This window comes from Myodes glareolus, chromosome 6, assembly GCF_982192425.1.
Source record: "Myodes glareolus chromosome 6, mMyoGla1.1, whole genome shotgun sequence".
Lineage (NCBI taxonomy): Eukaryota > Metazoa > Chordata > Mammalia > Rodentia > Cricetidae > Myodes > Myodes glareolus.
The window spans coordinates 65,506,145-65,650,323 of record NC_142031.1 but is presented as its reverse complement, the minus strand read 5'-3'; the positions used below and the strand labels follow the sequence as shown (position 1 = coordinate 65,650,323).

At 41.0% G+C, this 144,179-nt stretch overlaps 2 protein-coding genes and 1 long non-coding RNA gene across 13 annotated transcripts in view; all 3 read left to right on the top strand.

Moving 5' to 3' along the window:
• The first annotated feature begins 36,997 nt into the window (after positions 1-36,997).
• LOC148121843 (uncharacterized) lies at positions 36,998-38,052 on the top strand. The gene is made up of 2 exons (XR_015737994.1): positions 36,998-37,277; positions 37,546-38,052. It is a non-coding gene; the product is annotated as an uncharacterized LOC148121843 (long non-coding RNA).
• Positions 38,053-43,976: 5,924 nt separating this feature from the next.
• Pum2 (pumilio RNA binding family member 2) lies at positions 43,977-118,996 on the top strand. Of its 11 annotated transcripts, XM_085690865.2 has the most exons (23): positions 44,100-44,115; positions 61,162-61,230; positions 62,149-62,273; positions 63,225-63,298; positions 70,123-70,231; positions 73,080-73,267; positions 74,039-74,205; positions 77,027-77,297; positions 77,518-77,611; positions 81,100-81,225; positions 84,230-84,372; positions 85,986-86,121; positions 87,440-87,583; positions 87,707-87,997; positions 92,402-92,638; positions 107,307-107,574; positions 107,906-108,035; positions 109,122-109,256; positions 111,630-111,767; positions 112,903-113,028; positions 113,180-113,301; positions 113,711-113,903; positions 116,066-118,996. In XM_085690865.2, exons 6-23 carry the CDS (start codon positions 73,088-73,090, stop codon positions 116,195-116,197), a joined length of 3,033 nt encoding a protein of 1,010 aa, XP_085546991.1. In that variant the 5' UTR covers positions 44,100-44,115; positions 61,162-61,230; positions 62,149-62,273; positions 63,225-63,298; positions 70,123-70,231; positions 73,080-73,087; the 3' UTR covers positions 116,198-118,996. The 11 variants fall into 11 exon arrangements, with proteins under 11 accessions (XP_085546988.1, XP_085546986.1, XP_085546990.1 ...); XM_085690862.2 differs by lacking the exons at positions 62,149-62,273; positions 63,225-63,298 and having other exon boundaries at positions 43,977-44,115; positions 81,115-81,225; XM_085690860.2 differs by lacking the exons at positions 62,149-62,273; positions 63,225-63,298 and having other exon boundaries at positions 43,977-44,115.
• A 23,729-nt stretch (positions 118,997-142,725) lies between these two features.
• The window catches only part of Sdc1 (syndecan 1), a 22,527-nt gene continuing 21,073 nt past the window's right edge, over positions 142,726-144,179 (top strand). The window contains exon 1 of the mRNA XM_048439695.3: positions 142,726-143,081. Within this exon, the coding sequence (XP_048295652.2) occupies positions 143,016-143,081 (66 nt within the window). The 5' untranslated portion in view covers positions 142,726-143,015. The remainder of the gene's footprint in view (positions 143,082-144,179) is intronic.

The window sequence follows — 144,179 nt, the reverse complement described above, 5'->3', positions numbered from 1 at the left end:
CTATCAAGAAGTGGCCAAAATTTGCCATGCAGAGACTATTTTAAAATGCATTTTTCTAAATCTACAGTTCACTGGCTAAACATTAACCCAACACAGAGGAATCATGACTGTGCCCCATGCTGAGTCCCCACAGAGCTGGCAGAGTCCTAAAGACGAGCTCACCCAACACGGTCTACTTTACTGGCAGTGACCCTGAAGCTCAAAGCACAGCGGGGGGTAAGCATGTCAAAGCCATAACAGCAGCCTCCACACACAGCTCAGTGAGGACCTTGAAATGTTCCTCCAAGTTCCTCCCCAAAATGATACCGAGATAACTGGACCTTGGATGACCATGTAGCAGTATGATGAAGAGTCTCGTTTTGTTTTGTTTTGTTTTGTTTTTGGTTTTTCCAGACAGAGTTTCTCTGTAGCTTTGGAACCTGTCCTGGAACTAGTTCTTGTAGACCAACCAGGCTGGCCTCAAACTCACAGAGAGCCACCTGCCTCTGCTGGGAATAAAGGCGTGCGCCGCCACCTCCTGGCCAGGGATGACGTGTCTTCAGAAGAAGGAGCAAGCACACTGTTATGCATCTGGGACCTCCCAACCCACAATGACCCTTGTGTGCCTGGACTCTGGATATCACACGGCCCCTCTAACTGTCACTCAATGACTGGCAGGCTTTCAGCCTGGACTAGCTCAGGTGGGCCTTAGTGGTTTCCCTTCTGTAAAGCATGCTTGCCTTCATTGTTCAGGATATTAGTGACCTCCATCCGGCCCGGAGCTTCAGCTGACTGTCCCCTAGTCACTGTGGCCACCCCACAGCACACTGGCGTTCCCTACAGCCACCAAGCACATCCCGTATGCTACATTAAAAGCATTCAGATCTGGAGGTCAGGGGAAAGAATTTAGAGGTTGACAAGGTGCTGTTGGAGCCAGTGACTTGTCCTAAAGGCCCTGGACTCCTCCTCAGACCTCCTTACCAGGGGTCTGCTCTCTGAGCCCAAACAAGACGATCCTTCCCTGAGTGAGTCATAGCTGTGAAACTACTGGGTATAGCTATGGTAGGGGTAGGGAGAGGCTGCTGCCGAGGCCTACAGGCAGGTGTCAGATCCTAAGGAAACTCCATTCCCTCACATTCCAAAAGGGACAGATGGCTAACTGTGGTGTCTGTTAGCATGCCAAAGAGCATGCTGGCCTCCCTCAGTAACACAAGTACCTGATACATTTCAGACTCCATGCTGGTGTCCTAACCCTCTCGCCTCCTACTCCTACCCTAACCTCCTCCAGCCCACGGGCTTCCCTCCTGTAGCTACTCATTCTCCTTATAACCCTACTATTTTTGATATGACTTTTCTCTTTGTCTTCTGCTCTCAGTCTCTCTCTCTCTCTCTCTCTCTCTCTCTCTCTCTCTCTCTCTCTCTCAAACTGTAATAAAAACCTTCCTTAACCATACTACAGATCGGTCATGCCGTCAGTCTGTACACTAAGGTGTCCAGTGCATCGTTCTAGGAGTTTCCTCATACACCATCTCCCAACCAGATTCTCCCAATGCTCTTCCACTCGAAGAAATCCTTCTAGCTCTCACTGTGCTTCAAAAAACGATCCTGGCTACTCAAACATCTCTCCTTGACCTCCACTCACAAAGAGGGCCCTTTAGGAATGACCTGTTGAGACAGGATGGAGCAGCCCATGGAAAGGAGTTGGGCTTTCGACACTACCTAAGAGTGAACTTCTTTCAAGGATGTCCTGAACACTCGGCGTGGGCCTGTACTAAATGGCCCAGGACACCATAAAGTAGTAATGGCAAACACCTGTAGTTCCAGCATGTGAGAGGTAGAGGCAGGAGGATCAGAAGCTCAAGGACACTGCGAGTTCCAAGCCAGCCTGGAATATTTGAATCAATTTTTTAAAAAGACTCAGATGTAAGTCAGTTGATCTCTGTAAGTTCAAGACCAACCTGATCTTCACAATGTGTTCCAGGCTGGCCAGGGCTACAAGGAGAAACCTTGCCTAAAAATAAATAGACTAGAACAGAATAGGATATTCTGGATACAGATCATTTAACTCCCATCTCTTGAGCTCTGTGCCCCTCAGTCCAGAAAGAGCCTGAGAAAGTGATTGCCCATTCCGAGGCACTGAGACGGTTCCATATTTTTCTGTCCCCCTCCTTCCATCTTCCTGTCAGGCAGAAAGAACTAGCTGCCAACCAACCGTGTTTCTCTCTTTAGAAGGCAGTTTCTCCCCGACTCCCCAACACAGCATTGCCTACCACGCAGGTCCCTATAACAACCGGAAAGTCTTGAGAAAGAAGGGCGCCCCCACCCTCGGAAGTTCCAGCATCCTCTTGGGTCTCCACCAAGAGGGCCTCGAACAAATCGCTTCTGAGTGAATACTGGCCCCAGAGGCCACAGAGGGCTGTAAGATGTTGCCCTCTAGTGGACCCGGAGGGAACAGACAGATGGAGGAGGGAGCAGGTAAGAGATGGGATGCATCCATGTGACCAGACCCATTCCTGGGCAATCGCGCTTCTCACCTGCCATCAGTCTTTCACCATGTCATGTGTCGTTCCCTGGAGTTCACTCATCTGGAGCGGTAAGCAGAACCCTCACCCACCCGGACCCAGCTCTGGTCAGGCTGGTAATTAATTCCTCAACTTATAGGTTCCTGCTTGTCCCATTCATTTATTTGTTCCTTGAAAAGGACCTGCCTGATGGCCAACTCAGACATTATCTTCCCTTGATTCCAATTCCCACTGATTCTTCTGACTGCCACTGCACCATTATGGGTCGTGTCTGTCCAGCTGTCTCCCCCTCCCCCCCAACCCTAGATCTGTTTCTGCCCTTGAGTTCTCTCTCTAGATTCACAGCCTGTGGGTCTCGACCCCTGGGTCAAACATCAGATATTTACATTATGAGTCATAACAATAGCAAAATTACAACAACAAAGTAGCAACAAAATAATTTTATAGTTGGAGGTCACAACAGCATGAAAAACCGAATTAAAGGATCTCAGTGTTAGTAAGGCTAAGAACCACTACCCTAGAGCTTCAGACCTAACAGTTCAACTGCCCACTGACGCCCATCTGCAAGCACATATATTTCAAATAGAGCCCCTCGTCTTCCTCAGTCTGCCTTCTGGTCTTCCCACTCCTCTTGAAGCTTATCGTGTTTCCTTGCCATTCAGGACGCTGTGGTGGGTCATCGAGGTCAGCCTTGCAGATGAGAGGTTTATTCCTCCAAATGTGAAATGTTGCTGAAAGAAAGTTCTTAGCTGTTTGTCTTCTCTGGGGAGTCCCTCAGCTGCAGAGACGCACTTCACCGAAGTTACCTTCCTTGTCTTCTTATCTTCTTAATCCAAAGACTGGGCTCCATGAGACCTTACCACAAACACAAAAATCTCACTCATAGCTCATTCATAAACATAGAAACAGAATTTCTTCTCTCTCTCTCTCTCTCTCTCTCTCTCTCTCTCTCTCTCGTTTTTTTTTTTTTTGTTTGTTTGTTTTGATTTGATTTGTTTTTGTTTTTGAGTTTCTCTGTGTGGTTTGGAGTCTGTCCTGGAACTTGCTCTGTAGGTCAGGCTGACTTCCAACTCACAGAGGTCCACCTGCCTCTGCTGGAATTAAAGGCATGAACCATCACCGCCCATTGAAACATAATTTTTTAACATAACATTAAAAGTAAAATTCCACAGTGTACCCTCTAATTTTATCATGACGGAGGTTTATCTCACCAATGGAAAGATGCCTAAACTAATTATTTACCACATTACGAGATCTAACACAGAGGGTGATGAAGTTCTAGGCTAGATTCCCAGCAAAGCATACCCCTCTCTCTCTCTCTCTCTCTCTCTCACACACACACACACACACACACACTGCACACTCATGCACATCACACACACAAACATACATGCAGAGGAGGAAATGGAGGAGGAGAAGGAAAGAAAGGCAGATCTGGTTATAGCATCACGTACCTGTAATCCCAGCACTCAGGAGCTTAGATAGGAGGATCAAGACCAGCCTTATCTACATAGCAAGACTCTGTCTTAGAATACATATCTATGCCTGCATGCTTGCGTGCACGTGTGTGTTTATGACAGTAACAAATTAAGAAAGAAAAAATGTCAGGAGCTAGAGGAAAAGGGTTTGCTAGAATTCAATACAAGTAATAAAATTTGAAAGTAACTGAAGAAAATTGTTTGAGCTACATTTTGCGAGTCCACAAAAGTCTCCATTGTTGACTGACATACTTGTCATCCTAGAAGTTGAATTGAGGCCCAGCAAGTGTCAGAACAAGGCTTTATTGGAGCCAAAATGAAGAGGGTCACCTGAGAAGAAAACAAAGTCCGGCTTCTGAAAATAAGTGCTCCTGAAATGGTATTGGTGGGGGCTGGACTTTTGTTTTATTTTGTTTTTTACACTAATACAAGTAAGAAGGAAGGGTGAGTGGCGGTGGTGGCGCACACCTTTAATCCCAACAGAGGCAGATGGATCTGTGAGTTCGAGGCCAGCCTGGTCTACAAAGTAATTTCCAGGACAGCCAGGGATCCCTGTCTTACAAACAAAACAAAAAGGATGGGAAGAAGACCACCTCAGCACAGAAGAGTGACTGGCTGGCTGTCCTCACACTATCTACTCTCGGTAGGAAGGGAAAAGGCTTTCCCTGGTGTGTGTTTGCAGCTTTATGGCTTAGGAAGGCTGCAGAAACCTGACATCTCACATCTCACATTTTCTCCTGGGCTAAAGAATCCTGTGACTTCGTTCTTGTGACATTTAAAAACTTTCTCATTTCCACCCTCCAGTTAACACGCAGATGAATGGTTAATCGGGTACAAGCATTTCGCAAAATTTTTCTCCAAAGCATTTGATGATCAACAGATAGTTCTAAGGGGTTAAGAACTAAAGTCCCTTGTTACTAGGGAGACTCATTTCAGGTGGTCATGTCCCATGTAGGAAACAAGACTACAGTTGTGAGGTTGAGACCAAGCCCTGAATAGCGACAGGCAACGCTTGTGAGTACTCACCCTTTTGATTCTATTGTTTTATGGCTTAAGTGATCTGGTAGCTAAGCAACTCTGCATTTTAAAGGTATGAATGATTCTTTAACAAGCTGAGGTATAAAATTTACAATTTCATCATGAGTGCACGGTGTCAGTGGATGAATGTGTTTCTTTCTACAGTTCAATGAATAACAATGAATTCACAAAGTATGGTGGTTTCATTGGCAGCAATTTTCCAAGTAATCCCACTTTCCTTAGTAGTCAGGTCAGAGGAAACATGATTTTCTTTATTCCAGTCTGATGTAGGAGGGTCTTCTATCTATCTGTTGCTTTCATTGGTCAATTAATAAAGAAAACTGCTTGGCCTGATAGGTCAGAACATAGGTAGGTGGGGAAGACAGAACAGAATTGTGAGAGAAAGAAAGGAGAGGCAGGCAGATGTCATGCTTCTCCTATCCAAGATGGACGTGGGCTAGAATCCTCCTGGTAAGCCACGACCTTGTGGTGACATACAGATTATTAGATATGGATTAGTCAAGATGTGAGAGTTAGCCAATAAGAGGCTGGAGATACCGGACCAGGCAATGTTTAAAAGAATACAGTTTTCATGTAATTATTTCGGGGGTAAGCTAGCCAGGATCTGGGTGAGAACGCAGCCCGCTGCTCCTTTCTACACCAGTCTGTTGTCTCTCTATCTTTCCTTCCTTCCTTCCTTCTTTCCTTCCTTCCTTCCTTCCTCCCTCCCTCCCTTTCTCCCTCCCTCCCTCCCTTCCTTCTTTCCTTCCTTCCCTTATTTTTTGAGACAGGGTTTCACTGTGCAGCCCCTAACTGTTCTGGAACTTACTCTGTACACCAGGCTGACCTCAAACTCACAGAGATCCACCTGCTTCTGCCTCCAGAATGCTGGGATTAAAAGCATGAGCCACCACCTGGAACTTTATTTTGAGGCAGGATCTCACCCTGTAGCCCTAGCTAGCCAGGACCTCACTATAAGACAGGTGAGTCTCCACCTCCTAGAGATGAGCCTGACCCTATCTCCTGTGCTGAGATTAAAAATTAATTTTAATTCACAGACCACACATCCTAAGGTATGCAAAGAAGTGTATATATGCACATATATAGGAAGATAAGTATGTCTGTGGTGCAGAATGGCCATAAGGGGTTAAATACACCGTGTCGGGGTTCAGGAGATTTCTAAAGAGACCTGAGAGATAAGGAAGTTGAAGAAACATGACAGGGTCTTTGTGGGGGTCAATTAAAACCAGGTAAGAAGCCTGCTGGAAATGCTAAGAGAGAACCAGCTGCTTCAGGTCACAGGTTTGCAGCGAACTGCAGAGTTAAGTCCAGCTGCAGAGGTGAGTTGTAGGAACTAAGGTCAGGACCTTGTCCAGGTTAATGGATGTCGAACGGACAGGCAGACTGTAATCCAAGAGGCCCCATCAACAGCAGGGATCAAGCCAAAGTGAAACCCTGGGACAGTCACAGATTCTTTGCCTGTGGGTCCCTTGCAACACACTCACACCAGGTGGTCAGTGGGAAGTCAGGAAGAGCCATCACTATCACAGCATTAGAGGTCTTCTTTATGGGGTCTGGATGAGGGTGCTGCACCCTTCCCTAGTCTGTGTGTTCAATATGCTCTTGGATCTGTTTTACTTTTTTTTTCCTGAGACAGGATTTCTCTGTGTAGCCCTGGCTGTCCTGGAACTTGCTTTGTAGACCAGGCTGGGCTCGAACTCACAAAGATCCGCCTGCCTCTGCCTCCTGAGTGTTGGGATTAAAGGCATGCACCATTACCAGTTCCAGAGTTTCTTAAGGCACGGCATTGTTTTAAACAATATGGAATTACTTAGAACAGGGCACAGCCTACTCTCAGTGACTTTCCTGAACTACAACCTAAACACCGAGACCAAGAAGAATATAAATAAAAGCCCATTCGAGATGAGATGGTCAAGGATGAAACTTATTTTAAAAGAATTTTTATGTTAATATCATTCTCTATTTGGAGATTTACTTGGCAGGGAGGAAAACATCCTCACAAATGGAATTTCCCTTAAAGTGGTACATTTCCTTTATAAAGAGTTTTAAAACAGCTGGATAGAGAGTCAGCAAGCTACACTTTGGAGAGTGATTTGGATGGGAGATCTAAATCCTTCTAAACACCATTTACTTAAATTAGATTATAGATGCTAGGACATAACCTTTAATAAACAGAGCAAAGAATATGTTCTATGCCCATTTGACCAGAGAGAACACTTGGGAGCACCTCTTTAGAGCCCTCTAAAGCTGTCAGCTGGTGTAAAAAGAAATGCTCTAAAAGAGTTCTTGGCATGACTTAGAACAAAACAGAGGGCCCCCTGCCAAACAAACAACTTATTCTCCCCTAAACTAACAATCAAATCATCTCTAGGAAGGTAGGGAAGCCCCAGAGTCTTATTGGTTGTAAAAAAACGAGGAAACACCGCCAATCTATGGCTGACTGGTATCGGCTTCGGGAAGGCTGAGAGTATCCCCCATCGCTGCTCCATCATAACCGTAGTCATCCATCCGCAAAATGGCAGGAGGAACAGAAGCCAAATCTTCAGGCAAGTCTGCGTGTTGTGGGTCACTTTTCACCATTTGGGTCAGTCTCTCTGGCACCCAAAATGGGTTTTCCTGATCCTGTGGGAACACACAAACAGCTCCCCTGGATCTCAATAGAATGGGATCCGGGCCTTTCCATTCATTAGAAAGCACATCTTTTCATTTAACCAAAGCCTTGGGCCGCTGCGGATCCGAACAATGTCGTGTTGCTGCATTCTGGCCATTATCATCCAAATTTAAAAAATTTATAGTGAACAGAGCCATGGCAATGGCCACTCTTGGCGTCGGGAGCAACTCCTTCATTATTCCCCCTTTTTGTTTAAGTAGATAAGATTTGAGTGTGCGATGTGCTCGCTCAACAATGCCTTGCCCCTGGGGGTAATGAGGCAGGCCTGTAATGTCTGTGACTTGCATCTGTGCACAAAATTGTTTAAACTTTTGAGAAGTATAGGCAGGCCCATTATCCATTTTTAAAGATGCGGGCTTGCCCCAAGCACTCCATGCCTCAAGGCAATGTTGAATGACATAAGAGGTTTTTTCTCCTGTAAGTGGTGTGGCATGAATAACGCCAGAGCATGTGTCAATTGACACATGCACATACAGAAGTTTTCCAAAGGCAGTGATGAGTCACGTCCATCTGCCATATTTCCAAAGGCGCAATCCCTCTGGGGTTCACGCCAGTGTGTCTGATAGGGAGAAACTGGCAACAATTGTGACATTGGGTTACAAAATCGCGAGCCTCTTTTCTGGTAAGTGAAAAACGTTTGCGCAGGGTTTCAGCTGTAACATGAAAATTATCATGAAAGGTTTTAGCGGTCTGCAACGGGAAGGTGAGAGCTACCACAGCAAGCCGCGTAGCGCGATCAGCCAGGTCATTACCCAAGCTCATGGGGCCTGGGAGCCCCGAATGTGCTCTTATGTGTGTGATGAAAAATGGAGCTCTCCTGTTTAGTAAACAGTCCTGTATCCTCTGGAAAAGAGCTGCCACTGTACTAGTAGGTTTTATAATTCCAGCGGTCTCTAATAATTTAACAGCGTTAACCACATAGGCAGAATCAGAAACAATATTAAGGGGACAGTGAAATCTTTGAAGAACCTCTAAAACCACCATACATTCCACCACCTGGGGTGAGGTGGCAGAAAAGTTCTTTGTATATATGTTGGAACCCACAACATAGGCTCCCACACCATTTTTGGAACCATCTGTATATACCATCATTCCGTTTTTTAGCGGGACGGAAGACGTAACTCGGGGAAACACAATGGGATGACATGCAGAGAACTGCATGTTTGGGATACTGATTATCAATTTTTCCTGAAAAGGTGGTAACCAAAACGGCCCAATCGTTAGAGGCAGCGGCCAAAGTTTGTATCTGAAAGGAGGTATAGGGAACTATCATAACTGCTGGATGCTTACCAAAATGACTAACAGACATTTTAAGGCCTTTAAGGGCAATTTGAGCTATAGCAGCTGGATACCAATCAATACTTTTGTAAGGAGAAGCATGCGGATGGATCCACAATAACAGTCCATCCTGCCATAACACAGCAGTGGGTAGCTTTCTTGTTTTAAACACACATAGAACAAATGGTTGAGTTTCATCAATGCAGCACAGCTGTGCCTCCTTAATGGATTCTTCCACTAGTAATAAGACTGCTTCTGCTGTCGGCGTCAAGGCCCGAGGGGAGGTAATATGAGTATCCCCTTCCAAGATATCAAACAATGGCTTCAAATCAGCGGAGGGGATTTTTAAAAATGTTCGCAGCCAATTAATATCTCCTAACAACTTTTGGAAATCATTTAATGTTCGCAAATCGTCCCTATAAATTTTTATTTTTTGTGGTAGGATCCTTTCAGGAAGAATAATAGAACCTAAAAATTGGCCAGTATCTGCAATCTGGACCTTCTCAGCGGCTATTTGAAGGCCCCATAGCTGTAAATTTTTAATGAGCAATGGGTAGGCTTCCTTTAGGACCTGTAAGTCCTCATGACACATGAGTACATCATCCATATAATGGACCACAAGCAGATGTGGAAAACGTTCACAAAGTGGTCCAAGAGCCTCCTGCACAAACATCTGACACATTATTGGACTATTGGCCGTACCCTGAGGCAAAACCTTCCATTGAAAGCGTTTATCAGGCTCTATATGATTAATTGAAGGAACAGTAAAAGCAAAGCGAGGCCTATCAGCAAAATGTAATGGAATAGAAAAAAAAATCCTTAATATCTATTATTACCAGGCTCCAGTTTTTGGGTAAAACTGAAAGCACTGGGAGCCCTCGCTGTACAGGCCCAAAAAGGTGCATTTGTTCATTAATGGCTCTCAAGTCATGTAACAAGCCCCATCTTCCTGATTTCTTTTTAATGACAAAAATGGGTGTATTCCACGGAGAGGTGGATGGTTCTATGTGTCCCAGAACCAATTGCTCATTAACTAGCTGATTCACTGCTTCCAATTTTTCAGAGGTAAGTGGCCACTGGGGAACCCATACTGGGGTCTCTGTTTTCCATGGTATGGGCCGTGCTGCCCCAGTGGCACCTAGGAAAAACCCAGGCCCTGTTTGTTGATAATAGGTTTAGGATTTATTGGCTCCCGTATTCCTTGCTTGGAGCGACCCAAGTCCTTTCCTGGCCTATGGCCCATTCTTATCATTATATCTTGGACCTGAGATGAATATTCATTAGATAAGGTCAATCCCATACCCTGCATCACGTCTCTTCCCCATAAGTTGACTGGCAGGGGGAGGACATATGGTGTAAAATATCCTGACTGCCCTTCGTCTGTTTTCCAGGTTAATCTGGTGGAGCTAATGGTGGGGCTTGCACTGTAGCCCAAGCCCTGTAGGGCAGGAGATGACTCGGTAACGGGCCACCAGCGCAATGAGATAATACTTTTGTCCGCGCCGGTGTCCAAAATGCCTTTGAAGCATTTACCATTGACCCAAAGGGGCAGTTTGGGTCGATCTTGAAGGCTAACAACCAAGTAGGCCGAATCCTGTCCTGTTGACCCCATTAATTTATTCTCCGGCCTCTGGTGGATGTCTGCTGGGAGAAGCAGTAACTGAGCTATCCTGTCTCCTTTACTGATGGAAAAAACTCCATTAGGGCAAGAGCATAGGGCTTGTATTTCAACAGTGTGCTGACTATCAACAAGGCCTGGGTGGACAATCAGTCCCTGTAGGGTAAGCGAACCACGCCCTAAAAACAGGCCCACGCTTCCAGGGGTAGGGGCTCAGGCAGCTGCACAGGGACGGGCTGTACCCCCATTTGGGGCGTCAATGGGAAGTCGGTGGAGGCACGCAAGTCCATTCTTGTTCTGCCTCCGAGGGTCCCTCGGTCGTTGCCCTGATGAACTTGTTCCCATATTTTTGGGGGCCCTGGGACCGAGGGCCCATCATCCCGTTTTTTGGACCATCAGTCTGTGGGTTTCCTAATGGTGGGAGGATCTTGCCATGGACATCACTAACGGAGCGGCAGAGCTCAGCCCTATGATAACCTTTACCACAGCGCGAGCAAAGGGTAGGAGGCTCTCTCTTCTTTTCTGATGACCTACAATCCTTTTTTAAATGTCCTGGCTTCCCACATTTAAAGCAAACTCTTTTGTCTGGCCCTTTAAAAGGGCGTTTTTGTGACTGCATGATGGCTGCAGCCAAACCTGCATTCGTCAGGTGTCCTCCTACTGATTCTGCTAACTCTTTTATTTGGTTGTACTCCACAGGTGCATGCACCCGCCCGTTCTCCCCTTCGTAAAAGGGGAAGGCCAGGTGCAACTTTCTCTTGACCTTGTCAGGGATAAATGAAAAAGTCTTTGACCCAAGGCGTTCCTCATAAGGAGGCGCTGGAGGGGCGGTTGAGGGAGGACGCGGCTCATAAGGAGGCAGATGGGCCGTTCGGGATGACCTTCTCATGGCCCTACCGCTGGAAGACCGTGCCCCATTATGGGGATATCTTTCCCTCTCATATCTAGCCACTTCTTATAATTCTGCCTCCTCCTCTGTATCTAGTTCTTCAACCTCTTCTTCCGAGCCAGAACTTTCGTTCTCATGCTCACTTTCATGGTCACTTTCAATTTGCAGAGCTTCGAGCTCCTGCAGAGGATATAAACTGCTGTTCTTTCCTTTTTTCTTGTTGTTGGTATCAGAAAGCTTTTGACCTTGTAGGTCAGTCTTCTCCCCCATTCTTATTTTCTTAGAACCACTGGGGGGTCCTTTTTTCTTATCTGGGACTGTCCTTTTCTTGTGCGTGCCCAACCTCTCACTGGGCTCAGTTTCTGACATGCTATCCTGGACTTCCTCCAATACACTTCGTCCTTCTGCAACAACCGCCTGACAGGATTCATCTAAGCAATTCCAAAGTGATCCCAAAAGAAAAAATAAGAGAACTGCTAAAAGAAGTACCAAGGCCTCTATGAAACCTTCCCAAGGCAGAGACAAGTCAAGCCCAAAATCAAAAAGTCCAGGGATAGTCATACCTCTCTGAGTATACAGACCTACAGTTCTGAATCCTCTTTGTGTCCAAGGGGTCTCCGGCGGTGCGAGCAGTGGTCAGGGTCCCCCGGCGTCTCGGGTTTTCGGCACCAGATATCCCACACTACCATCTCGCCAGCAAGAACGATGCGGGACACTTAGGATCCTTCTGCAGAAAAGCTTTAATGCGTCTTGAGAGAGAGAGAGCATAAGCTTACAAAGCAGAGACCCAGAATGAGGGGAACCCATCCCTTATATAGGAAACAGTCCTCGCTTCGGACGTGTCACTCTTGGATTGGTTCGCTGCCCATCAACCCAGATGACACCTCGGGAGTAGGCAGGGACGCAGCAGTGGAAAGTTACCAAACACATGCGCATTATAGTCCCACTGTCTCTGCCTCCCCAATGCTGGGATTAAAGGTGTGTGCTACAACACCTTGAACCCACAGAGATCTGTCTCTGCCTCCCAGGCATTGGGATTAAAGGTGTGTACTTGCCACACCCTGAAGTCACAGAGGTCAACTACCTCTGCCCCTTAAAGTCTCAGAGGTCAATGTACCTCCACCTCCCAGGCATTGGGATTAAAGGTGTGTACTGCCACACCCTGAAGTCACAGAGGTCAACTACCTCTGCCCCTTAAAGTAATGGAGAATGTGGTTGCGGCCCTCCACAGTAACACAAGGAAACCAAGTGCCCTCAGTACTATCATTGAGGGTACTGCACAGACCCTAAATTGTACAGGGAAAGGTCCGAAGTGGGGAGAGCAAGACCCATGGGTAACTGTCAAGCTGTCCTCTGGCTGATCATTATTTCCGGGCTGGTCAGGCTTAGGCATCATTAATAAGAAAATTACTATTGCCTTTGGGGTATTTTTGACCCTTGTCTCAAGCTGCTTATACATCCGCACTGTTGCTATTGGAATCCTAGATTCATGGAGAAAAAAAGGACTCAGAGGTAAGGAGACATGCAAAATGGAAGCAACGATGCTATGCTGTCATCCTGCTTGGGCATCTGCAAGCTTAAGGTGGAGCAGAGTCTCCAGCCAGGGAGGGCCTTTCACAGCCTGGGTTTGGTCTCCACTAGCGGACATTCCGACTTCTCCTAAAGGATTAATAGCGAGAAAAGGAGAGGCCTCTTGTAAACCCTCAATTCCTACTGCCTGTTGGAGACTAAAGGGGTTGCTTTGTGGAGGTTTTGTTTGCTTGTTTGCTTGTTCCTGTTTTTGCTTTCAGACAGCGCCTTGCAGTCCAGTCCAGGCCGGTTGTGACCTCTGCTTCAGCTTCCTAAGTGTTGGATTACAGGCGTTTACAATCCTACCCTGTCTTCCACTCCCACACCCCCAACCCGCTCCGCACCAGTGCATTCACACACATTTATTTCTTTACTCATCGGATTATGTTTTTTGCTCTCAAAAGGAAGGTAAAGGAGGAGGCCGCAGCATTCTATCTGGGTCACCAAAATGCCATGGCTCCAGGCCTAGGAATCAAATGGAGGTCATGGGGATTAAAGTACTGATCTTACCCTCTCACGGCTGAATTGCTAGGGAACAGAAGCAGCATGTCAAGGCAGGAAGGTATAAAGGTGTAGCTAATTCCCTTCATTCACTTTCTAGTGCTTATGCTCAAGAGGGAAATAGAGTGGAGAGAGAGGTCAGTAATGTTGAGGATAGAGAACACTGAGGCAATAGTCTCAAAGCATGGTCATCCCGAACAAAGGAAGCAAGTGTTTAATTAAAGGTGTGTGTCACCACCATCCAGCTTAATTGTTTTTATTGAGCTATACATTTTTCTCCCCTCCCCTCCAGAAGGTTATCTCTTAAAGGGATGGCTCAGGTGGTGGTTCCCATACTCAAGCCAATTGCCTGGCTGAGTACATGGTTCGTGATCCTTGCTCCTCCATGCTGCTTCGCCTTAAGAGTTGATTTTATTCTTTCCCGGGTCTCAGAAGCCAGTTTCCAGGTAAGCGTTGTGGTCAGGGTCCAGGTGAGCAGACTTACTGTGCTTCTTCAAGGTGAGCTGAAAGTTCCACTGAAAAAAATTCTAATGGGGCCAGGCAGTAGTGATGCATGCCTTTAATCTCGGGAGGCAGAAGCAGGTGGATCTCTGTGAGTGAGTTTTGAAGCCAACCACACAGAGTGAGTTCCAAGACTACAAAGAGAAACCCTGTCTTGAAAAACAAAAACAAAACAAAAATAATAGTCTTACTATTAAAGGTGGCAAGCACCTTTAATCCCAGCACCTGGAGGCAGAGGCAGGCCAGTCTCTGTGAGTTCAAGGCCAGGCTGGTAGACTGTGTGAGTTCCAGGACAGGCTCCAAAGCTATAGAAAAAAAAATCCTGTCTTGAAAAATCAAAAAATGAGTTCGAGGCCGGGTGGTGGTGGCACACACCTTTAATCCCAAGCACTTGGAAGGCAGAGGCAGACAGATCTTTGTGAGTTTGAGGCCAGCCTGGTCTACAAGAGCTAGTTCCAAGAAAGACTCCAAAGCTACAGAGAAACCCTGTCTCAAAAAACCAAAAAAAAAAAAAATTCAGCAGTGGCACACACCTTTATTCCCCGCACTTGGGAGGGAGAGACAGGTGGATCTCTGTGAGTTTGAGGCCAGTCTGGTTCACAGAGCAAGTTTCAGGACAGCCAGGGTTGTTGCACAGAGAAACCCTGACATGACAAATGAAAAAACAAAAAACACAGTCTGACTCAAAGACCTGGGAGACTTGAGACCCCGAGGGGATCCAGTCCTGATGTCTGGATGACCCCTGAGAAGGACAGCACAAATGGGTCCACGGAGTCCCATCAACATCCCGGCCGAGTCTGAAGAGAGCCATCAGGGAACTTCAGAGACGCTTTGGGAACCCCTGGCTAGGCAACTAGTTTGTCTTTATTCTTGGAAAACATTAAGGTTGGCCCCTCCCTAACAGTCAGCAGCCTAAAAAACAAAGGACTGGAGGAACAGGATTTAGTAACTGGTTTAAAAGAACTGGGCCTGAGTCACGTCTCTGGCCCTGGAGGAAGACCTGACATCCTGAACTTCTCAGAAGGTTATTAATGGATAACTTTCTAAACCTGATTCCAGGAGCCACAAATCTTATGAGATGACTACGTGGCAGAAGATCTTTCTGATCGATAAACATCAAAGTCCTACCAATCCTTGCTCCTTAAAACTCAAATCCCGATCGGCCAGCCAATCGTGTGGACAGAACAAAGGCTGCTTGCACTGGACACCACTTAGAAAACACACAAAGGCCTGCCTGGACCGTTTTCAACATAGTGGGCTCTGTGGCCCCTGTCTGCACTCAGCCCGCCCCCAAGTACTCTATAATAAACTCGCCTTTTGCAGGGCACTGCACGCTTATCTCATCTGAATTCTTTTCACAGAGATAACACGAATCCCGCAGGTAAAAGAAGATCCCATTCTTGATAGTCACCAAAAGTATCACCCTAAAACGCAAGTGGAGGCACACTGCGTATGTGAAAGGAGAGTATGCTGAAGCCAAAATGATATTGGTAGCCTGAGAAGAAAACGTGAACCCAAGATACTCAGAGTAAGTGCTCTTCTATAAATTTGCCCAAGGGATCTTGGATTTATAGATTAGAAGGAGGAGGAAAAGGAGGGGCAGGAAGTTGAGGGTGTACCTGAGAGACTGAGTGGTAGCCTAGCCAGAGTTCAGAGCACTGGTTGCTCTTCCAGAGGGTCCTGATCAGTTCCCAGCAATCACATGGTGGCTCACATCAGATTTATCGTGAGATCCGCTGCCCTCTTCTGGCATGTAGGTATATATGCGAATCACTCGTATGTAAAATATAAATAAACAAATAAATAAGTAAAGCAAACTTAGCCAAAGAAGGAAATAAAATTTAAAAGAAAAAAAAAGAACAAGAATGATGTTAGAGAAAACAGTTACCATAGTTACATGGGGCTGTAAGAACAGTACAGACATTGGTTGGGTACCAGTCACCTATGTTTTATCCCAGTAAGAATTTTGGTGAGCAGGGAGGGGCTTTTACTATCCTTTTGGTGTCAGAGAGTCCACACACTGACTGTGCTAGGTCAGAAGGGTTTAGTGACCTTGATCTGACTGTTTCTATTTTCTCTAGGCTAAAGAATTTTGTGACCCCATCCATATGATATTTTAAATTATTTTTCATAAGAATGAATGTTAGAGCCAGAGAGGTGCCGCAGCAGGTGAAGTGCCTGCTCCACAAACCTGGGGATCTGAATTTGATCCCTAGAGCCCAGGTACAAAAGAGAACTGACTTTACAAAGTTGTCTTCTGACCTACACACACATTCATCACACACACACACACACACACACACACACACACAAATAAATAATAATAAATGGATTTTTAAATCACTAATTTTTAAAAATAATAAAAAAGCACAAATAATAATAATAAATGTTAGAGTCAAGAATGAGATAAGAGCCACTGGGCACAAATAAATACCTGTAATTATAGCACTTGGGAAATAGAGGCAAACAGATCTGAAATTCAAGATCTTTAGCTATTTATTAGTTCTGGGTCAGCTATGAGAGAGTGCTCCCCCCTAAAAAGAAAGAAAGAAAGAAAGAAAGAAAGAAAGAAAGAAAGAAAGAAAGAAAGAAAGAAAGAAAGAAAGAAAGAAACAAGAAGGAAAGAAAAGATAAAGCAGAATAGGGGCTGCGGTGATGATTCAGCAGTTGAGAGCAACAGCTGGAGTTCAAATCCCAGTACCTATGTGACAATCTAGACATCAAGAGGACTGAGACAGGAGGCTCACTAGAGCTTGTAGGCTTTTAGCCTAGCCAAGAAGTCATGAGTTCCAGGTTTAGGGAGAGACACTGCTTCAAAGGAATGGGTCGGGAGAGATAAAGACGCCCATTTCTGCCCTCCAAGTACATACAGGCATGCTCACCAATACGTACGCTACCCACACATGTGCATACACTCTCACACACAGACATACAAAACCAAACACTAGTAATCCCAGCACAGGGGACACAGAGACAATCAGACCACCTGAGTTGGATTCCCAGAATCCCCATGGTAGAGGAAGAGAACTGGCTCCACAGAGTTGCCCTCTGACCTTCACAGGCAGTCGGCGGTGTGTGTGTCCACACAAGCTTCCCTACGCAAAATAAATAAATATGAAAAACTTAAAAAGAAAGTCATAATATCGGGTGCTAAATAAAGAAATAAGCTCCCTTCTTTTTAGGGATGAGGGGCTTGAAGGTTTCTGAGAGGCAGACAGATAGGGAGAGGAGCTAAGATGGCAAACATTTGTTTTTTGCTCATACTCCTGACTCGATACAAAGGCCTGAAGGCTTGGCAGGCTTTTTCTCTAGGGCTTCCCACCAGGGGGCTAGCCCGGTAAGTTCGAGGTCAGATCAGGACATGTTAACCCCAAAGTTGTGGGCCCATCACCCTCCCTTTCTTTGTTCAAACTGGCCATTCCTATATTAGGTAGAAAGACAACTCAGACTCTTAAAACTCCCAGCCCTCAAGGACAGACCATGGTTTGGATTCACATACCACACCCGCTGCTCTGCAGAAGGGTTTCTCTGTGCATGCCTTGCTGTGTGTGTGTGTGTGTGTGTGTGTGTGTGTGTGTGTGTGTGTGCTTCCTCACCCCTAATGAAAGTCTTTCTTTATCAGCTGGTTCTGCCCGCTGTGTCTGAGATTTTCCCTGCTGCTACCTGTTATACTCAAGATTTGTCCTACCTTTTCACGCTTTAGCAGACAAAAGAACCTTATCAATACCCCAGATAGTAACTTTATAGCTTTATCTCCCTTTCTCTCTTTTTCAAAGACATTTTGTGTGTGTGTGTGTGTGTGTGTGTGTGTGTGTGTGTGTGTGTGTGTAAGAGAGAGAGAGAGAGAGAGAGAGAGAGAGAGAGAGAGAGAGACCCACAGAAGCCAGAAGCCAGAGGGTGTTGGATTCCTTGGAGCTAAAGTTATAAGCAGTTGTGAGCTGCCCAAGTTACTCAGGTCCTCTAGAAGAGCAGCAAGCAATCTTAATCCCTGATCCATGGCTTTATCCTTCTTTCTTTTTCAGACAGGACCACCTGTAGCTCAGGCCATATCAGGAGAACTTGCTATATAGCAGAGACTGACCTTGAACTTATGATTCTCCTGCCTTCAGCTCTGGAGTGCTGAGATGACCAGCACAGGCCTTCATGCCACGTTTATGTAGTTCTGGGGATAAACCCAGGGCTTCATACATGCTAGGATTGCACATAGCCCTCTCTCTTCTTTTCTCGACTCAGTGCAGTCTAAAAGTCATTTGATGACACACATACACTCACCTGGACATGCGTCAGCTGTGTTGGTGCATTTCTATAATCCCAGTATCTAGGAGGCAGAAGGTGGATCTCTGTGAGTTCAAGACCACCCCAACCTACGCAACAATTTCAGACCACCCAGAGGTACACAAAAAGGGAGGTAAAGACAGGCATATAAATGCGTGGTGGCGCACGCCTTTAATCCCAACACTTGGGAGGCAGAGGCAGGTGGCTCTCTGTGAGTTCGAGGCCAACCTGGTCTAGAGAGTGAGTTCAGGACAGCCAGAGCTACACCGAAAAACCCTGTCTCAAAACAACAACAACAACAAAAAAAAAACGGTAAAACTCGGGCTGGAGAGATGTCTCAGTGGTTAAGAGCATTGCCTGCTCTTCCAAAGGTCCTGAGTTCAATTCCCAGCAACCACATGGTGGCTCACAACCATCTGTAATGAGGTCTGGTGCTCTCTTCTGGCCTGCAGGCATACACGCAGACAGAATGTTGTATACATAATAAATAAATAAATTAAAAAAAAAACAGTAAAACTCAAAAATCAGGATCTAGATATAGCCTGGCGGTGGTGGCGCGCACACCTTCAATTCCAGCACTCAGGAGTCAGAGGCAGGCAGATCTCTGTGAGTTCAAGGCCAGCCTGGTCTACAAGAGCTCGTTCCAGGACAGGCTCCAAAGCTACAGAGAAACACTGTCTCAAAAAAACCAAAAACCAAAAAAAAAAAAAAAAAAAAAAAGAGTAGGGAGCTGTAGCTGGGTGGCACACGCTTTTAATCCCAGCCCCTGGGAGGGAGAAGCAGGGGGATCTCTGTGAGTTCGAGGCCAGCCTGGTCTACGAAAGCAAGTGCCAGGACAGGCTCAAAGCTACAGGGAAACCTTGTCTTGAAAAACCAAAACCAAACAAACAAATAGACAAATGAGTAGCGAGCTGTGAAAATCTTCAAAATGGTGTTGGTACTTGGATGAAAGACAGATACCTGAATAGAACAGTAACTGGTCCTAGGATGCTCAAGCCCAGGTAAAAATGGGGGCGCATCCCTGCTGGAGGCCAATCTGGCCTGGGGATGTGGGAGTCAGAGTGGGTGAGGAAGGCTTCTGCTTGTTGGGACAGCTCAGCCCAGAGTGAGAGTCCAAACAGTGTGCGAATGGTCTCAGCATAGTGTGGGAGGCAATCCAGCGTGAAATCCTGGAGCCTGACCACAGCCTGGGGCAACGGGATACAGCCAGGATGAAAGAGACAGTGTGTAGTCAGCACAGCTGAGATACTGCAGCGGTGGAGGCTGGCTGGTTATCAGGACCAACGTGAAGGCGGGGACAAGAAACAGTGTAAATGTAGGCTGTGTCTTCATCCCAAGGTGAAACAAACTGCCTAGCTCAGCATAGCACACAGGGTTCAGCACAGACAGGAAGCTCAAGGCTACACAGACCATGAGGTTGACTCCACCCCTGTCTATGAGGACCAATACAAGTTACCACAGTGCCAGATGTGACATGTGGCATGTGGCATGAAGGTACATGATGGATGCCTGGCAGATCAAATTCCCTTCTCCAGAGTGTCCTGCCCCAAAACGCATGTGTGTGTGCACGTGCGCGTGCACACACACACACACACCATGCTTTCTTTCCATCTGTTCATCTCTGAACTCTAAGCTGAGCAGAGGCAGGTTTCTGAGCACCCTTCAAGAGCTGGTGACTGTCACAGCCGAAGGGAGTCAGAACCAAAAGATGAACAGTAAAGACATTCATCTCAGAACCTCAAATCTCTGTCTGTCTGTCTGTCTGGCACCATCCTAGACCTGTATCAATGAAAGGGCAGGTTTCCAGAAATGGAGGATTTAGTACAACCTCCTAGTATTTACTTTCTACAACTGTTGGTGTAGAACTAATAGAAGAAGATTCTGGGCTAAAAATATAAACCTGAAGCCACTAGAAAGATAGGAAGTCAGCATTCTTCAAAATGAGCATGCGCACAGATATATCAAGTACGCGGGGTGCTGGGATGGCTCAATGGGTGGAGGTGCTTGGTGTGGGCTCTAAGGACCTGGAATTGACGTGATGGAAAGAAAGATAACTCCTGAAGATCGGTACAAGGAGAAAGGCTTCCCCTGGGAGTGGTGGCCCAGATCTTTAATCCCAACACTTTGGAGACTGAAACAAGAGGGTTGACAAAGTTCAACCCGGACTACACGGTGAGTTCCAGGTTAGCTGGCGCTGCACAGACAGATTCTGCCTCAAAACAAACAGCAATCAAAAGTACTGCGCATTCCAAGCCAGGCATCACGGACTGAGGAACCAGAACAGGGAAAGCAGAACTCAGGGAGAATGTTACAGTAGATAAGGATGAGGTCGGTGTAGACAGGAGCGGGTCTAAGTCCTCAGTGCAGAGAGGAAGGATTTACTATGAGAATGTCGTTCGGTACAGAGCATCCTGTTGCAGTAGCAGGAGCTACACAAGGCTGAAGAGCACTTGAAAGATGGTTCACACAACTGAGAAATTGTATTTTTCCAAGCATTTTTGTCAGCATATATTAATTATACCTAATAATGAGTTTCATTATTATAGTTTCATATTTTATAATTATGATGTTTCATTCGCATTTATCTTTGCTACCACCTCTTGTCCTCCTTCCCATCCCCACGGACCCCCTTTCCCTTCCCAACTAGTCCACTTTTTAGCTTCGTGCCTTTTTTTTTTTTTTTTTTTGGTTTTTCGAGACAGGGTATCTTTGTAGCTTTGGAGCCTGTCCTGAAACTAGCTCTTGTAGACCAGGCTGGCCTTAAACTCACAAAGATCTGCCTGCCTCTGCCTCCCAAGTGCTGGGATTAAAGGCATTCGCCACCACTGCCCGGCCGCCTTTTTTTTTTTTTTAATGACCAAGTGAGCTTCATTAGGGCTGCTCACAGAGTGCTAGTAAGGGTTTGTTTACAGGTGCCTGAGCCATCTTACCAGATGCTGCACTACTAAAGAAAATGTCTCTCCCTACCCCTATCAACCACTACTTTTATATCAATGCACAAGGAAAAGTGGGTTCCCATGATGCTCTCTCCTGCTCCACGGCAGGATGCTAATGGGCTGATGGACCCAGGATTTTTTTCTTTTTTTTTTAATTGATTTTTATTGAAAAATGTGTAGCCCAGGCTGCCCTCGAACTTGTGATCCTCCTGCCTCTGCCCCCTTCAGCAAATTCTACCAGCATGCACCACCACACGAGGCTGGGCTCAGTTTTGGACAGAACTTGTGCAGGTAATCACAACTGTCGTGAGTGCAAGAGTTACAACAACTGTGTCGTGTTTGGAAGTCAGCATTTCACACCGCTCTGCTTTCTTTCTGCTCTTCTACGTGTCCTGCCTTTTCCTTCTCAGTGTTCCTTGAGCCTTGGAGGAGATCCATTTACAGCTGATGAAGATGACCCAGGAGTCATTTGCACTCGGCACTCTGACCTGTGATGGGTCCCTGCAGTACTGATGTCCACTGCAGGATGAAGCTTTGCCTAACTTTTTAGAAGGCAATCTGACAAACACATCATAGCCATTTAGTGAAATATAGTACTAACTTCCTTATTAGGGTCTATGGTGCCAGGTTTTTTTTTTTTCAAGACAAGGTTTCTCTGTAGCTTTGGAACCAGTCCTGGAACTAGCTCTTGTAGGCCAGCTTGGCCTTGAACTCACAGAGATCCACCTGCCTCTGCCTCCCGGTGCTGGGATTAAAGGCGTGCATCACCACCGCCCGGCAAGTTTTACAGTACAAGATGTGAATTCCCTCCTGTGGAGCAGATTGGTTACCCCATAGCAGACTGGCCCCTACAGCACCGGTGGATGCATCTTTTCTAGCAGACTGGTGTTGTTCCATGCAGGGTCTGAAGTTGAATAAGATTGTTGAAAACAATTCTTCTCCAGCATGCTGCATAGCATCTTCTAGCTCTACGGAGGGCTAGGTTACAAGGAGGACACTCCTGTTCCAGTTCCAACCTGATTGTTTTATGATGGCATGTGGTATCTTCAGCAATAGGATCTCACAAGCCAGTTTTCAGAGACAACCAACGATAGTGGCCATTGTTTGTCATTTCTTTTCATTTTTAGTTTTAATTAAAATATTTAACTAGACACAAATGTCTAGTGCAGTGATTCTCAACCTGTGTGGGTCGTGACCCCTAAGACCATTAGAAAATGCAGCTGTTTACATTATGATTCATAACAGTAGCAAAATGACAGTTATGAAGTAGCAACACAAATAATTTTATGGTGGGGTGGGTCTCCACAACATAAAGAACTGTATTAAGGTGTCACAGCATTAGGAAGGTTGAGAACTACTGGTCTAGTGGCTGCCATACTGGACAGTGCAGTTAAATAGAATTCATGGTTGCTGTTTGTCTATTGGTATGCTGTGTAGGGTTTCCTGTAATCTTCAAATCTCTCTGATAATTCTAAAAATATTTTCAAGCAATATAAAAGAAATTATTTGCCCAAATCAAATTTGCATGGCTCTTGAGTCCCAGATAGGCAAGTTAAATGAATTCATCTGCTAAGTGCCGTTCATCTGACGGTGTCTGGAATGGGCAAAGGACATGTGAAATTGCCCCCAGACAGACAGTATTAGAGCACAGTGATGACCAGCTGCTCTCTGCTCACCTGTTGCTCATGTTGCGACTGAAGAAAGAATGTATCATACACTTCCCAGGAACAATCCCAATCTAAACCCTTCTACAAAGGCATTTCACAAATGCCTCCTGGATTGATGCTAGAAAAATGTGGCCTCGTTCAGTTCAGATCAGCAGCTATGAGGTTTCCCAGTGCCTGGGGTAAAACACAGACAGAAGGAAATAAGTACAAGGAAAGCAATACCCATACAGGAAATGAGGGCAGAGAAGGGAGCCAGTGGGAAAGGAAACCTCTTGAGTCAAGAAAACAGTGGCTTCTAGCCCTTTTGAGGGCTTGTTAATGCATCAACAACCCACAAACATGAAAGACAGAGGGCCGGGAAGTCTTCTGAGAGCCATAAACCCACAGGAAGATGGGAAGTGAAGTAGGTGGGCCCCACTGGACAGGAAAGCCTAGTCCACAAAAAGAAAGCCGGATGATAAGCTGGGAGAGATGAGGATGGCCAGAAAAATTTCAGGAAAGGAGAGGGAGCTGGCTACTCAGTTTTCTTTCAAATGTTGTTGTTGTTGTTGTTTGGTTTTTGTTTTAGTTTTTGAAGACAGAGATTCTCCATGGGTAGTGGTAGTGCCCGCCTTTAATCCCAGGACTCAGGAGGCAGAGCAGGTGGATCTCTGTGAGTTCCAGATCAGGTGTTTTGTTTTTGTTTCGTTTTTTAAAAAAGATTTATTTATTGTGTATATAGTATACTGCCTGCATGCCTGCCTGCAGGCCAGAAGAGGGCACCAGATCTCATTACAGATGGTTGTGCACCACCATGTGGTTGCTAGGAATTGAACTCATGACCTTTAGAAGAGCAGCCAGTGCTCTTAACCTCTGAGCCATCTCTCCAGCCCCAAACCAGGTGTTTTTAGGACATTTGTTTTGCTGGCTTTTCTGAGTGTGATCATGAATGCGTGGAGGAGAGAGGACAACGTGTAGGAGTTGGTTCTTTCTTTTCAGCACACGGGTTCCACGGATCAAGCGCAGGTCATCAGGGTTGGCGGCAAGCGCCTTTACCCATTGAGCCAACTCTCCAGTTTCTACTCAGTGCTCTTGCTGTGGGGCACAGAGAGAACAACTTTTTGCTGCAGCTGTTTTTGCCAAAGAGGAGAGGGGAAGATTGGAAATGCCCCTGAGCTGACAGATACCCTTCCTGGGGTTCCCCGGGGTGTTGTCTCAGGAAGCTTCATCTTCTGAAACAATCCTTACGTGGAGCTTGATACACAGCACCTACTCAGTAAACATCTGTAGAATGGAGGACTCAAAAAGGAAGGTCTGCGCTGATGCTGGTTTCCTGGCAGCCAGACAGGCAGCAGCTTCAACACTGTGTGCGTCAGAAGGTTGACTTCACCGCCTGAGCAAGAAGTCACAGCCTGTCCTCGTACCCTTGCTGCAGACTTCTGTAGGAAACAGAGTTGGGGAGTTGCCATGAGTCTCTCATCCAGCAGGAATCCTGGCTTTACTCCTGCCTCACTGATTTTGGTGACTTAGTCTCAGCTCCTGCGCTCCTCAAGCAGCATCCGGGACAGTTTGTGACTTTGTCTCTCCCCATCTCAGGCCCTCTTTCCCAGATCAGCTCTCCTCTGTGGCTATGTGGTGAGACAGAAGCCAAGGCAAGGGGCAGCCTCGAAGGGGCAGAGGCCTGCAGCACCGCGCTATGCCACCGAAGCTATTTGCCCAAAGAGTTAGGATGCATTCACTCGTCATTCATTTATTCCCCGTTATCCTGCATTCAGTACTGTCTGGGAGATGGCGTGCAACAAAGGAAGAAGTACGTTTCGCTGTGTCAGAAACAGCAAACACCAACAATACTTCAGGCAGCGATCAGCACTAAAACGTTGAACCCATTAGATGAACGGGTATGGAATGACAGAGGAAGAGGTAAATATGGATGTGCAACCGAAGGAGGAGCGTTTGGAGAAGGTATTTTAGACAAGGTATATCTGAGCAGAACTCTAAGGAACTGAGGAATGAGCCTCATAGTGAATCTGGGGAGAACAGGGCTCCAGCCAAGGAAATACCCCATGGTTATTCTGAAGCAAGAGTTTCTGCTGTGTTTGGCAAGTAGTGCACACCCAGTGTGGCTTAAGTCAGGGTGAGAGAGGTAAGGTATTGGAGAGAGATCAGGGAGTAGATCATAAAGGATCGTAAAGGCTATGGTAGAGATTCTGGACTTCTTGTGAGCAATACCCAGAGCCATTAAAGGGTTTTAAGAGCAGAAGTGAACTTCTTATATAAAAGAGGCACACTGAAAGCAAGCCAGATAAAGGCAGAACTGCACGATCACTCGTATGTGGAAACTCGAAACAACAACAAGTTATCTCCCAGAAGCAGAGCAGAATAGTTGTTGCCAGAGGCTAGGAGAGAACACTGTAGGAAGAGGTTGGCTTATAGTTAGAAAATGAAGGGGCTGGTAGAAAGTTCAGAGGTTAACAGCACTTGTTCTCGCAGAGGACCCAAAGTTCAATTCCCAGAACCTACATGGTGGCCCACAATCATCTATAGCTCCAGTTCTAGGGGATCAGAACCCCTCTTTTGACCTCTATGGGCACTAGGCATGCATGTGGCACACATATATACATTGTAGGCAAACATTAATACATAGAAAAAGAAATGTTTTTTTAAAGAAAATTATAGTTAGAAGGATAAGTTCTATTGTTCTATAGTGCAGTGGGGTGACTGTAGTTATAATATCTATTGCATATTTCAAAACATCCAGAAGGAATTTGAATATTATCACAAAGAACTGGCATATCTAAGGTGACAGATATGATAATAACTTTAGTTTGATCTTTAGATGGTGCATGACTGTCTCAACATATCACATTGTATCCCACAAATATATATATAATTATTGTGTCATATTAAAAAGAAAATAAATTTTATCTCTAAAATGAAAAAAAGTCATTAGAAGAAACCCAAAGAAAAATTGGTATAAAACAAGAGCTGTTTGAAAACGTGGTAATGGCCAGCAAGATGACTCAGCAGCTCAAGGTGCCTGCTGCCAAGCCTGTCAGACCTACAGGGTAGAGAACCATCCCCTACTGTTATCCTCTGACCTCTACATGTACATGATGACATTCATGTGCCCCCCCACATACACATAAATATAATTTAAAAATTCTTTAGAGATAGAGTGCCTTAGTTAGGGTTTTTATTGCTGTGAAGAGACACCATGCTCTTGGCAACTCTTATAGAAGAAAACAATTAGCTAGGGGTGGCTTACAGTTTCAGAGGTTTAGTTCATTATCATCATGACTGGACTTTTTGGGGTGCAGGCAGACATGGTCCTGGAAAAGGAGCTAAGAATGCTACATCTTGATCTACAGGCAGCAGAAGCAATTGAGTCACTGGGCATAGCTTAAGCATAGGAGACCTCAAAGCCCACCCCTACAGGGACACACTTCCTCTAACAAGGTCACACCTACTACAACAAGGCCACACACTTTCTAATAGGGTCGTTCCTTATGGGGGCAATTTTCTTTCAGATCACCACATAGGATCTCACTATGTAGTCCTGACTGGCCTGAAACTCACTAAGTCGTACAGACTGGTCTTGAACTCACTGAGATAAACCTTCCTTTGTCTCCTGAGTGCTGGAATTAAAGGCAGCTGTTACTATGATACCAACAGAGGCAGGCAGATCTCTGTGAATTTGAGGCCAGCCTGGTCTATGTATGATTTCCAGGACAACCAGAGCTCTGTAGAAGATTCTGTCTCAAAAAACAAAAAACAAAAACAACAACAACAACAAAAACAAAAACAAAAAACAAAACAAAATAAAATAATCCCCCAAAACTGTAAAAGGAATAAATATTTTGAAAAGTTAAAAAAAAAAAGTAAGTTGATTAACCAATTAAAGGAAAAAAGAAACTGGGTATGGTGGGTAGCTCATAGTATAATAGTTTATAATCCTAACTACTAAAAGTAGAGGCAGGAGTGTTAGGGTTTCAAGGTCATTTGAAGCTACATAAGGAGTTGGGAAACAGTTTGGGCTACATAAGACCCTGTCTCAAAAACTATAAAAGAGTAAGGCCTGCTTCTCCTCACTGCCTGCTACCCATCTCTCATAACATGTGACATCTTCTTCCACCTTCTCCCGTTGTGAAGCCACCCACCGTGAGCTAAACAACTAAACAAGCTTCTTCCTTTACAGATTACCCAGCTTGGATGTTTTATTCCAGTGAGAGAAAACGGATGGATAACTCTTTCTAGGAAGCACTATTTTCACACCCAATGCCCAGGAAACCATAAATACTGAATCTAAACTTGTTGTTTAACCAGAAAATTTTCAATATCACATACGTGTTTTTCTAGTAGGAATGCATCTCTAGTTTAAAGACAAACGTTTGAAAATGTCCATTCCTGATAGTTCAAAACCTAGGTGGCAGCAGTAGCTTTTCTTTGAAAACATCAACTACTTAGTGCCTCAGCATATGACTCTCTGACTCACCTCCTCACAAGCTGAGCATCACCCCAATGGTATGCAATTAGACTCTAGAAGTCACAGAAGCGTCGCACATCTGCCACACTATGGGGACTTTTGGTCAACTTTTGCTCCTGCCCTAGTCAGATATTAAATAAGGTCATAGATTTCCTGTGTCTAAGATCTATCATTTATGTTTTAAGCTGAAGAAAGCTATGCTCAAATGAAGGTGAAATATTCTGTCTCTCCAGTCAGCTCCCAAATAACCACACAGAGACTTATTATTAATTATGAATTCTTGGCTGGTGACATAGGCTTGTTTTTAACTAAATCGTCTTCTTCTTCTTCTTCTTTTTCTTCTTCTTCTTCTTCTTCTTCTTCTTCTTCTTCTTCTTCTTCTTCTTCTTCTTCTTCTCCTCCTCCTCCTCCTCCTCCTCCTCCTCCTCTTCCTCCTCCTCCTCCTCCTCCTCCTCCTTCTTTCTATTTTTGGTTTTTCAAGACAGGGGTTCTCTGTAGCTTTGGGGCCTATCCTGTAACTAACTCTTGTAGACCAGGCTGGTCTTGAACTCACAGAGATCTGCCTGCTTCTTCCTCCCGAATGCTGGGACTAGAGGCATGTGCCACCACCGCCCAACTTTTAACTAGCTCTTATAATTTAAATTAACACATTTATTTCTATTAATTTATGCTCTGCATGGTTTTTTTTTTAACCTCATCTTGTACACATTCTGCTTCCCTGTGTTTGGCTGGCTACTCTGCCCTTCTTCATCCCAGAGAGTTCTCCCCCTGTCCGCAAATCCTGCCTAACCTCCTCCTGCCAGTTATTGACCATTTAGCTCTTTACTAAACCAATGAGAACAACACATCTTCACAGTGAACAAAAAGGTTGTTTCACAACACTCATATGTGAGGAGATAGAACCTACCCCTATGAAACAATAAAAGTTAGGAAAACCATTGAAAAATGTCCCCCATGTATTTGAACACTTGGTCTCCAGTTGGTGGTTCTGGTGGGAGAAGCTCTAGAACCTTTAGGAGGTACAGTCTTGTTGGAGGAGGTAAATCACTGGGCGGAGGATGAACTTTAAGGGTTTATAGCTTCACCTTGCTTCCTGCTGGCTCTTTGCTTTCTGTGTGTGATGGAGATGTGATCTCTCAGCTTCCTGCTCCTCCTACTTGTTGCCCCCTCCATTATGGACTCTTCCTCTGGGAATGTAAGCCAAAATAAACTCTTCCTTCCTTATTTTATTTCTACAAAATAAAACCTTCCTTCTAGCCATGGTGTTTCATCACAGCAACCAGAGTAACTGACTGACCCACTCTATCCCTGTATGTTAATACCCAGGACGTTCCCTCTGGCTTTTCCTTTAATCATGTGACCTCTTCTTCAAGGGGTACTAGGACACACACGATTATAACAGTACTGGTTGGGGCTGGAGGGATGGCTCAGCCGTTAAGAGCACTGACTGTTCTTCCAGAGGTCCTGAGTTCAATTCCAGAAACTACATGGTGGCTCACTACCATCTATAATGAGATCTGGTGCCCTCTTCTGGGGTACAGGTACGCATGCAGGCAGAATGCTATACATAATAAATAAATAAATCCTTTTTAAAAAAAGTGGAACTCACTTTGGTCCACACCAGCCATGGATAGGAAGAAGCAGTAGGGCGACTTCAGGATTGGAAACAGAACGTTGGAGAACTCCTGTACCTGACACTGGCTGTTTCAACTCGAAGAGTGCCATATTCAGTATCACCTCAGCCCATTCGATGACAAACATGAGGCATTTCTTCAATTTAGAAATATAAATTTGATATAAATCAAGTCTCTAACATACAAATCCTGACAAAGTGAGGCTGTCAGGAAGAGAGGGGAGCTTATGGTAGCGGTACTTTGGCAGTCTGCGAGCTCTTGATTTATTTTAGAATCAGAATCGGGCTCAAACATACCAAGATGCTATGAGGGGTGCTGCAGGAAACACTGCAGATGTCACACTAACCTGACATCTACCAGGCAACTCTTAGTTGGCAGAACACACCAAAGCCCATGGGAGTGGAACAGACCCATGTCTGGGCAGCCTAGGAACGGGCAGAGTGTTCAGAGAATTTCTACTGAGTGATCAGAATCTAAACTGTTCCCCAAGAATTCAACTTAATACTGACTAAACTCTTATTCCCCATAGCCATGGTTTCCTCAAGCTGAAGAGAGGTGGCTCTATTACTGGAATTTGTAGGATATGAGTCTGGGCCCTGGCAGCCCTAACAAGCTAGGTTCAACCACTCACCCTCAATTCGCCAACTTTAGAGACAAGTTCTAGTGAGAAGCATAAAAAGTAAATTCGTTCAATGCCATCATATCTGAAAGAGGAGAAACAGCGACCCTTAAGTCTATCCTCTAGGTACTGACGGGAGGTTCGGGTTTATAGAGGGCAAATGGTATGCTTACATCAACAGTTCCAGCAAATGAATTGCCTCAGCTCCTGGTCTAACCTGAAGGTAGTCTGACAAGATGCCAGACCATGAAATCCCTTCCTGGGAAACAAGTTCCTCCTCTGGCTGGTACCAAGGTTCCAGCCTTTCCTTTTCCCCAGCATGAGATTATTGGAGAAATTTCAATTTCTTGGGGATCACTCTGTCAATCATATGAGAGAGAGAGAGAGAGAGAGAGAGAGAGAGAGAGAGAGAGAGAGAGAGAGATGGGTCTCTAGTCTCTATTTAGAACGTGCTTCCTCCTGTCAAGATGGTCACAGCTTTACTTAGGACTGTACCTAGGACTCCAACTGCAGATCTCAAGGGAAGATATACTGGTTCCAGATGAGTAACACAGCTTTCAAAAATATTTTACTTGGGGCTGGTTAAATGATTCAGCATGTAAAGGTATTTGTCACCAAGCCACACGACCTAATTTTGATCCCCAGAACCCACATGGTGGAATAAGAAAACCGACTCCCATAAGTTCTCAGTCACATCCTACCCCTCAAATACAGGAATAAATGTAGTCTTAAAAATTTTCATTGCAATATTTTTTAACAGCAGAAAGGAGGTATGTTAGCCGGACGGTGGTGGTGCACGCCTTTAATCCCAGCACTTGGGAGGCAGAGGCAGGTGAATCCCTATGAGTTTGAGGCCTGGTCTACCAGAGCTAGTTCCAGGATAGCTACACAGGGAAACCCTGTCTCAAAAAACAAACAAACAACAGCAACAACAACAACAACAACAAAATGAAAGAAAGAAAGAAAGAAAGAAAGAAAGGAAGGAAGGAATAAAGGAAGGAAGGAAAGAAAAGAAAAGAAAAGAAAAGAAAAAAAAGAAATCAAAGAAGCCAGGTGGTGGTGGCACATGTCTTTAATCTAAGCACTTGGGAGGCAGAGGCAGGCGGATCTCTGAGTGTGAGGGCAGCCTGGTCTGCTTAGTGAGTTTTAGGACAGTCAGAGCTACACAGAGAAACCCTACCTCAAACAAAGAAGTCAAAGAAAAGAAACATACTCAAAGAACAAAGGTGCTCTGTACTAAAACATGTGCATAAATGTTTATCGTTAATAATAGACAAGGTAGAAACCACAAAAATATGTATTAGTTGATGAGCAACTGAACAAGATGTGAGACATCCAATGCAATGGAATATTCTTCCCCAGAGAAAGGAATGAGGTGCATCTGACATGAATGAACCCTCAAAAAAAAATTAAGGGGCCCAAGCCAATAGCATAAAATCACAAATAATTCCATTTTAATAAAATACATAAATCACTTATTTATTTAGATTAAAAAAAGTGTTGTAAATGTCAGTGTACAGTTGTGATCCCAGAACTTGGAGGGGCTGAGGCAAGAAGATCCCAACTTTGAGACCTGTTGAATTACAGTCTCAAGAAAAACCAAACGAAGCCAGACAGTGGTGGATCACACCTTTAATCCCAGCACTCAGGGAGCCAGAGGCAGGCAGATCTCTGTGAGTTCAAGGCCAGCCTGGTTTACAAGAACTAGTTACAAGACAGGCTCCAAAGCTACCGAGAAACCCTGTCTCAAAAAAAAGAAAGAAAAAGAAAGAACAAGAAAAAAAAAAGAACTAAGAAGGTTGTCTACAGATTTAGACACCCAAGGTTGTCTACAGATTTAGACACCAAATAATATTCAGAAAAACTGTTAATAAAGGCATGGGAAAACATAGTTTACTGAAGGGAAAAAAATCTCACTTTTCAGGGCTGAGATCTCTTTTTAAATTACATTTTCTGCAAATACCTACACTAAGAAAAAATTTAATACTATGATTTCAATATATGTTTCAAAAGAGTTGTTGATTATTGTATGATTATTGATTATTGATAGTAACATTGATTATTTCACTGTTTGTTCACTTTGGTGCTGGTGATGGAACCCAGCGCCTCATTCAAGTACTATTATTGAGCTTGATCTCTGGACCTTTTTTTGCTTTAAAATTATTTGAAATGAGCTGGGCAGTGGTGGCACACGCCTTTAATCCCAGCATCTGGGAGGCAGAGGCAGGTGGGTCTCTGTGAGTTCAAGGCCAGCTTGGTCTACAAGAGCCAGTTCCAGGACAGGCTCCAAAGTTGAAGAGAAACCTTGTCTCGAAAAACAAACAAAACAAAACAAAACAAAAAACAAAAAAAGATTATTTGAGACTGGATCTTTCACTATGTAGCTCAGGCTAGCCTTAAACTTGTCAGCTTCCTGTCTCAACCTTTAAGTAATCTGGGATAACAGGTGTGTGTCACAATGGCCAGCTATACACGAATTATTTTAACATAGAGACTTTAACACAGGAATTACTTACACGGGCATCCAAAGTGACCAAACAGAATGGGTCAGTGAAGAAATGCTGAGCTGACAACTGAGGTAAATATTGTCTCTCCTGGGGCCGTAAGGAGGTGGACACTCTCTGAATTGAGAAACTAGGAGGATGAATTCGTATGGTAGACACCTGGATTCCTAAGGAAGGGGTGGCCTGGTTACAGCTGTAGTTCAGGACCTTGCAGACTTATTGCTGGTCTGAGGTACTGCCCAGCCTCCGCTTAGTCTTCTAAGGGAACTACTCTGAGCTAGCTTTAGGAGTGTGCAAAGAAGTTGAAAACAGGAAGCCACTGCTGCAGCTGGGCTGCTGTCTTGTTTGGGGGCCGTTCTGGCAGAAGTTAGATGCAAACACGAAGCAGCAAGAGGCTTCTCTTTTCTCCTCGCTTCCAGCGTCTCTTCAGCTACCTGCCGTCCTCAGAGCCAGACAGGTAGCGAGCTGGCTGGTAAAGTCCGCATAACCGCAGCTTCAACAGTGCAAGCCTGGAGCTGAGAAATGATGGACCAACCATCAGAACGGCCTTGATCACACCTCAGAAAGAGATGAAAAGAAAGAACCGCATAGCTAAGGAAGTCTGACTATCAAAACATCACTGCAAGTGCAACCGGTCACCACTGCATGGCTTGGCAACGAATACTTAGGAATTCACAGATTGAACTAATGACGTGGAGAAAAGCTTGATTTAATCATGGTCGAATCAGAAGGATGATGCTATTAGCAAGAAAATGGGCTACACAGAGGATAAAGGTGTTTCCCATCACTAACTCCAGCCCTGTGTGGTGGTGCTTGTCTGTGATCCCAGAATTTAAGAGGTGGAGGCAGGCAGATCAGGAGTTTAAGGCAAGCCTTGTCTGCAAGTTGAGTTTGAGACCAGCCTGAGTTACACGAGATCCTACCCATAACCAACCAACCAAACAAACAAACGAGTGAATGAATGTACTTTCTGTGAAAATAAAGCATGAATGAAAGAACCATTTTTAAATCTCTGGATATCTTTATGAAGAACTTTTATTATTATTATTTCAAAGTCTTAATTTCATGTGTATGGGTGTTTGGCTTGCATGTGTGTCTGTGTGCCATCCCTGATGTACGTCCTGCTTGCATGCCTGGTGCCTGTGGAGGACAGAAGAGGGTGCTGGATCCCCTGAAACTGGAGTTACAGGGTCCTTTCTTCTTTCTCCTTTTGGTTTTTTGAGATACAGTTTTTTTGGTGTAGCCACAGCTGCTTAGAAATCACTCTGTAGGCCAGGCTGGCCCTGAACTCAGAGATCTGCCTGACTTTGCCTCCCAAATGCTGGGTTTAAAGGCGTGTGTCATCATCAACCAGCGAGTTACAGAGTTTGGGTGGCAGGACTCAAACTCAGGTCCTCTGAAAAAGAAGCAAGTGTTCTTAACTGCGGAGTCATTTCTCCTTTCCTAAATTGTATTATTATTATTATTATTATTATTATTATTATTATTATTATTATTATTATTATTTGGTTTTTCGAGACAGAGTCTCTCTTCACCTTTGGAGCCTGTCCTGGAACTAGCTCTTGTAGACCAGGCTGGCCTCGAACTCACAGAGATCCACCTGCCTTTGCCTCCCGAGAGGCGTGCACCACCACCACCCGGCTCCTAAGTTGTATTATTTTTATAACGATAACAAAGTCATAAAATGAAGTTACAAAAGGCTTCACAGACTGTCCCGGGGGAAAGGGCTATTTGCGTAGGGAATATTAAGATGAAATTATGCTTTAAGATATAATCTGCCTAAACTGCTGCTTCACAATTATAACTGCACATTATAACCACTAAGGAGCTTTTTAAAAATACCAATGTCTAGGCTCCAGCCCAGACCCATTAAGCCAAAATCTCAGAAGTGGGACTTGGGAATTGATATGTGCTAAATGTTCCCCAAGTGATTGCGCTGAGCAACTCTGGTCAAGAACCACTTGAGTCAACAGGTCACACGGATGCTTCCCAAGATGCAAGGCATGAGGCTGGAAAGTCAGCACACTCCGTTCTGTCCTAGCTACAGGAAGCAGTCACAACCGGAGCTAGGGAAGAAGAAAGAGCAAAGGCTAGATGGGCTACAGTAGCCTGGCCCCCAGTCTGGCTTCCCTTGCTGCCAGAAAATGCTGATAGCAGGAACCAAGAAGGCAACATGTGTTCTTGTTTACATCCAGAGTGCGTGTGTGGGGGGGGAGTACTGTAAGATTTTAGACAATTCTGAAGCCATTTCTGACAATTCCAAACCCTCTCAGCCTCTGTGCCTCAGTGCTTCCCCTCCTCCCCTGGGGACCAAGGACCTAACAGCTACACATGCACGTACTCAGTTCCTGAACAATTACCCACACACGTATGTTTTGATTCAGTCCCCTGGGAAACGGGGTCAAAATGACCTCTTACCTCATCTGATCTGACAATAGTTCTCCAGTCAATTATTGGTATTAGCCCTTTTCGAACAAGCCAATCATATGGTCAAGGAACAACCCCTCTTGTTTCGATGGGGCCTTCTCCTTTAAAAGTAGACTGTACCAGCTAGTCGGGGTCTCTTAGCTTCCTGAATGCTGGGGGACCCTGTCATGACAGAATTAATAAAATTCTCATGCTTTTGCATCTGCTATGGTGTATGAGATGGTCTCTGGGGGTGACTCCTTCTCGGTTTGGACACTAGAGTCCAACATTTGGTTCCCTGACCAGGAATTGAGTCGCTCCCAGACACACTCTGGACCCAGTTGGAGGTATAAAGAAACGAGCTCATTTTTATGTCTGTCTGTTTATGTATTATGTTTCTGTTTCTATGTAATTATGAATAAATAATTTAAAAATTATAGTTGCGCAGGGTCTATATTAAAACGGGGCTAAGGGAGGAGGCAGACAGGCCCTGAGATCCCTTGCCCTAGCCCTGAAAGATGTTTCATAGGCATTTATTGGAGGGAGGGGCGACCAGGTCGCCCTAATCTCCAGGGGAGGCATGATCCTCCATTTGTATTTTTAGATCTGCTGCCGCGGCTTCTGATTTTGAGTCTATGTCTGTCTTTTTATTTTTATGTATTTTCAGTTCAGCACCAGAGTGGTGGTGAGAGCACCAGCTTCTGGTTTTGAGTTTATGTCTGTCTCTTTGTATTTTTGGTTTTGTATGTCAGTTTGTCTTTGTTAAAATCCACCTGCAGGAATTCAGAACCTGGCAATGGCCCCCTGGCCATCATCAGTTCCTCTGAGTCCGAAAGCAGCCCCGCAGCTGGAGGAGGTGATGTGGTGGCTGCCCCTCCCTGAGCCCTTTGTCTTCTCTCTTTCCTGTACAGGAGTGAAAGAAATCCAGAATCCAGGCACCTCCAGTTCTTCCTGTTATCCAGTTGAGCATGGCAAACTTCTCCCTCCTCCTCCCCTGGAGGAAACACTTCGTTCCTGAGGAGCCCTGCTGGTCTGGTCCTAACCCTGAAAACTTCAGCACTCAGCATCTACGCTGGGACAGGGGAGGGACGTCCACTAGGGAGAGAGTGACCTCCCAAGCATTTCCCTTTCGCTCAGTAGCAGGTCAATTACAATACTGCTTTTTTCTGCCTCTAATCTTTACTTATAACCCTTCCTTTTCTTGGAACCCTTAGACTGTGACTGGGCTTATAGAATCTGTTCTGGTTATCCATCAGCCCACTTGGGATGATTGACAGCAGTTCTTACAGGTGCTCCTAACCACAGAGGAAAAACAGTGAGTTCTCTCCTTGAAGTTTAAAAGAATGTCCCAGGAGCTGACAGCAGACCAACCCAATCACGGAATGATAGAGGACAGGATGCCTACCCTCTGACTTGACCCAAATGGGACTTCAATACTCCAACTGGTAGGGAGCAGCTTCGTCTTTAATGCCAGATTCTGATTGGCAGGTCTAAAAAGGGGGTTTGCAAGCACCCCACTAATTTGCTAATTTGGCTAAGGTAAGAGCAATAGTACAGAGTTCAGGATAGTACTCCTTCAGGCAGATCGCCAAGCCAATGTAATGATGTCTTTTATAGGCCACTCAGCATCAGACATTTGTAGCAAGTTGCAGAGAATGAAGGGACTGCAGAGATGCTCCCTCCAGGACTTAATAAAAGAAAAAAAAATTAGGCAGATAGGGAGGCAACAGAAGACGACAGCTGCAGAGACTGTGCACCTCAGACAGAGCAGCCCCTGAATGGCTAAATATTGACTTAAGCTGCCACCACCTGGGCCGATTAAAAAAAAAAAAACAATAAGGAGGAATGGCCCTACAGGGCTTTGGGCTCAAGACACTTCCCAAAGCAGCTGCTGAGCAGGAGCAGTCGAAGAATGGCACTGGCACTGAATGCAACCGGCTACTGAAATGATGCTCTGCCCACCTGAGAGGCCTATGCAACAGCCACAGTGACAATACTGAAATCCCCCCCCCCCTTGCTTATGCTGTGCGCCCAGATGTCTGATTCTGGGGTATGGGGGGGGGAAGGGGAGGAATTCCCCTTTACTATGTCTAAAACATTTGACTATGGACTGAGTACTCTATGTTATCAATGAACCACCTTATGAACTGTAGATCTGGAATCAAAAGCCTTTTTGTTTTCACTCCCCCTGCTGTTTCCCCTGCAGGGAAAGCAGGCTGCTCTCAGCCTTTGCCACCTGGCTGGGTAAGGCCCCTGCAGACAGCAATGAGCCAGGTGGGAACAGCCCCAGGGTAGCAGGCGGGGCAGGTGCCCCAGGGCGCTTCAGGCTGGAGAGGCTCAGGCAGACTGGCGGATGCCCCCACCTCACCGGAGTTTGGAACAGATTCAAGGCCAGCAGCGCGCAAAGAGGGGCAAGGAATAGCAGCCAGCCTGGCCCGGAGAAGGCCGAGGAACCCGCACCCAGCGCCACCACTGCCACTGCGGCAACGACCCCTCTGTCAACAGACTGAGCAGGAAGAGTCCTGCACGGCCTCCTAATCAATGGAGATGGGCTTCAGAGAGGCAACAACTGATGCCACCCCGATGAGGAGGGGCGGGGGACACGGAACTAACAGTCTTCTTTAAGGTACATCGGCCTTTTGATACGAACTACGGATGGCAGAGAAACTTTTTCTCACCATGACTAAGAAGATCAAAGAAGAAATCTTCCCGAGGTTTGGCCTGCCCAAGGTAATAAGAATTTATGATAAAACTACCTTGTTGCCCAGAAAAGTCAGGACATGGATAAGACTGGGGAAAATTACATTATGCATACAGACCCCAGAATTCAGACAGATAGAAAGAATAATAAAGACCCTAAGCCTTAGAACGGGCATTGGAGACTGCGCACAGCTCCTCCCCCAGCCCTGCTCTATGTAGATCCAATATGGGGAACCTCCCCCACACTTGGCTTCCTAAGGTCCCTCATGACCCATCTGCTCACAAACCCATTCTGCAGGCGCGGTTGAAGGCTCTCCAGATCTCCAAGCCCAGGCATAGAGACCCCTGGCCACCCTGACACCGGGAAATCTCGCATTCGTTCCAGAATTGGCGCCTGGGATGTATCCAGAGGGACATGAAAAAAAGCACAGCACCCCATAGCCAGAACAGCAGCCGCCTGCTCATACAAGCAATCCATGTCTCCTCAAGCCCTTGCTTTGATACCCCTGCCCTCACCCCTGATTTTTGTCAACTAATAGCAGGGCTAGCCTCCTGGGATATCTGAGATGCATATCCTCCACAGCTGCCCCTGGAGGCTGGCAGAAAATTTTCCCCTAGAGGAAATATTCGGATGTGGGGGTCCAGAACACAGATGCCACCTGAGAAAGCTAGATTTTTATACTGTGATTCCTGAAAATATAAAATTACAATGCTCCATGTGGAGCACAGGGACATGTGACATCTCCCACACTTGTCTCCCAGGGGCCAGCAATGGGACTGTCTCCATGGATGTTGGGAAGGACTTGGGACTTGAGATGATATTTAAAACCAAGTACTATCTGACCAGAGCCTGCTGCTGCCAATCAGATTAGACCCCCCTAAAGGGGCCCTAATTAATCCTGCTGCTGCCCGCTGGACTAAGCTACTCTCCCTACTTCTCTGTCGGAACCTCCCAACGCCAGCCCGGGCACCTGGAAATCTCACACCCGTTCCAGGTTGGCGATTCTGTGTATGTTTGGAGACACCAGTCCCAGAACCTTGAACGTCGCTGGAAGAGACCCTACACCATGCTTCTTAAGACACCTACTGCCCTCAAAAATAGACGGTATTGCAGCCTGGATCCACGCGTCTCACATCAAGCCTGCACCTCCACAGGACAACCCAGGACCTTCCAAATGAAAGCTTCAGCATGCCCAAAATCCTCTCAAGAAGGCCTGATTCTGCCAGGCTTGCTGATCTTTGCCCTGATGTTTATACCTTAGGACTTAACCTGACCCTGACTAACTTTGAGACTGGGCAAACCTTAAGGCTAGCCACTGGAGTTCATCCCCTGAATACCTGGTTCCCCCAGCTAACTTTTGACCTATGTGTTTTAGCAAAAGACTCTTGGGGGGATACTGAGCAACCCCCGGAAACTCTTGTCCTACATGCAAATATTCTAAATGATATATTTGTCTGGGGGGAAAAGCAAACTCTATAGTACGGGGGGGCCTAAAGTATTTTGTTATGCTGTCTGATGATATAAAACCAATGTCAATGTCTCCTGGTTGGGGGTTAACAAAAAGCACGAAATGATTAACAGGCAATACTTGGGGTTTACAGTTATATGATCCAGGAAGGAAAGACATAGGAATTCTGCTCACCCGGCAAATTGTTGTAACACCTCCCATGGCCATGGTACTAGGGCCCAACCCAGTATTACCTGACCAGGGCCAGCTAGCCCCTGCTGAGGTAGCCCCCTTTGCCAGGGCCCTGGGCCTCACTCCTAGTGCTAAGAACCCTTCTGCAACCCCTGCTTCATTGCTGGCAACCTCTAATACAGGCCACCGACTGTTTAGTCTGATAATGGGAGCCTTTTCTTTGCTAAATAGTACTGATCCCAGCTTGACATAATTTTGCTGGCTATGCCTGTCAGCAGGACATCCCTATTATGAGGAAATAGCCTCATCTGGCAGTTTCAACCATATCAGCTCTTATATGTCCTGCAATTGGGGACAAACCTAACTCTCCCAAGTCCCAGGACAACAGGGCCTGGTGCCCTCTATTGATCTATGATGGGCCTACAACACTGGTTTGTTAATTCCTGTGTACAGATCCAGTTAGTCCTCCAAATTTACTAATATCTCAAGATTGAGATATTTGACCAAATAAGAGGAGGGAATGTAAGATTTTAGACAATTCTGAAGCCATTTCTGACAATTCCAAACCCTCTCAGCCTCTGTGCCTCAATACTTCCCCTCTTCCCCTGGGAACCAAGGACCTAACAGCTACACATGCATGTACTCAGTTCCTGAACAATTACCCACATACGTATGTTTTGACTCAGTCCCCTGGGAAATAGGGTCAAAATGACCTCTTACCTCATCTGATCTGACAATAGTTCTCCAGTCAATTATTGGTATTAGCCCTTTTCGAACAAGCCAATCATATGGTCAAGGAACAACCCCTCTTGTTTCGATGGGGCCTTCTCCTTTAAAAATAGACTATACCAGCTAGTCGGGGTCTCTTAGCTTCCTGAATGCTGGGGGACCCTGTCATGACAGAATTAATAAAATCCTCATGCTTTTGCATCGGCTATGATGTATGAGATGGTCTCTGGGGGCGACTCCTTCTCGGTTTGGACACTAGAGTCCAACAGTACTTCCCCCCATGCTATGTGTTGGCACCTCAGTTTATGTTGCTGATCCCGAATGGATAAGGCACGCCCATTTACAGAAGCAGTCTCTAGTGAGCATGATGGAACTATTGTGCTTAGCTTACTAATGCTTCTCAAACATTGCTGTGTACAAGTATTGCTTGAGATTCCTTTTAAAAGGCAGATTCTGATTCAGATGGCCTGGCCACGGGCCAATTCTGGCGTGTCTAACAAGCTCCCAGGTGATTAGAGAGGTTGGCCGAGGTGTCAATTACAATGTCCATCTCAACTGCCAAGCACACAAGATGTTTATATTAGCTGAGGAATACATTCTTTCCTGGTAGGTAACTCTAAAGAGAAGCCAATTATAATCACAAATGCTTAATGAGCATGGCAGACTGCAAAGCATATGTGATGGCTCAGAAGCTAGAACCTGCTCACCGGGCACCGAGAAATGGAGTAAGGCAGGGTCAGATAACTCAAGGGTTGGCCTTTACTGTTTTTTTTCTTTTTCTTTTGGTTTTTCGAAACAGGGTTTCACTGTAGTTTAAGAGTCTGTCCTGGAACTAGCTATTGTAGACCAGACTGGCCTTGAATTTACAGAGATTCGCCTGCTTCTGCCTCCCGAGTGCTGGAATTAAAGGCATGTGCCACCACCACCTCACATCTGGTTAAGACTCTTGGTTGCTGCAGAAACTCACTGGATCCAACTTCAGCAAGAAGGACAAGGAGGAGAAGTAGTAACAATAATAATTCATTATAGAGGTTTCTTCTTGCAAGTTTCTCAGATTCCAAGTACTTAGGCAGTCAGCCAGGTACCTAAACAAGTGGGAACATCCACATTGCAAAGAAACACTGTTACAACTCTCTTAACTCTACTCAAGAGGGTCTCCATCTCCATCCTCCCTTAAGCCAGTCTGAAAGAGACTTTCTAATGGGAGGAATGGTCCCCCGCCCCCCAGACAGGGTTCCTCTGTAGCTTTGGAGCCTGTCCTGGAACTAGCTCTTGTAGACCAGGCTGGCCTTGAACTCACAGAGATCTGCCTGCCTCTGCCTCCCTAGTGCTGGGATTAAAAGTGTGCACCACCACCACCCGGCCCCAATTCTATTTTCTAAGGAAGAGACTGTGATGGTTCCATCTATTTGTATACACACACACACACACACACACACATTTTGTTGCTGTTGTTGTTGTTGTTGAGTGTTGAGCTGGACAGTGGTGTCGCACACCTTTAATCCCAGCACTCAGGAGGCAGAGACAGGCAGATCTCTTGAGTGTGAGGCCAGCCTGCTCTAAGAGTAAGTTCCAGGATAGCTAGTGTGCAGTGGGGTGGGGGTCCAACAATCTAACTCTCTGTCTCCATATCTTTTACTGTTGGTGATTTCAAATGCACAAGGATGTGTTTTTACATAGACAAGCAAAAACATATATATCCCATAATAGCTTAATTTGGGGGGGGCAATTTTTTTTGACAGCATATCACATTTATCACATGTAGTCCCAGCTGGCCTCAAGTATGAGACCTGCCTGCCTCAGCCTCTTGAGTGCTGAGATTACAGATGTGGTCAACAAGCCTGGGGATATTTTTTAACAGAACAACTACTTCCACAGAACAAAAAGAGAGCATTCTGGAGATGCTGCTGGAACTGACATGGACATGGGATGCTTGAAGTAGAGGTCTGAGTATCATGAGCTGAACTGAATTTGTACGGTGGAGGGCTGCGAGAAGAACTCATTGAAAGTTGTAGGACCAATGACGGGAAGGCTGATTATGAGCCAGCTACCTATAAGGTGGGGCTGGTATTGGTGGAAAGATGAGGGAAGGAATTGTTTGTAAAAATATTTGGAAAGTTAAAAATCTGCAAGGCCTGGCAATTTAATCTATCTGAGGAATGGGGGAAAGAAGGAAAAGATAAAAATGGTTCAAGAAGTCATTTGGGAATGGATTGGAGATGAAGTTGCTAACTGTGGAGACAAAGCAAGGGTCCAGGATAATGTAAAGATATGACTTCAGTTCTTTTTTTTTATTTTTTTATTTTTTTCAAGACAGGGTTTCTCTGTAGCTTTGGAGCCTGTCCTGGAACTAGCTCTTGTAGACCAGGCTGGCCTCAAACTCTTAGAGATCCACTTGCTTCTGCCTCCTGAGTTCTGGGATTAAAGGCGTTTGCCACCACCGCCCGGCATGACTTCAGTTCTTAGCCTGTTTGGGGACAAGAATGATACTCAAGTGGAAGCCTGGAACTTGGGCAGGAGGTGAAGATTTATATGGGGCTGAGATCTGGATGTGTCTCTAAATGTTTATGGCTGGAATCTTAAAGCGCAGTACAACGGTGTTGAGAAGTGGGAGCTTAATAAGAGGTGGGATTAAGGACCTGGGGAGATGACTCTGGTGGTGAAATGCTTGCTACACAAGTATAAGGAGTTTGAGTTCCAGAACCTGTTCAAAAGAAGGGCATTGTGGTAATGATCTGTAATCACTGAGCTAGGCAGGCAGAGACAGGATTCCTGCGACTCTTGGGCTAGTCAGCCTTGTCAGATTGGTGAACTCCAAGCTCAGGGAGAGACAAGGTGGAGACCAATTGGGGAAGATATCCAATGTCAATCAACTTCTGGCCTCCAAGCGCCAGGCACAAACATGTTCACCCCCCCCCACACACAAAAACATGAATATACATTTTTAAAAATAGGTGAGATTAGTTCAAAGGACTCTCCTTCACGAATTAGTATCACTATTAAGGTAGTATGTTATCTTGAGAGTGGGTTAGTATAAAAGCAAGCTCCGCCCCTCCTCTTCTGGTCTATTGTCCTTTGGCATTTCGCCACGGGATTACACAGCACCAAGGATCTTGCCAGAGCATGGCAATATAGCCCTGAACTTCCTACTCTGCAGAAGCTTGAGAAGTAACTTTCTTTTCTTCATAAATTACCCGATTTGGTATTCTGTCAAAGCAACACAACAGAAGATACATTTTAACGCCAGTCTGTTTTTATAAGGATAAAAACCCAAAGAGCTCCTGTGTTTAACAGGCACTAAGAGACATTACATGAACAAAACACACAAAGTCCCTGGCCTGGTGGCACTCACAGCTGCCTAGAAAAGACATATTAGAACAAGGCAGTTTCAAGGCCCTGAATATTTGTGAAGTACAGAAATGTCCAAATCAGTGGTAAGCCAAGAACTTGTCCCACACGTGCCCGCCCATGTTTCCAAGAGAGCTGTGATAGGGAAGGGAGTGGTCCTAACTATTGCGACCAAATCTTTGGAGTCATTGTTATTCTCTGCAGATTTCAAGGGAGCCATGCCTCACCAGGGCAGCTCTGGCGTCTGTAAACTGGGGACAAGAAAACATCTAGTTCGATACTTGGAGCAGGTCCGTTTCCTTTGTGCTTACCCAGTAGTTGGCAACACTTGCCTACTGAGAAGTCACTAGGAGACTAGCCAGGAGACAGACAATTTTCTCACTCCTAAACCACCAACATTTGGATAAAAGGGGAGCTAGACGGTGGACGGTAGGGGCCTGTTAAGGTCTTCTGTAGGCGCCAGCATCGCGGAAGTGAAGCACCAGACACCCCAAGTTTGGGGGCGTGGGCAGCGGTGCCTGCACAGGCAGGCTGGGGAGAACAATGAGATATCCGGGAGAAAGAGGAGGATGAACACATTAAGCCTCAAATATAAAGGCAGGGGTTTGCAGCACCATCCGCGGGGTTGATCCGCCCTTGGAGCAGAGGTCCAGCAGCCGATCGCGAAGCCTAGTTCTGAACCCACCAGGGAGAAGGCCAGGGAAATGCACGCCTGATGGCGGCCGCACGCGCGAGAAGAGCGCCACCCCAGTACGCACGCGCAGAGCCTCGGCCGGTTCCCCCGCGCCCGCCGCGCGGGAGAAGCTACGCACAGCACAGACAGGCGCCGCGTCTGGGTGAGCGCTCGCCCCCCCCTTCTTTTCTCCCGCCGTGCTTTGCGCGCGGCCGGTGGGCGGGGGAGGGTGGGGAGGGGAGGCGGCGGTGGCAGCCATGTTGTTGTGAGTCTCTGTGCCTCACCCTCGGTACTTCGGTGGTTCGGAGGAGGAGGGGGAGGAGAAGAAGGAGGTGGGGTGGGGGGGAGGGAGGTAGGAGGAGAAAGAAGACGTCGCCGCCACCGGAGGCGGAGGGGGAGGACGGCCGGCCGAGAGCGTCGCCGCCGGTGCCCAACGGTCGGTGTCCCCCGGCTGAGGCAGCGCGGCCGCAGCAGCCCTGTAAGTCAGCCCGCGCTCGCTCCGTCTCGTCCGTGGGCGCCGCGGGGCGGGGGCCGGCCCCGGGGCTTTGTGTGGCGGCCTCCACGGGAGCAGGCCTCGGGGCGGGAAGAGGCCGGGCCTGGGCGGGTGTCGGCGGCGGGTTGCGGCCTGGGCCCCGCTCGCACAATGCCGGGGGAGGGGAGCCGGAAGGGGGTGTGCGCCGGCGGGGGAGGGGGGTTCAGCTCGCTGCTTTTTTTTTTCCCCGCTTCCTTCCCGCGCCCTGCGCCCCGGCTGGCCTGGCCGGAGCCGCTTCGCCGGCCTCTAGTGACCGAAGCCGTCTGCTTTCCAGCCTCAGCCCTTGGGGTCCCGCAGTCTGGAAGCAGCACGGTGGAGCCGGGGAAACGCGCGCTCTGGAAGTGGGTGAAGCGGAAAGGAGTGGTTTTATGAAAAACGAGTGTATTGGGGGGCGGTGGAGGGGGTGGGTGGCGAGGGTCGGGGAAGGGGGAGGGGGGGTCTCCTCGAGGCCTGCCAGTGTCCAGGAAAACCTTGACAGACGGCTACGGATGTGAAAGAAAACAGGGACTGGGGTTCGACCGGTTCAGGTGCCTTAGTAAGGAGTGTAGTGTTTTTGTTAGGGGAACATCTCTCGGTACAACGAAGAGTGTGCAACTCCAAAGCCGAAGGCCACAGGAGCCACTTGAAAGTCTTTGAGCCGTAGTTCTGCGTGTGAATCCGGGCAGATTTGGAGGGGGAATAAACTGTACCGCGTTGATGCCCAAACACGTGTAAAGTTGGTGCCTCTTTCCAAGAACACAGCTCTAGAAAACCTCTTTTTTCCTAGCTTAGCCTTTATTCTGTAACACCTTGGAACTTTTGGGGAAGGGAATGGATTGCGGACATTTTATGTGCAAGAAGACAAAATGCCTTGACGGCGCTTCAGATTTTAAGAAATCTGGAGGCCGAGGTTTTTCCGTACGGGTTTTAGGGGAATTGCTTTTAAATGCTTGACAGGCTCCAATGCCTGCAAAGGATACAGTGTGTCACGAAAGCAATTTTAAGTTACCTTGGCATGTTAAAAGCTTGTTCATGGCTTAGATTCGTGACTTCACCATGTGACCGGGTGAATTGGAGGATGATAGAGGAAATTCTAGCCAGGAATCCTGTTTAAAAATACAAAGATGGATATTTTTAATTGGTGAATAATAAGCCTCTGTTGTTAGTCTAAGATCTTGCTTTTTTATAAATGATTCACGTCGTGTGAACAGTCAAATAATTGACAGCATGCTCCTTTTTTTTTTTTTTTAGCAAGAATGTCTTTAAAATTAATTTCCAGGGAAATTAAGTTTTATTGTAGCACAGCTCTTCTACACAAAAAAGTTACAATAACTTTTTATATTTCAGAAACTTGTTACAATATCCAGGGGTTTTGTTTTATTTTTCTTATTTTGTGTCCCACTCTAGCTGATTTACCTTAAGTGGGTTTGCCGTGTTCACTTTTAAGCATTTTTCAGACAATCTAAGTTGTTAAGTTTTTAATGAAATTTTCTTTGTCTTAAGTTCAAAGTTCTTTTAGGTGGTTCAGCATTTACTGAGATTTTAAAGTAACTTTTTCTTAGTAATCATATTACATTTTTATGTAACTTTTTGTCCGTGTGTTTGTGGCATGCATCTGGAGGTCAGAGGACAAAGTGTTGGTGTCAGTTCTTTTTCCTCCCACCATGTGGTTCCGGGGGATGGAACTCAAGTTGTTTTGCTTTAAGCAGGCTTCTACTTGCTGCCGTGTCTGTCCAAGATAAAGTAACTTATTAATAAGGGTACAAAAACCATGGATTTTTCTTTCTTTTGTAACTTTTATACTTATTAATCTTTCTAGTGTTAAGAGATAATTTGTCTTTTAAGTATGTATTTGTCCAAGTTATCAGAAATAGTAAGTGATTTAGGCCAGGCATGACAACCAGAACCAATCTTCTGGTCAACAAAGACTGCCTCTGTGTGTGTGTTTGTGTAGAGAATAGTGTTGTTGGAATTGAGGACCTTGTGCGTACTAAGGTGAGTGCTCTACCACCCAGGTAGATACCCTGCCTTCTTTTTATGTATGCTCATCATAGTAATTTGAAATGAAAGTTAGTTTGTGTGTCTTGTTCTCAACATTTTCATGGCTCCTAATTTGGAATTTAATTGAGTTTCTATAACAGGGAAATATTTTGTAATTTTCATATTTGTAAAACCTATATTTATCTGAACTACAGTATTTAAATACTCAAATCTCACATGACTTTGACTTAGCAGTCATTCACAGCTTGAGACCATTTTACTAAGAGGTTAATAAAAAGATTGCATTTGTGACATTAAGTAGATATCTTATTTCATATTTTTAAGAAGGCGTGAAAACTGGCTTACACTTACTGCCTTTTCTCCTTGTTGTCTGTTACGTGAATTGTAATAGGAAATTAAAAGCTATGCTGAACCCTTTCCTTCTTTTTCCTGCAAGTGTGCCCCTGCAGAAAATGTATTCAACCTCAGGAGACCAACCAGAACAGACACTTGTTTCTACAGCAGAGGACAGTAGTTGTCTAATGCTACCTGTGACTGTGTTAGGTTAAAATTACACCTTCCAGCGTAGCTCTATCAGTAAAAGAGATTGTTAACTACCATCAGTCTTAACCTTGCCTCTCAGTTCAGTAGGTTCTGAATTCTGGTGCAGTAGAAAAATGTTCAAACTATAATGGTCTGATATTGCTGACAAGTCAGTTTTTACGAATTACTGCTTTGTGGTTGAAATGTGAACTTAAAGTATTTTCAGACCTTTCTAGTGTGTGGAACACTAGAATATATAGTAGGTGGCAGGATTTTTCTTAATTTTTCAGGAAATAGTATATTAGTATTTTTTCTTTCAATATATTCCAAGAGATTGAACTTATTTATAAATGCGAATTTAGGATTTGCCTAGTTAACAAGTATCACCTTACAGAGAGTCACTTTAAATTTTAACTCAATTATGGACACTTGTCTTTCATTGACTTTTTAAATGAGTAGTTTTGTTTGAGGCTTGCCAGACTCCTTTTTGGGGTCTAAAATGGCTTAAGAAATTTAAAGTGGTTTGACTGTTCAAACAAAAGGATGGTTTCTTTAGTTAACCCCATTCTGCCAAGTTTAGATACTGTAGTCTTAATCCATGTCACTTACTTTGACTTTTCTTACGTTCTTTTGTGGAAAGATAAAAGACTTTAGAGTACTGAAAAACATCCAGATGTGTCCATCTTATGTGCCTGTCATACTAGCAACCAACTACAGAAAAGTAATATCAAATGCAAAAAGGTGTCATTATGTTTTAATTGACTGCAAGTGGGACAGGAAGAAACAAGATCATTATCACCTACTTTCTGGCAAAGGATGTGCTTGGGTTCTACACTGATCTTCCCTACCCCCAAATTTGTTTCCTGGAAAGGATTTAGTGTACTAGGCTGTCCTGATATACTACAAGACCAAGATATCTATCTACTCAGCACTACCTTTTTGGCATGTCCAACTCTTGGCCCTTCTGCTGCATGCCATCAAGAATACCTGTGGATACATTTAAACATAAAACCATAAACTCACTTAAAAACATTATGAAATACTTTGTGTAATTCTCAAGTATGAAGTTCATAGATGGCAATGTTGTGTCACAGTGTCTTTGGATATCCTTGTAAGTAATAAAAGATGTAACTGATTGCCAACAAATACATAATGTGATGAGATTGGGAGAGTAGGAGAGTATTATTTCTGTATTTACAGTCCTTTAAAAAAAAAAAAGCCAGACGGCAGTGGTGCACGCCTTTAATCCCAGCAATGGGGAGGCAGAGGCAGGTGGATCTTTGTGAGTTTGAGGCCAGCCAGGTCTACAAGAGCTAGTTCCAGGACAGGCTCCAAAGCTTCAGAGAAACCCTGTCTCAAAAAACAACAACAAAAAGAAAGAAACCAAAACCAAAAAGCCTGATTTCTGTTGTAGTTTACTTATCAAAAGTAGCAAGTTCTTTGAATATTCAACCGTTGAGCACAGGAATGAATGGGCACAGTACACGTGTGCAGATCAGAGGATAACATTGGGTATGATTCTTAACTCTCAACCATGTTGCAATTGTGGTGGGGGTCTCTTGTTTGCCATTGCACAACAGGCTTGCTGGAGCTTTAGTGGTTTCTCTTGTTTCCATTTTCTATCCATCATTGGGGAACTGGTTTTATGTAGGTTTTGGGGGATCTCACTCTTTAGTATTTTACTGACATCTCTGTATCCTTTTGGCACAATTTCTAGAAGACTAACTAGAGATACCTTAGTTAAGATTAAACAATTGGTTTTAACTAAGCCTTAATTAAGGTATAGTGGTTTTATTCAGACAGTACAACTAAGTTAAATATAGAGACAGAATGAATCTATAGCCCTATAATAGACAGCCAAAATTGTAAGTAAAGAAACAATAGGCTGAATTATGTGACTTGTTAACTATCAGAAAAATTAGTACACTAGGTAGTGATGGTGCATGCCTTTAACCCAAGCACTAGGGAGGCAGAGGCAGCTGTATCTGGGTGTTCCAGGCTAGTCTGGTCTACAGAGCAAGTTCCAGGGTAGCCAGGGCTACACAGAGAAACCATGTCTCTAAAAATTAGATACAGGTAGGCGCTTCTTGAACTTCTCCATACTATTTTATCTGTACTTTTGTAATTAAATGCAAGACATTTCTGTAGTAAAATCTGAATCTTTTTTTTTTTTTTAATGGTACCTGGCGGGACAGCGTGGGTGCTAGGAACTGAACTCTTATATTTTTGATTGTGAGCCTCTCCATTAATGGCTGAGCCATCCCTCCAGGCCAAAATCTGAATCTTTAGTCATAGTATTGGATGAAGTTCTGAAGTTAGACAGTGGGTCTAGTTTTTTCCTACAGATGTTTTCTTGTATTTTGGGTGTGTGGATGGGGTAGAGTAGGGCAGAGGGTAAGAATAGGATCTTATGTAGCCTAGGTTAGTCTGGAACCCCCTGAGACTCTTTAACAAGTTGCTGGGATTATAGGTAAATTGCTATGCCTGGCTTGGACCTTTTGACTGAAGCACAGTTACAATTGATTTTCAAAGAATAGAGACGAATGCTTTTATTGTAAATTCTGTGGCTTCTACACCAGCAGAAGAGGAGTACTGTAAGCTCTTGCTAAACATAAATTGCCACTTTTAAATCAGAATTCTTGTTGAGAAAGTATTCAAGGAAAGTTGAAGATAAGTCTATTTGTTTTCTGAATGGTCTCTTTTCATTAAGGTGTATTATCAGAAGCACATTTGTTTGAGGATTCTAAGTTGGTCTTTAGATGTTGGTTATCAGTGATTCATATTCTTAAGGAATTTATACTGTAGAGAAAGGGCTAACTTGGGATTTTAGTGCAGTATGTTAACTGTCACAGAAGTGATATTACAAAAGTGGCTTGGCCTCTGATAAAGAATACAGTGGTCATGAAAAGCTTTGCATAGGTATAGTTGAATCTGAAAAGAATAAAGAAGTTAGGGCTAGTGAGATGACTTAGTAAAGATATTTTTCTTGCAAGCTTGACAAATCTAAGTTGTTCCCCTAAACCAGTGAAAAGGTTGAAGGAGAGAACTGTCAAGTTGTCCTCTGATCTCCACATGAGCATTGTGATAGATGCATCCACACATTCTTGTCAGGTACACACATAATAATGGTGATACGAATAAAGATTTAGAGACACTACTATTAACAAGAGATACATGAACTATTTTTCAGTGAGAGGGGTTTACATATAATGACTCTGCTGGGAGAGAACTGACAGTAGATATGAATAAAACACCTGGAGCTCACCATAATGAAGTCTTCTAATTTGGATATTTATTTAGACTTTGGACACCCAGGATTATGGTTCAGGAAGATTTAAACTAAGTACCATCCTGGAGCCAGCCTAAAATTGTTACATAATTGCTTTCTCTGTTATATTTGGATTTTGGCATGTAACCAGTCCTTGAGATTGATTGGGGAAAAATATTACTGGAATTTCATTGAAGACACTACCTGTTAACAGTTCTATCCCTTCTCTAAGAAATAGTCCTTTAAATGGTAATGCTAGGAGATAAGGTTGACTCCAGGGAATAGGTATAATTTCTTCTTTTTCACCTGTGAAATATTATTTCATGTTAATTTTCCAAATGATAATTTCAGGAAATCAGTAAACCAGTCTAGTCTGAATATTAAAAGTCAAGTCAAAACCGACTATTCCTGAACAAAGTTACAGAAGTGTATGTACTAGAATGAGAAATAAGTAATTCTTTTCTAAAAAAACAAATTTTGGACATAAACTATTTTTCTATATGTGGAAATTCTTTCCTTGGGTTTTGTGCTTGAACATTTAAACTCTTCCTCGAGAATGAAGATGGGGAGGCAAAGAGAAATTCTTACTGTGGGGCCAGTATTCTTTGGGTAAACAGAAAAGTGCACACACTGTTAGCTCAAAGCCAAGATCTACCAGTGAATCCCTTTACATTACAAATTTGACTTAGACAAGCGCTCCTTTACTTGCCCCAACTGGTGTGTTCAAACTGTCATTGTCTTTCATGGTAGGCAGTTGGAAATGGGGCTTTCTCTTTCAAGGTCATGATCTGAAGAATTTGTAGGAATCTTGAGGCATTTCAGATGGCAGGTAATGGAGCTCCTAACATATGTTACAAACCCTTTCAAAATCATCATAATAGATCTTTGTGACAATCACAGGCCCCTGGGCCTTTATCAAATCTATAGCCGAAGTTTGAGGGGATTGTTAGTTATTGTGAGGGAAGGCATTCCTGCAGTAGCAGGCCGCTGCCTTGTCACATTGCATGTGTTTTCAGGAAGCAGAGTTATATTTTGGATATTGAAGGTACATTTTTTTATAAATTTTTAAAAAAAATTTCACTCTGTGTGTGTGTATGTGTGTGTTCGTTTGTTTTCTCTTTCTACAATATGGGTTCTGGGTATGGAATTCTGGTCATTAGGCTTTACAGTAGGCCCCCTTTTTAAAATCTTAAATAGTTAAAAGTCAATTTAGAAATTATTTGCTGGTCTTACTACTAGTCTTATTATTCAGTATCTACTTTGCTGTTTTTTGTTTGTAGTGATATTTTGTTTATGTATTAACAAATAAAGCTTGCCTGCAGATCAGAGAAGCAGAGAGGCCAGCCACTAGAGAGTTCTTTTACCTCTACCAATGCTTAGATCAAAGGAGCGATCCTGTCCTCAGACTGCATCTGTCTCAACCAAACCTCAAACTGCACTGAGCACCTGTCTCCACCTCCCTAGTGCTGGAACTAAAGGCATGGAATTCCAAGTGCTGGGGATCACCTTTGTGTGAGCTCTGTTTCTCTTTTAGACAGATTCAATCTGTGTAGCCCAGGGTGGCTTTGAATTAACAGAGATCCCTCAGACCCTGTCTCCTAAATCCTGGGATTAAAGGTGAGTGCCACCACTCCCTGGCCTCTAGTGGCTTACCTCTGTACTCTGATCTTCAGGCAAGCTTTATTTGTTAAAACATAAACAGAATATCCCTAGTTTGTTTGTTTTTGATTTTTTTTCGGGACAGGGTTTTTTTGTGTAGCCCTGGCTGTCCTGGAACTCAGCTCTGTAGACGAGGCTGACTCTGAACTCACAGAGATCTGACTGCCTCTGCCTTCCTATTGCTGGGATTAAAGGCATGTACCACTATGCCCGATTTGTTTTTTGTTTTGTATTTCCTCTGATAGTACTAGAATTTTCTATTTAAAGACCATAGAATTAATTATATTTAAGTTATATTGAAGAATCTTTTATCACAGATCTGCCTCCTTTTAAAAAGTTTTTATTGGGGGGGCTGGAGAGATGGCTTAGCTGTTAAGGACATTGCCAGCTCTTCTAAAGGTGAGTTCAATTCCCAGCAACCACATGGTGGCTCACAACCATCTGTAATGAGGTCTGGTGCCCTCTTTTGACCTGCAGGCATACATGTAGACAGAATATTGTATACATAATAAATAAATATTAAAAATAATAAAATAAATATAAAAAAGTTTTTATTAAAGTTTTTTTTTAAACTACAATATAAGATTTAAGTTGTTTTTTTTTTTAATGTGTATGGATGTTTTGCCTGTGTGTATGTCTGTGCACTGGTGCCGGAGGAAGCCAGAAGGTGTTGGATCTCCCAGAACTAGAGTAACAGACAATTGTGGACTGCCGTATTGGTGCTGAGAATTGAATCCAGATCCTCTGGAAAAGCAGTCAGTGAGTGCTGTTAATTGCTGAGCCATCTCTGCAGCCTCAGTGTTTGGACAGTCATCTTTAGGATATTTGATTGTTTCATCTCACTGAAATTTAGTTGGTGAGAAGTAAATAATCAACAATTCATAGTTTACTTGGATGTCTGAGAAATTTTTCAAAATTGCAATTTATCATTACCTGAAAGACTCCTTTTATTTAAATCAAAGATTTGTACTGACCATATATTTTACACTATTTCATGAACTAGAATACTTAAAACTTTTAACTGTTAACAGAATTGTTATAAACTTAAAACCTATTATAATATTAAATCAATATTTTATTTAGCCTATTTAGAAAAGCTAGTATACATATAAAGACATTCATTTTTTTTTCTTTTAAGTTGTCTTGAAAATTGCTAGAAATATTACTGGGATTTCTATGTTAACATTTACGTAAAAGTTACGATGGGAGATGGAGAACTGGGCTCAGTAAAGTGCCTGGCATGTAGGCATGAAGATCTGACTTTGGATTCCTGTGCACCCCACATAACAAGCCAGGCATGGTCATACATATCTTTGACCCCCCAGTTCAGGCATGGGTGGAAACAAGCCTGTTACTGAAATTCATTGTCCAGACAGCTTGACTGAATTGATAAACTTTAAGACTTCAAGTTCAGCTCTTGCCTTTTCTCAGTATATAAAGCTGGAGTGGCAAGATAACTCATATCTGCCTCTGGCCTACACATATATACTAGCAAGTACAGACAGCTCCCACACAACACAACACATAGACAGAAAAGGCTGTGGTGGTACGGTGTTAAAGTCTATAATGGGTGATCCACGTTGACTGATTAAACATGTTCTCAGAGCTTACAAAAGAGCTGCTGGGTGTCAGAGAAGAACATGTCTCTGAACATGTACTGAACGGGAGCTTATTTGAAAGAAGAGTAAGTAAATAATATTACTGAGCCTGTAAACCCAGTCAGTACTTTGAAAGTGGAGTCTGGATGATCAGGAGTTCGGGATCCTTTTTGCCTACATAGTTAATTTGAAACCATCCTGGGTTTTATGAAACCCTACATAATTAATTTGCCCCGACCCCCAAAGATGCACATTGAAAATTTTGAAAGAAAAATCTTTTAAACTGCATTAAAGAACTGATATTTTGTATTTTTCTTGATACGGTAGATGTTGTATTGGTACATATAACTTTAATAACGTTTTTAAAAAGTCCACGGGCTTTTGTTACCATTAAACCATTTTTTTTTCTGTTGAGCTTGAATTGTTCAGTTAAGCACTGGTGGGTAAATAGTTCTATTAATGCAGCTGTTTGCACGAGGCAAATCCCCCTCCCCCCATCCTTCCCATCTTGTTTTCCTCCTCCTCCTGCTTTTTGTCCTTCCATTTTTCTCTCTACCTACCAGCCCCACCTTTCCTTCTCTTGCTCTTTATTAGACCAGTCAGGTGTTTTAGACAGGCAGAGTAAAACAGCCTCACAAAGCCAAGCAAATGCAACATAAAGAAATGCAACACATCTATACATCATTAAACAAATGTTCCACTGCATAAACAGATGTAACACACCTTAAAATAAAATGTGATATTATAGCCCTAGGTCTACATAATAGTTGGTTTCTCTCCCCCAGTTTGGAATTTTTCGTTTTGTGGATTTATTAGTGAACTCATTTAATTTCTCCCTTACCCTTATATTCTAAATTTGTTTTCTTTTAGGCACGATACTTTATAAGGAGTGGCACTATTTCATACTACAATAATTATACTATGAGGCGTATGTCTTGTTCTGCTTTTGGGTTGGTGAGGTTTTAAATTTATTTTAAACATTTGTTTTGGTGTGCATGCATACCTGCCATAGAGAACATGTAGAAGTTGAGGGACAACTTATAGAAGTTGGTGCCCTTCTTCCACCATATTGGTCTTAGGGTCTTGAACTCAGGTCCTCAGGCTTGGTAGTAGATTCCTTTTCTGAGCCATTATGCCAGTCCAATGCTGAGATGTTAAATTAGAAAATATCATAAACTTAGAAATACTGGTTGCTATTTTTTTTCTTGGTGGAGTAACATATCTTTTTTTACTTGTGCCTTTGACATGATGTCAACCACTTTTTTGTGCTATCTTAATAGTTGTCTAAAGCGGGTCATCTTCATTTCCTTCTAAATTATCTGACTTCAGGTTATTATCAAATTAGAAGCTGGCATTAGTTAAAATATGTTGATCTCTGTAGTATTTTTTTCCAAAATAAATCAGTTTCATAAACATTTTGTTTCTCAAAGTTATTGAAAGAGTGAGTGCCTTGTAGTATGAAAATTGTAATGAGAGATAAAATTCTTGATTTTTTTTTCCTTGTATGCCTGCAGGCCAGAAGAGGGCACCAGATCTCATTATAGATGGCTGTGAGCCACCATGTGGTTGCTGGGAATTGAACTCAGGACCTCTGGAAGAGCAGTCAGTGCTCTTAACCTCTGAGCCATCTCTCCAGCCCCTTGATTATTATTTTTTTTAAAGGGAGTTTTAATGGGAGGCCTTATTTGCATTTATGGACATGTATATTTTGCTTTTTTGAGGATTTGGTCTTTGAGATTTAATCTTCAAAGAGGTAAAACATTTTTATGTAGAAACATTTGATAGGTTTTTATCTAGTGACTCTGGGCTAGAATAAAAACGTTTAATTAGATGATTGGTGCTAATATCATCTTGAAGGAGATTTGTGGTCAGTAAAATGTTAAGTAATGTCTCAGGTCTTCACATCTACTCTTTGTTAATCCAGCATTATTTAACTCTCATAAGTGGATGCAGCGCACTTTTTATGTTGCTATATTTCAGTATATTTAGATGCACTAAAACTTAGGCAGTGTTAACACTTGTTCAGTCCTGTTGCACAGCGCACAGGTTCAGAGTTAGTGGTCATTTAGACTAGGAGACTATCTTAGGTTTGCAGCTGAGTCACTCGGCACCCATTTCAGTAGGTTAGGACCTGGTGCGATCTCTCACAAAGTGGTGCAGAGTTATCACAGTCTTCCTCCATTTTTATGTTTTCCCCCCTCCCCCAGACAGGGTTTCTCTGGTTTTGGAGCTTGTCCTGGAGCTAGCTCGTGTAGACCAGGCTGGCTTGAACTCACAGAGATCTGCCTGCCTCTGCCTCCGAGTGCTGGGATTAAAGGCTTGCAGCACCACCGCCTGGCTTTTATGTTTTATTTTTAAAGAAACTTACAAAATCATGATTTGTGTGGATAGGAACCCATGTTACATACTTGTTGAAGTCAGACAATTTGGGAGTCATTTATTCTTCAAAGATACTTTGACAACAAAGTATCTTTGCCCACTGAGCCATTTTCCTGGCTCCTGTTTTTGGTGGTGAATTACAACAGTCCTTGAACTGCTAGTGTAGTCAAGAATGATGACCTTGGATTCCTGATGCTTCTGCTTTAAGTGCTGGGATAAGAAACCTGTACCCCACTAACTAGCTTGGCCTCACAAAGAAAGCTCTGCTTTTTTTCTTTTTTGTTTTTGTTTTTTTAAGTCAAGGTCACTGGGGTCTGGAGAGACTGCTCAGCTGTTAAGGTCACTTGGACTGTTTTTATAGGTCTGGAGTTCAATTCCCAGCAACAACATGGGGGCTCACAACCATTTGCGATGGGATCTTATTTCCTCTTCTGGTGTATATGAAGACAGGGCAGTCATATACATAAAATATTTGAAAAAAAATAAAGGTTTCACCATGTATCCGTGTTAGCCTGGGCATCACCAGTAGTCCTTGTCCCAGAAGTCCTCCTGCTTTAAAGCTTCTCAGGTGTTGGGATTTTGTGACCTTTATTTTTCTTCCTCCTTCCCCGCCCCCATCCTTTAGATTAGAAGTCTTTTTATCTACTTTCAAGTTTTACTGACCCTTCTATTATCTACTTTGCTATTAAGTGACATTGAAAGAGGTATTTCTCCATTTTAGTGTTTCCATTCGGTTGTTAGATCTAATTTCTCTCAAGAGATGAAATTTTATATTAGTTTACTATCTTTGTTTCTTTTTCAGTCTGTTCTTTGGTTAAAAAATACTCTGACAAAAGCAACTTCAAGGAGGAAGGGTTTTGTTTGTGTGTGTGTGTGTGTGTGTGTGTGTGTGTGTATTTGTTGTTGTTGTTGTTCTTGTTCTTCAAGACATGGTTTCTCTGTGTAACACTGGCTATCCTGGAACTCACTGTGTAGACCAGGCTGACCATGACTTCACAGAGATCTGTCTGCCTCTGCCTCTCAAGTGCTGGGATCAAAGGCATTTGACATCATGCTTGGCTTGAGAAAGGGTTTATATTTAACTCGGTGTAAAGTACAGTCCATTGTAGTAGGGGAGTCAAAGCATCAGCATAAAGTAGCTGTTTACATGATATCCACAATCGGGAAACAGGGATAAAGAGATTCTAGTACTTACCTCCTTTCCTCCATTTTCTGTAGCTCAGGATCAAAGTCAGTCCCACTGCAATTATGCATCCTGATAATCCCCCATAGGCATTCCCAGAGGTCCATTTTAGAGTCTGTCAAGTTGACACTAATCATCAGATTCACATGCTAGAAGCATGTTTTTTATCTTGTACACTTGATAGTTACTTTATCTCCTCATCTGTCATGAGTTAGCTTGATGTTGGTTAATTGTTATGGACGCATTATGTCAGAAACATAGACAAACATATTTGTTTTTCCACATTGTCAGGCATTACTTAACAGTAAATTTACAGAGAATGAAGCTTTTAATGGCAGCAGTTTGCCAGGTATTCCTGCTTTCCTTGATAGTTCTGGCTAAGGTGAACATATTCTTTTTTATTACAATCGTATTTATTAGCATTAACTCTCAGATGACATAGTTTATCTAAACATCTATATGTATATATGTAGATTGCAAAATAGCTGCAACGGTTAAAGAGGCAAAGAGTTTCAAAGAAAGAGGCCTGAGTGACTAAAGCTGGAAACCTGATAGGAAAGCCGGGGTCTGTTGTTAAATAACCTCAGTTGGTGAAATTGCTGGCTGCTAGTTGATTGCAATCAGGTTGCACAGTCAGAGCAGAGTTGCAGGAGGAAGGTAAACAGAGCTAAGGGCAGGATTGAATCTAGATAAATGAACAGTGAGATGGGTGGCAGGTCCAGACTGATGAACAGACAGCAGACCTTGTCAACAGAAGGGGCCGAACCATGCTGAAACCCCTACGAAAGTAGAGAATTCTGCCTGTTTATCTCTCTCCTCCCAGAAAGTAGAGAGTTTTCTGCCTGTCTGCCTCCCTGTCTTTGTCTCTCTCTCTAACACACACACACACACACACACACACACACACACACACACACACACGTCATCGGGAGATTGCCATCACAGTGCTAAGTGTTTGTCTCTTTATTGGGTTCAAGTGAAACAGATTCTTGCCTTGGTCTGATGTATCTGATAAATATTTGGCTTTGTTTTTCCTGATGTGGTTTTAATAAACCCATGTGCCGTTAAAGTTGGATTTACCCAGATAAATGTATAGGGTGGCACTCTCTGCTAGACTAAGTCATTTATTAGTTTGCCATGTGGGTGGTGCTGGACAAATGGTGCCTTTCATGTGTCTACCTAGGCACACAATACCTCAAAATGGAGTCAAAAGCTACTTGTGGTATAGCTAGGCATGGTCCCAGCACTTGGGAGGCAGGCAGATCTCTGAGTTTCAGTCAAATCCTGTCTCGACAAACCAAGCTATTTGTGATACAGGGTCTCTTAAGGCAAGGCACAGTGTAAAAACTGATTTTTTTAAAAAACAATACAGAGCAACATAGGTCAGGGCACAGTCTAATTTCAGTGTTCATCTTTGTTAATTTTCTCTTTACATTGTTTTCTAGTTTCTTCATAGGTCTTTAGTATGAATTTCAGACTTTATGCTTGATAGGTTGAGGATTAGATTTTGTTGTAGAGAATGTTGTATTTTATTTTTATGAACTCTAAATCTAAATTTTTGGTCAGCAGCAGAAATTTGCTTAATTCTTACATCCTTGGTTTTCTTGGCATTGGTTCTAGACCTGTAGTCCCAGAGTCATCTATATCTATGTGTATTTTAATTTAAATGTAAAATTTGTATTCGTTCTTTCTGGGATTCCTCCCCTTGTTATACAGCAGCTCTGGTTGCTCCAAATTTTTGTGGTTTAGTTTAGGACTTATGAGAGTGGGTTTGCTATAGGAGTTTCAAAGCCCATCTTGCTTGTCCCTTGGACAAAACCAGCAAGCAAACAAAAAAAAAAGAAAGAAAAACAAAAAAGAAATTTTATTCCGCAGGATCTTTCTTTGGAGTGTAGGCTCTCAGTTTCTTTGTTCAGTTGTTTTTACTATTACCTGCAAATAGTTTTTGGATTTTTTTGTTTGTTTGTTTTTAGTTTGGAGTTCATAGTAGAAAGGTTTGGGTCTGATTGAACTGTCTAGTAAAAGCTTATTGAATTAATGAGGTGAATGAAATACTCACTTAGTAAGAACTGTTAATCCAGTGTTTCTACCAAGTCAAAAAACTTATTTGCTCTCTAGATCCATATAATGTCATTTTGTTTTTGTAATTTGTCTATTTTAAGTGTTTGTGAGCATTGCGTGTAGGGGACTATCAGAGGAGGTCCGAAGAGCTAGAGTTATGAACTGCTTGGTGCAGGTGCTGGGAACTGAACTCTGGTCATCTGACTTAAACTGTTGGACCATCTTTTCAGCCTCTGAAACTTTTTTTTAAATAACTTATTTTTATTTTATGTACGTAGGTGTTCTGCCTACAGGTAAGTCTGTATGAGGGCATTCATCCCCTGGAACAGGAGTTACAGACAACTGTAAGCTACCGTGCAGGTTCTGGGAATTGAACCTGGGTCCTCTGAAAGAGCAACCAGTTCTCTTAACTGTTGCCATCTCTAAACACCCCCCCCAACTCTTTTTTTAGCTGACTTGAATGTTTACCTACCAACCACTCCTATCTGACTTACTGTTCACAGCAAATCTATGTAACAACTCTTTATATCAGAATATAGAGAAGAAACGTCTGTTTGTCCAGAGTTCTAGAACTACTAAATGTCTGAACTATAATTTGTTTTATTAATTAACATTTGCTTTTTGGTCCTCGAAACCTGACTGGGGCAATGTGGGAATGAAAAAGCTACACATACAGCCTACCTGGGATCATGTGGGTTCTGTTCGTTCTAATGGAGGCCATCTACTAGAACCCTGAAAATTCAGCCTGTGTATTAATACACAGCATGAGGAAGAATTAAAGTTAGCTAGCCTCATAGGTCTCTGTAGGGAAGCAGTCATCTGGGAGGAGAAAACTATGGCTAGTTTGTATACAAACTGGTTAATGTTCATAAACACTACAACTTGGAGGAGAAGAAACTTAGCTGTTGTCATGGTCTGAGGAGTCCTTGATTGACATTGCTGTGCCCATGCCAACAATACACATTGACTCAGGACTTCATCAGCTCCCCACACCTATTTAGTGGAGATCAGAGGACATCCGAGGGCATCCTTTCCTTCCACCCTGTGGGTCCAGGGGTTTAAACTCAAGTTGTTAGGCTTGGTGGCAGGCATCTTCACTAGCTAAGATATTTCTTTGTAAGCCACATAAAAGAGTTTGAGCTTTATCTTTAGGGATGAAACTACAGGAGTCACATGATCAGAGTAGTTTCAGAAAGATAATTTGGAGATTAGATTGCAGAATGAAAGTGTGAGAAGATTGCAGTGTTTTGGATCTTTAAAAGATGATATACTCAACTAAAGGACTGGAAAACATTGAATTGGGTAAGATTGGTTTAACAGGATTTGGTAAAGGATGAAAACGGTTGTAAAAAGGGAGGTAAAGGAAACTTCCTGTGGTACATCCAAGGAAATAAAAAGGAGATAACTGGAGCTGTGGAGAATAAGTGGTTTAGTGTGTAAATACAAATTAGAGAGCTATCATCTGGATAGCTCCCAAAGCATGGAGAATAGAGATTGTCTTACACAAGGAATGCTAAGATTTAAGAGATGAGGGGGGAAAACAGGAATCCATGGAGTAGTAACTAGAAACCTAGGAAAGCAAAATTAATTATAGGCACAAAGTAGGACAGAGAGTATTACAGGAAGGAGTATAGTTAGTTCTTTCAGTTTGTTAACTGTGAAAGGGATAATAGGATTTTTGAATTAGTTGAATTTCAAAGCTATAAGTTTGGAGAACCTTCAAGCTTGCGTGTTTTTTTTCTTTAGTTTCTTAGTTGGAGGAGGCAGGGGACCAATAACAACACATTGTCACATAAGAGGGAGTAGTCAGCTCTTGAGAATGGAAGGGCTGAGAAATGCTTTCTTGAGAAAACCACAATAAAACTGTAGTTAATTCACTGTAGATTAAATGTTTTCACTTAAAAAGTAAAGCACCATTTAATTGATTATTTGCTAAATATTTACAGGAAAAATTATATAAATTAGGCTTACAAATAAATGGTGCTAATTTTTCAGAAATCCTAACAATCTTAAGTAGCATAAAATTATTTTGTAGTAGTAATTATAACACTGAAAAGAAATGCTTTAATGATTGGACTCACTTTTCTTGTTTTTTACTTCATTTTCTTCTGTTGCACAAGAATATGTAGTGGTCTGCTAGCATACAGTTTTTTATTTAAAAAAAAAACAACTCATCCATTTCAGTATAGCTTGCTCTCAAGTAATTTATTTGAGAAAACTTATTTTCATAGAAACATCTATTCTTCTGTATTTTGGAATTTGGTAGTATTAGTTAATACCCGTACCATATAGCTAATACGTTATTAAATTCCTGCTAACTTTCAATTTTCGTTACTTACCAGGTTTGATCTGTGGATGAAATGAATCATGATTTTCAAGCTCTTGCATTAGAATCTCGGGGAATGGGAGAGGTAAGAACTTGCCGATACTAAAAATTTGTGATTCACATTAATTTTTGAGTCGTTGAAGTTTATTTTTCTAAACCATAAATCTTGGAAATAATAGTTGCAGCTTTCAGATATAGGTTTTCAAAAAGCCCTTGAAATTATGTAATTGTGCAGTCGTGATTTTGGGGGGATTACTCGTTTTGTAACTTAAATTCAGTAAGTCGTTATTAGTGTGCTTATTTGTGTCTAGGTGATTTTGATTGACTTGGTTAAATAATGTCTTAATATTTGGTAATGAGTTAATTAGAATTAGCTCTACTCAAAAGAATACATCCTATTCTGCTATTTTATATATGTATGCTGTTTGCTTTAGCTATGCTTGATTGTTACTATTCTTTCCCCAAAGTCTTTCTTGTTCACCAAAGATATTTAATAAACTTCTAATCCTCTGTTAGACTTGCCTAGTATCCCATTGCTATCTGCATTAGAATTAATTAACTTCCTCATCTGACTTCTCATTTAGTTCTTTATAAATACTTTCATTATGTTACTGATTACAGTTTTGTATTTATTTTCTATAAATTGCTAGCTTTGAATGCTTAGCATGATAGGTACTCTACAATTTTGAAAGGATGTTATCTTTTCTATTAATCTATAATTTTCTTTGGGTACCCAGTTAACCATACCATTACATATTTTAAGACATCTAAAATACTTAGTTTTCCATATTCCTAATGAACTTTAGGAAACTTTGATAAAAACTCTCGTGGACATAGCTTTGTTGTATTCTACATTACACACTCAAGTGTGGACTTTGATAGTAGAAAGTAACAGTAAACAGACCTAAGATGTGTAATTAATTGCTTGCTCCTGGAGATTATTTTACTTTAGTAGATTAGAGACCTTCATGAGACTCACTCCATCCAATGCTGTGCTCTTCAGATGCAGAAAGAGAGTCCAGTCACTCCTTTGGGCCACAAGAGGGCACCCTGCAGCTAGCTAACCCTCCCTTTCTTCAGAACAGCGTTTTCCAAAGAGTTTGTCATTTTCAGAGGACTGATTTAAGGGTGAGTTAAGGTGCTTAAGCTAAGTATTGCCAAAATAAACTTGTTAGTTCAGTACATACAGTACATAAGGTCAAATCTAATCTGGGCCCTAAGAAAAATTTGAGAGAGGGAATACTTTTTTGCTCCTAAAAGAAAGCCTATATCTTGTAGTAAAATGGCTCTTCAGGCATTATTTACACTTGAGTAGACTAAACAGAGACAGTTGGAAGGGCTTTTGTTTTTTACCTGCCACTTACTTTCTTTGGTTTTTAGAAAATAGAATAGTATATCTTAACAGCAGATCTGGGAATGCTGTAGAATATGCCTGCAATTCCAGCATTTTGTGGGTCAAGGCAATAGTCTTGAGCTCAAGGTCAGTTTAGGTTATGTAGGAAAGCCCTATCTTAAAATACTAAAATAATAAAGCATTCCTTAAGTGTTTCTGTCTCCAGTTTTTGACAGACTGGTTTTTGTAAGAGTGAGAATCCTACATTAATTCTAGGCATGGTTCTTTACTTCTATGTGTATTATAGATTTATATACAAATTGACTCTATTTTTCTATTTAAAAATAAAATGTGAGAAAGCTAAATATACCTTTGTGGTTAAAAATTATGTTCAGAAGCAGTGGTTGAATTAGTTGTCTGTGGGTAGACAAAGGTTTTAAGTCGAGGAGTTGGGCCGAATAGTTAAATAAGCTAGAATCCACTCTTTATTAGCAGACACATTAGATGTGCACACCCAGAGTGCTGTAGGGCCTTAATTTCCTGCTCTCTGGATGACTGCAGGCCAGTTTCATCAGTGACCTTCATCCAGTAAGAAATATTTTTAAATAAGCAGGTTTTGCTTTTTTTTTAAATTTAAAACAATTTTCCAGTAATATTGTTACTTCTAAGAGATAGCTAAGAAACCTATCAAATCTCTGTCTCTGGGTTCTCTCCCACAAGCCTTTCTATCTTTCCTCATCTCACAGGCAGCAGGGAACCTTCTGGGATTTCCTTCTTTGCCTGTCTCTCTCTCACCAGTCTTCTCCTCCTTTACTGACAGGTGAGGTGCTTGTTTGTTTCATTCCAGAATTCATTCATTGGAATAAATTAAAGCAGCCTGTACTGTCTGGCTCTTGAATTTTCTAAAATTGCTTATCGGAGTTGTTTTTATAATGTAAAAAAAAATCCCTTTTTAATAGATTGCCCTGTTCTTTCCTTTTAAGGGTAAGGTTTTGCTTATTGGGTCTTAATTGCTATAAATCTCTAATATGGAGAATTGTGTTTACTTCTAGGACTCATTTTAAATGTACCATTTTTGTATTTCTTGATGGATTTATTAAGCTATCATCCATAGGTCAGTCTCTTAAGTTGTTCACCCAAAGATAGAAATGAATCTATATTTATGTATTCATAAAATCACTCTTCTTTTCCTCCAGTAGCATGCTTTTGTCAAAGACCTACTGATTTTCGTTATAACATGTGGCTTACAACAAACAAATATTCATAGGAAGGGTTATTTTTTTATTAGTATGTATAGAGATGCAGTATTATAATCAAGTATACTGAGAAGCTCATGCCTATTAACTGTTACCAGTTGACTAGGGGTACATATAGGTGACTCTTGTTGAATTTTGAAATAACAAAATAAAAGGATCTTGCCCGAAATTTTTTGAAGAAACCAAAATTTTAAGATCACACCGAGCTAATGAGTTTTATTGGAGGAGGCAGTTTCATAGCTTAGTGTAATAAATAAATTCTCCTATTTTGACACAGTATTTTAGGAAAATATTAAAGAAAATTGGTGTTTTAAAAATCTCAAGTAGAGCCTGGCATGGCAATTAATACCTTTAATTCCAGCTCTAGGGAGGCAGAGGCAGGTGGGTCTTTGTCAATTCAAGGCCTGCCTACGTAGTGACTTCCAGGATAGATAAAACTACAAAATAAGGTCCTGTCTTAAAAACAAAATCTTATATAAAATGGTAGAGTAGCTCTCTTCTTACAGAAATCTTACTAAGCTATGCCATTAATTCTGAGTTCTTTGAAAAGAGAAATAAGACTTAACTCAAATGCCCTTACTGATCTGAGTTGTTAGGAATAAATGGAATCAATCAATCAAACAGCTTTATTATCTAGATATATTAGCACATGTCTTAAATCCCAGCATTCAGGAGGCAGAGTCTAGGGGATCTCTAAGTTCAAAGCCATTGTGGACTACATGGTACCAGGACAGCCAGGGTTACACAGAGAGAAGTGTCTGAAAAAACAAAACCTACAAAGAAAATCAGCTATTTCAGATAGTGTTTAGAGGGTTGCAGTATATTTATAAAATCACTGTTTTAACCATTCTTAGAGTAAAGACTATTAGTAATCTTAAACTTTTTATTTATTGAGTGATAATCTTAATACTGGAAATTCTTAGAAATAATTATGAATTGCATTAAGATTGAAAAAGAAACTTCTATAATAATAAATGCAAAGAGAAAAGCCTTACAATGAAATGACTAAGGATTTAAATCCCAGTAGTGCTCTTTATCAGCTGTATGTAAACCTTCTAGTATTTAACCTTCTGGCTGTGTTTCCTTATGGAGAATATTAAACAACTATTCTTAAGTAATAAATAGGGTCTCATCTCTCTGAAATACTTAAACTAACACAAGAAAAAAATGAAATTAAATAGCTAGAGACAAAATCTTGGTAATGAGATGCAATTCTTTGAAATAATCAGGTAATTAAATGATTTTTACTTTGACTATGAAAGGTTCCTAGTATGGCTACTATGTGCTAGATTAAACAGCCTCTTGGTGGTCTTTCATTGTAGTCTCAATTTAATAGCAGATTTATTATATTTTCTTTAGAAATAAATTGAAAAGCTAAAATCTGTTACTATCTTTTATTTACAGAAAGGATTAAAAGAATATAAGAACACCATTATAAGAATTCAGAAAATTACATCATGGTTTCTTTATTGTTGCTGTTCTCCACAACTTTGTGTGTGTGTGTGTGTGTGTGTGTGTGTGTGTGTGGAGGTAGGAAGGGAGGGAGGGAGAGAGAGAGAGAGAGAGAGAGAGAGAGAACTTATAAGTAGAGTGATCTTATACTTCAGTTTTTTTCTTTATAATCTGTTGTCACAACATTCCTTTTCTTGAAAGTATCTGAGTTCTGAGATAAGCAATATGAACTTAGTTTTAAACATAATGTTAATTATGTTTAAATTGGCTTAAACTTTTTGTTCAACAGTTTATAGATGACAAGTGTGCCTCAAATACTGGAATAGAAATTTGGTTGATTTGTTTATGGAGCAGTGTAGATAGGATCCTTATTTGTTTCTTTACAGTGAGAGAGCAAGCCATAAATTCTTTTTTTTCTCCTTTTGTTTTCGAGACAGGGTTTCTCTGTAGCTTTGGAGCCTGTCCTGGAACTAGCTGTTTTAGACCAGGCTGGACTTGAACTCACAGAGATCCGCCTGCCTCTGTCTCCCAAGTGCTGGGATTAAAGGCGTGCACCATCACTGCTCAGCCATAAATTTTTTCTGGAGGAAAAAATTCTGTGTCAGTCATATCAGAGTTTTGAGGTTGAAGACAAGAAACATTGAATTTCCCAACCATGGTTTAGACTCAGCTTTGTGAGTTAGGGAGTGGTAATAGGTAGAATCTTATTTTAGATTTTAAGCTTTCTTAGCCTTGTTTTCTATATTATGAATTCTTGTTTACACTGTATTACATATAATCAAATCAAAGTTGTGGGGTTTTTTTTTGTTTTTGTGTGTGGGGGGGGGCTTTTCGAGACAGGGTTTCTCTGTAGCTTTGGAGCCAGTCCTGGAACTAGTTATTTTAGACCAGGCTGACTTCGAACTCACAGAGATCTGCCTCCCAAAGGCTGGGATTAAAGGCGTGCACCACCACCACCCTGCTAATCAAAGAATTCTTGAAGACAAATCTCTTTCTGTCTCAATTTATTTAACCTCCATTTTCTCAATTTTTGTTTTAACTCTTTGTTTCTTGAGTAGTTGCTTTCACCTATGTTCAGTCCATTTTAAACTAGGGTCACAAGCTAGGAATAGTGCTTAAATTAATGGTTAGATTGTCACAGAAGATATTTTCTAAGGAGCTAGGCAGATGGCTGAATAGGTGAATAGGTAAGCATGAGTAGGTAGCCATGACTGCCTATAACTCCAACCATGGGCAGAAATTAATAGCTCACTGGCCAGCCAACCTAGCCACCCCCACCCCCCAATGAAAGGTGAGGTTTCACTGTAGCGAGAGGCCTTGTCTTAGGGCAAAAAGGCAGAGAGCCATAGACAAAAGGCACATCTTGACTCTGACTCCAAACACACTGATGTGCATGCACTACATGCAGCACATACACACTCAACTAAAAGTACTTTTTAAAAAATTAACAAAGCATTCTAGAGTGTACTGGAGGTCTTTAGTAGAAGTGCTAATTTTAGCTAAATTATTTCCTGTTTATCCAATAACTTATACATGTTTGCGAAGTAAGAAATACAGTTTTTCTTAGTATTTGGCAAAATTGGCATATTGAATATTTGACATGAGTTTTTCTTCCCTACATAAGCAATATGCGTTTTATTTGCGATACTGAGAATGGAGCACAGGACCTTGTGTGTTCTAGGCAGGTGCTTTTACCACTATGCTAATCCATAGTTCTGCATTTTGCTGTTTAAGGCAGTGGTCTATAAAGACACTCTGGGAATATTATTTCAAAAAAAAATGGAATAGTTTTCTCAGTGGAATACTGTTGGAGGAGAGAGCTGCTTGCTACTTCCCGGCCGCCCGACTAGCTGGACTCGAAATAGTCACACAGAAACTAATATTAATTAAAGCACTGCTTGGCCCACTAGCTCTAGCTTATTCAATAACTCTTACATATTAATTTAACCCATTTCTATTAATCTGTATATCACCACAAGGTTGTGGCCTACCAGCAAAGTTTCGGCATGTCTGACTCTGGCGGCAGCTCCATGGTAGCTCCCCAACTCTGCCCTTCTCCCAGTACACAGCCTAGCTTTCCCCACCTAGTTCTTTTCTTCTCTGCCATAAACATAAAGCAGTTCTTTATTCATTAACCAATAAAAGCAACATAGACAGAAGGACCTCCCGCACCAGAATACTGTTATTTCTACTTCTTTCAGAAGATGAATGCAGGGGGCCGGAGAGATGGGTCAGTGGTTAAGAGCATTCTTCCAAAGGTCCTGAGTTCAATTCCCGGCAACCACATGGTGGCTCACAACCATCTGTAATGAGGTCTTGTGCCCTCTTCTGGCCTGCAGGCATACACGCACACAGAATACTGTATACATAACAAATAAATATTTTTAAAAAAAGAAGATGAATGCATAGCTACTTCTATGTCTATGATTAGTGCTCCTGTTAGTTAAAACTTTATCTTATATTATTTAAATATAAAATATGTTTTATACTTACTGGAGTCTTTGTCAGAGGAGATTACCTTTTCTTTTAATATTTATTTATTTATTTATTTATTTATTTATTTATTTATTTATTTATTATGTATACAATATTCTCTGTGTGTATGCCTGCAGGCCAGAAGAGGGCACCAGGCCCCATTACAGATGGTTGTGAGCCACCATGTGGTTGCTGGGAATTGAACTCAGGACCTTTGGAAAAGCAGGCAATGCTCTCAACCTCTGAGCCATCTCTCCAGCCTGAGGAGATTATTCTTTAAAATGTCTATACTTTAACCGAGACATGACATTTAGAAAGATCCTAACCTGTAAAAACTGGCCTTTTTTTTTTTGAGTTGGTTTCTTAAAAGTTATAAATTTTTATTTTATAAAAGATATGTAGGCCAGGTGGTGGTGGTGCATACCTTTAATCTCAGCACTTGGGAGCCAGAGACAGGTGGATCTCTGTGGGTTCAAGGCCAAAGCCAACCTAGTCTACAAAGCGAGTTTCAGGACAGCCGGGACTGTCAAACAGAGAAGCACTGACTTGGAAAAAAACAAAAAACAAAACAAAAGAAAAGAAAAAAAATCTGTAAAAATTAGGAACATGCTCCTTTCCATTCAACACTGCTTCTCAGTTTGATTAGTAACACTGTCATTTATTATTTCTTAAGGTGTTATGCATTTTCCTACCGTTTCTAATTAACTCCTTTTGATCTTCCAAATGTCTTCCTAGATCCATTTATTTCTCAGCTCTTTTCTACCAGTACCCTCTTTCAGTTCTTACTTTCTTGGCTCTGTTGTGATTTTGCTGAACTGGATTTCTTACCTCTAGTTGCCCCCATTCTATCAGTTGTTACTATAACTTGAATTGTTTTCCAAAACATACTATTGCTCTTGCTAACCTATCTTGATTTCCTGTTGCTTTAGTAAAACTGAGTTTCCTTAACATGCTTTTAAGGTTACTCATAATCAACCTGGTTAGATTTACCAGTGTCAAATTTGGGTCTTCTTACATCTTTATATGTATAACACTGCATTATCTCAAGTTTTAATTTTGTTCATTATTTCATGTTTCATTTATGCTTATTCTATTTCTCACCTTGCAACTCACCCCTCCTCCTGAAAATACACACACACACACACACACACACACACACACACACACACACATATACATACATACACACACATATACGTGAAAATACACACACAACATATGTGTGTGTATGTATGTATATGTATGTGTGTGTGTATATATGTATATGTATATATGTGTGTGTGTGTATATATATATATATATTACTGCATTATCTCTCAGACCCTAAATCAGTTATTACTGAGTTATGTTTTCTTTCCCTCTGTTTGTAAGTTCTCTGAAGATAAGGTAACCATGCCTTTAAAGAGGCAAATACAGGTAACTAGTGTGGTCAATGTAGTACTAGAAGTATATACAGATCTGATTATGAGCTCTCAATGACTTGGCCTTTAATAGGATGAAATAATGTTTATGAATGCTTACTTAAAATGCCAAATGTATATCTAAGAAAACAAATCTGTTCAAACAAACGTAATTCTGTTTCCAAGTGTCAGGAATAGATAGAGTTACTGAATGGTTCTGCTGACTGTCATTTTTACATGCTACCATATAGCATAGAGCATAAGGCCTTGAGGTTATTACCTCAAAAATACCATTAGTGTTTTTGTGTGTATTGTGTTAATTCACAGCTTCTGATTTGGGCTTGAGATACTGCTACTATTTAAGAGCTAGTAAGAGTTGTGACGTTCACTTCTGGTGAATACTGGTGAATAATTAATCTAAAAACTAGAAAAAGAAAATTTTATATTCTGGATATTTGATGAGATAGTTCAAACGTAGCTTATTGAAGTGAAAGAAAATTTAGTAACTTCTGGGCATTTTTGTTATTAACAGGGAATTTAGTAACTCTTTAGTAATTCTCTTTAGTAAAGAGAATTAATATAGAAAGAAAATCATGAGGGGGCTGGAGAGATGGTTTGGTGGTTAAAAGCACTTGTTGCTCTTTCGGAGGACCTGGGTTCAGTTCTTAGCATTCACATGGTGGCTCACAGCCATCAATAACTCCAGTCTAAGGGGATCTGATACCCTTCTGACCTCCTTGGGCACTAAGCACTCATGTGATATGCATGCATACATGCAGGCAAAACTTTTACACAAACGGAATAAATCTAATGAAAATTTAAAAAGAAAGGCAATCAGGATATAGTAAAAATATTAGCAGTATAGTTGAAGGCCTAGAATTATTAGAGCCAGTGCATAAGTGAGGAGTTACTTTGATGTTCAGTGAGAGAGCTTGGAAAAAGGATTGCTTGTAGATTAACGTCTATATATGAGTGATATGTTTGCAGTTCCTTATATACTTACTCTTTGTAAATTGTATGATATTATAAAAGTTTTTTGTTGTTGTGTTTCTTTCAAATAGCTATTGCCTACCAAAAAGTTTTGGGAACCTGATGATTCAACAAAAGATGGACAAAAAGGCATATTTCTTGCGGATGATGAATGGAGAGAGACTGCGTGGGGAACTTCTCGTAAGTTATTGGTGTTTAGGTGAAAATTTTGAACAAATTCAGTGTTTTTAAAACTCTGCCTATCCTTAAACAATTTGGGGGAAAAATTGTGATACCTTTGTTGAAGCTTATAGTTTAGATTTCTCTTTTTCTTTCTTTCTTTCTTTCTTTCTTTCTTTTTTTTTTTTTTTTGTGTGTGTGTGTGTGTGTGTGTTTTCTTAGTATAGCCATGACTCTCGTAGACCAGGCTGGCCTTATTTCGGTTTTGGTTTTTTCAAGACAGGGTTTCTCTGTGTAACAGCCCTAACTAGCTCTGTAAATTAGGCATCTGTTTGCCTCTGCCTCCCAAGTGCTGGGATTAAATATGTGTGCCACCACCACCTGGCCTTATTTGTAAATTTTAAAACATTTGGACTTATTATTAGTTTTTTGAGACAGGGTTTCTCTGTGTAACAAACAGTTCTGGCCGTCCTGGAACTCAGTTCATAGATCAGGCTGGTCTTGAACTCACAAAGACCCCCATGAATCAAATTTAAGGATTAGATAGGTAAATATGTTTTATAGATACTTTCTTTTTTTATTGCTGAGTGTAAAGTAGCTAAACAAAATACACAAAGTAAGAAACTTAGTGATATTTTCTTCGTGTTTTAACAAATAAAGCATGCCTGAAGATTAGAGTGCAGAGCTAAGCCACTAGAGATCAGGCAGTGGTGGCATGCCTTCAATCCCAGTACTTGGGTGACATAGGCAGACAGATCCTGCTTTTCCGACCTTGACATTTTTTGTGAATAAATTAACAGGTTTTTTTTGTTTTTAGTTTTTTTTTCCCCCCTGAAAGATTTATTTGTTTTATTATGTTTTTAGTGTTTTTGCCTACAGGTGTATGTGTGTACCAGGATATCAGAAGAAGGCATCTGGCTCCCTGGAACTAGAAATTTGAGTGGTTGTGAGCTGCCTATGGATTCATTAACTGAACCTGGGGACTTAGAAAGAGCAAGTGCTCTTAACCACTGAGCCATTGTGCCAGGTTTTTTTTTTCTTTTTTTGAAATACAAGAGACTGTTTCTCTGTGTATCAGCTGGCTGTCCTTGGACTCATTTTTGTACACCAGGCTGGCCTTGAACTCACAGAGATCAGACTGCTTCTACCTTCCAAGTGCTGGGATTGGTGTGCACCACCACCACCTGGATAGTCATCTTTTTTTAATTAAAAATTTGTTAAATATGTGTTTTTATCATCCAGATCAATAATATAATTATTAATTAATATGAAGAGATTTAAAACTTTTAAAAATAGTTTAAAGATTTTTTTTTGTTACCCTATATAAAGTAAATGCTACAAAGTTAAAACCCTGAAGGTAAGGGAGTTGTAGAAAATTCATAGATTGAAAATTTTGTTAGCAGCTAATTTTGGCTTATATTTCCTTACAGTAATAAAAATTTTCTTTGTTGTTTAGCCAAATTATGCCACCTAATGTGCCAAATTTGGAGATTAGAAAGAGAAGATTCACACCCTTAAGAATGTTTTTCTAGGCCGAACAGTGATGGTGCACGCCTTTAATCCCAGCACTCAGGAGGCACAGTCAGGCCAGCCTGACTGAGTTTGAGGCCAGTCTGACCTCCAAGAGCTAGTTCCAGGACAGGCTCTAAAACTACAGCGAAACCCTGTCTTGAAAAACAAACAAGAATGTTTTTCTTGTAGTCTAATTGAGCTATATTAGAATAAATGCTCTATTTAAAATACAAAGTTTGTGTTGGGGTTCACGTTCCCTATAAGAAGCACATCCTTAGGAGAACAGTTGCTTTTGATGATACACTGTTAGATGGAACTGTGAGTGAGATAAGCTATTTCCTCTCTAAGTTGCCTTTGATCATGATTTTTCATCACAATAATAGTAATTCTAACTAAATCAGGTTGTCTTGTTTGTTCTTGGACTCTCCAGTGTATGATAATGCCTATCATGATTCATAGTATACTCATATTTAAACTATGAGGGTGATTGATTAAAGGAAGGGATATAAGGAGAAATCTCTTTATGAGTACAAACGGGAAGTAGAAGGGTTATTTGAATGCTGTCTCCAATTTATTGATTGTATTTAAGTTATGCTAGCTCTTAGGTGTTAAAAATAGCCTTTTCTTTTCAACAGGGGTGTTTATGTTGGAGGCATAATTTTCTAAAATGAAAGAAACTAGAAAGTCTTTATCTGATACTTTGGGATTTGATTTTTCTAAGTCCAATTGGTATTAGTTGTTAATGACTATGTTGTGAGTCGAGTCTGTATAATTGAGCTTGAGAACTGATCTCTTGTTTTGCTCCTCTAGGTTTTATACTTAAAAACAACTCAGGCTTCAGTAATTTTTCTGCCTCACTGTTTTTTGTTGTTGTTGTTGTTGTTGTTTTGGTTTGACTCTTCTTTGCGTAAGCTTTTATCACTAAATAAAACTCATATAACTGTGGGAGAAACAACCCCACAAAGTTGTCTTCTTCTGACGTCTTACCTGTTTTTTTAAGAAGCATGCTTTAAGACCAATGAGGCGGTTCAGCTGGTAAAGGCACTTTGTGCAAGCTTGATGACCTGAGTTTGATCCCTGGTACTCAATATCAAAGTGGAAGGAGGAAACTATAAATAATTGTCCTCTGACTTACACATGTGCACGCATGTATGCACATATACACACAAATAATATATCATTTGAAAAAAAGATGTCCCGACTATGCAGAATGAAAAGCTGTTTGTGTATAACAAAAATATTACACTAATAGGAAATACTGATTTATTTATTTATTTTTAGGTTGATATCTTAATTTGTATGACCGTATTTTACTTGGCTTAAAAGTAAAATTCTTTTGTGTTTTTCTTTCAAACAGATCATTCAATGTCCCAGCCTATTATGGTACAGAGAAGATCTGGACAGAGTTTTCATGGAAACAGTGAAGTAAATGCAATTCTTTCTCCGCGCTCAGAAAGTGGAGGCCTTGGTGTGAGCATGGTAGAATATGTCTTAAGTTCCTCTCCTGCTGATAAATTGGATTCTCGATTTAGGAAGGGAACTTTTGTAAGTATTTTGAGCAGAAGTTTAGTATTTTTTGTTGTTGTTGTTGTTGTTTTTGGTTTTATCCATTTATTTTTACTTGCAAGTGTTCATTGCAAATAGTATTTGGTAAAATTCAGTATTTTCAGTGATTTTTGTTTGCCTTAAGATTTTTTGCTCTTTTGATTTTGGTATGAGATCTTACTGTATAACTTTGGCTAGCCTAGAACTCACTGTGTAGACCAGGCTGGCCTTGAACTCACGGCAGTTGTCATGCTCAGCCTCTCGTGTCCTGGCATTACAAATATGGACCACTGTGTCCAGCTTAATTATCAGCTTATTTTCTGTCCATAGACCTGAAAGGAACTTTAAAGGTATTTGCCATTAGTTTTCTTCACTTAGTTCACAAAGTTCATAAAATTGTAGAGTAATTGTAAGTGTATTTTAACTGTTAACAAAAACCAAATCATATTTTAAAGCTTTACAAAATTAGAATTCTTACTCCTGATAGTATTTAAACTGAAACTAAATCAATTATGTGTGAATTAAATATTGTAATCTAATTTGTGGTGTTACTGCTTTTCCTGTATCGCTATAGTTAAGGTTGACTTAGCCCTTCTGTTATAAATGCCTAGGTTTTACTAATTTTTTTGGCCTTTGCTAAATTAGTTCACTTAAAAAAATAAATTATTGATTTTATTGTTACATGCCCTATAGGGTAGTTTTAGGTCACCTTTTGGTGTCATTTTTTGTGTTTATTAAGTATTGAGAATCAAACAGATTCTTTTTCCTCAGGGTACTAGAGATGCTGAAACAGATGGACCTGAGAAAGGAGATGAAAAAGGAAAGGCTTCTCCATTTGAGGAGGACCAAAACAGAGATCTTAAACAAGATGATGAGGACTCTAAAATAAATGGCAGAGGTTTGCCAAATGGAATGGATGCCGATTGCAAAGATTTTAAGTAAGATTTTTAACCTTTTCAAGAAGAAAAAAGAATCTCTTTTAGGGTGCAGTTAGTTGTTGTAATTTATTTTGATAGTTTTCCTATTTAGGGTTGCCTTATTTCCTTAGTATGTTGTGTTAATCTGAATGAAATTTTTTTGTCGAATTAATGAGCAAAAATCATTAAAAATTCTCAAAATAGTATCTGAAACTGGGTGTTGTGTTGGAAGAATAATGTTAGAGGCTGTGATTACTTTTTGTCGACTTTGAATTAAATTAGAGATTTGTTCTTTGCTAATTAATGAATTAGAGGCTTAATATGATTTTTCCCCCTTCCTTCCAAGTTGTGCTTGAGTATCTTCCAGTGGAATTTTTCTCTTGTATTGTTTTGTTAAATGCTTCGCCATCCCAGGCCATTTGATTTTTTTTTTCTCCCATCTTAGATATGTGAGGCAAAATTAGTTTAGGAACCAGTGGTTTTTCATAGAGTATGTGAATTGTGCTAATACATAGTTGTTCCTTCAAATAGAAAATGTTTACCTTTTAAACTTGGAATCTTGAAGGTTTTTATTATCCCCTAGCCGTTAAATAACATATTTTCGTTCATCTGTTGTTTTTTAGAATAAGCATTGCACACGTACTGTAAGCTAGAAGCTTGATGCTTCAGACTGACCTCTGCAGCCTCTGGTAGTGGTTGAGCTTTACCTCATGGGCCACTGAAGTAAAAGCATAGTTACTTGGTGCATTTTAGATTCCTGCATTTTCTGCCTCAGTAACTGTTAAAGTTCCATTTTCTTCTGTTCAACATGCAAAAAAGCATCCAAAACCAGTAAACCTCTTTTGATAAGAAAGAAATTTAATGTTCTTTATTTAGAACCTTTTCCTGATTTTACTTTTCTGCTGTTATGTTTTAGTGAAGGTCAGGCATTTAAAACTCAGTTGATTATATATTTATAATTGAAGTGTTAATACACCATTAACTATAGCAAGAAAATAGCACCACTGAAAGCATGATTTTTTTTTGTTTGTTTTCTGCTTTTGCTGTATTGAGTCATTTTATGTGAAAGGTTATTTCTCCCTGTAAACATTAACATGAACCCAGTAGTTGTAGCACATTCCTTTGATCCCAGCACTCAGGAAATATAAGCAGGCGATCTTTATGAGTTTGAGATTAACCAGGGCTACACAAAGAAATCCTGGTTCGAGGAAAAAGAAAAAGGCCACCAAAAATATGAACTACTGTTTTAGTATTTTTGTTCCATTAAGTTTTTATATATGTGCTTGATTTACCAATTAAACAAAAAGTATCAGTTACTACTTGACATGTAAAAAGGCTTCAGAAGAATAGTTACTAATTGGTCTCTTTTTCAACTTTATTTTTTAAACTTAAATTTGTAGCAATGCATATATATATATTAGTATATAATGCATAATATATATATATTACTGAAATAAAATGGAAATGAATGAAGTTTAGGGCCACTTCACCTTTTCTAATTGGCTGATTTGAAAGAAATCCTGTTTTGTTTTCCCTTATGTTTCGAGTGGGCGGGTTAAAAAAAAAAAAAACTCTAGCCGTTGTTCCGATGCATTGCTAAAAGTGAAAAACATTTGTAGTATTGCAAAGACAGTGATTGACTAGAAAATAGCATGAATGTTTAAATGCCTAATGAACTAATCTTATAATTAATAGTTACTTTGTAAACTACTCAGTATATGCTAGCAAATTTCGACTGATGTAGAATACCTCAAATTAGGGTTTGTTAGGTTTGATGGCATTAAGTTAAGCGCCTTATTGCCATTAACCTTACATACTTATGCTTTGCTTGTGCTTTGAATGAATACATAGTTAGTTCCTTAAAGCAGTATACTTGCAGGAAGTGTATATGTAGAAGAGATAAGTTGTAATTGAGGATTAAACATAATGTAAAAAGGATGTGAGGATCCATCAACATGAAGGATGTTGATGCAAAGGGAAACCAGTGCTGACATTTTAATCCAATATTAATGGATTTCTTGGGGCACTAGGGGAGAAGCCATAGTATGATAGAGAAATGTTACATTTTATTTTGTTTATATAGAATTTGTGTGTGTGTGTGTGTATGTGTGTTTTATGTACTTTAAGTTTTAAAAATTTTCTACATTTATATATCTTTTTGATTGTTTAAACAGAAATAACTTGATGATTTTTAGGTAACTATTATAGGGGGCTTTTGAGAAGGCAGGCTGGTTGATTGGCTGCTGTTTGCTTTTTTTCCTGTTCTTTCTCACTTTCATTCTTTTAGTTATAAAGAGTTAACCAGTCATATATTCATTCTGATTAAGGAAACAGGCCCAAATGATAAAACAGAAATTGCTTAGGAAACCCCAGAGTCATAAGTCAGCCTTTTGTTTTAGTTAAGAGTTCTTTCAGTAATTAAAACCATAACCATGATGTCTGGTTCTTTTTTGTTTTGTTGTTGGGTGGGTTTTTATTTTTAACCTTTCCATATTTGTCTAGTAGCTTGTTTTTCTTACTTAATTTTTGTCTATGATTTTAGACAAAAGTTTTAGATGGTATAGTCCTAAGTTATAATAATGGACAACTTTTCTTACCTGCTCTTAACCTGTATGGTTGAATTAATATGATATGGTATTCAAATTCATGTAATAATAAAAATATTGAAACTATGTCAACTCTTAATCAGTTATTAAATAGAAAAAATGTGAGAAATGTAATGGTTGGTGGCTCAGAAAACCTGTATTTATATGTTGGGGAGCATTTGTTTTTTCACACTTTACCAATTTACCCTTTGACTTGCTACTTTTACCCATAGTGCTTTTCTGTTTCCTTTATTTAGTCGTACTCCTGGAAGTCGTCAAGCCTCTCCAACTGAAGTAGTTGAGCGCCTTGGCCCCAGTACTAATCCCCCAGAAGGATTGGGTCCTCTTCCTAATCCTACAGCTAACAAACCACTTGTTGAAGAATTTTCAAATCCTGAAACTCAGAATCTGGATGCCATGGACCAAGTTGGTCTGGATTCCTTACAGTTTGACTATCCTGGTAATCAGGTACCCATGGACTCTTCGGGAGCTACTGTAGGCCTTTTTGACTACAATTCCCAGCAGCAGGTAAGCATACTTTTTATAAGAATCTCTTTAACATTTTACTCGTGTAACCAAAGTGCTGTGTGAATCATTAACATGAGTGATAGGGGTTTTGACAATGTTTTATTAAAGTATCATTATGGCTAAGAAAGTTCTTCAATAAGTGTTTAAAATATTCACAACTTTCTAATAAGAATTGTAGTGTTTTGGTATTAATCTTTGTATTAAATATTTTTCCTGATAGCTCTTTCAGAGGACTAATGCACTAACAGTTCAGCAGTTAACTGCAGCTCAACAGCAGCAATATGCATTAGCAGCAGCTCAGCAGCCACATATAGGTAAGTCTTTATGAATTACCCTTCTGCATTATTGTCAGAAAAATCTTAAGTTAAAGTATATGAAATGTTTCTATTTTTATTTCTTGATGTGATAACATTTTGTTTATTTTAAAAACATCTTTGAGGTTAGTAGTAAAAGATTGCATACTACAGATTGATTAAGGGAGGGAATTTTTTTGATTTTCCTTTTTTTGTATTTGGTTAAATATCTATAATTTAGGCCTGCAAAATTGTTGGGTAAAGGTGTTTGTAACAAAGCCTGACCCAAATTTAATCTTAATCCCTAGGATCTATGGTAGAAGGAAAGCAGCACCAGGCCCTACAGGTTGTCCTCTGACCTCAACATGTGTTCTGTGGCAAGAAAACACACACACATACATATATACACACAACATACATTTTAAAATTTGAAAATCTATACTTAATAAACCTACTTCAGTTTCTAAGATTTTTTTCAGTGAATAGTTAAGAATCAAATGCCCAGAAACAAAATGTTATTATTTATATCTACTATCATGTCAGAATGTTTATTTTTAGAATTATTCAAAAACAATAATCCTAAGAGATTTTCTTTAAAATATTTGGCTTTTTTGATACCTCGCTTTAACTAATGTGAACTAACTCAATTATATATTTATTACTGATACAATTCAAGCCTTGTACATGTTTCGTTGTCTATATTAGGTTAGTTTTATCTTTGTTTATTGTTTTACCTGTCAAGTACACATCTTTACTGTTTCTCAACATAGATAAATCCTGCTAATAGCTGTTTTGTTTTTCTTCTGTCAGCTCCGATTCTGACTTTCTTTCTTCTAATTAGAATATAGAGTGAGATAAAATGGTTAAATGCAATATAGTTGTGGACTTTTTAAAGGGTAATTAAAGTTTTGTGAAATTCAGCCAGTATGGAGAATTTCCTTATACCCTTCTATTTAGCTTTTTAAATAATTACAGTACATTAGCTGGGTGGCAGTGTGGCATGCCTTTAATCCCAGCACTCAGGAGGCAGAGGCAGGTGGATCTCTGTGAGTTTGAGGCCAGCCTAGTCTACAGAGTGAGTTCCAGAATAGTCAGTCTACCCAGAGAAATCCTGTCTCAAGAAAACAGAGAAAAGTAATTATTATTGTACAATAAAATAGGCAATATGACATTGTTACAGTACATAAATTATTTTGTATAATCCCATCACTCTAAATTTGTCTGTCTGCTTTTGGATAAATTTGATTTATTATTTAGTTGGAAAAGTTTCAGGTATTTTTTTTGTGGTGATTTTTGTCGTTTTGTTTGTTTGCTTGGTGCTGGGGATTGAATTTATGACCTTCTGTGTGGTTCTTGGGTATCTCCCACTGAGCTGTATTCCCAGCCCACAAGTGCTCTGTAAGGACCGACTTGTTTCTCTTCCTTCAAATGTGTAGTATTCTTGTATTAGTGCTGCTGACTTTGTAGGATTTTTACAAGGATTTAAATTTATAATTTCTTCCTAATTGCAGTATCTATTCTGGCCTCATTTCTTCTTCTTGGACCTTCTTTATTCATGTGTTTAATTCAGTCCTTCTCTTACTGTTGAAAATGTAGTGGTTCTTACCTGCTCGTGAAATAGAGGTGTTTGTATTGGTATTTTATGGTATCTTTTTATTTCACAGACTGTTGGTCTTTGGATTTTGTAAAGTTTTTGGAGGGATTTTTTTTGTTGTTATTATTGTTGTTTTGGGGGGTTTTTGCTTGGTATCAGTTTTAGAATCATCTAATCTACTTTCAGAAGATCAGATTGGATTTTAAAAATGTACTTAGGAAAAATTAACGTGGCATAAATTACCCTTACTAATGAATGCAAACTGTCATTCTTTTGTTCAAATCTAGAGGTCATGTGGTCAGTTGGTAAAGTGCTTGCCTAGCATACGTGAAATCCTTGGTTTGATTTCCCTCAATTTCTTTTCTTTTAAAAATTTAATGTTTATTTATTATTTGTGTGTATGTAGGTTCAGTTCGTGTGAGCAGGTGCATGTAAGTGTCCTTTGAGCCCATAAAAGGGTAGCAGATTCCCCGGAGTTTGTGTAGTATAGCTATGATACTGGAAAAGAACTGTATCCTCTCTAAGAGCAGCAAACATTTAATTGCTGAGCTAATCTATACAGCTCTTAATCCTCAATTCATAAGTGATATCAGTTTCTTGTGGTTTGGAGTTGTCAAGTTTTGTTACCATAATACTTGCTTTAATGAAATGAATTTAAGAAAATTTGATTTTTATGTGTCAGAGTTCATTCAGTAGTTGGTACTGTTGAATTTAGTTGATCTGAAACCATCTTGACAGCTTGATGAAAATTTAGGAAACCTGAATAATTTGAAAATATTTCTAAGGAAGTATAAGCTATCAAACTTGATTTACATGTATTTGTTTTGTTTTGTGAGACAGGATTTTTCTGTGTAACAGTTCTGGGTGCCCTGGAACTCGATTTGTAAACCAGGCTGGTTTCAAATTCACAAAGATCTGCCTGTCTCTTCCTCCACATCCGGAGTGCTAGGATCAAAGACATGGGTCACCACTGCCATGCTTTGCTCAATTCCACATTTTAATCTTAGTTCCAGTTTTTTACATTGGTATGGTGCATATGTTGTTTTGTATATGGTAGTTGTCAGTGCCTAGATGTTCGATTAACAAGAATGCTGCAAATACATAGTTTTTTTTTATCCTTTTTGTTTTTTACTTAGTCTGTATGGACTTCTGTTAAATTCAGAAATAAACTTAAAAGTCAGAAATAAACTCAAAGTCTCTCTTTTAAATTCCTTCTTGTTTCCTATTACCTTAAGGACTACTTAGGATGAATCTGGTAGTTCTTGATGAATCTTGTAGGTATAGTTCCAGCACTACTTAGTTTTACTCTGTAAGTTTTTTACCCTACCAGCCACTTACAAAGTTTGTTAGATACTACTTTTCTCTGTGCTAATAAAACATATCAGGCTATATTTTCATTGGTAATTTATTTTTCTGTCAGTTCTTCACTAAATTCTTAGCTCAATTATGCTAAAAGTTTGAATGAGAAATAACTACTGAATAATAATAGATCTAGATCCAAAAACTTAACTTGGTTTTTTTGTTTTTTGAGGCAGAGTTCCTCTGTGAAGCTCTGGCTCTTCTGGAATTCAATTCACTATGTAGAACAGGCTGGCCTCGAACTTGAGATCTGCCTGTCTCTTCCACTTGAGTGCTGGGATTAAAGGCATACACTACCAATGCCTGACTACTATATATTTATTAACTAACACTATATAGTCATTTCATACTTTAATATTATTTCATTTCATATATTTAATATCTGTAAAAGCCCTATAAAACAGCTGGTGTTTTCTGTTGTGTAAATGGGGTTATTCAGAAAAAAAAATTGAACTCTTAATCATGCATGGTCCCACTACAGATTTAGAATAGAAATGTTTTTACCTAGTGAAGAAATACTTTACATTTTTATTATTTCTCACCCTTTTAAATATAGCTGGTGTATTCTCAGCAGGCCTTGCTCCAGCTGCATTTGTGCCAAATCCATATATTATTAGTGCTGCTCCTCCAGGGACCGACCCGTATACTGCAGCAGGATTGGCTGCAGCAGCAACATTAGCAGGTAACTTGTTGTTCATCATTGTTACTTGTTATGAATTTAGTTTTAACCTTGATGTAAGTTTTATTTTTGTCTATGAGCAATTTGGCGTTCCTCTGAGAAACTAATATATTGTTAGTAGTTAACTGAAATTTGCAGGGAGTTAGTTTATTTTTCAACTATACTATTACAGAGCAGCAACAAGGCAGCAATAACACTTTTTCATCCCTGTGTCTAGTTAGTTGGTTTTTATTTCTGGTTTGCAACTTAGAAGTCTTACAATGTGAACCATACATCTTCCTTTGACTAACCGATCCCAGTACTCATAAAACAAAGTGACATTATTTTTCAGAACATAATCTGGCGGTAGGTGAAACTCTTGAAAAGAATGCATATCTATAAAAGTTTCTTAAGCATTAGGAAGGAACTTTACTGAAAGTTATCCCTGTTAGCCAAAGCTGTATTAACTGCTTTTGATCGGGTGTAGTCTTACTGATAGAACAATTTGCTGGCCTTGTGTAAAGTAATTGGGGGAAAGTTGATTTAGGTTGAATTGACTACAGATAGAGAAATATGTTCAGTCCTTAAGTATTGTTTATATTGATTATAAAGGCAAGACTGTGTTGTTGTCATTCTTGGATTGACTGGCATGAGTCTGCTGGTGGAATTTCAGAGATACCATCAATGAAGTGATTGTCACCAGTTAGTATTTATGACTGTTGGACAGTCCATCTTTTTGTGAATTTTCAAACTTAAGACATTGCTTTTAAAAAATGAAAGAGAAACTAGTTTCAAATTCCTATTTGCTGTCTGGTTTAGACTAGACTGAAAGAAATCTGTACTGTGTGATTCTATAAGAATGTGCATTTTCTGGTACCATTTAACTGAATATTAATATGTTAATGTTAGTAGACATATGTATGCATTACCTATAGGACTGAAAAAAGCAACTTCAAGAGGTCATTTATCTTGGGCACTTTTAGTGCTATGAGTGTTCAGTAGAAATGTATTTATTATAAGACAGAAAATACAGTTTACCAATTTTTCAGATAGCCATAATACAGAAGTAAAGGAACAGATGAAAGTACTTTAGTTTTAATATCTAATCAGTATTTTAAAACTATTAATAGATATTGCACTGTTTTCATGCTAAATCTTGAAAATCCTACTATACTTGTAGAGCACATCTCAGGACTCTTGCTCAGAATCCCACTTGTTTCTGTCTATATTGACTAAAGACTCTTGGTAGTTTGAGTTTGTTTTCACTGTTGAACTTTTTTTTTGTTTTGTTTTGAGATTTTTGTTTGTTTGTTTGTTTTTTGAGACAGGGTTTCTCTGTAGCTTTGGAGCCTGTTCTGTAGCTAGCTCTTGTAGACCAAGTTGGCCTTGAACTCATAGAGATCCACCTGCCTCTGCCTCCCAAGTGCTGGTATTAAAGGTATGTGCCAACACTGCCTGGTTTACACTGCTTAACTTCTTTGTGATTTTTTTTTTAATTTTTATTTTTTTTAATGTGCATTGGTGTAAAGAAAGGTTTTAGATACCCTAGAACTGGAGTTACAGACCAGACAGTTGTGAGCTATCATGTAGGTGCTGGGAATTGAACCTGAGTCCTCTGAAAAAATAGTCCATGCTTTTAACCACTAAGCCATCTCTCTAGTCTTATGATTGTTGTGTTCAAACATCTTCACTATATAGGTTGTGTTTAAATTGCTATCTTTATTTAGAAATATATTTTGTCTTTAAGTTTAGAAGAGATTTTAATTTTAGTGATTTGTTCATTTGTGCTGGGCTTTATTTTTTTCTAAACAAGGTGACGTTGGATTTTTAAAGTAAACAAGTTAATTATCCTAATTTGATTTGACATGGTATCAGGACATCTCTTATTATCTGTCAGAAATCGGGACATTTACTCATTCCTTTTTTGGTGGGCTCATCTTTTATTCTATATAATCTATTAGATATCAAGTAGAACAGAAGCATTTCATTTTGTTTTCCTAGTTTGCTTTCTTTCTTTTTCTGGTTTTTCAAGACAGGATCTCTCTGTGTTGTCTTAACTGTAGTAGAACTCACTCTGTAGACCAGGCTGTCCTTAGTCAGAGAGATCCGCCTACTTCTGCCTCCCAAGTGTGGGGTTAAAGGTGTGTGCCACTGCTACCCGGCCTAGTTTGCTGCTTTCCTTACTCTTACTTTCTTTGCTTGAATCATCCAATTCTTGTCCTAACTACTACTTTCATTTTTCTGACCACATAGACACTAATGTTTCATTTGTTTTCTTAAGATTCTCAATTGCTTGTAAGGATGGTAGCTAATTCTGTTTCAAATAGGAAAAATGAAAAATGTCTTTAAACTGAAGGCTTACAGCTCAAATGTTGTTTCTCACCAAGTTTGTTCACTAACTTTTTACAAAGTAAAAATTTAAAATTTTTTTAATCAGCAAAAAATTTTTTCAATTAATTAATTTTTGAAAATTAATTTTTTCAATTAATGTATTATCTTTAAGAAGCATTATGGTTTTATGGTATCTAATGTAGTACCATATTATCTGTGTCTATACTAGACCCATATATTGACAGTCAATACTTGTGAATGATAAAGTGTGTCATTTCATTGATAGCCTTTAATTTTGTTTCAAGTCAATTTAGTAAGGCCACTGCTGTCATTACTGCTCTAGTCTTTGACAATCAGTACTCAGCTGGGGATGGAGAAGATAAGTACTTGTAAGTACTATGGAAGCTGAGGCAGTACATTAAGAGTTTTGAGACCAGTTGGCTATAGACTGAGACTCTATTCAGTTTAACAACAACAAAAAGAGATACTGTGATATACTATGATACTATATCTTAATAGAATCAAAGAAAAAAAAAAGAATGTGATGTAGCAAGTGTGGGTGAGCAGAAAAAAATTACAAGGATATGGTCAGCTCCTGAGTCTTAGACTTGTGTCCCTTTATAATTTATTAGTAACTGAACTCATATATAAAATCTAGTGACTTTTTTTTTCTTTTGGTGGGGCATGTGGGGTTTAGGTCCAGCAGTGGTTCCACCTCAGTATTACGGTGTTCCGTGGGGGGTGTATCCAGCCAATTTATTTCAGCAGCAAGCTGCAGCTGCGGCAAACAACACAGCCAATCAGCAAGCAGCATCACAAGCTCAGCCTGGACAGCAGCAGGTAGGCCTCTCTTCATGAAACAAACTGAGAATTCTCTAAATTCTTTGAGTTCCTGGTATTTAAAAAATGTCTCTTTGCTCAGTAGGTAGCATGGTATATATAGTTGATGCAAAATTAGTTTTTGTTTTTATATTCTGATCATCATTGTTATTTTACTTTCTTCAGATGTCTAGCAATTTTAAAACTTAATTTCATTACATCTTAAAAAGTCGTTGGGGGGCAGTGGTTGCACACACGTTTAATTCCATCATTCCTGATGCAGAAGCAGACAGATCTCTGTGAGTTCAAGGCTACGGTGGTCTACAGAGTGAACCAGGGCTATTACACATAGAAACACATTCTCAAACACCAAGCAGGGGGGAAAGAAAAGAAAAGAAAAGGATACTGCTAATCCACCTGAACTGGTGTCTCTAATCCCCATCACTGAGGAATGAAGGTCAGTCCATCATGAATAGTGAGACCTTGTTTGAAGAAACAGCAAAGCTCTACATTATTGATGTCCATATCAAAGAGCTTTGCTTGCCTTAGATATTAAGTAAAAGGCGAAAAATATTTGAGTGCTTTACATTTTTAATCAAGAAAAGGTGAAACCATTTCACTCTAAGTTACCTTTGATTTCTCAAACAAATTATTAATTAGGTAGAGTTTTTTTGACAGGGTTTTGCTATATAGCCATGGAGGGCCTCACTCACAGAGATCCTCCTGTCTCTTCCTCCAGAGAAGATTATCATATTTCAGGCCTTTCCAAAAACTAGGATAAATGTAAATACATTGTTGGTAAGTATGGAAATTCTTTCTCCGTATTCATCTTATTTCTACAAAAGCAACTTAATACTTTGTTGTTTGCTTGGTTGCTAATTTTTGCTTTGAGTTTTTAAAAATATTTGTAATGATATAGATGCTCTGTAGAAGCTATTGTTTAGCTCAGCCATTGTATATCATATGTCATTATTATTTCTTTTAGCCTGTATCTTTAAGCAGATATATGTTGCTGACGAGTGTGTATACTTAGGTTGATTCCTCTCTTCCCTGAATTATTTGGATATTTGTAAAATGTATTATTAATTTCATCATGGCTGTGTTGCTTTATATTTTTCATGTGAAGAGTTTGTGTTGGAATGAGCTACAACTTCCCTGGATTCCAAAATTTTGCTTTGAGGGTTTGCTTGTTTGTTTTGGTTCAGTTTGGTTTTTTGTTTGTTTGTGTTGTTTCCTTGGTTTTTTTTTTTTTGCATGTTTTTTTTTCTTGCTATGTCACAATTTCAAAGACAAATCATTTCTTCCTTTAAGCTTTTCATGTCATGTTTCATTTTTCAGCTTTGGAAAATAATTGTAATAAGTTTTTAAGATTAACTATTTTTTCTTTAATCAGATGGGCATAAATATTAGAAATGACTGTTACCCAAACACCTAGGACCTCCAAGTTTCTTTATAGATCATTATAGTTAAGAACTAAATATTTCTTTTAATGATACAAATCATTTATAACTTTTCATGAGAAATCTACATTTCATTCTTCAAAGAAGATCCAAAATCTACTTGTGATATGTATATAGTTGTCTGAGATGAATTTGTTGTTATATTGCTTTAAGAGAGTCATTTGTTCTTTCTAGGTTCTTCGTGCTGGAGCAGGTCAGCGTCCTATTACTCCCAGTCAGGGCCAACAAGGGCAGCAGGCAGAATCACTTGCAGCTGCAGCTGCAAACCCAACTTTGGCTTTTGGTCAGGGTCTTGCTGCAGGCATGCCAGGTATATAAGTAGTTTGGTATATAACTGTAGTTTGGGGAGATTCTTTTTGCTTGATTGGGTGATTGGAGGTGGCGGGCAGAGCGCAAGAGATTTAAAATAATGCTTCTGAGTGGGAGTACTCTTTGAATCTTGTATTTTGGTTATAATGGTAAAATGTTTATCCCAATATAGTTCATTAACAAACTGAATTTGCCTATTTTTGAAGCTCCTTTGTTATTGTAATTTTACTATGACTTTGTTTTTGCATGGTCATGATAAAATACAGTTCAGAATTGCTGTGTTTCTGTAATTGGTGTGTTCCATGTTTTTGAAACTTGAGAGCATAAAAGGTTATTGATACATTTTTCACAGATAGCTGTGTAAGACAAGTCTTCTAGGAGAGAATTAAACCTTATAGCCCCAAAATGTCTAGTCATGGTTAACTTTTCTCCAGTGCGTTGAGCAGTATTTATTATATACTATCCTTGGGAAAATTAACAAAATTGTCACGTGAGTAATTTTGTGTGTTTTTGGTTCAGAGGAAGAATTCCCGTGAGAGAAACTGCTTAGAGGTGAATTTCACTTTCCTGTATTTTTAAATTATGTGAAAACGTTATCTGCCTTGTGCACAAGCCTACAGTAAAACTGTCCTATTCTTTACACGATCTCTAGAGTGAAAGAGAATCAGATGCCTGTGTGAGAATCTTCACAAAGAGACTCTTAGTAATATTTTAAGTTATCTGTTCATATTATATTTAAAAAAATGCTTAACTTCTTTTCAGGGGCGGAGGTTGTTGAAACAGGGTTTTACTATGTAGCTGTAGGTCTGGCTGTCCTAGAACTTTACTGTGTAGACCAGGCTGGCATCTGAATTCACAAAACTTTTTTAAAAATATTTTTATTTAATGTATATGAGTGTTTTGTTTACATGGATGTACTGGATCCCTTGAAATCGCTCATAAACTGCCATGAAGGGTTTAGGAACTGAACCCACATGTCCTTTGCAACAATAGCAAATGTTCTTAGTCTCTAAGCCATTTTTCTAGACCCTCTATTTCAAGATTTTAAATCAGTGCTTGCAAGTGAAAGTCTAAGAATATTGATAATGAGGCATTTGCTCTAAAATTTACATGGTAAACTTGTTTATAGACTCACTTCCTTATGTCTTTCAAGCCATTGTCTTCATAACTGACCAAATGGTAATATTTTTCTAATTTAGTTGTTGGTAACCTATAGCTTCTATTTTAAGGAAAGTAATTTTTCATAATCTATAAGTAACCGTTCATGTTTTCTCTAGTAAATGTTCTCATTAATCAATACTCATTTTGATGTTATCTAGGCTACCAAGTACTAGCTCCAACTGCCTATTATGATCAGACTGGTGCCTTAGTGGTTGGCCCTGGAGCAAGAACTGGCCTTGGAGCTCCAGTACGGTTAATGGCTCCAACACCTGTCTTAATTAGTTCAGCAGCAGCACAAGCTGGTAAGTATAATCGACATTTTTAGAAATGATATTTTTTCTGCAGTTTAATTTTTTTTTTAGTTAAATATATTTAAATATTCTTTTCTGGGTAGTTTCAAGAAGTATCTGAAATTTGTTTTGCAGCAGCAGCAGCAGCAGCAGCTGGAGGAACTACAAATAGTCTCACGGGCAGCACAAATGGTCTGTTTCGGCCAATTGGCACTCAGCCACCACAGCAGCCTCAGCAGCAACAGCCAAGCTCTAACCTGCAGTCTAATTCATTTTATGGGAGCAGCTCTTTGACTAACAGCTCCCAGAGCAGCTCTTTGTTTTCACACGGACCTGGCCAACCTGGAAGCGCATCTCTTGGCTTTGGAAGTGGTAGCTCTTTGGGAGCTGCTATAGGCTCAGCCCTCAGTGGATTTGGCTCATCAGGTAAGTTTGTTTTAAAAATGAGTATACTTTGCTAAGGGTGCTTGAGGTATTTGGGTTTTTAATATAAAGATAAGCAGTAAATACAGCGTAGGAGGGATAGGAATAAAGTTTGGGCCTTTTAGTTTAATTTCACAGAATTCCTGTCAGTCTTTCAGGATTTGTAAATGTTGAGCTCATTTCAGCAGTCCATCTTCCCATACTTCCAGCTTATAAGAATTTAGTACTCTAAATTTTGTAAACCACTAGCACTTTATTATTTTCCGTAATGTTGGAGGGGGTAAATACCTTGCCACCTAAAATACGGATAATATAACTACAAAAATAGTCATTATTGGGTTCTTTCGTACATTATTGCATTCTTACTAGATTTGGGTAGCTGATAATGATTTTCTCTAGTTGACATAACATGTAAATAAATATTGAAACACTCTAAACAGTCCTTTAAGAAACTACTAATATACTTAAATAATTTAGCCTTTTCATTAAAATTAGTATAATAGATTACCTCTTGTTTATTTTAAGAAATCACAGTTTTAAAGCATTCACATTAGGTAAGGACAGCTTACCCTAATTCTGTTGATGTAATTGGCCTTCAAGAAGACACAAATATGAATTTGAACTTCAAGGGATTTTTCTATAATCCAAAATCTTCAACATTTATATTTAATGCTCTAGAATCCTTAATACTTGTTTTCCATCTATTTTCTTAACACTTCATATTCTTTTTCTGATGTGGAAAATGACAAAACTGGGGCTTTGGGTATAGCTCAGTTGGTAGAGTGCTTGTCTAGCATGCACAACACCCTAGACTTGATCTCTAGCACAGCATAAACTGGGTGTGGTGGTGCAGGTTCATAATTCCAATACTTCAGAATCAGAAGTTCATGGTCATCTTTTGTTATATAGTGAACTTGAGACCAACCTAGCTTCATGAGACCCTCTCTCCATCCCTGAAAAGAAAGAAAATGGCAAAACTAGTACAGTACTAGTTATCAGATGCTTGCCATTTTACTGATGTGCCTTCTAAACTTTTAATATTCATCTTTGTAGCAGAAATGACTAGAACATTTATAAAATTGTAGGGAATAAAAGGCATCTTCGGTTCCAATGAAACATAATAAAGGAGTGCCATACTTGCCTAACAAAATTTCCTGAATAATGAGCACAACTTAGGGCAAATATGGTGAATTTGGGGATTGTGTTCACTTCTTTTTCCATTTTATTTTATGTGTGTGGGTGTTGTGCCTGCATGTATGTCTTTGCACCACATGTGTGCAGTGTCCTCAGAGGCCAGAAGAGGGTGTCGTATCCTCTGGAATTGCAATTAGAGTTGGTTGTGAGCCACCAAATGGATGCTGGGTTTCCTCTGAATGGGCAGCCAGTGCTCTTAGACATTGAGCCAACTCTACCACCCAATCCTTTAAATTTTCTACTTATTTCATTTCTTTGCAGTTTATTATTTTAATGTCCAGATGATGCACTCATGAGATTCATTCTTTGATTCTAACTCAATTGAGACATTATCCCCAAAGAATCCTAAATATTCTGAGGAAAACTGAAAGAACATATATCTTAAAATAGAAATATCCTGGACACAACATATAGTTTCTAAACTCTATAGATGTTATTCCCTTATTCTTGGAGGTGGGGAGTGGAACAGCTTTGAGAAACTCCATATTCCTATCTCTAATATATTACTGATGCTCTGGTGCAGATTTTTAGGTCACTCAACTTGGTTCTCTCAGATTCCCATTTGTCTTAGTTGAGGAATTTCCCCTTATTTTAAGGCACTGGTCTCAGAACTAACCTTCATGCCTCTCACTTTATTGTGATGCCTGGTCTGGGAAATAAAAGTCATTTAACCCTGCTTTTAAGAACAATAAATGCACATAGCTCAGCATTAGAGAAGTTTTCTAGCGTGCATTAGGCCCTGGGTTCAATTCCTAGTACCATGTAAAAATGAAATAGAAATTTTAAATTAAAAATAGGGACCTTACACTTGACACTTGTAACTGCCTCTTATTAATCAAATTCATCTTCGCCATTCTTTTCGACATTTTGTGAGAATCCATTTAAGTGCTATATATATTATTAAAACAGGTCTGTTACCTCCATGTCACACAATGACACACTTAAGTGGAAGCTAAAATACATAGTTGTCCGTTTTTACATCGATTTTTCTTAAAAATATTACAATTTTATTGTTGAGTAGTGTTAAACACCCCAACTTATAATACAGTTGGCCAGGGAGTGGTAGCCACTGTAATGTAGCAATTAAATCACCCTTCCCATTACCTGTTATTTCTAGAGTGATATTTTAATTGAAAGTTTGATGAAATGTCTCATGCATAGTTGATGAATGAGTAATGATTTTAGCATTTGTCAAGCTTCTTAGTATTTTAGGTATGTTTCATTTGTCAATGTTGTAGGTAATTTAGATATAGAGCAAATTTTAAAGAGCTTTATGTTTTGAAGTAATTTCTGACTTTTTAAAAAAATATTTGTCTTTTTAAAAATATTTTAAAAAATAGGCCGGGCGGTGGTGGCGCACACCTTTAATCCCAGCACTCCGGGAGGCAGAGGCAGGCAGATCTCTGAGTCCGAGGCCAGCCTGGTCTACAACAGCTAGTTCCAGGACAGGTTCCAAAGCTCCAGAGAAACCTTGTCTCAACCCCCTCCCCACCCAAAAAAAATAAAGTTCAAAAAAAAATATTTTCTTTTTGGAGGGCTATTGCATGTGTCATAACCAGTTTCTTTTGCTCATTTGGCAAAAGAATGATAATGCAGCTGCTATTAGTAGAGAGCTGGTGTCAGCTTATCAGATAAATTGATTACTAAAATAGTTATCTTAGATAAATACAATATGTAATGAATGTTTAAAGCAGTCATTTGACAGTGTCCTTTTAAATTAGCATGTTTGATAATAGCATATATTGAAAATTTTTCCAATGCCAACTCAAAAAGGTCTACATTAAGGCTTAATTTAGTTTTACTATTAAAGTTTATATAACTTTCTTGCAGATTCTGATTCTCATATCTAACGTCTTAAAATGTGAACTTTTCCATAAGACATGGCCAGGATTTTAGAAACTGCATTGGCTATTATGAAAGTCAGATATTGCATTCTAATCTTTTGTGTGGTGCAGTGTCATAAGTCCCTGCCCGTCTTTTCTGTTTAGGTATTTGATTTTGACAAAAAACAGGGTAATCATGGTTCCTGTCTGTGTTACAAGCTCAACTTGGTTTACTTATGTTTTCTAATTGTTTTTCTTAATCCATACTGTGTATGACCTACTTATGCATGTATGACTTATTTATTCCTTGAGATGTAAAACCAAGATTAAATAGACTTTACAATTCCTCGGAAAGAATTGCCATATTGGTCCGAATATAGAGCTTGTCCTTAAACCTTATTTGTCACATTAAGAAATATTACTTGAAATTCTTTATTATATTAAAGGTATTTGGTTAAAAGAGATTGATACTTCAAAGTAAGAACTTTATTTGAAAACATGTGTTCTGAATGAGTCAGGATAGGAATTGGGGACATCCCCTTAACATTCTCAGTAAAGGATTTGACTTTCCACATGCATGCTGCTTTACAGACATATCTTGGATTATTCTGCGCATGCTCTACTAGCTAGCTTGGGGATTGGGAACTTTTAAATTGAATAAGGAGCTAAGGAGGCCAGTGCTAGAGTCTTAAGGAATAATGGGTCCTTGGGGGTAAGAAGTAAAGGTATGTCTTTGGTTTGGTATAATAAAGGAAGACATTGATTTTCCAAGAGAAAGTTTGGTGTTCAGGAAGCTTTTATTTAACAAATTATATGAACAATACTGAGAAGTTAGCTTCTACTTTTATTTCACAACCAACCAGTAATATTCGGGCCAATATGGACTTTAAGGGCTTCATTTTGAACACAGCTAAATTTCAAATAGATATGACTGGTGAGGGAAATTTATGAATACTACATTAATATAATCTTTTTCGACATTGAGTTGAAATCTTAAAAAACAGATTCCAGACATTAGAATAATACCAAATTAAACTTTATTTGAATTTATTTATCTTTATGTCCTGAAACAGACAGCTTTGCAATTCAGAGTTATTTTAAATCATACCAGGGTATTAAAGCACAGTAATCATGTGTAGTGGTAAATATGTGTGAAATAATGAAACATGACTGCTCTGTTAAGGATTTGCTTATTGATTTATTGGGGTGCATTTATACCCTTTTATGATTACTACATTGGTATATATAGTTATCACAGTAATTATATTCTCCATAAGGTTTCTAAAAATAATTATTGTGATCACTTCTATTATTACCCAGCAAGAGTTGGGGATAGGTTTTATTCAGTTAACACTGTATGTAATTAGGGTTTTTTTTATTTCTTCTTCAGTTGGCAGTTCTGCAAGTAGTAGTGCCACAAGGAGAGAGTCTCTATCTACTAGCTCTGACTTGTACAAAAGATCTAGTAGCAGCCTAGCACCCATAGGGCAACCATTTTACAATAGTCTGGGATTTTCCTCCTCTCCAAGTCCAATAGGCATGCCTCTGCCAAGCCAAACTCCAGGACATTCACTTACGCCACCGCCATCACTTTCATCACATGGATCCTCATCCAGTTTGCATTTAGGTAAAAAAAAACCCAAAACCCTTTTTATTTGTATGTATACATGTATGTGTGTTTGTGTGTGTGTTTATAATATATGTAAAATATTGAATGTTGGATAAAACATGCCAAATTGCTTTTGCTTTTAGATACTAGCCTTTTGAAAAAGTTCTACTTTCCTGAAATTCAAAGTGAGGGTCTAATGTACAGTAAGGTAAAGACCCTCTTCTGTATCTTATGTTCTTTTTATGACATACAACGGTGTGTTTTTTCATGTCTGTGCTTTTGATTTGTGTGTTTTAGAGCATCTGAAAAGTCAACTATTTATACATGATAGTGAAAGAAATTTTTACTATCGAAAGTTTTGGCACACTATAAGAAAACATTAATTACACAATAATGGGATGTAAGTAATTTAGGTAATTTAGTTTAGTACAGTGTTGGCCATTTTACCAAAAGGTTTTATCAGAGAATATCAGTTAATGTTTGTACATTAGAGAAGTTGATGGACTTATTTATTTTGAATATGTTAAGGGGAAAAAATGTTTTGAACGTGTTGTATTTCTACAGGCTATAGATTTAAGACTTTTATTTCTATTTCTAGTTAAAATTTCCACACCTTCAGATCATTAAATTGATGGTTACCCTTTATTCCTCTTTATGAAGTATTTGCCCATACAGATAACAGTATATTTTGAAGGATTTTAAAATATTATAGACATCACGGGCTGTATATGAAACCCTATCTCATTCAAAAACAATCATTGCTATTGAAATTGGGCTTCGATTTTCTTTTTTTTTTTAAAAAAAAATGCAACTGAAACTAAAGGGTTCTGTTGGCTTTATGTACTTGGAAGGAAAGATTTAAAATAGCTCTTTTTTTTAAAGTAACATTATTATAAATAGACTATAATTTAGTAATCCTCTTACTCTTCCCCAATATATGGATATATAACTTTTTCCTCAAGCTCATTTGATAGAGTAAATGTCCATATAAGAAAGGTATTTGTTGGCAGTGGTCATTTTAATTTATATTATTACATGGTGAGCTAAGTTTCTTTGTTAAAAGGTTTTTGTTCTACATCCCATATTCTGAAATTTTGCTCTTTGAAAGATTTGCTCTTTTGAATATGTTGAATATGTGCCAATTAGTTTATTCAGATGGAGTCCTGAGGGCTGCCTTGCAGCACTGTGGTAGCAAGCTTGCCTGGAGTTTAGCTTCAGCCTCAGTTATCACCTGTAACAGTCACAAGAGTTGTGGGGGGTTTATTCTATTGTTACCAGACTTTCCTCCACTCTAAGACAGGCATTTGAAACATGTACAGACTTTTGGAGCATAAGAACCATAAAAATGCCGGGTGTTTTGGTGCTCACCTTCTTTAATCCCAGATAGAGGCAGGCAGATCTCTGAGTTCCAGGCCAGCCTGGTCTACAAAGTGAGTTCAAGGGCAGCCAGAGTTACATAGAGAAATCCTGTATTGAAAAACCAAAACCAAAAAGAAAGAGAAAAAAAAAGAAAGAAAGCCATCAGAACAGATATATGGCAATAGTTTTGTGTTTGTTAAAATTCTATTTGTTGTGTCCTGTCATCTTTTCATAGGTAAGTTGCAGATCAGGTTCTGTTTAATTGTTACTGCTTGTGTTTGTTCACTTAGAGTGTGTATAAATGGATTCATTCTATAAAACTTGCTAAGAAAGTGAATAGAAGTGATTTTTTTTTAAGGTGTCTGTAATTATACTACAATCTGGATGTGTGTTTCTCCTTTTTAGGTAGTAATAAATCTGACCGAATTACTTAGAGAAAAATTCTAGTCATCTGTGGGAAGTACTCAACATCTAAGCAAGCGTTCTGTGTCATAGCCTAATGTTATTGTCCCCTAAACTTCAGTTGGAAATCAGATACTCAAGCTCACTTCTAATGGCAATTAGTAATTACCAGTTTCCCCTAGTTTTAGTCATGTTACTGACAATAAGTTTTTAGCAAGACTATCCTCTGCCAAACAGGTTATTGCTATTAAGACCTGACTGACCTAGAATTTGATGAATAGAACAAGCTGACTTCAAATTAATGATTATCTTTCTAAGCCCTTGCTGCCTCAGTTCTGTAGAAAGTGATTTTGAATTCTATATCATTGAATTAGTTTTCTGTGTGAGTCAGTATCAAGATTGCTGATACATACAATACTTATTAGATGCAGACTTTGTATATTTGATTTTATAACATTTTTCTTAGCTCTCATAGTATTCTGAGGACATACTGTGTAGTCACAACTACGTTGGAGGCTAAGGCAGTGATGCTAGTAAATTTTAAGGTTAGCCAGGGTACTTAGGGAGACCCAATTTCAAAAAGAAATTGCAGATCCTCCTGCCTTACTAATATTAGTTGAAATTAATTCTAGATTATTCTTGGATAAGAGTTAAAGTAATGGACATATAACTGTTAAAGTTATCAGTGGTTCTTTGGCTTAGCATTCCCAAAGTTCTTGATGAAACATTAACTTTAAAACTCAGCTCTCCTTTTGGTTATGCTAGCTGTTTAAATTCCACAGAAAGTGCCAAAAAGCAACATTCTTTGTTTCAAAAAAACAAAGGTTTATTTTCAAAGAGTAATATATAATCATATCATGAGAATTGCTAGAGTTATTATTTTGGTTTTTTGAGGCAGGGTTTCTCAGTAGCTTTGGAACCTATCCTGGAACTAGCTCTTGTACACCAGGCTGGCCTCGAACTCACAGAGATCCACTTGCCTCTGCCTCCCAAGTGCTGGGATTAAAGGCAAGCACCACCACGGTCTGGATGGAGTCACTTTTATTGGAGACCTAAGTTTTGAGTATTTTTAAAATAGAAATCTTAGATTTAGAACCTGTATTTTCTTAATATATTGAACTTAGAAGATTGAAAAATAGCCTTAGCCTTCTAATATATAATATAAAATCAAGTTAATTTTTCTAAACTACTACAACCACAACATTGTTACCATAACTTGATTTCTTAGTGACTGATTTTCTTTGTTGACTTAAATATCTCTATAGTTAATATCGTTTGAGTCATGATCCAAGTACAGTGCCTTTGTTTAGTTTGTCTTTTCATTTATAGTTGTTTTCCCCACTTTTTCCTTATTTCCATTCATTTGTTTAAGAAATTGTCCTGTTGAATTTCTCACATTCTTGAGTTTGTTGTTTGCTTCCCTCCGGTGGTGGTAACCATGGGTCTTCTTTTTGATATTTCCTGTAAAAGTTCTGTCTAGGTGGGTTGATGGGATTGTTTGGCAAGATGCAATTCTGGGTACTTTTTGTTCTGTTGCATTATATCAAGATACATCTGGTTGTCTCTTTTGTGAGATTGCTAACCTATTGACGTAATGTTTTTAGCAACCATATGATGATCACCTAAAACATTTCTTCAGACAAAAAAAAATTGCTGACCTTTAATCGAAGCATTTGGGAGGCAGAGGCAGGCAAATCTCAGTGAGTTTGAAGCCAGAGTGAGTTCTAGGACAGCCAGACCTGTGATACAGAGAAACTCTGTCTTGAAAACAAAACAAGACAAAACAGAAATATATACATTTCTTAAGTGGCGACAGAATGGTGTAACTATAAATTTCACTATGATGAATTTTTCTTTATAACTTCTGGAGTTACCCTAAAAGGCCATATCTATAGCAGTTAGGATAATGCTTCATTCTTTTGTTAGTTTCTAACTCTCAGAATAATTAGCTGATGTCTAGTTTTCCACCAAAAGTTATACTATGTTTGGCCCCCTCAGATCAGTTCTGTGTCACTACTTTTTAGGGGAGGAAAAGGGAATCTTGTTATATAGCCCAGGTTAACCTCCAACTTTCTATCCAAGCCTAGACTGGTCTTAAATTTGTAATCTTTCTACCATGAAAGTACTAGAATTACAGGTATAAACCACATATCTGTTGAAGTTTATTTAAACTTGTGCTTCAGGGTGAGCACTGAATAGTAAGCGAGGTTTTGGTTTTTGTTTTTCTTTTTTTTCTTTTTTTCCTGATGTTAAATATTGAGGAGAGAACAGTTGTGCTGCCTACAATTGTTTAATCACACCCTTGTGGAAAGAACCATTCTAGTTGAGGATTAGTTCTGGATCTTGCGTTATGATACAAGAGCTTACCATACAATCATGTTAATCATATTAAATGGACTTGGTGCTTGTTAATTTTACCCAACTGCATGGTAATGTGAGTGTTGTAGACACATCTAAGGTAAGCTAGGCTATGGTGCTTACTCATTTAGGTGCATGTTGTGCATTGTAGATTTTTCAGCTTACATTGAGGTTATTGGAATGTGACCATCTGTACTTCATCAGGAACATTGGATATTTACAATATTATTTTATTTTTCTAGATCTCGACAAGTAATCCCTTCTTGTACCTCCCCTTTTAGTAAACTAAAATGTTAATGATTTCTAGTTAGTCTTAATGCTTATGCTCTTAGTATTTAGATTAGTTTGGGGCTTCTAATTTAGGAATAAAGCACCATTTTGTGTGTCTTTCCTTAGTTTTGATACAATAAATGGCTTCTCAAAAGGTATGCTTCCACCCTCAAGAAAAGAAATAATAAAATGTATAGTGTGAGCTTTGAACTCAGTGGAATTAGAAAGGTGGCTATGATTTCTGAAGATTCATATACTCAATCTGGATTAGAAATTTTTAGAACTCACCTTTTTTTTCTACTCAGAATATTCTATATTAAAGGTGGTTTATTTACTGTTAAGATCCTTGTTTTTCCTGTTTAGTAGTTATTTGCTAAATTGATTTATTCAGCTGCTCCTTTTAGAGGAAATTATAAGATGAATAAGTAGCAAGTTAGTTGTTGGGCTATTTTCCATTTTTGTGTCTTATATGTGATAGTTAAAAGCAAAAGCTGGTATAAAATATTTCAAAGTGTTAACTGAATAGCATCAGTCTTTTTTTTCCTGAGACACCATCATTTCATCCTTAATGTCAACAGAGACTGGCTCAATGCTCTCCATTTAAAATGAAGAAATTAAAAAACAAATGAGCCCAAAAGACTCAGTCTAATAGCTGAAATTATTGAGACTAGCCTGCAGTTCTGACCTTTGATATTATTCCTTTCATATTATGCTGTTAACATGAGGAATGGAATGATTTTAAAAAGTGTTTGAGAACTGTATTTTAATTAGCCTTTCAGAAACTAAAGTTTACATTATCCTAAGGATTTTGTTTCCTTAGGAAGGCTTATTATATAACATTATCAGACTTTTAGATTCCTTTCTCAATTTATTCTTGAGTTTTATATGATAGATGTTGTCTAAACTCCTTTAAGGTGCAAGTATGTACCTACTCCTTGAAATAATATTTCCTAATCTAAGTTGGGCTGCTCATGGGCAGGCTGTAGACTGTCACATCTAGGTCTTAGGTTATACACAAGTTAATTTTTGCTCTTATGATTTTGTTCATTACCTTTAGTATTAGTTATTTTTCTCACTGCTGTAACCAGATAACCAACCAGAAGCAATAAGGCTAGAGAGTTTATTTTGACTCATGGTTTGAGGGTATAATCTATTATAGCCAGGCAGTTGTAGTTGGTTACATTATATCTGGAGTCAGGATTTAGAGAGACATGACTGGTCATGCTTGTTTTGTATCCCCTCATTCATGTGATGGTATGGTCCACATTCAGGAATAGTTTTTCTTAGATAAGCCACTCTGGAAATAACTCTTCGTGGATGAGCCTGAGGTCTGTCTCCTTGTTCCTTCTAAAAACAGTCAAATTGACAGTGAAAATTAACCACGAATCCATTAAGCATATCTGTGACTTTGTAGTTGTAATGTTTGTGAGTATTTTCTCAGTTAAAATGACTCTAGATTTAATACAGGATATTTGGTTGATCATACATTTTGGACATCTTATCCAAAACATGAATCTTTGAGCACTTAACAATCTCTTGTTATTTGCATTCAAATTTTCAACCTTACCATACTTGGCATTGAATTCTACAAAAATATTCTAAAATCTGAAAAAACTCAAACACTTGTAGTCCTGAGCATTTAAATTAAGGAGCACAGTTTTACTAGACCTCAGGAGGCAAAAAGTTTTAAAATAGGCTTGCAGCCATGATTGGTAATAAATGCCCAGCTGCAGAGGGCATTTCCATAACACAATCCTTGCTGAACTTTCTGGTAGTTACTATATTAAAAGAAATAGTATGCAGACAGAAGTAATTCGTGGTTATAGTTTGACTCGAATGGCACACTCGATTTTTTTTTTAACTCAAGGATCCCTTGTGTGTTCATGTAAGCCTTTAACTTTGTCGACCATTGTCTTTATGTAGTTTTTCCTTTTGCTTTCTGTTCCATTGAACTGTATATGCCATTACATTTTTAAATGGAGGAAAAGGTTTATGGGATGAGAGATAGAAAATTAAGTCTTAGTTTTTTATATGTTTTAAAATTTATACCCACCCCTGAAATATTTTGTAGATGAGAGCTTTTGCTTTAAAATTTTTGTTTACTTGGTTTGTCAGCTTTGCTGACCTTAATTGATCATTTACTATTGTTTTATTATTTTCCCATTGTCTTACCATTTCATTTTTATACTGTGTAGCTTGAAAGACTAAGCATTGTAAACCAACTTAATGGATACATTTAGAGGTACCAATCTTTTCAAGTTTTTAATTAATTGATTTTGAAAATCATTGGAAAAGCATAATCAAGGATATGCAAGGTAGTCTTATATACTTAAAAGAACTTCATACTGCCAGATACCAAAACTTTACACAGTTGTAGTTACTAGGATTTTGACATTGGTATGGACAGACAAATAGAGTACCAGAAATAGATGTGTTCGTTTACATAACTTATGACCATAGTTACTACTCTAATGTATGGAAAAGATGGTCTTATCAGTGAATTGGACTACACCATTTTTAAATGAAGTGGTTAATTTTCAGTCAAGAGACAGCAAAAATTTTGGTTGTGCTCATGGTTTATTTAGATAGTTCTCAAAGGATTCTTTTATTTCTTTGTAATACCTGTGTGAATAGATCTAGATCTTATTTTACAATTTTAGAATCTTATAGGATAAAAACTTTAATAATTATAAGTAGCAAACTTTGACTTAATTTATTGTAACTTGATGAGGAAAGTGAATTTGTTAGTATATTGTCTTTAGATTTTTCACTTGCTAGTTGACTGTAAGTTATAGCTTATTTCAAGAGTGCTCTGGCTAAGAAAAACTACAGCCTTTATTATCTTATCAGGTTTGTACATTTGTGGTGTTGTCGCCTTACTTTATTAAATAATGTAGTCTGTAGCAAGGTAGTCATTCTCTCCAGTAGTAACAGTAACTTTGCTTTGTACTTCATACTAAGTTTGTTGTTGGCAGGGTTGTGTTTAGAATTGTTTTTAGGTTTATTTTTCCAATGCATTGCAAGTTAAAGTCCAGACTTTTCCATAACAGAGTTGACAGACTCGGGGACCGGGGAGATGGCTAATGGTTAAGAGTACTGGCTGCTCTTCCAGAGGACCCAAGTTCAATTCCCAGCACCCACATGGCAGCTCACAACAGTCTGTAACTCCATTTTCAGGGTATCTGACATCTTCATACCAATAGCGCACATGAAATAAAGTTAAATAAATTATTTTACAGAAAGAGTTAGCAGATTCAGTTAAGCTGGCTTGTCTGTGATTCCAGCATTTGTAAGATTGGACCAGGAAGATTTATAAGTTCAAGGCCAGCCTGGGCAGCAGTTTGTGGTAGCAGATTGACTCTCAACAAGTTGTAGCTTTCAGGTTACCATTTTTTAAATTGGGTATGTATATAACTATTGCATATTAAAAAACTAAAGGGTTTTTTGGGTCAGTTATGGGATTTTTACTTTTTGTATGTGTGTCTTGTTTTTTAAAGATTTTTCTAGGTTTGGTACATCTTTCACAATACTTTTCCATTTGAGTCTTTTATCACTTAATAATAAATGTGCTTGTGTATTCAAGATACAATTTATATTCATAACTTATGGAACAAGCTTTGATACTCTTAGTAATCATGACTTAAGAGAAATGACCCAACTCTTATATAATTCATAACCCCAATTAAGAAAGGCTGCCAAAAGAAAGATGTGGTACATTTACACAATTGAGTACTACACAGCAGAAAAAATAACAACAGCTTGAAATTTGCAGGGAAATGGATGGAACTAGAAAACACTATTTTGAGTGAGGTAACCCAGACACAGAAAGACAATTATCACATGTACTTGCTCATAGGTGGTTTTTAAACATAAAGCAAAGAAAGCCAGCCTACAAACCACATTCCCAGAGAACTTAGACAACAATGCGGGCACTAAGAGAGACTTACATAGATGTAATCTACATGGGAAGTAGAAAGTAGAAAAAGACAAGATCCCCTGAGTAAATTGGGAGCATAAGGGAGGATTGAAGGGGGAAGGAAAGAGGCAGGGAGGGGAGCAGAGAAAAATGTAGAGCTCAATAAATGTCAATTTAAAAAAAAAAAGGCTGCCAAGTTGCTGGAGAGGATGGCTCAGTGGCTAAGTGCACATAACCAAGTGTGCTTGGAGAAGACTTCTATCTCACTGTCGTGTGTCACTCTGGTTCTAGGGGATAGATGCCGTCTTCTGAGCTCTGAGGGCAACCAGGCATCTATATGGTGCACCAACTGTGGGGCAATATTATACAGGCTACATATTTTTGCATTGTATGGCAGCCAGACTCTTAAACCACAGTCTCACCTGAGGTGGTCACAAAGCACTTACAGACTGGCTGTTTGTATCCTGGGTGAGGATACGCTAATATTGTTCTGCTCCCTTCTTTGTAATTATGGGGGTCACATGGGAAGAGGTGTTAATCCAAACTAGCGACAGATGTGACTTTAGTCCTGCTACCCCAAAACAGACTGCTAATAAGCTTCCCCCTCAGTTTACTTTTGGGGATGAAAGCTGTTTTAAAAATAACTGCAGGTAATTCTCAGAATTTAAATGAACCCTGAGACTCTCTTCCGATATTGCTATGTAAACTATGTCTCAATTATTCCCATGCCTCCAGGCTGGTCCAGAGAAATAATTTATGTTGGGGTTGGACCCCAACAACCTACATACATGGAGGAAAAACACACTCATGAAAATAAGTAAATCCTTAAAAAATTTTGAGACAACTAAGCATGAAATCTCACCAGGAATCTATAAAAAGAAATACAGATACACCTTAATGACCATTTTACTATGGCAAGAAGTATTAGAGAAAAGCCAAATGAAACTTCTGGATGAAGTAACCTTTGTCTGTGTGTTCATGGTAGTTAACTAGTAGAAATTTACCTTGCTGATCTTTTGATGGAGGATGAGAAAGTACATTTTCCAAGTATTCTTGTCTTCATTGATCTAGGAGGTAGTTTTCATGAAAGAAATCCAAGCAGTTTTTGAAACCATACAGAACCATTCCCTTTTGATAGAATAATGGAGATGAAACCATATGTTTTTGACGGAAATAATACAATATCATGGGTCATATGTTAAAACCTGGTCTGTTTTAAAATATTGTGATGAGTAGAGGGTTTATTAAGTGCCTTGTGATGACACCATACACCATGCATTGAGTTAGAGCTCTAGAGTCTACAGGATAAGACTTCTAAACTGCTTTTAGTAAAGAGTCATAGACAATAGAAACACCAGATACTTCTGTGTAAAGGAACTTCTTTCTGGTCTACAGTTGTTCAGTGTCTCTGTGCATATTCTTACAAAATTATACATTTAACATGACACACTTTGCTACATTTGTTCTTTTTATATTAGCCTATTAATATGGTGTCAGACTTAACACTTCTTACTAGGATCACTTCAATATTGAAACATGTAATCCTTAAAATAATAATAATAAAAACTCTTTGGAGCTTGAGATGGGACAACAGTTAAGAACACTGGTTGCTCTCTTCCAGGGTACCTGGTTTCAATTCCCAGGACCCACTTGGCAGCTCACAATAGTCTATAAGTGCAGTTCTGGGTGAATCCAACACCCTCACAAAACACCAAAGCACATGAAATAAAAGTAAAGTTCAACATGTATTAGTAGTCCTTGTCTTTTTTCAACAAAATGCTTATATATTTATGTTTAAGTATTGATAATAATTAGAAAATTTTTAGATAGTTTATACCCTATATAATATGTTATTTTCCAAGTTTATATATTATAAATTATTTTAAATGTTTTCTTTAAAATGAAACAGCATTTTTGAAAACTTTTAAGTTGATTATTCAGCATAACTATTTAGTTGTGATTTCTTGATTAGGCTGTTAGCTTCTCAGGCTTATTTTAAACAAATAAGAATACATTTGTGTCACAGGGTTACTTAAATGATGGCATTCTGTTGTATATGCCATTGCTAAAATGAAACAAAACAATGTTGCCAATGAAGAGAAACATAAAAAGATGTGAACTTTAGTATGTAAACACACAAGGTTTTTAAATATGAGGGAAAAAGTAAAAAACAATACATTTTAGTCATACCGTATTTTTTATGCTTTATTGTCCTTTTATCATTCACACTGAGGTACATGCACTCTATGTTTAAGTATACTAGTACTCAGTATTCTGATCAGTGGATGGACAGCCGGGTAACAGGAATATGTTCTGTATGTCTGAAGACTTGGAGTTTAAAATAAATGTGTAGATTTGGTCATACTCTGAAGATTCCATAGGTAACTTTTCTTTGCCCTCTTTGTGGTTCTGGTAGTTGATGTCAGTTTTCCCTTTTCTGTGGCTTGATGATGCAGAACTCCACTCTGCTACCATCAAGTCAACAACACATGGCTCTCTCCATCAGAATCTCTTATGGCACTGGTTCTCAACCTTCCTAATGTGACCCTTTAATATAGTTCCTCATGTTGTGGTAACCAAACCGTAAAATTGTTTTCATTCCTACTTCATGACTTTAATTTTGCTACTGTTAGAAATCATAATGTGAATAACTGTTTTCTGATGGTCTCAGGTGACCCTTGTGAAAGGGGCCATGACCGACAGGTTGAAAAACACTGTCTTAAGGTCTCCTTAAAGGATGTTAGCACTTGGACTAGAACCCATTGTATCCTAGTATGACCTCATTTTTACTTAAGTCCACAGAGGCCTGTTTCTATAGTCAGAAAGAAACAGGTGTCAGAGCTTGAAACCTGAACATGTTTTGCAGGACAGGCACACAATTCAACCCTGATTTCCCAATGCAGAATCAGTCTTAGCCAATCAGAGAATGGATAGGAGATAGAATGTGGTAAAATGGATTCTAATAAATGATTGCCTTAAAACATTTTAATAATAATGACTTGGAGAAACCACGAGATAATGAAATGTTTTATTTAAAATTTTATGTTATATCAGTCTAATATAGAATATTTCGTAAATAATAACTACTGGTTTTCAGGTTATTGCTAAGCATATTAGGGTAACAAATACAGAATAGGCACACCTCTAAACCCAGTATTTGAGAGATAGAACATGAAAGAAAATGCCCAGAGTTGTCCTCTGATCTACACCTGTACACGTTGCATGCATGCACACAGCGTTTTAAAATGAGGAAAAGAGATGGTAGAGAGAGACAGGTCTGAAGGCAGATTAGGAATTAGTATTCTAGATTGGGTGGGAAGTGAAATTGTAATTGAACCTAGTCAGATGTGTTTTGCTTTGTTGCTACATTGTTATCTTTCAACATTTTAATGTTTTGTTTGTTCAGACAGTATCTCACTATGTAGCCTTAGCTGGTCTGGAACTCAGATCCATGTGCCCCTGTCTCCCAAGTTATGGCATTAAAGGCATGTGTCACCATACCCAGTTTACTTTAAGTGTTTTTATTTGCTGGTATTTAGTATGGAAGAATTGTAAATCATTAGACTTATCAGAAAAATTAATAAAAACTTAAAAAATTCTAAGTTTCTCTTTTATTACGTTATCATGAATGAAATTGAAAGGTAATAGCATATGATGACAGCATACTCTTAACTGACTAGCTACCTGTCACTTTACTGTAAGACCCCAGACCAAAATGATAGTATGGGACTGCTTGTTCTACACACATACTCAAACAGTTGTTTAAAACTAGTGAGTCACCCTCTCACATACCAGGTGTGTAGCACACTAGTCCAGAATCGGTGGCAGCAGAAGTATAAATAAGGATGACTGATTTGTTCGCATGTTCTAAAATAATTTTGAAATAGTGGGTAGAGCTTACTGGACAGTTTTTTATTAATCTGATTATTATTTATTTAGATTCTCTAAATTTTAGGATTTTACCACCCTTTATCATCTAAAAATAATGTCTTTTCAAATTCTAATTGATTTAGCATTATTGGCTAAATGAAGTTCATAGCGGGAATTGGCTTTGGGTAGCAAATAGAATAGGATCAAGGAATGTCTAATAGAGATATTACTGATCAGTATTTGTAGCATAAAATAGCTATTGCCACATTAAATCACCCTAGGAATTTGGTGTTGACAGTTATTATTAGTACATTAAGGGTAAGTTTAGACCCCACTAACAATAAAGGTAAGCAGTGGTACAAATAGTGAAGTACAAAGAGTGTGTGTATGAACAATTAGGGGGTGTAAGTAGTTAGTGAGTATAGTATTTGTAAACGTCACACTGACTGCATTATTAAGGAACAAACTGCCTGGAACATGTGTGGATCAGTTGGTATGCACAAAGTCTTGGATTTGCTCCCATTACCACATAAACAGGTGTGGTAGGTTTTTTTCTTAAGAAGTGAAAGCAAGAGGATCAGGAGGATTTCAAAGTACTCCTTGACCACATAGCAAAATCAAGGCAGGTCTGGAATGCATGTGACCCTGTCTCAAAAGTAAAATAACATAGGCCTATGGGATGGCTTAGTAGGTAAATGAGGACTGACTTGAGTTTGAGCCCCAGAATCCACATAGTGCAAGGAGAGTAGTGACTTCTGTCCTCTGACCTCTACACAAGCACTCCATCCCACCCCAAATGTAAGATACATAAGTGTGCTGGCAGTCAGTCATTCATAAGAACAAATAATGAAAACCAGAGGGTTGACAGTAGTGATAAAATCTGAGCAGAATTGAAACACTGAACTTTGCCACACACGGAGTATTATAATTGTGACTATTGAGATAACTAGATAGAGCTGAAATAGAATTTGGTTAAATTAGGCACTTTAAATAGGATTGTTCTAGAAAGAAACTTTAGGGGCTGCATGCTACATAAAATGTCTATAAGCTGGAAAGATGACTCAGCAATTAACACATACTGCTTGTAGAGGACCCAGATTCGCTTCCCAGGATTAGCTTTGAGTGGCATGTGCCTGCCTACCTGTAATTCCAGCTCTTCAGCAGTGGTTCTCATGAGACATTCCTAATGCTGCAACTCAGTTTCTCATGTTGTGGTGACTCCCAGCCATAAAGTTATTTTCTTTGCTACTTTGTAACTTTAATTTTGCTATGTTGTGAGTCATAGTGTAAGTACCTGATATGCAGAATATCTAATATGTGACCCCCGAAGGGGTTAAGGTCTACCAGTTGAGAACTGCTGCTCTAGGAGGGCTGTGATGTTTGTCCTCTGAGGCAATCATGCACCCACATGTGTGTATATACTTTAAAAATAACAAATTTTTCTCCTAAGATTTCTAGTTATCATTTAGTAAGTATGTACTATATACCTAGACGTCAGGTATCTAGTATGTAGTTTGGTATAGTTTAATGATACTTAACAAAGGGTGAATGATTTTAGATAACTGTTTAATATACCGTAAAGTGGGAAGTTCATAGAAAGAAAATTATGTTAAGAGTAGATAGATACTAGAGGTAGAGGGAAAGAGTGCAGTTAACACTGCAGTGCTAACTTACTGCTTCCAGGCCTTTTCATGTCTTTGGGGTTATAACATCTCTGACTTTCCACTGGTATTAGGGTCATGTCTATACGACCTTGACTGACAATGTAGCATTGCTGTATGCACAGTTGGTATAAGAGAAAGCTGATGGTGGATATTGTTTTTGTAACTACTAAATCTGCACTTTATAGTTGTCTTTACATTTTCCTGCTTTAAAAGGACACTGTCAAGTACTTTAGCTGTTGTTATGCATAATAGAAACAATTTCCTCATTTAAGTTTGTTTCTGTTACTGCCTTTTATTTTCTTGTATGGAATAAATGTAAGTTGGAGGGTTGTGGTTATGGCTCGAGGAATAACTGCTGTTTATTACTACTACTATCCCGTATCTACAAGGTAATAGCATTTTATGGAAAATATTTTTAATTAAACATTTTCAAGTTTTAAAGTATTTATGCTGTGGGTTATTTAAAAATTTCAGACATTAGTAAATTGACTTAAAAGACTTGTTTTTACATGGAAGTATATTTGACAATACATTTTTAATATGTTTCCCAAAAGTACAGATTTGACACTCAATGTTATTCCTTTATACTGTAAATGGATCTTTTTTCCTGTGGTGTTGGTGATAGAATCCAGGACCTTGAGTATGCTAGGCAAACTCTCTACCACTGAGCTACATCCTGAGACTGCAAATTTCCATGGCTCTAGATTTGAGTTTTACTAGCTAATTATAATGTGCTTTTTAATATAATTGAAAGCTTTGTTGGAGCTTATTGACTCACTTTAAATTGTAACTTACTTGTGAAATAACTTGTCAGAAATATTTGCTGACCACAGCTGCTTTGTTGTAGGAGGACTGACAAATGGTAGTGGTCGGTATATCTCTGCAGCACCTGGAGCAGAAGCAAAATACCGAAGTGCTTCAAGCACTTCCAGTCTGTTTAGCTCCAGCAGCCAGCTCTTTCCTCCTTCTCGGCTCCGCTATAATAGATCTGATATCATGCCCTCCGGCCGCAGTAGATTATTGGAAGATTTCAGGAACAACCGCTTCCCCAACCTTCAGCTCAGAGACCTGATTGGACATATAGTCGAGTTTTCTCAAGACCAGCATGGCTCCAGGTAAGTGGTTATGGTTCCTCACACTTGCCACTGTTTCTGTTGAATACTGCTGCCTTTAATAAGAAAAGAATCTAAGTGTTCATCTCCCTGGGTTACATGGTAAGACTTCCATCCTTCCCCTCATTCCCCTCAAGGGAGATGAAAGAAGCGTTTTAATTGTATTAACTGAAGTGGCATGTGCCTGAGGCTACACTAAACTACTTAGTGACTTTTTGAGCAGCCTGGGTGTATCACAGGATCCTTTTCTACTTGCACACACATACAAGTTAGAGTACGCAGGTGATTTTAGGAAGATTGTTTTCATCTTGGGATTTAAATTTTTCCCTCATAGATTCATACAGCAAAAGCTAGAGAGAGCTACTCCAGCTGAGCGACAGATGGTATTTAATGAAATTCTACAGGCAGCCTATCAGTTAATGACAGATGTTTTTGGAAACTATGTTATACAGAAGTTTTTTGAGGTAAGTACATTTATGTTATATGCTTATTCAGTTTTGTTACCAAATAGTTTTAAAGTTGGGCAACGGTCATTTTCAATCAAAATGAATATAAAGCTGGGCTCATGTGTCCAGGGCTAGTAAATGCTGCTTGTCGTGTATGCATAAAGACCTGAATTTGGAAGCTGGGCGTGGTGGCACATGCCTTTAATCCACCGCTCCAGAAACAGAGGCAGGTGGACCTCTGTGAGTTCCAGGACAATCAAAGGTACACAAAGAAACCCTGTCTTGGACCCCAAATGCCCCGTATAAGTAGCTAGTCATGGCAGTAAGAATCTGTAATCCCAGCACTGGGGAACCAGAGACAGGATTTTTGGTGTTTTGGTGAGGTTGTCTGTCTAAATCACCAGTGTCCAGGTTTAGTGACACAGACCGTCTCAAAAAAGCCATAGTGGGACTAGACAGTTGGCTCAACAGTTGAGAGTACTTTTTGTTCCCCCAGCACACATATTGTAAGGCTCAAAACCACTTTTTGTTTGTTCTTTGTTTTTGTTTGTTTGTTTGTTTTCTTTCTCTTTCGAGACAGGGTTTTTCTAACTTTGGAACCTGTCCTGGAACTAGTTCTTGTAGACCAGACTGGCCCCAAACTCAGATTTGCCTGCCTCTGCCTCCCAAGTGCTGGATTAAAGACGTGTGTCACCACCGCCCAGCTCACACAACCACTTATAACTTCAATTCCAGGGACTCTGACACCTTCTTTTGAGGGCACACACATACTCATTTAAAAAAAAAATTGAATTTTAAAAAGAGTACAGATAAGCCAGGCATTATTGCATATAACTTTAAGTTGCACACGCACCTCCAGCACTCAGGAGGCAGAGACAGGTCAATATTCCAGGCCAGACAGGGCTACATAATGTGACCTTGTCTGGTTGGGGTGATGGTGTCAAGATAATAACGAGGAAATTTTAATACGACTCAACACTCCTCAAGAGGTAACTACTACAAGTGTTTCTGGAGTCTTAGATTTTACTAGAAGTACACCGTGCAGCAGATATGTCGGTCAAGTTTACCAAAGTAGTCTCATGCTCATTTCTTACTGTCTTTCAGTTTGGAAGTTTGGATCAGAAATTAGCCCTGGCTACTCGTATTCGTGGTCATGTTCTACCATTAGCCTTGCAGATGTATGGCTGCCGTGTTATACAGAAGGCATTAGAGTCTATTTCTTCTGATCAGCAGGTAATTGTAAGTTGAGATACACGTTTTGTAATATTTAATTTAAAGTGAAATTTCTTTTTATCTTACAATCTTGAGGGGAAAATGTCCTAACGATTTCTACCAGGAGACAAGATCTTTTCATAAAATCTTACCCATTCCATGGAGTTTGCCAGATAGAGTGCCCAGTGATGTGTCTTTGTGGTCCCTTACCTTGTTATCTGCAGTTTCAGCAAGCATTTCACTGTTCCCAATTTTTATGTGTGTCTACCTAATATTTTTATTTTAAGAATTCTAAGCAAGCAGTCTCATATTCTAGTTACTGTAGACATACATGTGTGTATATACTTTTTTCCCCTAAGTCTATTCAGTGAAGAAACTTAATATTCCTTTTAACAAGATTGACTTCTTTGAGACTGGAAAGAACACATGCTGCTCTATTAAAGGACCAGAGTTCAGTTCAGAACCAAGCACAAATGGCATAATCTCACACAGATACACATAGAAATTTTAAAAATAAAATTTTTTAGAAAAAAAATTTACTTGACTTTCAGTGTGAAATTTTATTTGTTTATATAACAGGACAATATCAGTGAACAAAATAGCTTTTTTTTTTAACTTCATCTTAATAATTTAGAAAGCCTTTTTTTACTTAGACAATAAAATAAATTCTATAGGTTTGAAAACAGAAGGAAGAGAATGACTTAGGGTTTCTATGTCTGTGATAAAATACCGTGACCACAATCAACTCAGGGATGAAAGGTTTTATTTCAGCTCACACGAGGAAAGTGAGGGCAGGACCTGGAAGCAGGAGCTGATGGAGAGGCCGTGGAGGGTGCTTCTTACTGATTTGCTCTTCATGGCTTACTCAGCCTGTTTTCTTACTGTACCAGCCCAGGGCTGACACCAACACAGGGATCTGAACCCTTCCACACTGATAACTAATTAAGAAAATGAACCACAGACTTTTCCACAGGTCAATTTGGTAGAGACATTTTCTCATTTGAGGTTCCCTCTTCCAAAATGATTCTAATTTGTGTCAGGTTGATATAAAACTAGCCAGCAAGGAGGAGGTGGGGAAACGAGTAAGTGGGTGGGGGGGGGGGGGTATGTGTACATATATACTTTAGTTACAGAATTTAAAGTCTGGAAAACTCTGTTATTCCTGTGGAAGAAATTTTGTAGTTTTAGATTCATTAAAATATGGCACAGTAGAGAAAATAAACAGATTTAATTATTCAAAGAATTTCTCTGCCATAGGTGTCAACAGTAACATAGTCTTTCAGTAGCTGTGCCTTGGGTATTTGGAAATAAAAAGGACTAATACTGTTTTTTTTTTAACTATTTATCTTTATTCTATATGTATTGGTGTTTTGCCTGCATGCATGTCTGTGTGATGGCAGATCTCCTGGGACTGAAGTTACAGACGGTTGTGAAGTGTCATGTGGTCCTCAAGACACAGCCAGTGTTCTTAACCACTGAGCCATCTCTCCAGCCCCGGACCAATACTGTTTTAATGAGGACTAGTTAATAAAGAATAGGCTCTTTTTTAATTTTGGATTTTTTAGGTTAATTGTTTTTTTGTAATTCAGTCTGTTTTAGTTTAGACATAAATTCATATTGTAGGTTGGCTTAACCGGATTCCTTCATAATTGTGTTGGAATATAGTTGAGATTCTTTAAATACATTTAGATTATGTATGGTCCGTTTCTTAGCAGTAATATTTTCTATTCTAATCAGACATGCAAATCATAGTAAAATTTTATTAGTTTTATAAGCATTAGACAAGAAAAATGCCCATCATTAATGACAATTATTGGTAATAGGTGAAATACAGATAACCTAACATCCTATGTTATACTGTTTTATGCACTTTTATAAACTCGTAAACCTCAGTAATAACTCCTTAGTACCAACGGATGCAGATGCTAAGTAGGTCATAGAAATAAAAGCTTTAAAAATGTATATTAGGCTGGGTGCTGATGACACACACCTTTAATTCCAGTACTTGGAGGCAGAGGCAGGTGAATCTCTGTGAGTTACAGGCTAGCCTGATCTAAAGAGTAAACTTCAGGAACAGCCAAGGCTATACAGAGAAACCCTGTCTTTGTGGGGGAGGGTGTATTAGATACCTGTTTTATAAGATAATGCAGGAACATGTACACAGTGAAAATTGTAATTTAAATATGGCAGGTTCATTGTCACTGAATTATGTCAGCATATATCATTAATATTACTATCTGATTTGCTTTAATTTTTATTTTGGGTGGTTTCTAAATTTTTGTATTATAAAAATTTTTTTAGTGTGCTTTGTTCTTTGTTATTTTTAACTTTGTTCTTCGTGAATATTTTTAGCTCCATTGGGTTTTCTGGATAAAATAATTATTTAAATGACTTTTGCAGAGTGAAATGGTAAAAGAGCTAGATGGTCATGTGCTCAAATGTGTGAAAGATCAGAATGGAAACCATGTTGTACAAAAATGTATTGAATGTGTTCAGCCACAGTCACTGCAGTTCATCATTGATGCGTTCAAAGGACAAGTAAGTTTGATTTTTTTTTTAAATATTTATTTATTTATTATATATACAGTATTCTGTCTGTGTGTATGCCTGCAGGCCAGAAGAGGGCACCAGACCCCCTTACAGATGGTTGTGAGCCACCATGTGGTTGCTGGGAATTGAACTCAGGACCTTCGAAAGAGCAGGCAATGCTCTTAACCTCTGAGCCATCTCTCCAGCCCTGTTTTTTTTTTTTTTTTTGCATTCGTTTCTTTAGCAGAGCATTTTATGATTTGAATTTAGCATTCTTTTAAGTACAGATTATACTGGGTACTTTTATTAAACATAGTAAATGTAGGGGCTTGGCAGTTAAGAACACTCTCTGCTCTTCCAGAGGACCTGGATTCAGTTCACAGCACCTACGTGGCAGCTCAAAACTGCCTGTAATACTAGTTAGGGGGAATATGACACCCTCATACAGACATACATGTTGACAAGACACCATTATAAGTTGAATAAATAAATACATTTTGTTTATTTGTAAGTGGTGAATGTGAGTTGGGTGCAGTTGTATACACCTGCAGTCCCAGTATTTGGGAGGTGGAAGCAAGGGCGTTCAGTATCACTCTCATGTCTGAGAGCCAGCCTAGGATGTGAGACCTGTTTCCAGGAAAAATGAATGTACTTTAAAATGTCTGCCTCCTTAGTAAAATCATTAGATAGAAGTAGTTAAACAAGTATTTTCCATGATCCCAACGAGAAATGGAAGAGCAGGGAAAAGTCTTGAAACTATATTGACACAGGCAAAATAACTAGCAACTAGTACCAGGTCTTACCCATGCTGGACAACCGAGCTACATCTCTTGCCCATTAGAATTTATTTTTTTTTAATCAAAATTATCTTCAGACTGTCTAGGTAACTCAGCAAATCAAGGGGAAGTGCTGTCATGCCTAATGGCCTGAATTTGGTTCCTCCAGTTCCACATGGTGAATGAAAAAACAGATTCCTCCAAATTGGCCTCTGACCTCCATATACATGCTGGAGAATGCTGATGTTGTGATTGTGTTAGCTATGGTTCTACCACTTGGCTAGGTGTTAGCATCTGTCTTGTCAATCTAATACGATGATTCATAAATAACAGGATATATGCATTTCCTTCCTTTTATTTATTTCAAGGTGTTTGTGCTTTCAACCCATCCTTACGGCTGCAGAGTCATTCAGCGTATCCTAGAGCACTGTACTGCAGAGCAGACCTTACCCATCTTAGAAGAGCTTCACCAACACACAGAGCAGTTGGTACAGGTATATGTCACCTAAGAACTTGAATTGTTTGTGTATTTTGAATAATTTTTGAGAAATGTAATTTGTAGTTAAAGTATACAAATGAGGAGGCAAACATTATTGTATTCTCTCAGTTCTTAATGATGGAAAGTAATTTTTAAATGTGTTATAGGATCAGTATGGCAATTATGTTATTCAGCATGTACTGGAACATGGTCGACCTGAAGACAAGAGCAAAATTGTTTCTGAAATCAGAGGAAAGGTGTTAGCCCTGAGTCAACACAAATTTGCCAGGTATTACAATAGTCGGTTTTTCCAGCTTTTTTGTATACAAGTTTTTAGTGGGCTTATAGTTAAATTTGTGTTTGTCAAATTATGTTCTGTTCTGTGATACCATTTCTTTTGTTTTTTCGAGACAGGGTTTCTCTGTGGCTTTGGAGCCTGTCCTGGAACTGCTCTTGTAGACCAGGCTAGTCTCGAATTCACAGAGATCCACCTGCCTCTGCCTCCCAAGTGCTGGGATTAAGGGCGTGAACCACCACCACCCGGCAACCATTTCTGTTTTAAAAGTAATTACAAACCAAGAAATTTTATCTTGTTTTCTCTTTTCTAGTACATTGGAACAAATTGAAAAGTCAAAAGAATATTTGACCATAAAGAAATGACATAACAAAGTTTCTGTGTGTGTGCTTTTAATTTTTAGCAATGTAGTAGAAAAGTGTGTTACTCATGCCTCCCGTGCTGAGAGAGCTTTACTGATTGACGAGGTTTGCTGTCAGAATGATGGTCCTCACAGTGCCTTATACACCATGATGAAGGATCAGTATGCCAATTACGTGGTTCAGAAGATGATTGATATGGCCGAGCCTGCTCAGAGGAAGATAATCATGCACAAGGTAACTGGTGCACAGCTCCGTGAGGTCACACCCTCTGTATGACCTGTTACTGCATATATACTTTTGTAGGGTTTATTTTCTCCACAGTAAGACAACAGTTAAAGTACATGGGCAGCTTAGTTGACACTGTAAAATCACATTCATTTCTCAGCTGTTAGGTTTAATGTTAGTCTTCCTCCCATCTTGTTCAGTTTTATTCGATTTGCAGTATAGTAGTTCATTGGTTGAATTCTGAGTTGTTTTCTTTAGTGGTATTAGATTTTCTCAATAAGGGGACTGCTCTTTCACAGAACCTTTGCAATTCCCAGCACCCTCATGGTGGTTCACAAGCACCTATAACTCCCAATTCTAGGGTCTCTGGTACCCTTCTCTGACCTCAGTTGATACCTGTATGCATACATACATACACACAGTTAAATTAATCCTTTTAAAACAAATCTTTCCTTTATATTAGTTATTACACGTCAAGCTATTTCCCCTCTTGAATCTAATGATTCTTTAAAAATCACTAATTCTGCTGGCAAAATGGCTTGTACAGTAGAGTTGTTTGCTGTCACATCTTTTGAGCTGCATTGCATCTCTGGGCTCCAAATGTAATGGAAGGAGAAAATTGACTCATGCAGATTGTCCTGCCTGAATGTCATGATGCACATGGTGCTTGCACACAAAGTGTAATTTTTGTTTGGAGTTTTGTTGTTGTGTTTTAGATTCATTTAGTGTGTGTGTGTGTGTGTATTACATGTGTACCTGGTGCCCATGGGGGGGGCATCAGACAGACCCCTTGGAACTGGAATTATAGGCGTTTATGAGTTGCCATGTAAGTGCTGGGATTCAGACACACTTCATTACAAGAACAAGTGCTCTTAATCAGTAAGCCTTTTCTCCAGCCCATAAATGTAATTTTAAAAAAAAAATCATTAGTTTACATAAAAAAATGTAATATTAAAAAGAACTCTAAAACTGGCCTCAAGAGATACAAGCCTATAATTCCTAGTTAGGAGGCCAGTATGGGAGGATTGAAAATTTGATGTTTTTCTACATAACTTGCCAAGGTTCTGTCAACAAACAAAACTGGGGGGGGGGGGAGGTGTTAACGCTCTTTCTGGCTTGATTGAAGTAGAAAAAATGGGACATCTGTCCCCTTTTGAACCTTTTCCTTTTATCAAGAGAAAATAATCTCAAGATCCTCTCATGCCATGCATTGTATCAGAGCCATTGCTGGTGCATGGCAGTTAACAAACACCAACTCTTAAGGGTTTTCTTGGTGCGGGGGATTGAGACAGAACTTGCTTCTGTAGAGCAGGCTGGCCTGGAACTCAGAGATCCGCCTGTCTCTGCCTCCCAGTGCTGGGATTAAAGGCATACGCCATCACCACCCAGCTAGCAGCTCATAATTACAGCATTGAGTTTTTAAAAATTCATCCTTCAAATTGTTGTGTCAATTTTTTTTTGTTTCTTGTTTTTTCTTTTTGCCTTTTTGATTTTCTTAAAGATTTTAACCTTATTTTTAATTTATAGTACTTACTGAGCCAACAGTATACATAATATTTTTTTCTATTTAAATAGTGCGTTCTATAAAAGTCCTTGCATAATTACTTTGTAGGATGACTTCGTAGATATTGCCCGGTTGTACTCAGGAATTTTACAAGTTGTGTGTCCCTGTGAGAAGAGTTGCCTTTTACAAGTCTGTTCTGTTACTGTATTCATTGTACATCTAGCTGGAAAGCGGGTAGTATATGTTTGTATTTGGGGCTTCCTTTGTCGGCATGTGACACAGCAGTGGCTTGTTTATTTATTGAACAACAACAAAAAAGAATGTTGCCTCTTTCAGCATTTTTGAAAAAATTTTATGTTTCAGAATTGGTCTTGTACCTAAGTAGCTTTGTAATTTTTAGCAGCATGATGATCCTGACTTGAGGGAGCTATTTTAAATCCTAAACGAGGCAAGATAGCTCAGTAGGTAAAGGTACTTGCCACCAAGCCTGAAGACCTGATTGAGTTCAATCCCCAGGGCACACATAGTAAAAGTAGAGAACACTCTTAAGTTGTCCTCTGACCTCCATATACTGAACTGGCCTGTCTACACCACACACATATGAATTAAAAACAGAAACTACAGTAACTTGGATTTTTTTTTTCTCACAAGATTCTTTGTTTTTCAGATTCGACCTCATATTACTACTCTTCGCAAATACACCTATGGGAAGCATATACTGGCCAAGTTGGAAAAATACTATTTGAAAAACAGCCCAGATCTAGGGCCTATTGGAGGACCACCAAATGGAATGCTTTAAGAGAAAGGAGATGATTCAACCATGTTTAAAGAATGGGTTTTCTTTGTGAATTATCAAAACACAATTCAACTATGAATCTTTGATTTTTTTTTAAGCAAAACTATTTATTGACTTTCTTCATCCATTTGTAAATTTTTAAGGTTCTTGTGTATATTTCGGGGGTGGGGTGGTGAATTATAAATTATCTTCAACCCTGAGTGGAGACCTATCAGATTGAATTTCTGGTGAAGCACAGAATGCCTGTATATGATGTAACTGTATCCCCTCCTGCCCCTAAAAAAGAAGCAAAAAAAGGAAAAAAGTTGTCACATATTTTGTAAATTTATACCTTGTAAAGTCACAAAAAATAGTTTTTAAAGGGAAAAGTACAGTATTTTAATAAACTGGCTTGCAGTCTGGTAGGTCTACAACCCCATAGCACAACAGGTTTATATAGATGTACATAGAATTATAGTTCTTATTTTTTTCCTTTATGTGAAGCCTTTTATAACAGATTAACAATCAACTGCATAAATATTATTAATATTTTAAAAAGAAAGTTAAGTTGTATTTTGGTAATTCACAAACTATCATGCAAAGAAAAACTCAGAAAAACAGACAAGAATAAAATGATTTGAGATAACATTATTTACAGTGGATGTGGTTTTAATAAAATTACTACCCTATAATGTCCCTGGCAATGTACAGAAGAATTGTATATACTTATTGTAATGAGTTAGAAAAAAAATCATGGTGGCACTTCCATTCACTTGAGTTTGCACTGAATGAAAAGTTAAATTTCACACTAACTTTTCAGTTTGGTTTGAAACGAGAATGGATGGAGGTTTGTATTTTGTTCTAATTATAGAATTAAAGACTGTTGAGGAAGTGTTGGTTTATTCTGCGTTTTCATAGTAGATACATTAATAGAAACCTGATAGAGGTGAGAGAGGCCACTGAGAAGTGAGCTGATAGCTCAGCATTTAGCATGATTGCATATTCAGAGAGCTTTTTTTTCTTCCTATAAATAAACACATTGTGTGTGTGTAGGGGTAGATGTAAGTTTACAATTTGAAAGCAGATCTTGTTTCAGTGTTTGTTATGAAAGCCTTGCTAATTTCGTAGTAACCTTCCTTGGTTGTACAGGTGTACATTTGTAAACCTTCATGCTGTAAATGGAATCTGTTTTATCTCTTTGGGAAACATTTGCATTTAGTGTACATTCACATCCCTGCCCTCTTTAACCTGGCAATACAGTGTTGTATAATGTAAATTTATTTCTCCAAACTGGGAGTGATTTTTAAAAGATTTTTTATCTTTATATGGTTTCAGAAGTATGAACCAACTTTCTTTTTATTATTGTGGAAAACATTTTGTTTTATAACATGGTTGTTGATTCTGTTGATAATGGACATGCTAGGATCTGGATCACTTTCAACTGAAGTCAGGGTATTGTGCATAGTAAATAGAAAGTATTGGACTGAGATTTGATTACCACAGAGGCCAATGCTTTTTCCATCTTTAAATGTGATGTGACTTTTTTCTTTGTACAGAAGAGTACTGTATTTTTGAATAGCCTACTCCCAAGTAAGAGCAAATCTGTATGATAACATTTTTTTCCTCTGGACATAAGACATTATAACAGTAACATGATGTACATTTACAAGCGGCCTTATGTACATTTCCCAACAATCTTTTTAAGGCAAAATTGTGACCATATGTGTATAATTAAAATCGTTTTTAATCCTTTGCCTATGAAAATATTTTGGAAAAAATTGCTTTGTATATTCAGTTTCTGAAAGATAAAGAAAGTGCTTTGTATTTTGTTGAAGTCAGTATTTTGTATAAACATTTATGTTGACCCACTTATGTTCAGTGCTGAAAACTGAAATGAACATGCTATTTCTGTCAGATAAATTGTAGAAGGGATTTTTTTCTAGAGGTCTGCAGAACAAAAGCAATCAGAGCACAATATTGAATATAAAGTTCTATCCTTTTGTTACTCATATCATGAACCTTAAAATTTGGCGTGAAGTTTGGGGTGCCAGGAGTCTTTCATGTTGATGTTGAGTTATTCTGGCTTTCTAACCCAACATTCCTTGGTGAGGCCATTATATCCAGCCACTTGTCACCATTCTCAGTCACACTGGTTCATCAGCATGTCCCTGTCACAGTAGCAGTATTTTCTCCCATGTAGAGTGGCACTCTCCCCTTTCCACTTTGTTTTGCCAGCCTGAGTGTCTTGGCTCTGGGTTGAACATAACTTGCCTGCATCATCCAGTGGTTTTAGGGTCAAAGCTGCTAGTATTCGAGATTAGCAGCCCCCCTGGTTCCCGTTCACCCTTGCTTTTGTATGCTCAGGCAGCTGTCACTCAGTTCAGAAAGTGGCAAGTCCTAGAGAAAGTGACTTGGAACTGAATCCTCCTCTAGCAGTCCTGATTCATACTTCCCAGTGCTGACAACCCAGTTCTCCTGATACTTTTAGGCATATTCTAGAAAAATATCTGTTTGTGTAGAAATTTTATGGTCTGCCAGTTTTGGTGCCCACCCTGATTCCACCTTCTAGTATGTTGGCATGGAACTTTAGAAAAATTGACTTTTCAGAATAAATCTGATTGGGCAGAAACCGCTTAGGCTTACTCTTGAGTGTCTCCTTTTGATATAGATTGTTTCTGGACCAGTTTGTCTAAGTCCTGGCTCTTATTGGTTCATATGAAATGTTATCTTCACTTCTTTGTATATTATGTATAAATTAGAAATGAAACGTGTGAATAACATTGTATGAAATAAACTTGGTCTTGTGTTTTTCTCTAGATAAAATATCTCTCTGTATCTCAGTTACAGTCTAGATTGCCTGATTAAGTCACTTAACGTCACTAAAACATGTGGATCCTTTCCACATAACTTTACTATTTTGTAAAGTTGCCTATGTCAGCAACCTGGGTGCCCTGGTGGGCTAGTGCTATTTTCTTAGCTCATTGGCTGTAGAAATTGAAATATATTAAGAGATTCCCAGGTCTTAGGGCTTTGTTTAAAGATTTATGTATTTTGTGTAAATAAGTGCTGTGTCTTCTTGTAGATCTGCAACACCAAATGAGGTCGTCAGAACCTATTATAGATGGTTGTGTTGCTGGGAATTAAACTCAGGACCTTAACCATTGAGCCATCTCTCCAGCTCCGAGTTTGGTTGTTTATAGGTGTGTGTGTCCTCAGGATGCACTTCAGGAAGGTTTTAGGTTGGAGAAGTGAGGGAAAGAACACTCCATTGTCCTTCCTCCACAACTTGTCTGCAATCTGTCACCCTCCTGACTGCATGGTGACAGGAACAGTTGAGTTCACGTCTCAGAACCATAAGTAGGAAACAACAAACATGCCACAAGTCTCTTAAGTTCTCAAAGTCTGCTCCCAGTGACATGCTTTCTACAGCAAGGCCATAAATAAAACTAAGCCTCCCTAAACTGAGGACCAGGCATTCAAAGGTTATAAATCAGGGGACATTTATCATTCAAATGGCCACATTCTATTCCCTGACCCACAAAGTCCTGTGGCCATATAAAGCAAAAAAATGCATTTGTCCAACTTTCAAAGTTTCCACAGTCTCAGTTTCAATAGAGTATGTCATGGTCAACAGTGGGTGTGCTGGACTGAATATCGGGGTCCCACCAATTTATGGCCACCTGGAACCTATAAATGCGACCGGTCTTGGTAGAGGGGCCATTCTGAGTATGTCATAAATCCAGTAGGCTAATGTTCTTAACATTACAGAGGGATAGCTGGGCACACCTTTAATCTCAGCACTAACACTAGGGAGGCAGAGACAGGTGGATCTCCAGTTTCAAGGCCAGTCTGGTCTACAGAGTGAGTTCCAGGACAGCCAGGGCTACAAAGAGAAACCCTGTCTCCAAAAAAGAAAAAAGCGGGGGTGGGGAGTTGGGGAACAACATAGCCTCATGATAAGGCTTGGTCTCTGAACTCAGGCGCCTTGCCTCTCCAGAAACAGGAGCACAAGAGAATCTTCGTCAGAGACTTTGGAAGGAAGTTGCACTCTGGGTTCAGACCTTTAGCCCTTGGAACTGCAAAATCAAGTTATGCTTTCACAATCCAGTCTGTGGCTCTAGAAATAAGGGCTACTCGTGGAAGTACAGACTTTGTGGTCCCTCTGATGATAGAACATATCTTTAATACTTGTCAAAAACAATGAACCAGCCTGGAATGTAGCTCTGTTAATAGAATGTGTGTCTAGCATACAGGAAGTCAAAGCCCTAGCTAAGTTTGTTCCCCAGACCCACATAAAATTGGGTGTGATGTTACATGCCTATGTGGAGGCAGATGGATCAGAAGTTCAGGTTAACATCGGTGACTGCATCCTGAATTTGAGGTCGGTCTGGGGAATATGAGTTTTTAAAACAAAACAAAAAGGAAAAAAGAAAAAGAATAAAACAAACCGAGCTGCACAGTGAGACCCTGTTGTTTGTTTTACTCTTTTGGCTTCTTTGGTGGGGCCTGCCACCCAGCTCCCCAAAAAATCAAAAGCAAAGTCTTACTCTTTCTTACAAACATACTCTGCCTGGCTGCCCCACCTAGCCTTGTTCCTGCCTCACTGTTGGCCATTCAGCTCTTACTAGACCATCAAGTGTTTTAGACAGGCAAAGAATCACAGCTTCACAGAGCTTCACAGAGTTAAACAAATGCAACATAAACAAAAGCAACACATTTTTATGTCAAATAAATGTTTCACAACATTTAAAATATTAAAATAATATTCTACAGCAAGACTCTATCTAAACACAAACACAAAAATGTAAACCCCAAATAAGCACAACCAACCCGAAGCTGCAGGAGCTAAAAGACCTGGCTGTCCCCCAGTGCTGCAGCCATCACCTAGCCACAAGAACCACACTGTACAAAGAGAGGAACCTTAGAAATGGCTCCTTTCCTCAACCAAAATTTTTCCAGAACTGGCGAGGCCCCACAACCCCTTTGACAAACCTCTAGTTCAAGAATATTTGCATTACGATTCATAACAACACCTAAGCACAGCTACGAAGTAGCAATGAAAATAACTTTATGGTTGGGGTCAGCACAACGTGAGGAACTGTATTAAACGGTCACAGCATTAGGAAGGTTGAGAACCACTGCTCTACAGGATCTCTTCTGGCCCTGTCTCTCCCACCTCCCCTTTCTCAGCTCTTATCATCCTGCCCCTCTGCTCTGCTGGTCCCTCTTCCCCAGCTGCCTGATGGTCCTACCCCCCAGCTTCTTTTAAGTCTTTGACTGGTGATGCCTCCCCTCTTGTCACCTCTTCTTCTCACACTCTGATAGGCTGAAATAGTTGAGTAAATTTAAGGAGTTACTGTGTCTCACCAATAAGAATGCAAATTCTATAGGACAAAATTTCTCTGGTCTGTTGTAAATAGCTGTTGAATGAATGTAAAGTCTGGGTGAGAAAAAAACTTTTTTTAAAAATATTTATTTCTTTATTCATTATGGATACAATATTCTGTCTGTGTGTATGTCTGCAGGCCAGAAGAGGGCACCAGATCTCATTACAGATGGTTGTGAGCCACCATGTGGTTGCTGGGAATTGAACTCAGGACCTTTAGAAGAGCAGGCAATTCTCTTAAACCACTGAGCCATCTCTCCAGCCCCAAGCGGGGGGGCATTTTAAAAAAGTCCTTAACCTCCAGTTATTGATTAAATGACAGATTGAAATATGATTTACTTAGTAAGTTATCGTCAGTATTCAATCTGTTCATTCTCTCTTAATTCATGTATCCCTCCCTCCCTCCCTCCATCCATCCATCCATCCAACCATCCGTATCCCACCTACTATGAGAAACCCAGGCCCAGTACCAAGCCTGTGGCTAACAGGCTTACAGAATAGGATTCAAACATGTTTATCTTCCAAACTGATCAAAATCCCTTAGGGTAGTGGTTCTCAATCCAAATGATCCTTTCACAGAGGCCATCTAAGACTACTGAGAAACAGATATTTGCAATTCACAACAGTAGCAAAATTACAGTTATGAACTAGCAACAAAAATAATTTTTTTTGTTGTTGTTGTTGGAGGTCAGCACAATATGAGGAACTGTATTAAAGGGCCACAGCATTAGGAAGGTTAAGAACCACTGCCTCAGGGTCTCCAGGGTTCAGCATCTTTGGCTTGGGTTGGAGAACCATACCATCAGTCAATCTGCCATTGTTGCCAGGACAGGCTCCTAACTGGTTCTAACAAAAACAAGGTGGCTTCTCACCCTTGTCACCTCCCCATCTCTGCCCACTGAACAATGTGACAGAAGCTAGCACAGTAGCCTGGCTCCCATATCTCTTTTACCTGGGTCTTCTCAGTATAGTTGTGAGGACATGCTGTTGGTGACTGTTTCCAATTCCGGGGTTGCTCTCATGGGAGTATCACATCTCTTCTTCCCCAAGGCAGAGCTGGCTCCCCTGTGTTCTCTACCCTTAGCCCTTCCACATGTCCCTATCACAGCTCAGGGATGCAGCCTGTGTCCCATACCTCATGAGCTGCTATCATGTCAAGTTCACCTCAAGCCTGTCCCTTCCACCCAGTACTCAACTCTTGGAGTCCAGAGGGAATCAGCAGCAACCTTCTAGAAGTTTCTTTTGGACCACCCAGAAGCATCTCCAGCTTGCAGTCCTGAGCCTGAGGCCTCTCTACCTCCTGTTCTGCTCTTCTCAATAATGCACCTATTCTTGGGTTCTGTTCCAGATGAGAGGTTCGGTTCTTGCCATCAGCCATCAACGCCCAGAACTTGGAGTTTGCGCAGCTCGTGACTTTGCCATCATATTTCCCTCCTAATCATAAGTAGCCACCTACTCCAAACTCACCCAGCCATCCCCACCCCAGCCCACATTTCACCCTAGATGTGTTTCCCAGGGACGAGGCTACTTCCAGAACGCAAAGCTACTTTAAGAGGCTGATGACGCCTCATTTCTTGTACTTTCTTCTTACCTGACTATCTCACACCAGTGGCCAGTATGGCAAGCATGAAATTGGGGGCAGGGCCAACATACATGCAGCCATGTATGATGAGTTCAAAGACTCTTATCATAGAGCCCAGCAACCCTGCTCCTTGGTATTTGTCAGGGGCCAGCCTCGACACAATTACCTTTCTTCCAGAGTGGAGGCGTGGGGATTTAGAAATATAGTAAAGAATACAAAGACACAAACGAAAATAGTAAAATGCAGAAACACATAAATTCATCCGTGCTTAATTTCCAACAGCTTAATACTCCCCTGATTTCAAACGGTAGAGTAGAACAAAAGGAGTGCATTAACATACAAATTGAAAGTCATGGGGTATATTCATAGCTCATGCCCTTGACTCTCACCCTAGACCAAACACTGTAGGCAAACCTCTCCCTGGGTGGAATCCCAAGTTATTTCCATAGAGGGAACTGGAACTTAGTTGGATCCTTAGACTTTTGTTTTAGGTAGGAACCAGGAACCAACTACTTCCCTGTTTCGGGGGGGGGGGGGGGGGGGGGGGGGGGGGGTCTGGCAACTAGCCACAGCTGTTGACAATTAGCCTTGAGAGAGCAGAACTCTGATTTACAACTAGGTGGGACCTTTGTTTGAGTTAGAAGCACAATAATCTCGAATGAACTAAAAACAAGTCCCAAACTCTCCGACCTTTGACCTCTTTGGGCCTCCACAGTATCTCTCCTCCCAAAATATAAAAGGTTATGTTCACTTCAAAAGGCTACGTGCCGGGCTTATAGTTGCTGTGTAACACACTACATCTTCATTGTTCCCCGAAGGCCCACCTGTCACAAGCGGGGGTCCCCTGGACAGTGAGAGGAAGAGGAAGAGAGAGAGCCACAGGAGTTTACTTTGTCGAAAGTGTGCCCTCCCTCCAAGGGGATTGTGGGGTCTTAGTTCCTTTCCCCTCTTTTGTAGGACAATCAGTTTTGTTACCCAATGTCACCATGACAGGATGCATATCTACTACTTGAAAGCAAAAGGGCTGATGGTGGCTGCCAACACCCACCCGAACCCAAGTCACCCTGGTATCCGCAGGAGCTGTTTGTCAGTGGTGTGTTGACGGGAAGGGAAAGCTGTTCTCACAAGTGCCACAAAATTGGCACACAAAGTTGGTCAAAGCAACCAACGTATCTTAGCAAATGAATTAACAGAAGCAACCAGTGAGTGGAATACTGTTTAGCAATTACCCTTGTTTGCTCTCTATTGCTGTGATAAACCATGACCAAAAGCAACCTGGGGAGGAAAGGGTTTGTCTGACTGTCACATCCTGAGCATGGTTCATCAGAGGTGGAAGTCAGGACAGTAGCAGGAACCGCGGAGGAACACGGCTTATTGGCTTGCTCTTCATGGTTTGTTCAGCTTGCTTTTTGCTTTGGAACTCACTTTGTAGACCAGGCTGGCCTCGGACTCACAGAGATCCACCTGCCTCTGCCTCCCATGTGCTGGGATTAAAGGCGAGCACTGCCCAATACATCCCACGATCACCTGCCTAGGGGCTGCTCCACCTGCAGTGGGCTGGGTCTTCTCGCATCAATCAACAAAACTGCCCCACAGACTTAACTACTGGCAATCTGATTGAAACCATTATCTCAGTTGAGGGTCCCTCTTCTCAGATGACCCTAGCTTGTGTCAAATTGACAAAAAAATAAACAACAACAAAAACCTAACAAGTATAGTCCCAAGAATGATCGTAGAGTAAATCAAGGATTGTGACAAAGGATACAATGGTATTTCTTCGCGGGTAAAGCAGATGTACCACATCAAGGGGCAAACAGGAGAAACTAGTTGGAGGGTATCTTAAGCCTGCAGTCCTGGTTACACAGGAGGCTGTGTGTTGGGGGGATCAACTGAGTTCAGGAATTTGAGGCAAACCTAGGTAAAGACGGTGGGGCGGTGCAGGGAATACCAAGAAAAGGAAAGGGATGAAGAAAGGTAGAAGAGGTGAGAGAGGGGAGGAAGAAAGAAGAAAGAGAAAAGGAAGGGAGGAGGAGGGAGGGACACCTCCTCACCTAGGGTCAGGTTCCTGGTAGGCTTGTTCTAAGCCTCACCCCACATGACCCGCTCCCCAAGATGTCTGGCTGGGATGTCTTCAGGTGTAAGGAATCAATATCTTGCCCAGGGTCTTTGAAGACCACCTGAGGCAATATTCCCTCTAGTTTGACGGCTAAGGCTCTTCACCAGCCGATGCCAAAGGCCCCATCAACCCCACCTGGTCCCATTCCCTCACCTGCCCTAAGCATTTGGGAAAGCCTTCCAAGAGCGTCAGCTGTCCAAGTTCGCCTCCTGTTGGCATTTTTTTTTTCTCTACCTGCGCCTCGGCTTGCAGCTTGCACCTAAGCAACCATTTTTCACAGGAAACCCTTCCCTGCCCTCCCCACCCACGCAGCGCAGGGTCTCAAGTGGCCTGACTCACCCGTCACAGGGCCTGGTGTACTCGCCCACCAGCCAAGACCTGATTATTTCTCTCAGCAGATCTCTACCTACCTGAGTCACTGCACACTTCCAAGTCCAGGCTCAGGACAGAGCCCTGGGCAATTTAAAAAACTGTGGCAAGGATCACACAAGCAGAACCTGTTATCCAGGGATTCTGGACAGCTCAGAATCATTCCCAATCTCAGTTTACCCACCTTGGTCCCGAGAGAGGGTCTTCGCCTTAGCGACGGGTTCACCTGAAAATCCCAGCAGCGCTAATTCTAACAGCAAAGTATTTATTTAAATCAAACACGGAAACAACAATAACAAACCACCTCCAAAACCCTTGAAGGTTAACTAAATCAAGGGAGAGCCACCTTGCAAGCTGCTAGCAGCGAAACCGTGTCTGGTTTTGAAAACGTTGCTAAGTCCTAAAGGTAAGTCACAGGAGGTGTTAAAAAGCACATGTACACAATCACGCGTGCGCACACACTGCTTGTGTATGCAAATTTGCGGGAAAAGATCGGATAAATTTTGGCTAAACTGGGGAGAGGGGAGCACAAGGGAGAGGTAGAAGGGGGTGATGTTTTATTTTGTCCCTCTAAGCCTCTATTGTTTGATTTTGTTGTTTTGTTTTTGTTGTGTAGTCCTGGCTGTCCTGGAACTCACTCTGTACACCAAACTGGCTTCAAACTCAGAGATCTACCTACTTCTGCTGGGATTAAATGTGTGTGCCACCAGACCGGCCTTGTTTAAATTCTTTTTTTGTTTGTTCGGTTTTTTTGTTTGGTTGTTTTTTGTTGTTGTTGTTGTTTGGCTTTTGAGAAGGGGGTTTCTCTGTAGCTTTGGAACGTGTCCTGAAACTAGCTCTTGTAAACCAGGTTGGCCTTGAACTCACAAAGTTCTGCCTGCCTCTGCCTCCCAAGTGCTGGGCTTAAAGGCAAGCACCACCACCGCCCTGATTTGTCAGGTGAGTTGTTACACACTCTTTAGGTGACTCCGACTTCCATGGCCACCACCCTGTTAAATTCTTTATGAATGAATATATCTATGTGTTATTTTTATGTTTTGTGCTTAGATTTTTCTCATGTATCCCAGGCTGGTCTTGACCTCCTGATCCTCCTTCTTCTATCTCCCCAATACTAAGATTTACAGGCATACACCAGCACTCCCAGGCAGTAGTTTTTAAAAATGGCCCATATGCCTGGTGCATTAGTGAACCTGAAATCCCAGCTGTTAGGGAGACCGAGGCAGGTTGGCTGATCATTGAAACCTGAGCTTGAGGCCAAACTTGTAACATAACAAGCAACACAATGAGTCTCGTCCCTAAATAAATAAACACACACGTACATAAATAATACATCCATACACACATGCAGTCATGAAAGCCTAAATTTGGAGCCCACAAATAAAACACAGCATTTGCCTGTAATGCCAGTGCTGGGGAAGGCAGAGACAGGATCCCTGGAGTTTGCTGGAAAAGGCAATCTTTCTTAGTTGGTGAGCTCCAAGCTCAGTGAGAGATCCTGTCTGAAAAATTCGGATGGGGGCTGGAGAGATGGCTCAGTGGATAAGTGCTCTGAACTGTTCTTCCAGAGGACCCAGCCTAGGTTCAACTCCCAGCACGCACTTGGCATCTAACAACTGTCTCTAATGACAAGCTCCGACATCCTCACACAGACACACATACAGGCAAAATACCAATGCAAACAAAAAAATTAATTAGTTAAAAAAAAAGACGGATAGCAGTAGAGGAAGACAGCCCATATTGACCTCTGGCCTAGATACTAGACACACACACACACACACACACACACACACAATGTTTTGAAAATTTTTATTTATGTTTATGCCTGTATTTCATCTGCAAGCGTGGTGTGCATTTCCAGTACCCAAAGAGGCCAGAAGAGGGCGCTGGAACTCCTGGAACTGCAGTCATGGATGAGGGTGAGCCACCATGTGGATACTGGGAATCAAATTCTGGTCCTTTGCAAGAGCAGCAAATGCTCTTACGGAGCATCTCCCCAGGGCCACACCTTTTTAATGAGGTGAATCTACACCTGTCATACATCACTGCCGACGTGTAAGTATTAACTCACTAAGGAAGTCACCAGGAAAACTTCACAATAAGCCGTTGGCAGAATTTTGGTAGGGCTTCACTTTGCTATCACCAGCAAATATTAACTTCACGAAAATAATCACAAAGCCTAATTTTTGTTCATTTTTTCCACCTTTGAAACGGGGTTTCAGTATGCAGCCCAGGCTGCTTTAAACTGCTGACCCTTCTATCTCAGTCTCCGGAGGGATGGGGCGCGCGGGGGCGGGGGGGGGGGGTGGAGAAGCAGTGTTTTCTAAGGAAAGCTTGAGTGACTGCTTGAAATGGCCAATGGAGAGAGCAGTGGGTGGGACTAGGCTCGTCTCCGTTTCCAGCTCTTCCTGGTCAGGGCTAAATCAGGAAAAACCGCAGTATTTCTACCACCTGTGGGTACAGCTGCCAACTAATGTGTGCACAGCCTTTCTGTGACCCCCAGCTCACCCCACCTTCCCACCAGAGGCCCAGTGGGTGGGATTCCTTGGAACAGACCCGTTGACGGCTTTCCCAGTGGCTCACTCTTGGACTCTGCCTGGCACGCCCTTCTTTCACTCTGTACCCTGGACAACGGACCTGCCCACTCCTATTGGGCCCAGCGTCTTGTCAGAATGTCAGTTCAGTGAGTCCTGTCTCTGGGAGGTAAGGCCCCGAGAGCAATGACCATCTTCCTGTCCAGCACCCCACAGTGGGAGGCGTTTCTTTTTGTCTTAACATGCACTCTGCAGAACTTCCAAAGGAGGATGCAAAGGTAAATACTGTTGAAGAGGTTCATGGAGGCCTGTGTACCGTAGGCTGTGCCGTGTGTGAGGCTGCGTGTCTGTGCACGGGCGCACGCACCACACAGACCCTACACACCCCCGTTGCAGACAGGAACAGTTTGGTCAACAGACGGGAAAGTCAGAGACCTCGGGTCCCAGAAGAGCCTTTCAGGGCCCTGTATGGTCTCCAGGGGTCACCAACTGGCAGGAATGAGACCCAAGAAAAGTCAAGTACAGACCGTCTCTTCAGATCTCCACAGATGTGGGCTCTAAAATCACAGGCCAATGTTACAAACTATCATAACGGCAATCGCTGCACACTCGAGATCACCTCCTAAGAGCCAGACACTGTTTTGTCTATACTACCTCGTTTCATCCTGCCTGTGCTTAGAAGTTGTTGTTCTGATAGCCCGGAGCACAAGGTGGAGATGGTGGGAGGCGGGACACTTGATGGTCATGGGGACTCTGAATGGGTGATTGTCATTATCTCATGAGGATTCCCTTATAAAGAAAGAAAGAAAGAAAGAAAGAAAGAAAGAAAGAAAGAAAGAAAGAAAGAAAGAAAGAAAGAAAGAAAGAAAAAAGCAAACAAGCTAGCCTCCCCTTGCGCCTGCTCATTACTCCCCCCCCACACACAGAGCTTCTCTCTTTTGCCTTCCATTGAGGGAGGGTGGAGGAGCAAGAAGACCCTAACCAGGTACTGACCCATTAAGTTTGGGCTTCCCAGCCTCCAGAACAGTGATGCAAATACACTTCTTCTTTTTCTTTTTTTTCCATGATATTTATTGAACTCTACATTTTTTTCTCTGTTCTCCTCCCTACCTCTCCCCTCCTTCCCCAAGGTCCCCATGCTCCCAATTTACTCAGGAGACCTTATCTTTTTCTACTTCCCATGTAGATTATAACTATGTAAGTCTCTCCTAGTGTCCTCATTGTTGTCTTAGTTCTCTGGGATTGTGATTTGTGGGCTGGTTTTCTTTGCTTTATGTTTTAAAAATCACCTATGAGTGAGTACATGTGATAATTGTCTTTCTGTGTCTGGGTTACCTCACTCAAAATAATGTTTTCTAGTTTCATCCATTTTTCTGCAAAATTCAAGCTGCCATTATTTTTTTCTGCTGTGTAGTACTCCATTGTGTAAATGTACCACATTTTTTTTTAATCCATTCTTCGATGGAGGGGCATTTAGGTTGCTTCCAGGTTCTGGCTATGACAAACAAAGCTGCTTTAAACATAGTTGAACACACGTGGCACGATTGAGCATCTTTTGGATATGTACCCAAAAGTGGTATTATTGGGTCTTGAGGAAGGTTGCTTCCTAATTTTCTAAGAAATTGCCACACTGACATCCAAAGGGGTTGTACCAGTTTGCCTTCCCACCAGCAATGCAGGAGTGTTCCCCCCTCCCTCTGCCTCTCCAGCATAAGATGTCATCAGTGTTTTTGATTTTGGTCATTCTTACAGGGGTTAGATGGAATCTCAGAGTTGTTTTGATTTGCATTTCTCTGATGACTAAGGATGTTGAACATTTCCTTAAGTGTCTTTCAGCCATTTTAGGTTCCTCTGTTGAGAATTCTCTGTTTAGGTCTGTACTCCATTTTTTTTTTAATTGGATTATGTGATCTTTTGGTGTCCGATTTCTTGAGTTCTTTGTATATTTTGGAGATCAGACCTCTGCCTGATGTGGGGTTAGTAAAGATCTTTCCCCATTCTGTAGGCTGTCGTTTTGTCTTGTTGACCATGTCCTTTGCTTTACAGAACCTTTTCAGTTTCAGGAGGTCCCATTAATTAATTGTTTCTCTCAGTATCTGTGCTGCTGGGGTTATATTTAGGAAGTGGTTCCCCGTGCCAATGCATTCAAGTGTACTTCCCATTTTCTCTTCTATAAGGTTCAGTGTGGTTGGCTTTATGTTGAGGTCTTTGATCCATTTGGACTTGAGGTTTGTGCATGGTGATAGATATGGGTCTATTTTCATTTTTCTACATGTTGATATTCAGTTATGCCAGCACCACTTGTTAAATATACTTTCTTTTTTCCATTTGATATTTTTTTTGCTTCTTTTTCAAATATCAGATGTTTGAAGATGTGTGGATTGATATCCAGGTCTTCTATTCGGTCCTCCTGTCTGTTCTTTTGCCAGAACCAGGCTGTTTTCAGTACTATAGCTCTGTAGTAGAGTTTGAAGTCAGGGATTGTGATGCCTCCAGAAGTTTTGTAGAAGGCCGCAACCACACTCTCCACTATAGATGGCGCTGCACCGCCAGGTGAGCTAGAAAGCTCACACGTGTTGTTGGTACTGTCCCCGCCTACTCCCGAGGCATTCACCTGGGATTAGGGACAATTGACCAATCCAAGAGTGACACGTCCGAAGCAGGGTCTGTTTCCTATATAAGGGATGGGTTCCATCTTATCTGGGTCTCTGCCATGTTGGCTGATGCTCGCTCTCCAAAGGGGCATTAAAGCTTTTCTGCAGAAGTGTCCTATGTGTCCCGCGTGGTTCTTGCAGGCGAGAGGAAGCGTGGGACAAAGTTTTTTTATTGTCCAGGATTATTTTGGCTATCCTGGGTTTTTTACTTTTCCAAATGAAGTTGAGTACCGTTCTTTCAAGGTCTTTAAAGAATTTTGCTGGGATTTTGCTGGGCAGCAAATACACTTCTATTTAGTATAAATTTCCTAGCCTGTGGCATTCTGTGGTAGCAGCATAAGACAGACCTGTGACATTCTGTTTTAGTAGCACCAGACAGACTAACACAGCCCTCCTTCCAACTCCACGAGGAGCCTAGTTAATGTTATCACACGGAGGCAGTAGCTGGAGCTGAGAGGGAGGTTCTGTGGCTTGTCCAACACGGCAGAATCGGGGTTTGAATCCGGTCTGCTGCCAGAGTTCTCACACTTCCTTCACTGCTGAGCTCGAGCTGGAGAACTCAGATCCCTGAGGACTTGGGAGCTGGTGACTCCCTGGTATCACTCACGGCTCAGTGTAGAACTGGAGAGGATGTGCTGGCTCTGCCAGCTCGAATGGAGAGCCAGAAATAGGCAATTTTTTTTGTTTCATTTCTGTTTTTGGTTTTTCGAGACAGGGTTTCTCTGTGTAGCTTTGGAGCCTGTCCTGAAACCCACTCTGTAGACCAGGCTGGCCTTGAGCTCACGGAGATCTGCCTGTCTCTGCCTCCCAAGTGCTGGGATGAAGGTGTGTGCCACCACTGCCCAGCAGAAACTGGGTTTCTTATAGTCAACTGGCTCCTCTCTTCTCTCTCTCTCTCTCTCTCTCTCTCTCTCTCTCTCTCTCTCTCCCTGTCAAATAGTTTTGAAGATTCTATCAAAGCAATCACTTTGCAACCTCTGCCCTGCACAGTCCCATTAAAGGAATCTGCCATCCCTTTAAGGTGAAGAAATTCAGCTGGGGCTGTGTTATGTAAATTTGCATAGGGCTCTCAGAGCTGAAAGTGAGGCACTCCTGTACATGCTGTCCTGTGCTGTACCAACCAAGCCCTGGGATTTATGCACCTACTGGTGAACCCAGGAGTCTCTCTAGAGTCCAGCCCAGCCTACACTTCTTTGTCATTTCTAGGGTCCTGCTTTGTGTAGATAAAATGCTTAGTGTTTTACGTGTGTTATGTCAGAATACTTAAGGAACTTGCCTAAAGTTACAGGGAGAGTGGACAATAAGATTGTCATGTATACCCACCTCTTTCTGACCCTCCTGACTGGGCATCTCTAGTCTGCCTTAAGGTAGGGAGTGTCACATGCATGTGTGTGTGCCAGGCACATGCTCACCCAGGCTTACCACCTCCCTCCTCTCCAGTCCTTGTGTGGACACTTGGGTTCCTTAATTCAGTGGGGCAAATTAAAATGTTATTATGCTTGACCAAAGTCACCCAGGTAAAGAGTGTGTGGCCCTAAGTGTGTGTGGAAGGACATTGCATATCTGCAGGGCTTTTGTGAACCCCTGTAGAGACCCACCGTTCTTGTCCCCTCGCTAGGATCATTTATATTGGTTCCCTTTCCACAGGGGCTGGGGCAGAGTCAGGGGTTGCCTGGGCTGCTCAGATACTGGGTCACTGATGACTGTCATGTGGGATAGCTGTTGGGGGCCAGGAGTGAGCTGTCCCATGCCAGGAAGTGGCTCAGGGTGACTCTTCTCGGCATACCTGGGAGGGTGTGTCTGATGCTGGCACACCTACCTTCGCACAGGCTTCCTGTCCAAGCCTCTAACAAAGGCGACTTCTTGAGACAGCCTAAACTGAGTCACAAGCCTCGGGTGGGGTCCATCACCTAACCTCAGTACCCAGGAACCGCTTCCCACGCTGCCCGGAACTATACCAGAGCCCGGATTTTCAGCCTTGCACGCGTGCCCACCCTACCCATCTCCTCTTACCTCCCCACCTCCCGTCATCCCCATCCTGTTACACGCAGGATGCCTGCGTTCCTCCAATCTTGCCCGTGTTGCAGGATGCAGTCTCTTCCTGTGCACTTTGCCCTCCGTGAAGTGACCAGAGGGTTGCTGATCCTGTCTCTGTTGCTCTGAAGGGTCAGGAGTTCCTTCTGCCTGGACAAAGCCATCTTGAAGCACAGAAATTAAACTATATTCAAACCCCTGGAACCTGTGTGTGTTTCCTTACAAGACAAAACGATGGAGCTGGATGGGAAGCACCTGGGTGCCTATAGCTGTGATTAGGTGGAGCATTTTGAGATAGGGGATAATTATTCTGGATTACGTGGGTGAAGCTTAAGGGTAATCATATAGACTTTATTTCTTTAGTTTTCAGGGGTGGGATTGAACCCAGGGCTTTGTACAAGCAAGGCAACTCTGCTCTACCACTGAGTCTCACCTCAATTTGGTCATATATATTCATTCCTTCCCTTCCTTCTCTCTTCTTTTTCTCCTATTTCCTTCTTTCTTTTATTTCTACTTTAAAAAAATCTTTGTCTCTTCTCTTTTTAAAAATTATATATAAATATATATAATATATATAATTATATATTAGGTACAAGTGCTCTGTCTGCACTTAAGCCTGGAGGCCAGAAGAGGGCACCAGATCCTATTGCAGATGATTGTGAGCCACCATGTGGTTGCTGGGAATTGAACTCAGGACCTCTGGAAGAGCAGCACATGCTCTTAACCTCTGAGCCATCTCTCCAGTGCCCCCCCTCTTTTTATAGCCCAGGCTGGCTGTCTTGTGTTGTGGGATTTTTTTTCTTTTTTTCTTTTTTCTTTTCTTTTCTTCTTTTTCTTTTTTTTAGGAAAACAAACTATCTTTTTTCATTTTACATACCAATCCCAGTTCCCACTTCCTCCCCCTCCTCCCATTCTCTCCACCTCCCCCCACCATCCACTCCCGAGAGAGGATAAGGCACATTGCTTTGAGGAAGGACTAAGGTCCTCCCTACCATACCTAGGCTGAACAAGGTATCCATGCAAAGAGAATGGGCTCCAAAAAGCCAGTACAAGCAGTAGAGATAAATCCTGGTGCCACTGCCAGTGACCCCTCAGTCTGCTCCAGCCATACACTGTCACCCACATTCAGAGGGACTAGTTGAGACCTATGCTGATTCCTTCCCTGTCCGACTGGAGTTTGTAGGCTCCCATTAGCTCAGGTAAGCTGTTTCAGTGGGTGTCCCCATCATGGTCTTGACCTCTTTGCTCACATTCTCACTCCTCCCAGTCTTCCACTGGACTTTGGGAGCTCAGCCCAGTGCTCCACTGCAGGTCTCTACCTCTGTTTCCATCAGTTGCTGGATGAAGGTTCTACGGTAACATTTAAGATATTCATCAATATGATTACAGGGCAAGGCCAGTTTGGGCTCCCTCTCCACTATTGCTTAGGATCTTAGTTGGGGGTCATCCTTGTGGATTCCTGGGAATTTCTCAAGTGCCAGGTTTCTTGCTAGCCCCATAATGGCTCCCCCAATAAAAATTAGTAGATTAGTAGAAATGTAAAATTAGTAGTAAATTAGTAGAAATTAATTTACATGATAAGAGCTTAGCTCTTATTTAGGAACAAGCCTAAGCCATAGGCAGAGCTTTCATAATTAATAGTAAGTCTCTGTGCTGATATTTGGAGGCTGGAAGTCCCAACAAGAAAGCACAACTACAGCCTTGAACTCACAGCAATCCTCCTGTTTCAGCCTTCCAAGTGCGGGGATTACAGGCATGAGCCACCCTGTCCAACTTGATAATCTTTATTGTTGTTAAAGGGATTGGTTATTTTATTTTTCATTGTGGGTCTGAGTGACGGTGTATGCATGTAGATTCAGGTGCCCTCGGAGGTCAGAATGGTGTCAGATGTCTGCAACTGGAGTTAACAGGTAATTCCACCCCTTCCTCCACATACACATGGACGCTGGGAATGGAACTCAGGTCTTCTGGAAGAGCGGTCCCTAACTGCTGAGCCATCTCTTCAGTCCTTCATAATATTCTTGTTATTATAAAAGGGAGCCCAAATGAAGGCTTTTCCACACAGAGGAGAAACAGGGAAAGCTGGAACAGAGGGAACTGGAGATGATGGCTGTGAAGGATGGAGAGATGCAGCCACCAAGGCGAGGGACGCCCTCCTCAGGGCCAGCTGGAGGGACCAATTCTCACTCCAGCCTCAGGGGGCAGTGTAGGCCTGCTGACTCCCGAAAGCAGCCCTATGCAGTTGGCTCCCAGTGTTGGAAGAGACTGTATGTGTGTTATTTTTAAGTCCCCCCCCCAAAGTTGCAGTAATTTGTCACAGCATCAGGAAACTCATATACTTTCTCCATCCATGGTCAAGCTCAAACGGTTAAGGCTCCCTCGCCTCCACTCTCACTCATTTGTGGGACCTTTTGGAGAGTTGTCGCCGCATTTGGAAGCCATTGTTCCTTCCAGCTTCTGGTAAACAGGCCAGTATTACACACACTTCTTTGTTTTATAAAGATTGTTTATATCTCCTTCTCCCCCAAGACCGTGTGAACTCTTAGAAAATGAAAACCGTATGTTTTCACTTGAGGATCTCCGGGATACAGTCCCGGTCCCTACTTCCATAGACTCTCTGCCTCCGAAGCAAGGCTGGGTAGTTCAACTCTAGGGGCAACTGTCAAGCGCCCCTAGAATTCACACACCTCTGAATCCTTAGCCCAGAGGACCGTGACGCCATTTTTGTGGAAGTGGCTAGAAACCATGCTTCCTGGGTTGGCTGGTGCAGCCGCTGTTGGCAAGCTTATCAAATGAATGAACTACAAGCCATCTTCCCTATGAGGAGGCTCCAGGGCCTCTGGATTCTTGGGAACAGCTTGTGGTGGAGCGCGGTGGTCTCAGGGGACCGCACTGGGGACGTGGATAGGCTGGCATAGTACTAATGATATTTATAAGAACAGTATTCATTTCTTTCTCCCCTTCCTCCTTGTTTCTGGTCTACCAAATATTAGCAATGACATAGGAGGTGAGGCGGACTCCATGTTGGAAATAGACATGAGACTGGGGACGATGCATGACTAAGGATGGTGACAGACAAGATCTAAATACAGGTCACCTGCTACCCACTGAATCCCTTGTTGCTTCTGAGCTGCCTGGGCACAAAAGCAAAAACAGAAGCACTATCCACGGCTTTCAGTATCTATGCAAGCCGGCTCCTCGGTAGAAGCAAATGGCTTTTCCAAAGTCTTTAAGTCTTCGTGTCTCACCGTGGGCCCAGCGCTATAACAGCTGGGGCTTGGACTAGTGGAGTCTGACAGACGTGCATGTTTGAACACGTGATCTCCCGTCAGTGGTGCTGTTCTGGAAGTTTGCTGAACCAGTTGGAGGCAGAACCAGCTAGAGGAAGTGGGCCACTGGCAGCATGCCTTAAGGATGTGCTTATTAATCACATTTGTTGGTGCGCGTGGAAGTTAGAGGACAGGGAGTCAGTTCCCTTTCACACGTGGGTCCTGGGGATTTAACTCGGATTGGCAGGCATGGGCATGGCAGGCACCTTTATCCACAACCCAACTGGTCCAGGGTTCTGTAACCCAGCTCCATACCTACCTGCTGTCTGCCTCCTGTCTGCTGACTCAGTGTGCCAGCCACCTCGGATGCTCCTGCCTCTTCCCCGCCACACAGTCTCTGTGTGAACTGTCACATGGGTGCTGGAACTTGAACCCAGGTCCTCTAGAAGAGCAGCCAGGGCTCTTAGCCACCAAACCATCTTGCCAGCTCTCATCCTTTCTAACTGTGAGCCAAAATACACCCTTCTCCCGTTAGGTGGCTTCTTGTCAGCTAATGGGCCCCAGCAAGATGAAAAAAAGTAGCGAAAAGAAGCTCTCTCTGCTGTGTCCCACCGTGGGAGTCAGACCAAGTTCTTGTGTTTCTTGGAGCAATGACACAGAGCCTTAGAGGAGGAAGGACTGCGTAGCCTTCAGACAGGCTTTTTCTAAGCCAGTGATTCTCAAACTCCATAACGCTGCAACCCTTTCATACAGCTCTTCATGCTCTGGCGACCCGCAACCATAAAATTATTTTTGTTGCTACTTCATAACTGTGTTTCTGCTACTATTCTGAATTGTAATAGACATATTTGATATACAGGCTATCTGATATGCAACCTTATGGGGTTCATATCCCACAGGTTGAGAACCACTGTCCTAAGCAAAGCTCCCTCATGTCTACTCCTCTTTGGGTACAGGAGTTGTTAGGTGACTTAAATCAGATGCGAAGTTGAGCACGTAATCCACCCTGGGAAAGTGGCTGGTTGGCCTCCAAGAAGCTAACTTTCAGCCACACCTTCAAAGTCACTTCTCCCGGTCTCCTCCCGGGGCATCTCTCTCCCTCTCCCAGATGTCCTCCCCACACTTTTGGGATTATCTACTTAGTCATTCGTAGAAGGCCAATTTAATCTGTGTATTAGGGTTAGATATGCTGGCAGGAGATAGAAAATCCTGATCTAGCCTTTTAAACCAAAAAAGTATGCCTGCCATCGTCATGTGTGAGTCTGGCTGGGCAGCCCAGGGTTCGTGCTCTCCTCCGTGGGGACCAGGAGCCTGTGCTGTTCCCTTTTGTTCCTGTGCCACACATGGTCTCTGCTTTGAGTTCTACTTCATGGCCCAATAGGGTTATCCCAGCTGCAATCATCACATCTGTGTTCTAGCTAGGAGGAAAGGTAAAATGGGAGGAAGAGGGTATGTCACCTTCTCTCGGAGCGTTCCTGAAGGTATGTGTGTGTGTATGAATATATAAATACATATGGATATATACCAATATATGTTAATATATACCTATATCGGTATATATGTGAATATATACCAATATATGGTATATATATATATGAATATATATCACTCACACACATACATATAGTCTCTAATCATTTACCACTGGCAAACTCCAAATCACATGGCTGCACACAGCTGGGAAGTACGCCGGTAGAGGTGCTCTTTCTCTGCAATGGCTATGAGCATGGCTGAAATTTAGGGGATTAAACAGAGGTATTTATTGTTACTGTATGTGCAGGATATGTGGTCAAAGGACAGGTCTGTGGGGTCGATGCTCCCCTTCCACCTTCAGGCGGGTTCCAGAGATTGAGCTGTGGTTATCAGGCTTGCTCACTGAGCACTTTACTGGCTAAGCCACCTCACTGGCCCAATTTGGGGGAACTTGTGTCGAGAAAGGGGTGGAGAGCAGACTGGGAAGCAAGCAACGAGGTCTTCCCAACCAGGCAGCAATGAAAAATGTCAGCAAGAGGCTTTATGATGGAAAGGACGTTGGAAAATTGAACGACAGTGAAGTACTGTAAGGTGACCTGAACCCAACGGACAAAACATAAAAAGTCTATCCATACCTAGAAAGGGCTGTCAAAGAATGGTCAGGTGGACTAGAATTCAGTGGGACAGGTCAGTCGCTTGCCACCAAGCCTGCGGACTTGGGTTTGATCCCGAGGACCCACGTGACTGAAGGAGAGAAACAACTCTTGAGAGCTGTCCTCCATCTCCACATATGCACAGTAACACATGTGTCTCTTATTCTCCAGACACACACAAAATAAATCAATATTTTTTTTTAAAAAAAAGAATGCTGATTTTCCTAACTACCATTGGGAATAAACATGGTTATGGGCCTTTTGGAGACCGATTTGTTTAGAGGAACTGCTTAAAATAATTTATAAGAAATTTGAAGATATTTGTTTTATAATCCAGTGATTGCATTTAGAGTAACTTTCACGTACACACTTGAGGTACACACTTGAGGGGGCAGACATAAGGATTCACAGAAGGACGCAGTGGTAGAATACTTGCCTAGCCTGTTCTGTCTTCAGTACCAAGAAAACAAAACAAAACAAATAACAAAAGCAAAGGGCCGCCAGTAGCCTCCTTCATAACTTCTTAAAACCAACAGCACAGCAACAACCAGAAACAACAAAGTGTCCACAGATACAATGTGGCATTTTTATAATGCAACAATGAGGCAGATTATAATACAGCAATTAAAATACATGAATCAGGGCTACAAGTGCCAACATGAGTTAACTCTTAAAACGGAACATAAATTGGGAGAACAAAGTTGTGTCTGTGTATTACTCAGGGGCCTCCAGAGAAGCAGAACTACCAGGATATAAATAATATCAGCAATAAGTTAATATGGGAATTGGCCCTTGAGATTATCTAGGCACAAAACACACAGTCTCTTGCCTATGGGCTAGAGATCCAAGGTTAAGGTGTTGTTATCATTCTCTGAATTTAAGGGCCAGGCATTGGGGCAGAATACAAGTCTAGTTCAAGAAGAGAGAGAGAAAAAGAGAGAGAGAGAGAGAGAGAGAGAGAGAGAGAGAGAGGAGACAGACAGAGTCAGACAGGCAGAGACAGAGACAGACACACACACACAGAGAGACAGAGAGACCAAGATAGAAAGAAAGATACAGAGAAGTAGAGAGACAGACAGAGAGACAGAGAGAGACTGAGAGACTGAAAAAGAGACAGATAGGGAGACAGAGATAGAGAGCAAAACGGAGATATTCAGAGATACAGAGAGAGAAACAGAGACAGAGACAGAGAAATAAGACACACACACAGAGATTACCTCTTCTTGTTATTCCCTGACACTCAGTCTCTCACCTTGATTGAGAACGATTGAGTGACGTTCACCTGTACTGATGGAAGTAAATATTCTTTACCCTGTCTGCTGATTCAAACATCATCTCTTCAGGAAGCACACTCACAATACATGTGGACATATTTATTATCTACCTGGGCCTGTTTAACTCGGTGGAGTTGACACAAGAAATTTCAAAGCCAAAAAATGGGGGTGGTGGTCGTGAGCAAGATGGCTTAGTGGGTAAAACCAGTCCTGACACAAATGGTAATGGCCCTGTTATTCAGGCTTGAGGGAGGTTTATTGTTGAGGTTAAAAGCAACTCAAAGGCTTGCCTAGCATGAAGCCCCAAGTGTGGTCTTTATCGCTGCGCCTACGTCTGTGCAACACCCAGTACTGGGAAGCAGAGGAAGACAGACCACGGCTCAAGGTCATCAGCTACAGAGTAGGCATAGGCTAGCCTGGGATACATGAGTCTCAAAAAAGGAAAAAAAAATCAAGCACATCTTTAATCCCAGCCCTGGGAGGCTGGTCAGGGGGACTGCTGTGAGTTTGAGACAGTCTGGTCAACAAAGGAAAACCCTACCTGGAAGCAAAAAAATGAAAGCAGTAATATAAACAGATATTTTTTGTTTTGAATGCTTTAAGGATACAGAATGAGCTTGGCACTCCTGTGCATGCTGTCCTGTTCTGTACCAACCAAGCCTACACTTCTTCGTCACTTTTAGGGTCCGGTTTTGCGTAGATAAAATGCTTAGTGTTTTACATGTGTTATGTCAGAATACGTATGGAACTTGCCTAAAGTTAACCATCTTCATTTTAGAAATATTACACAGAATTCAAATGTGGGGCCACACACCACGATTTCACTTTCTCTTCAGTGATGGACATTAGGAATGCTTTCTGAGACAGAGGGAAGAGGAATGGCCTAGAGAAGTCTTCCTGGGTGAGAGGGTTGGTGCATTTTCAGCTTGACAGATGCTGTCAACCTCCGTAGAGATGTTCGGTTCCCATGCAGGTGCCTCTCACATGCAGCCCTACAGTCAGGTGCTAAACTTCCCACCCACTTACCACCAGTTGCTACCTCAACCAAGAGTGGGCATGTCTCCCAGTGGGAAGCCATATGTGTTTGTAGGAAGAATAAGAAAGTGATCCATGGACAATCAGCTTGTCCTTGGAGAAACTTTGTTTAGAAAGAAAGAGAAAGAAAGAATCAGACTTAGGGATTCACCAAAGATGAAAAGGAAAATATTTAATAACCCATGGTTAGAACACAAACCAAGATGGCCTTGTCTGAGGCCCTCTAGCCTCAGACATGCTAGAAGCTTTCTTCTAAGCCAGGCATTAATTTCCTAGTATCCAACACTTTTTGATTAATTTGTTTGTTTGTTTATTTATTTATTTATTTTCCAAAACAGGCTTTCTCTTGGCTGTCCTAGAACTCGTTCTGTAGACCAGGCTGGCCTCGAACTCACAGAGATCTGACTGCCTCTGCCTCCTGAGTACTGGGATTAAAGGTGTTGGCCACCACTGCCCAGCGAGTGACCTACTCTTAGGGGTTCTCAGTCACCAGCCCCCTCTAATCAACCACTGCAGTGTGGATTGGCTGTAAGAGGCACCAGCAGGAATGATCCCTTAGATGTAAGGGGTGGTAGAGGCAGAGGCGCTCTTGTATACGGAGGGCAGAGGTGTCTGGGCTGTAAGGCCAGTAGGACTATCACCTCCTTTCTCTGTGAATATGCCTTTTTTTACAGCCTCTTTATAGGAGTCCTTTTCCTTGTCTGCCCCTAAACAGACTCATGGATCGGAGGTAATTTATTCAGTTTGAAGGAAACATCAAACTGGTCATGTTTAGAACATGAGACACCCCCGCCAATCCCTTCCTGTTCCCATTTTCCCCCCTATTTTGAGAGGACCAGAAGGTAACATACCAGGTTGTCCTAGTTTTTTTCTCCATATTGGGTTGGGAGGATTAAAGAGCTGACTTCAGACCCTGGAGCCACCGTCCAGGAGGGACCTACTTTTTGGGTCTTAGGCTTCCCTGAGTCTTGCTATTAGGGTGTTCCTTACCAAGACCCCGAGGATCCAAGCAAGAATTCGGCAGGATCTATAGCTCATGGATAGACCTGGGTAATCTGAGACGGGTCTGCTAAGAGAGAGTGCTGTTGAGTGCTGGGCTATGGGCCACTGCTGGAGGCTGTGTGTGTGTGTGTGTGTGTGTGTGTGTGTGTGTGTGTGTTGGGGTAAAGGTGGTTACTGAACTTCCAGAAGGCGGGCTCTATAGTGTAGTCTCTACACACTGGAGACTTCTAAGAGCTTAAGGTGCCTTCAGCCCTGCCCAAGGAACAAGGATGAAGATGCCGTCTTTGGCCTCTGCCTTTCAGGTACGAAGGTCCTTTGGCACCATCTACAGATTGAAGGCAAGACAGGGCCAGTTCTTCCCCTTTGCTCTCACTTCAGTTTGCCACGCCCGCAGGCTCTCTCTGCTCTATTTTCTTTTTTAATTTTTATTTTTTGACTGACGTGCTTGAAGGGTGTTGGAAACCGTGGGTTCTTAATCGTTAAGAAGCAGAAACTCAACTGGAGCTCCTCAGATGCCTGAGGTCACCTGGAAACAAAGAGACCATTTATTTTTTTCCTTTGGTCTTTGGCTACGAAGAGAGAGCTTTGTCTCTTATAGAAAGACAACAAAAACTTAAACAAAACAAAACAAAAAATCTATCTCTTCCAGACAGTGCTCAGGGCTTTAAAAGACCCAGAGTTCCCAGCACTTTGCGGGTAAAGGCTCCAAGACACCAGGGGCCCATCCTCAGCCGGTGGGGAGGTGGGAACAACACATCTGTCCTTCGGTTTATATATAGCCTCATCGCTGTGGGGTTCCGTGGTGGCCCCCAGAATCTTGCTTACCTGGAGGGCGCTGGGCGCCCTCATCCAGAGGGCGCTGCAACCTAACACGCAGGGGACCTTCTCCAGGGCAGCGCCTTGGTACTCCAGAACAGGCCGTAGTAGTGATTGCATCTGGGTCTCCATCAACCACTCATCAAGGAAGACACGACGTGGGTATCACAGATAGCTCGCACCAGTGCTCAGAGAAGGAAGGCAGGGCTCAGACCCGCGGGAGCTGAGGAGTGGGGTGGGCTTCGATCCTAGGAGGCGTGGAAGGGGGTGGGGCACTCCAAGGGGGCGGGGCAGTCAAGAGGGCGGGGCCCAAGGGGTGGGGACTGGGGCTACCCAGGCCCGCGGAGCTGGGGGTGGGCGGCTAGTTTTTGCAACGGCTAAGAGCCTGTGGGTTTATTATAAGGCGGAGCTCGGCGGGAGAGGTGCGGGCCAGAGCAGACAGAGCCTGGCGCAAAGGAAGGGATCTGGCAGTCGGAAGCTGACTCCAGCCGGAGGAACCTGCAGCCCTCGCTCAGGACAGCAGCGTGCTGGGCAGGCGTCCGGGACAGCGAAGCGCAGCGCAATCAGCAGAGCGGTCCCGCAGCTCCGCGCAACCCGCAACTCCCGACCTGCGCAGCCTGCCGAGCTCCCGCCGCCGGTCTGGGCAGCATGAGGCGCGCGGCACTCTGGCTCTGGCTCTGCGCGTTAGCGCTGCGCCTGCAGCCTGTCCTCCCGGTGAGTGTGGCCCGGGGCAGGGCTGGAAGGCGGCGGGAAGCCTGGACTCGCCACCCGCCGATGCCATGCAGGCGGCGGCACGTGGAGGGGGAGGGGAACGGGGACTTCTTCCCGCGCTGCCTGGCGGATCCAGGGATGGTGAGCCCTTAAATAAGGACTCCTCTCCCAATTCCCTCCACGGTCCGTGGGTGCCGCGCGGGTCCCACAGCTCGTGGTCAGGGCTGGGGCGTCCCGCAGAGTGGAGCCTTCACTGGTTCCCGGCTCTCAGTTAAGTAAAACGACTTCACATGGGTCTGAGTCCGCCGGCCTGTGGCGGCGCCTGGAGTCACTCTCTCCCGTGGCTGTCTCGCTGGCCACCTCAGCGGCCTGGCCTCCGAAGGGATGCAGTGGCCATGGCCACAACGCCCTTTCCGCAGACCCTAATTCAAACCAGACTGTGTCGGCTGCGCCCCCAGCGCCGGGGAGCCCGGGCGCCCGGCGCTTTGCACCCGGGCAAGTTTGGGCGCAGCAGAGCCGGCGTGGGAGCGGGAGGGGGCGGACGTGCGGGTTGCCGGAGGGACCGGGATCAGAACTGTGCGTGGGACACAGGAGGGTGGCGTAGGGCCCTTGAGTTTTTCTCTGGCTGTCCCAGGTGAGCTGGGCCGAGCCGGCAGTGGGAGACTTCGGGAAGTTGGCTTCACAACGTTAAAAACCCTAAGAACCCAACTTTGGGGTCGCCGAAGTTGTGCTGCCCCCCGGAGGGCCTCCTCCGCATGGCCAGCGTTGGGGACCCTCCCCGCGAGTGGACCCCGGTACGGCTCTTCCCCTCCCCCGACTCGGCTTTGTGCTGTAGCCGCGCGCAGGGAAGGCGGGTCCCTTGGCCCGCCCAGTAGGGCCGCGGGGAAAGAGGGACGAACGTGGAGCTGGCGGTTGGTGGGGGGAGGCCTCTGAGTAGGATGCAGTCATCCACCTTTGGCGGGGGTCGGTCTCTCTAACGAGCGACTTGGTCGACAAAGAGCTTGTCGAGGGTCCCCAGAAAGTGCTCTCCCGTCCCAGCCGCCGTCCGCTAGCCCGCCTTCCCCAACGGGGGCGCTTTGTTCTCGGCCCCTGTAACCCTTC

Coding starts and splice junctions, on each gene's coding strand:
- Pum2 (XM_085690860.2), top strand. CDS start 61,180: ATGAATCATGATTTTCAAGCTCTTGCATTAGAATCTCGGGGAATGGGA. Junction 92,639..107,306: donor CTCATCCAGTTTGCATTTAG/GTAAAAAAAAAC, acceptor GCTTTGTTGTAG/GAGGACTGACAAATGGTAGT. Junction 113,029..113,179: donor ACACAGAGCAGTTGGTACAG/GTATATGTCACC, acceptor AATGTGTTATAG/GATCAGTATGGCAATTATGT.